The following is a 101,920-nucleotide window of genomic DNA, read 5'->3' as shown; positions in this document are numbered from 1 at the left end:
GGCACATCTAGTTAGAACACCGGTCGCTTATATCAGAAGCGTCCTCCAGCCTTTAAAGTTGCTTATAACAATTCGCTCGTGCGAGTGTTACGTAATTGACGTAAAGAGTCGTGAACGGCGTCCATGTTAGAATCAGGCAAAAGTTTTTTTTTTTTTTTTTTTTAATGCTTTCGCTACAAGAGAAACCACTCCCCTGTTAAGATTTACAGTAGACGTCTTACAGGCAGGTTCTGCACATGCGCGGTCCCCGTGTAGCCTGTTCAGCTGTCTCACTTGGGCGGGTAATGCCCGAGTAGAGCCAAAGAGGAGGGGTGGTGGGAAGGTGACAGGTCACGGAGTCGCGCGCGCTGCAGGCAACATGCAACGCCGGAGACCTGCGCGCGACTAGGCAAATGTACCCGAGCCCCGGCGGTGCACAGCACAAGCTCCTCGGCCGCTACACTTGGGAGGAGGAGCTGCTCTCGTACCCGGAGTGGATCAGCAGGAGTTACGTGGAGCTGATGAGCCTCAACGAGCACTCCCTGCAGGCGCTGTCCTGGCGCAAACTGTACCTCAGCCGCGCCAAGCTCAAGGCGTCTAGCCGCACCTCGGCACTACTCTCCGGCTTCGCCATGGTGAGTGTGAGCGATCATGGGACATACTGAGAGGAGGTCGCTCTTTTCCGTGTTACGGGAGAGCTGTAATATCTTTGTTACAGTGAGTATTCACAGTGGATATTGGGGATCGAAGAATGGTAAAATGCACCAGAATAGTAGCATTTCGGTACCGAGTCTGTATTGAGGCTACGACCTCATCAGGCGAATATGTTCCCCCTAAACAGTCTAGTTAGCGGGATCGGTGCGGGGTCATAACACCTTATTGCGACTTCACTTTCAGACACTGAGTTCTTGCAACATCTAGGGTTCTGAACACCCCACACGTTTTAAGTGCTGAGTTATACACCTGTGACAGAAGCAATTAATGATTTGACTTCGCTTCTTCCCTCCTGGGTCTCCCTCCACATCCTCACTGTAAAACCCTTTGCACTCTTAATGGGCCTAATTCTGCCAAGATGTAGTGATGGTTTTCTGAAATGGAAGTACGGCTGGAGTCTGGTATTTTGTCTCACTAAAGAGTAGGCTATAGTTAAGGTGGCACCATCAAAATATGGCTCGAATGAGATTTACTCCCTTAAATGGGTGTAGAGGTCAGAGAGAAAACAGTTCCCTTTACCCAGCCTTTATCTCTAAAAACTGCAATTGCAGGCATTCTGGAAGGTTGCTTTGATTATTGACTTCAGCTATGGGGTTTTGAAATGTATTGTGACAACGTTCACTGGATAGGTCTTTTAAGCTGCCCCCTTAAACCTCCTCTTTCTTCTGTCTCCTTAAACCTCCTCTTTCTTCTGTCTGTGCCCTTGTTGGAATCTGTAGCCTGCACCCAATTCTAGCGCACTGCTTAAATAATAAACCAGGCAGTGTACTGAGCCTTTCTGCACTGATAAGCTTGCGACAGTTGCTGGTTCTCTGTTGCTACATGAGCATATAGTTTGTGTTTAGGCAATATTCTGTATGCCCTTCAGCGGGTGCCAGAGTAGTGTGCCAAATGGACGGGAAGTGTGTCTTAAGGAATGCATGGGGCATACACTAAAACGATCGATGGTGTTGGCTGGTGACTGGCTGAAAATCTGCTGCGGAGTGTCTGTGCTTGAAATGCTAATGTGCCTGAAGCTACTTGACGCGGGAGCCGCTTGGTGGATATGTCCTCATAGATGCCAATATTTCAGATTGCTTATGTGTGACATTTCAGTGTTAGTATAGCTGGCATTCTGCTGGCAAATGTGTGACACCTTGAATGACACTTTATCACAAGTAAAACCAAGCAGTGAAGTCCATGTAAAGAGATAAATATTGGAAATTATCTCTTTTAGGAGCAATGAAAAGCTCTAGAAAATACAGAAAAACCAGTGCGATGAAGCATCACTGACCTCTTCGCTAATCGTGCTGTAGTGATTTCCAGAAAGAGCATGATCTCCGTGTGACTACTACTATTGAAAAGTGCTTACTACCCCATGCGAGGATTTGAAACGTTTTACGGCAAGTAGCAGGCTACTCCTGATCCCAAAGTTATTGGTTAGTCCAGTGATTAATGGGATTTACCTTAATATTACCTAATTCATTGCTACCCTTTGGAATATAAACCTACAGCAACAAATGCAAGATAGGAAAAACAACCAAGTGTTTTTAAGCTGTCTAAACTTTTCCCTAGTAGTTTTTAAGCAAGCCATCGTGGCAGAAGTGCTGTATTAAAGAATCATTGGTAAAGCGAATAGGTCTCGCCTTTGGGACCTATTGACTTTGAAAGTGTTTTTTGGCTATGTTGTACAGCATTCCCAGTGATATGAAGCATGGCTAAAGAAAACAAACCAAAAAAAGTCTCCCACAAAATAACGCAAGCATTAAAAAAAAAAAAAAACACTGAGTTGGGTCTGTAAATAAAATAAACAGTTGTACAAACCAACACCTTGGTTAATCTGCTTGGGGGAGGTCACTGTAATCAGCACTCTTCTAGTCATGCAACTCTAGGGTTCCTAAATGCCCTATCCAGCTTTGCAGACTATCCGTCTCTCCACCGTGGACCTATGGCAGATAACATCCCCCTTCCCACTAATATTAGCTGCAGAGCCAGTGTGCTTCTCCCGAGATGCTATAATTTGAATAGTCAAAAAATTGAATACTCTACAAAGTTAGTGAACCAACTCCTTCATGTGAGCTTTCCTGGTTTGTAACTCTCATTTTGAAGCTTAGCTTGAGGGTATGCCAGTAATACATATTTTGCCATTTGAGCTACTTGATACAGAGACCAACATACCCTCGATTAACTGAATAGGTACCCCATACAAATTCCCTGTCTTCAAAGGTGTGCACACCATGGTTATTATATTTGTTTATTGAGGATTCATTTGCAGGTTCCCATGCTTCCGCATGCCAGTGACGGTATGCAATCATGGGCGCCTAGTTTGGGATTATGCAATGTAGATATTAATAGATCAGGGTGTTGTTTATTTCTGTGACTTGGAATACCTATTTTGTTGCTTGAGAAACTGGACTGTTACCTAACTGACGCTGAATCAGTCTTCGGGAATGAAGTTTCAGCTCATGTACTGTTGTCTTCTGAGAGCCAGACGAAGCTGAAAGTAAATATTGCAGGGAAAGAGCCCGGTGGAGTGGCTCACTGATACACTGTAACGCATAAATCAGACATATAAAGTATGACGAAAAAAGAAATAAACTGCTGGAGGTTGATTCTGTGTTCGAAGCTGACCAAAGCTAGATTTTGACATGAAGATGTGTTAAGCATTATTAAATGGAGTGTAGAAGTATCCAGATTCCATCATTTCAATTGGTCTGTTCTTCCTTAAAGATTCATTTCTTGTCACTTTTTAAAGTGTTAAATAAGAGCTTAAACATAATAAGAATTGTATGAGGGGAACAAATGGGATATGTTGATGCACACTCTTTCACTTGTCATGCTGAACAAACCAATGTGTTCTTGAATATCTTGAAATATCGAGGTCTTTTAAAACTGTACATTAGTAATAACATATGTGATTGATACATTCTGTAGCTTTTTGCATTAGCTATAAAATAGTGAACTATTTTTTCTGCATGACAGTATGATCTTTCAGCAATATTTTTGAATTTCCCTTGACGGCTACCTGATGCCAGGCAACATACAAAAACATTCCTTAAATTCTTCTTTCTTTTGACATTGTGCTGGGTCTAAGAATACTGAAAATGAGAGATGAATCACGCCATTTGGGGTTTGGGGGAAGTATTTTAACGACCACGGCTGGCCTAGTTTGGATTTGTGCCTTTGCTGCATTTTGCAGCTCAACTCAAGTAGATAACGAGGATGTTCTTGTAAGTGTTGTTACAAAAACTGTGAGTGTTATCTCTAGGTCATGTTGCCTTTCCATGGACAAGTTGTAAGGCAGGATGTTGTAATTAATGTGGAATTAGTTTCAGCTCGCAGTGCATGACATTGCTTTCTGCCAAATAGCGTTCATACGACTCGTTCGTGTATTGATCTCCTTTTAATTAAAAGCAGTTTATATAGTCTGATATACGGGTACTTTTACAGGCTTGCATTCTAAACGACGCAGCGTCACTCTTACTGTTGGACAAAAATACTCTGAATTCATCGCATGTACACGTCAAAATAAACCATGTCAAACCGCCCCAGGCGCCCAGATGCACATCTCAGAGAGAAACATAACACACATCTAGTTCTCAGATCACCACTTCCTCGTATAAACAAATCAGAAGACCGGCAGAGAGGTAGGACATGAAGGAAAAAGTTTAACCAACAGAACTACAGCAAAACCCATGCCAAACCTATGGAAGTCACCACTAAAAATTACTTATGTGAAAGGGTCTACTCCGCTCCTATTAAGCTATAATGTAGTTGCTTAGCTAAAAGCCCCAGAACGGGAAACAGCCTTTACCACGAAGCATTTTCCACGCATTACATTTACGATACACTTACCTCGTAAACGTCTTCACAACGGGTAATGCTTCAACGACCATCTTCACCACGCAAGCAACGTCATCACGGAACAACGTCATCCTAATCTGAAAAAAAGCATCAGTCCGTTTTCAGTGTCGGTGGAGACCTGCAGAAAAAGGAAAAAATAGAAGAAGGGGGGCTTGGGGGGGGGTCTCCCCCCCCCCCCCCCCCCCCAAAGAAAAAGCGGAGTAAAGGTAAAATCGCGGTAACGGCAAAGCGTGGAAAACGCATTCCGTTGTAACGCATGCGTGGTAAAGGCATGCGTTGCAACGGAATGCGTAGTAACGACATATATTCCCCCAGAACACAACCAGATTGTAGTTGAGGTAGCTGAATGGTGCACAAAAAATCTGAAAATTCTTCATTGAAAGTCCGGAACTCATGAGAGAAATAGTAGGTATAACTGCAAACCTACAAGTGTTCTCGAACGCCAAAGCAGTTTTAAATACCGAAGTCTTAAAGGAGGACAGCAGCACTGAAATTTCATCAGCATTCGTGTCTGGATCCTCTGCAAATTGTTTCTCTTAACCAGTCAAAGATAACTCTGAGATTTATAACGAATACTCAAGTGCATCACTGTCGGAGGAAAATGGCAATATTGTAGTTACATTGCAATTATATTGGATGAACCATTGAATTATATTTATCTTATGGGAATGTAGTCCAGTGAATAAAGACTCTACAGCTTAATTTCCAGTGGTCTTACGAGGTCAGTGACCATTCTTACACGACCAAACCTTAGGCAGCAATAGTTATGTCCTAAACAGCTTTATCAGTAGAGATGATATCCCCCCACACAAGGTGCACTTAGTCTCTTCTCCAACAGCTGGTCTGCACCATGCTTCTCTGATGAGTGCCTCACTCCTAGTTCGGCTGCTGCTGTCTCTTGGCAAACTAACAGCGTGATTGGCACTGGCAGGCATTTAATACCACCAAATGCAGTGGAAATTGGCTGTTACAAACCCCTCAGTATCCATCGTAATATGGCAGCACATGGACTGCCTGTGGCTTCGGGTGTGGGCATGCAGTCCACTGTTAGAAATCCGAGGGCTGAAATTTCAGTCGCCATCTTTGATCTAAACTATGGTTATATGATTGGCTGCTGGTTCTTTCACATGTGCAGTTAAACATTTCTTTCCATGTAATTATGAGGGTCGGGAGCTGTACAACACTGCCTCTGAAGGGGGGGGGGGGGGACAGGACAACACAAGGCCCGGCAAAATGTAAGAACTATTTCTGCTCTGGTCCTGCTTCAATGCCCACATTGGAGGTGCACCAATGACCAATCTTGCTAGAACCGAGGAAGAAGCGCTTTTATCAGGAGTTGTTTACCTCCGCCTAGAGGACTTCTGATTAAAAATGCAGCTAACACCAAATTAAAACACATAACTCTATATAACTTCAGACCAGTGGCAAACCTTCATGGATGGAGGAGATACATGAAAGACTTTCCTAGACAAAAAGTTGTAGCAGATGCATATAGTCTGATTTTTACCAAGGTAACAAAACCAAAGTGATGGCAGCATTGGAAGAGTACCCAACTGGTCCCTTTGCATCGGTCATTAGTCTTGCATATCATGAACGTAACACCCTGAGAGATGTTCTTGGCACAGTGGCCAAAGGGTTATCCTCTGCTAAATGGATCAGCTCATTCAAGAAAAGCGTAATTAGCTAGCGGCCAACAAATACTTTACAATCCCTACAGAGGCAAGTTGTGAAGTATAACATGGCTCCCTGCTCTCCCAAAGGCACCTCAGTATATTTGTGATACCAAGGTGTTATCCTCTGTAAATCTCAGGAGTTGGAAGCTCCATAGAAGCAGGCAACACTCCACTCTACTGAGCCCCTTGGAAGGTCACGAAGGGAAAGTCCCAGCACTAAAAATTATCGGACAGAGACTTGAATGTTAATAAAACATTCTTGAACTTCCTAAAAACTGAGGGTCTTGACTATATGCTCAAAGCCACTTGGAGCAAAGTCAATGAAGCCTAAAACAGTCCGACACCCAAATTATATCTATAAACCAATGTGTCTGATCAAACCTGGTATTGTCATTGACCACAAACCTGCACTACAATCACCAGTCCATAACCAGACCTTGGTCAACCACTAACCAACATGATGTATTACTAGACCATACCAAACACAACCTGTATGAAAGTGGATTATTATTTGGGGTGGGAGACCACCCATGTCAAGATATAATAACACTTCTTATCACAGTGAACCCTCACAGCCAGTAAATTAACCACAGCTAAACAGCTTGGTAGATATGGGACAGAGCAGACCGGCTAAACTTAGGGAAATGTGTGAAGTATTTATGTAGTATCAAAACAGCAATACTTTCAAAACAATAACAATTCCCAACCGAATTAAAAAATAGAGTACAATTCAATGAACAAAATGTTACGTCAATTTGGATGACACAACTACTCACCTGTGACGGTTTCCAGGCGTTTGAGCAGGCATGTAGGCATAAGACGAAGGATGCTGGGAGTCAGACCCTGCAGAATTATTCAAAGAGCCAGGTCTTTAGCTTCTTGCAGAATTCAAGAAGTGAGGAGCAGGCCCTAATGTGTTGAGGGGGGTTGTTCTAGGTTGATGGTGTGGTGTAGGAGAATGCTTGGTTTCTGCATTTGTGAGTGCTGCGACTGTGTGCGAGTGAGAGTGTGGCAGAGCATACGTGTCTGGAGGGTTGGTGAAAGTAGGCGGTTGTTCAGGTATGTTGGTCCAGTGTTGCGAAGTGCCTTATTAGGGTGCTCGATGAGTTTGAATTTGCTGTGTTTCGCGATGGGGAGCCAGTGGAGCTCTGTGAGGTGTGGTGAGATGTGGTTACGCCACGGGAAGTTGAGGATTAGTCTTGCTGAAGTGTTCTGTATGGTCTGAAGTCAGTGTTGGAGATGGTTGGTGATCCTGCATAGAGTGTGTTGTGCAGTCTAGTCTGCTTGTCATGAGGGCTTGCGTGTCACTACGTCTGGTGCTCAGGGGTAGCAATTTGAATATCTTGCGGAGAATTTAGAAGCAGGAAGAGCGGAGTGCTTTACAAAAATTCAATAAGGGGAATCGGAGATATGAGTTTTTAAAATCGAAATAGCACCACAGAACACACAGAGCCAATGATAGTCTATGAAAATGGTAGGCCAGAACGTAGGCGCAATTTGAAAGCCAGCTGTGATGTAGTCCTTGTTGGATACAAGTGGATTGGCCCCACTAAAAATGTCTGGAAGTCAAAAAGTTCAAAAAAGTGTCAAAGTCCCAACACGAAAAGGGACTTTGTTACCTTTTTGAAGCGAAAAATTCTACCTGAGCAGGCCACCACCCTGACACTGAAGACTGTATACTTGAAGCAGGTTTGTCCCCCCCGCCCCCCCCTCCCCCGCCCCCCCCCCCTGGAGCTTTAGAGATTTTGCGTTGAAAAGGACCAGCACAGAATTGGACCCTGTTGGTTTTTTGGAGGTGCTTGGAGCCTTGAGCAGGATGAATTGGAAATTCAGTCAGAAGTGGTGGAACTGCCAGTCGGATACATCTTGCAGCAGGCCCCCCTGAATATCGTGAGCAAAAGTAAAAAAAAAAAAAAAGTTTACAAACTTTCTGTTGGTGCCCAAGCAACCACAGAAGTACACTTGTAAAACCCCAGGTCCTCAGGGGAAGCCACATAGAGACTCTCAGGGTATTGGGTAGAGTCCAACAACAAAGTCCAGTCCACATCCAGTTGCCACTGAGCAGCTGGGCACTTTAGAGAAAAGGCCTATTGCAGCTTGTGTCCCTGTGGCCATAGCCACACAGGAAGTCGGGTAACTGACACTCAGTCTGCTTCTATGCCCTGGGTACAGTGGGGAGCAGGTACACTCCTTCTTGGCTCCTTTCAGATCACAGACAGCAGGCACTGTCATCTTCTGCTCCTTTGAAGTAAATTAAGTTCCTGTGCCCACCACAGCTATTCTTCGTGCCAGAGGAAAAATAAAAAAAACCCTCTGCCCCCCTCCCCCCCCCCCCTGCCCCCTACACACACACTTCCAGAGCAGTGACACCTAATATAGGGCAAGTTCAGAGTGAGCAGTTGCAGGAGTGATAATGCAAATTAGCCTACATTTATTAAACTTCTGACTTCACCGCTAGATTTGATTATTTTTTACTTATAAAAATAGGCCTTTGGATGGAGATGTAGCTTGTATGGGTTGAAAGCTGTAGATGAGTGTATAATCTATACCTTGATTTTCCCTATGTGCTATTTACAGCCTGCCCAGTGACAGTGTTGTTTTGGGCCTAGTCCCTTGCGGGTGTATGCCATTTCTAATGTCACACATGTTCAACTCCAATATTATGCATCTTACTTTGTGGGCTGCAAGGTGCGTTTAGGGGTGACTTATTTTATATTTAAAATCAGGTTGCCAAAATAGTGATTTTGGCAGGTCTATGCAGCAAGGTTCAAGCTGCTGCTTTCGTGCTACACATGGTAGACCTGAAGCCATGTTTTCACTGCCACGTATTGGAGGGCACAATAATGTGCTACAGTCAACAGGTGGAATTTACTTTTCCACACCATAGGTATATTTCCACATCATATGCTGTGGACTTTTATGAAAGTTGGTGGCGCAGATCAGATTTCAGCCCATTTCAACTTGGTTGAAGGGGAAGCACACGTACTTTACTCCTGTTAATCGGGGGTAAAAAGCACAGAACTTCAAGTCCGGGGGGGGGGGGGGGCGGGGGCAGTCAAAGGCAAAAAATGTGGGGTGACCATGTAAAAAAGATGAGAATACTAGAGGTGGGCGGAACTTTGTGCTCATTTTTTTGCGTCGGGGGCTTGCTCTGTGCTGTAAAAATCAGCATGTAAGCAGCGCGACAGAGGGCGCTGCTTTTTTCTGCCGCTCCAGTAGATTTTCTACTTAAGCGACAGCTCTCTTTACACGGACAGTCGCAACCTGCTGCAACGGTTCGCATTGAGAAACCCAGCCGGCAAGTGTTCTAGTGCCTGAAAATCGCATTAGGGGACGCAAATTCTAGCTCCCTAGTTTAATGTTGGCGACCAGAAAAAACTCCGCCACACAGTAGTTAGCGGAGATTTGCCGGAACTCCACGTTCCAAGCGAAACTCGGAGTGGACAAAATTCTGTGAACTCCGCTAGAAGAGTAGAGTTTATTGCCCACCCCTAGAAATATACTAAACAATCCAAAACTGTATCCAGAGACTACCTTGACTCGGCTCGTTGAGAATCCTATTACACACACACGATACCTTAATGGGCCCCTAGACTCCGAAAGAGATATGGGTCCATAAAGATGGCTGAAATGGACATTGTAGAAACTCATCACATTGTTAAATGAACATACCTGTATTTATCTTCTTTTTTTTTTTTAATGCACTGTATACCACATAGAGTAGTCTCGGAGTGTATCTTTGAGGTAGGGGAGGGGAGGAGGCTCTGTCTATCTAGAAGCTATCATAGAAATCATCCTATTATGAAGTATCACTAATGTGTGACATTTTACGGCACCATTACTAAAACCCAAAAAAACTCTCTACAAAATGCTGCAGTCTGATATTGGCCCGGCCAACGCTCTGAATCTGATTACCAGTAAAAGACCTTCATTATGAAAATGTATTATTTGTGTTTAATCTTTTTCAGCAGATCCTAAACTTACTTTAAGAGTAGTTCCACTCTACAATGTACATTCAATCATAGGCGGGTGAATGGTTCAAAAGATCTGTTGTGGAAAAGATTTGGGTTGACTGGAGGAAAACAATGATAATGTAATATGTTGAACTTCCACTACATATAGTCAGAATTTGTATTTTACATTACACATATTTGCAATGTAAGGTATGTGGAAATAGAGCAATTTGCTCAGAATCATCTCCATTTCTAAGGGCAACTTAAAACCTAGGTCCCAAGTTTCCAGCACTTTAACCTCTAAGCCACATTTTCCTACATTGACGGCGTGATGTTCTTCCCCCAACAAATTGCTGTCTTTCCAGGTGGACTGAAAGTCCGTTCTGAGCAGCTGGTTTGGGGCATCTGGTTGGCTGGTAAAGAAGCAACCATTTCAGGTAGCCTGAGGTCTGAGCATGTGGAGCTTTGTGAGCAAAGATAATGGATTTACAATCCACTCTGTGCTTGGTTGGGAGCCATTGGAGACACCTTAGTACAGAGGTGATGTGGCATAGGGTGCACAAATGGATACCAAACATCAAGCCCCGGTGCCATTTAACCATTAGCAGTTCTCCAGGCCCCAGAACCATCTCTCCCCCCTGAATCATTTCTGCACCTGGTGAGGAGGCAGGTAAGCCTTTCCTGTGTTTTTAAGAGGGGACAGGCAGTTCATTCTTGCGCTGAGTGAGGGAGACAGCAAGTGAAGTATGGGAGCCATAACCTTTGCCCCACCTTGTCCAAGGGCCTTTTGTATAGGTGAAGAGGAAATGGGGGGGGGGGGGGGTTAAACCTGTTTCTTTGTTATGAGCTTACATGGGAAGGCAATGTGAGGCAGGTTTTGATGGCTAGCCTCACCTAGCCAGGATTGGACAAGGGGCACAAATCTATTTTGATTGAGGCCAGGTTTCCCGATTTGCAATTCTCAAAGGTTTCGGCGGTGATTCTAGACACTGGGACTGATGGTACAAAATCATTTGAGTATGGTAAGTGATACGATCATTAATACTACAGGAGTACTCTTGCATGCCTTTGTAAATCTGCCCCAAAACGCTGCACTCCCTGTTAGTCCAAGTCCAAATAAAGCGCTTTCATTTCTATTTGTACTAATTGTATATGAATATTCTAATTTGAGATAATTTGGGGCTAATTCACAAAGGCATGTAGAAGTATTACGTTGCATGCCGCAAAATGCCTCTGTAAACCGGCCCATCGTGTGCCAGAAAGGCAGAGGGTAGAGTCAGTGGAGTAGTTTGAGCAGCCAAGGCTTATGTAGGATCCGGTAGCATATTTTGAGTTCACATATAGCTCAACAGAGAAATCAAAAGCTATTGTTGGCGGAGGCGTACTTGTAAAAATCAAAGTTATCTATATTTAGGCAGGTAAAATTATGAAATTTTATTTAAAGAAAACAGCAGGCCCTATCTATCTTCTTCTGGGGCTAAGATAAGTGAACTGTGATTCTCAATCCTCTAATAGGGAGAGTTCTGACTGACAGAAAGAGCTGGTCTCCTTTTCAAAATCCAGTGTCTAGTTGATGAAGGCCTCCAGAAAACCATGGTTGGTGAATGTGGAGAGCAGGACATTCGAAAAGTGACAAATTACATCCCCCCCCCCCCCCTACTGATTTCAGAGCCCTGGTTACATCTAGGTTTGCACTACAAGCCTCTCAATGTTGCCATGCATTATGTGCCCACATCTCGGAAAGTGCCTTGCTATGCTCTGAATTTTCTGTTGACGGTAGCCCCCGTGTGACAATCTGCACCTACTGGGTACCACCAGCAACTGTGGCTTTATGGACCCTGTTCTATAGCAGCTTTAAACAGCAGCATTTCTAGATATGCATGTCGGTTTAAACGGGGTTACTAGTTTCAGCCAATGGGACACAGGACATATGGTAAACCAAGAAATCCCTCGTGCCCCCCTCAGGGATACAGGCTGGAGCCTAGACTATAAACAAACCAAAGGCAATGTGGCTCACCACCTCACCTGGTTCATGGATGGTCTAAGTGCTTCCTTCAACTAAAGCAGATGTTTTGACTTTGATCCTGGCAAGCTGGTTGCAAACTCATGTGGCAACAGGGTAGACTCAATTGCTTATTCTCTGCTATCCTGTTGGCACATCTTCTTTGGTGCACTTATTACCTCAGAAGGCAAAAGTCAAATGAAAAGGATATGTATTCAAAACTAAACAAGAACTCGCTTGTAGCCGCACAATTTGCAGAATTTAAAAAAACAAACATGTGAGCCAACTTGGGTTCCAAATACTGGAGCAAGTAAACATGTCAAACCGAGGAGGGATCCGAGAGAAATTACTTAGCACAAAGAGAAATGTATTGGTCGGAAATATTATAATCATTACAACCTTAAGTTATGAGAGAGCAAAACAACATTAAAGGGTTCCTTCAAGTGTATAGCGCAACCCAGCATTACCTGTGGGGAGTATCTCTATTGTGAGCCCTGGGCTGGAGCGCCCCCTGGTGTTATCACCACCCAATGTGACCCTGGTTCATTTCTCTTAATCAAGAGATAAAAAGCTGGGGCGCCATTTAATATTCCGCTCTCTCCTAGATAAACACTTTAAAATAAGTCTTCAAAACTCGCCATATGGCTTCTTGAAGTAACTTTGTATTCCTATTCTAAATTCATTTTCAAATGAGTGCTTTCGCTCCTCAGTAGTCAGTTCCATATAGATCCTTTCATTTCAGTTGCTCTCTTTATTGATTTCCCCCCCCCCCCTTCCAATTACTTCCTACTTAACGAGTAATATTGCACCCAACAAAAATCTTATTTTATTCTTTACGGTGTCTAACATCTGAATCCAGTACTTGACAACGCGTGTTGCTATATCAGTCTTTAACAGGGCTAGAAACAGAAAACCATATAATACATCGACTTGCGTTATATTTTCTATAAAGCGTACTTGACCATATAGGTTTAGATCAAAATATCCGAGTACAGTTCATGACTCCGAGTAACTGTCACACTGGCCCACTGACCTCATGTGCTGCACCTGCTGGGTAACGTACATAAGTCCATTTAATGCACTAAAGATTCACCTGCAGCCAGTTTCCCCACGGGCGGGCGAAGGGGCATGCCGCTTTCGACGTGCCACCTGTCTGCCATCGTTTGTGGTCTGCTGCACCAGCATAACAACTGCGCACCACCCCCTGCAGGAACAGCGTGTCAAAGCACAGACGTGTGAAAGCGTGGAATGGAACTACTGTCTGCACAATGCGAGGAATAAAATAATCTCGTTCATATATTTATATGACAAACGCATCATTTCTGCACCTGGTGAGGAGGCAGGTAAGCCTTCATATATTATATATATATGACAAACGCGTTGAATGCTATTGCATTAAATTACATTTCTAGGCCATTTAGAAATCAACAGCATTAGTGGCTTGAAATTCAACAACTTCCATTTCCTCGTGAGGCATAGCTGACCCAGAGAGTTCTATTGTTTCCTAAAGATTCACTTGCGACAAGGCATTCATAATAAACACTTGCCTTTGGAGATAAGAACGAGTATTTCTTGCCTGAAGGGCGTGTACCATCGGCCACGAGACTCTGAAATTGAGCGCTTTGCGAGAGAGCAGCTGCCCGCCAGGCACTGGATATCTTTCTACGGCCGGCCACGACAGCTTTCTGTTTTTAGCCATTTAATAAACAGCGCTGACATTTACTTGACAGACCGGCGGCTGTTGGGCACTTGTCACTGGCCGCTAAAAAAAAATACAGGCCAATATTCAAATGAGAGTTTCGATTTAGGTCCCAAATCATGCTTCATATTTAAATGTGTAAATGTAATGTTTACTCTTTTGAGAACGACGATTAGGAAAAAAACAGTTGAGCCGAAAAGTCACAGCACTCCTATTACAAACAGCATATTGAAGAAAAAGCAGTAAATAGCTGGAAACAGAATCACATAACAGGCATAAGAAAAGAGAACAGTGAATTATATAAGCAACTATAAGACTATTCTACACAAAGCCTTTGGGCCAACCAGAGGTCCAAGCCACAAGAGACGAGGAGCAAGAAGGGAAGAACTCTTCACCATATGGGATGTTACAACCGCACAGGTAAGTTCGAGACAAGGAGCTGAGTTCTCCCGGCGGAAGAGTTGCACATCCTTCTTGACTTGTGCACATGTTTCTTATACTTTCCTCTATTATGCGATATCCCTAACTTCTCGTCGGGCTATCCGTGCAGTGCTTTGTGTCTAGAGAGGGTCGAGAGGTCAGAGTTGAGAAGCTTCTTGTCTCGGGTAGGGATGTTGTGATATTTGTTTTGTTGTCCAGTCTGCAGTGCCGCACCATGGCAAACACCATGCAGTCTTGACATCTTCGAAGGTGTGCTCTATGCTCTTCACTGTGTCATTCCGCTCTCCCATTGCAGAGTCGAGGGACACATCAAAGAGTGCAATGTGGCAAATTGATTTCCGGCTCACATCTCTGTTGTATTGCAACATTAATATAGCACTTACTGCCCGATGTTGAGGCACTTGCTTACATGGGTTGCGCCTGTGTAGGGTGTGGGCTGGAAGGCGGGTGTTTTTGTTTAGATCCTATGTTGGAAGTGTTTCCATGTCCTGCTCGATGATCACCGATGTGCGGTCATGTTATGGAATGCAGCGCTTAGCAGTGTGGTGGATGAAGTGTGAGAAAGAGGCACGCAGTTTATGGTTTTAAGTAAGCGGATAGTTCAGACGATCTCTCTATGGTACTTCTTATGATCATAGTCCACTCAGCTGGTTACTGCACTGGGTTGTCCATTATGAGATAGTTTGTTTCACATTTATGGTTCTGAGCAGGCCTAGGTTAAAGGCAGACCTAGTGAAGACATCTGTTGCCATGGACTTTGGTAATATCATCCCGTCCTGATTGTTATTGCGAGATGTCAAGTAGAGGTCGGTCACTCAGTAAAAACTTTATTCTGCCAATATGGCCATAAAAGGGTATCGGCAATAAACATACACTTAAAAACATGATAAAATGAAGTCGATATGAAAATGTACAGTAGAGACAATTCTAGACTGACTGTTTACCCGTATCCTGATAACTGTGCTGGTCGGAGAGCAGGGTATCACAAAATAGCAGCAATGGACATAAAATAGATAACAATTTAAAAACCAAAAAAAGGGATAAAAACAGTCCAAGGCTAACAATTTGCCGGTATCTAATGTTTCTTATCCTGAGAGAGTGGCAGATGAAGCTGATGGCAGCATGGCACACAGTTTTCAGCGATCCGGCATTGCAAGCGTTTAAGACTTTGCCTAGCCGATTCACAATTTGTGGAGCGTAAAATGTGACGGAGGAATTGTCTTCTGAAAACAGTATAAAAGCTACAAAAAACAAAGTGCATAGTGAATTGCTGAATAATATTAACAGGATCATATGCTCTTCAGGAAAAGGCTCAATAATTTTCTCTTTATCTAAACCGTTTCCTCCTGCCACCCTTCCACTAGGTTCGTGCCGGGACACACTCATGAGTAGCTGCGCGCTACAAATTCCGTAAACATAACAAACAAACACAACATATTGTCACAGGGGCAGCAGGGCAGGGACGAAAACCAACTGCCCTGCTGAGGAATGAACATTACACAGCCTAAAACATGTTAAATAAAATCTATGCTCCTGATTAGTGATCCAAATTAAATATGGTTCAGGTGAGATGATCTCCACGTGGCAGTGTACAGTAGCAATCATCTGGGATTTGGAGGACCTTTTTAGATTACTATTTGTTTGAAAGAGGGCACGGATCAGGGTCTTTGTATTACTATTAATTTCACTGGGGTAATGAACAAGATGTGTAATACCCAGATCATGGAAAGATTTTCTAATGCACGCTAATCAAGAAAGATTATTTCCATGAACTAAATGAGCAAAGATGAGGCAGGAGAAATTGGTGAATGGGGTACTCCAGATTTTGGTTCATCATAAGGGTGGTGCCAGTTTAATCGCATCTTCAGTATATGGGAGGCCAACCTCAGTGTCAGTGGTAATGTTGACTGTGATTTTACGGACTGCCAGCAATCTGTAGAGGAATTTATTTTCGTCTGCTTGTAAGTGGCAGCTATTCGTATACCCCCAAACTCCTGCCCTGTAAGTACCCAATGAGAGACATTTTGCTTCACAGCTGCACTATCCAATTTAAGCCCTCTCTGTACATCCAGAAGTTTGTCCCATTTAAAATTAACATCCAGCAAGATTAAAATTTGCGACTTTAGTGATGGCAGTGTCGTCCATGGTGAACAGGCGTGCACAGGTATTTCTAGGACCATAGACCACAAATTATTTTTTGTGATTGACCCTTAGCTTAAGGTTCACCATAAAATCATTAAAAGAATCCAGCAGGAGCTATAACCCATTAGCAGTACGCGACAATAGCACAGCACCGTCACTGTAAAGGAGTATCCTATGTTGGGCAAGTACTTTCTCTTGTGCTGTAAGATCAGAGCAAGGGAATTAATGTAAAAAGGAAAAGTAAGGGGGCTAGGATTTACCCCTGCCTGAGCTTGTATACCTTGAAGGTGGACGAACACTCTCCATTACGACCAAATCGCACCTGGGTTAAAGTGTCCCAATGTAAGAGCTTGAGGAGTTTGGTTAGACATGCGTCAACCCCAGCTTCATTCATTCGGTCCCACAACCTGCCGCTGTCTACGAGGTCTAACACACTAGACCGGTTCATGAAGGCAAGATGTATTGAGCCTCCCTTGACCATAATGCACTACCGCGTGATCGGGAGCAGGTTGAGGGACTATTCTACATGAAAATTGCTTAAAGCCCAAGTTTCTTGGCAGCATACCACATCAAATAGTTTCCAGCCAATGCTCATTATCCAGTTTCTTATTAATGCCACCGACATTCCAGGAGAGGAAGTGTATCCCGGCTGTTAGGAGTAGGAGTAATAGTAACAGGTGGAATAGACTCGACTAAAAGAGCTGAATTAGGCATTGATTTGCTATGAGGAGTAGGAATAGTAGTGTCAGATCGAATAGACTCGACTGGAGGAGCTAAATCAGGCATTGGTATGCTGTGAGGTAACAGGGGCATCGAAGAGGCAAGTTCATCATTATTTGAGAGGCTGGGTAGTGGAGCAAACCCATTCTCATGTACAAAAGCAACTATAGGGTTGCTGGGTAGCGCAACCTCCTGCCCGATCGTTCTTCTGGGCCTCCCAAACACTGGAGTTGGGCGGTAGAAGTAGCTAAAGGGTAATGTGCGAAACATGGCATGTCCAATAGTTAAAATGTCCAGGTGCTGCAATAAAGTACCCACCAACCTAGGGCGCCTAAAATTAACAACTAGACAGTCTCTTTGGAATGACTTTGGGGCATAGCCAACCCTACGCACCTCAATGATGTCATCCATCAAATCAGAACCCCAGCCAATGGGCAACTCTTTATTTAAGTGAGTACCAGTCTTCCGAACTGTTCTTACACAAAGGAGTCACACTTGTAAGGATAATGACATACGTGCATTCCGGGGCAGTGGTAAACAATCAATGACTGGGGTTGATGGCTTTGGGACCCCTGGGTTTCGCTTGCAGTTATTTTCTGTTAGAACTAGCGCTCCGCGGATTGTTGGTTTGTTATAAATGGGCCATCGATTGAATTGGATTGGCCAACATAGGGGGTTTGGAATGCTGGCTGGTCCAGGTTTCCGTGAAGAAGGCGACGTCTGGCGAGAGGGTGTCGGGGAGGTCCCAGATCTCTACGGCATGTCTGTGCAGGGAACGTACGTTGAGGAGTATACACTTCAGGGCTTCAGTGTGTTGGTGTCCGGCGTGGGGGTGGCGGCCGTGGTGGCCTGGAGGCTTGTGAAGGTTCAGCGGCAGGAGAACTGGCCATGGGTGGTGTTCGGCATGGATAGCTGGCAGTTGTTGTTCCTTCCGGGGTTGAGTGCGAGGAGGGCAGCTGAGTCATAGCGGTGGGTGGTCGGAGACCACTATATTATTGAAATACATATCGATGTAAGACGGGCGCTGGGGATTGTTGCCCCACGTGGTGTACTAAAGAGTCCCATCTGACTTGAAAGATTACAAGTTTGATGCTCAAAACAATCTTGAATAATTTCCTTGCATCCCCCACATGCCAAAAGTCAAAACGTTCAGAGTCTCTACGATTGAGTGATTCCCTGCATCCTTTGCCAAAGTAGAAGAGATGACCAAAACTCTGTTGTAGTCATGAAACCTGGTTGTGAATTTTCTCCTGTGAAACGTGAGGCTGCTACAACTAAAAATCAAAAAAGAAAGTACACAAACTGAGAATTTCTCAATTTGCCATCACTCTAGACCTGCACTCACCTTCTTATGGAGAGCTGCATTTTGAAATAGTCTTCGCATGAACCCAGTAATCTAGGTCGATCTAGTCAAGTGCTTTATCAGGTTGGGGGTGAAAACTAATTGGGACTACGAGAAGAGACTAAGTGACCAGAGGTAGGATCAGCGAGTTAAAAGGATGTAGAGTACGTTTGGATTGACTGCCAGAGGGCTGGCGGGTAAAGTGCCATTGGGAATGGGAGAGGAGGACTGGAAATAGACATGCAGCTCAGACAACAATTGCAAAGTGGGCCAGGAGTCAAAATCTCAGAATTAAAGACATTGAGGAACACAGTGATTTTTAAATCCTATATAACAGAGCTATGAGTTTAATAATAAATGGTCGGTATCCTACGTAGTGCTCAACAAAGTCCCATTTGCCGAATTCTCTGATTAAAAAACAAAATAATGTATGGCTGCTTCCAGAAGATGCATGGGCTTCTTGTTTTTTCACTTGTCCTTCTGTAGTGTTATGTTAAGCCTTGGATGCCTTTTCTGGAGTTTTGTGTTGTGATCAGTTCTGATGGAGGTAGGAAATGGAATGTTCAGTATCGATTAAGAGTATGGATGCATTGATGGATGAACAAGTCCATTAAATGGGTGTGCACATGAATTGAATATGTGAGTGGGTGCATAAGTGAATAGAAGAGTGACATATTGAACATGGAAGTGTATGGACATGTGGATGGGTGAGTGGGTAAAGTGTTGCGGTTGGCTGAATTGCCTTGTAAAAGTGTTATTGATAGGTGATTGTGTTGCTCTGTACACGAATGAATTGGGCGAGTAAATGGCTTTTCTATGTGTTTGCATACATGAGTAACTGACCAAGTATGTGGCTTGTTGTTTTGGTGAGTTATTAACCCCTTCGCTGCGGCGCAAATTCCGCCGCAGCGCTGGGGGGGTTTGGGGTGAGCGCGGCGCGGCCATGCTCATGACGGAACCACGCCGTCCTGAGTCACGGGCGAGCTGTGCTCATGACGGCGTGGTTCCGTCATGACTCCACCCACTTGCGCTGATCGCCCGCACAGGCGGGGAAACAGCGCCGCGTGGGCGGAGCGGCCGCCAACGGCCGCAGCATGACGGAACCACTCCGTCATGAGCACACGGCGCCCGTGGCTCATGACGGAGTGGTTCCGTCATGAGCATGCAACGGGTTAACTGAACAAATGAGACAGTGGGAGGCTGGGTGGATTTTGCAGGAGTAATTGAATGAATGCAGATTTTGCTGGATAGAAGACGGGGAATGGATAGAGGTTGATGGATTGAGTCAGTTTGATTGGATTAATGGTCTGTTTGAGGGTGCGTGTATATTAGGATGTCTGTATATGGGTGGCTGTGGATGAGTACATTTATTCTTGGATGGAGGCTTGTGTTGTATGTGTGAATGTTGAACAGATGTGATCATTTATGGATGGCTGGAAATGCGATGTGCGGGAGTGTGTGGAGGGCAGTAGCAGCGGGTGGTGTCGAAGAGTGCACTAGCATTAGCACAAGTCATCGGGCTCGCTCATGGATGCTGTAGCATCTGGTGGGAAACCGCTGTGCCACAGCATTTAGAAGCCAGAAGAGCAGACGCGAGTAGAAAATCAACACAATGAAAGCCCTGGACTGTGGGAGGATGTGAATATTATGAGCTACTTGAGGGTTGGAGCACAAAGCAGGGACTTAAATGCCTGGGATTATAGCATAACACAACAGTAGTAATCTTGTATGGTTGCCCGCATTGAAGTGAGGAATCCGGTGCACGGTCAGTGACTGGGACTTCTTTTATACCCAGTTCAATACCTTTGACGCAGTTGCACACCTACGAGATTGGCAGCAGTAGGTGAGTGGGGTACCGGATATAGAATAAGCCTGATAATTCTTGGATGGTGGAGTACAACACAGCAGCTGATACTGGTCTTGCTGGTGAATACATGGAAAAGGGACCGTAATGTATGTTTCCAACATGACTACCACACAACTTCCTGGAAAGAATGCTTTTGGATACAGGATTATTGGTCTGCCTTACCTTCGTCTTTTCGCTTTGCCCTCGGTAATACTGTTGAACTATGCTTTGGTGTAGTGGGACTAAGCAGATGTGAGAGTAGAAGAACTGGTCCTTCATCTAGACATGATGCAAGAAAGACAAGAACAGTATATGCCTTTGGTACAGGAATAATTAAAATAAACTAATTATATTGAAACATGCCTAACATGACGATCTATTCCTGTAGGAACCGCTCTCCAGAATTTCACAGTGTGCGGAGTGTGCTTGGGTGAGCATATTTCGATCTGGTTATGAATAGTGTTGCATATCTCCATTTTGAGATATGACCCTTGCTGCTGGATTGTTCGAAGTTTGTTCTGTTGAAAAAAGACAATACCTTGTCTCACATGTCCATTAGATGTACATCAGATTGAACTACATACTGGAGTGTACCTCTGAAAGAGCAAACCAAGAAGACTACAACTGGAGTAATTGCAATTTCAGGTCATGAGCTAGCCTTGGTTATGAGACTCCCAAACCTATTGTAACCACAGGAGTGGGGATTCTCTACATATCTTCCGCATCACTAAATGGAAAATTGTAAAATTATTTGAAGTAGCTGGGATAGCATACAAATCAGAAAATAGCTGTTGAGATGTAGCCAGTAGGGTTACAAACGACAGGACAGTAGCTTAAACGACCAGTGTCAAAAAGCTTAGATGACTAGAATGTTTTCGAGAAAAAAGCTTTAAAACATTTTTAAAAATGCAAAGCATTTGACAGAAGCTTAAATCTTTTGACTAGCAAGGTTAAAAATACCTTCTGGAAGTTCTAAAGAAAAGTGTTTGAAAAAGCAAACACGATCGATTGATTGTGCGTTACTTGTTAGCCGGGGGCTTTTTATAATGGACAAAGTGCATCTGAATAATACACGTTTTTACTCGTAGGGAGGTTTTGCCAGGAGGAAATGATGAAATACCCCTAAAGGATATCCGAAAAAGACTCCAGACACAAAGGAAGAGTAGATATAAATTACTATGTGGTTCCTTAAGCTAGACAGAGTGCATGGTTGGATAGATGCTCAGTCACATTTTAGTGCATTCACTGCAGCATATTTAATTCTTAAGACCACAGTGGAGGGGATTTCTACCACTATGCCGGACACTAAAAGCTGAATAAACAGAAGTGCACTTCAAAGCGCTGCATTGCCTTGTTGAGGTTGGATTCAGATATTTCCACCAAGGTCCTGTTCATGCTTCTGTGTGGAGTAATCAACTGTGATCACTTGGCCTTTCTTGTTACAAGTAGAACACCTTGTATAAAATCTGTTGTTTAATATGTGTCGGGTGCTGCACCTACTGTAGCTCTTGGTGCTCTAAAGACGGTTGATTGAGCTTTCTGGTTGGGATCTTGAAGTCCAGGGCTTTTTTATCTGGATTTATTAGTTGAATGTTTTTTAGCTAGCAGACCTCCCCAAAAACAGCCATGAAATTCTTGATCCCTGATCCATTTCACTTGCGTAGTGGTACGAAGCAGGAACTGCTCTCTCTCTTCTTTGCTGTTTACTCGCGGAGTTGATGTGGAATCTTTTACATGATGGATTAGGGCATATCAAGGAATATAAGGCATCCCCTTTGCGACTAAAATTTCCAGCAAGTGCTGTATGTAGTTGATATTCTGCCAGATGTGGTCAATCCTGTTTCCTCGCCGCCTCTTATGTGAAAAATTTAAAGATTTAATTTTTCCCAAATAAACTTCATTTATTACATTTGTCTGACATTGCTCTTGATCATATGCAAGAATATATAAGGATTATGCTTCAAGATAATCCGCAAGTAGGACTACAGCTTATTAAAAAAACATTTTTCCCTAAAAAATGAATCAATCCTGAACATTGCTGAGACCCCCCGCAATGGTGTTGCCATTTCGGTCTGTTTTCAGTTTACTTTACTCATTCATATCTATTCCACTCATAAAGTACTTGTAGTTTTCCTACATATCCTTTGGCATCTGAATTGGTTGAGAAGTAGGTCTAAAACATTCTACATATTCATTGCGTAAAACCAAGTCCTTGGTCTTAAAGATGGAAGGGGTAGCCTCATCCGAGCCAAGTGATCCTACATTTAGTCAACATCGGCGAGCCTAAAAACCTGGTGTGAGAATCTAATGGCTTCAGAGGCCCAAAGTGTCAGTCGAGAGTCAAGTGAGAGACTGACACCCATTGCTGTGAGATGTCAACGCCAGCTTATTCCAGAACCCCACTAGCGCTGGAGATTGCCGTATTCGGTATAGCTCTAGGTCATTGTGACCAATCATCGGAGCTGAATGGTGGGTCACTGGGATATACCATTCCTTCACCCATTCATCTAAGTAGGGGCTGGAGTCTCCACTACCAGTGTGACCTGGAGGCCAAAAAGAGCAGAACTGGAAGGAGGGTGGCTGACCCGTTATCATTGCCTCACACGATCATGTAAACATTTCCAATCCCCTCTAAAAAGAAGTATCTCCAGTCAGAAGCCATAATGTGGGGTACTCTATCCCCATCCAAAGCAGCACCTCTCTTTGTACATGGTGGCCTCTCTGACGGCCGTTCTCAGGGAGTATGGTCTCGGTGCCAGGCTGTTTGCTGAAATCGGGTCTGTGCAGCTGTATAAAAAGTCAATTCACATCCTATTTTGCCTCATTGATGTCCTGGACCAATGAGGTTCACACAAAACTGACACTGTAGCGCGCGTCTCCTCCAAGCATTCCAGCCTGCAGTGGGTTGTGCCAGCATCATTTTCCCCAATCTGCAGCTGAGGACATGACTCACCCTGAGGCAGTGTCCCTGGCTGGTCATCTGCAAGCCAGTAGGAATAAAGGGTTTGTAATTGTCTGTTTCTGCAACCAATTTCTCGCTCACATTCTTGCCCCTATCCGCCAAAATAGCCTGCGGTTTGCATGCGACGAAAGAGAAAGATCGCGTAAAGCAGGAGGTCCTGTCCCGGGACCACTCGTATCTGGTCCTCTTGTCATCTCCCTGATACAAAAATGTCTGCATGGCTCACAAAGTAATTAATATACCCAGTCTGTGACCCACCAGCTTCTATGAACAGCACAGAGAGAATATCTTAAGCACGACGACATCCCCTATACTGCAGCTGCAGCGTCGAAGAGAGATGTTAACCTTATCGAAATCACATTACCACAGAGTGCCGTTCCATCTTCCACCAGGGAAAATTCTGCATTGCCAACACATCCTGCCCCTCTTTAAAGTGAACACACCGTGCAGGGAGGCCCTGCTCCGCCTCGCTGCTGCTCTCTCGCTGAGAGGGCTATGATTGTATGTTGCACCAGAGCTCCCAGGTGACTAATATCGGTTGACGTTGAGCTCAGTGGGAATAGCGTTGCATGTTCAACCTTCCTTTTGTACAGTGCTCCGGTATCACATTTTTAAAAAAAAACTCATTTTAGTGTATTTTGCTCCCCCATCAACACCAGACCAGTGTGCTGTGTCCGATCAATAATACAATCTTAATCCAATAAAGACACAGACTTCAGTTTTAATCGCATACATAGCCGTTCCTCACTAACTAGGAGGCTGTGAAATCTTTCGTACCCCTTCTCGCCACAAGGAAGTCGGTCATCTTCACCAGACCTGTAAATCATTCTGCAGTTCTTCATCAGTTCTCACCATCTTCATCCGGACTTTCTCTGCAAGAGCCAAAGAGTGTCCCTGTACCACGTTCGCTGTGAGGGGCCCATCCGTTGTTTCCAGTGAACATCACCCTCCGTTTACGGTAACGGCATCCTGTTGTTTCCTCACCCACAGTACTGCAAGCATGCAGCCAGGACAAAAACTGCTAAAATGGTTGTCCAGCATCATGTTCTTTGCAAACCTGGCATCCCTCAAAACTTCAGCCTCATTCCTGAAACTCACTGTTTGAGCCAAGGTTGGGATGGGGTTCCATCCCAGATCCAATTTCAATCCCTAAGTGTGATGTATGCTCCACAAAGATACTTCATGTGGAATACGTGGTTATTTCCTTGTCAGAAACTGGCTCCGTGGTTCCACTTACGTTTTTTTGGGGTTCATCAAGAATGCAGATGTGATTTCTTTTCATTGTTTCCTCCAAGCCCTCAAATGTGCTTGCATCATTAGTAAACTTAGTTGATAATGTATGAAGCATGTCCTCCAGTGCCCTAATGGAGTCTTCGTTCTCACCGCTGCTTGTTTTTTCAGCTGCTGAGTCCAGGCTTTGGATAAAGTTTAAGCAGCCACCTTATCCACTTTGGATCTAAGCAATTTTCCTGATGGCATTTGTATCTTGATTATCTTGAACACTTACACTTTAGAAGATTGAATGGATGTTTGTGAAAATGTTCAGCTGTGGAAACGTTATTCCATATCTGGTGGAACAGTACACAGATTTACCATTTTTGGAAATTGATCCTATAAGCCATAAAGTCTGTTAATGGAGTGGTGATTACATGAACCAGTGACTTTTGATTTTGTACCTTTCCAGAACATGTCACGTTTTGTTGTGTTTTTGTATTTATAACACTCTCATCTCATCCGTAATGATATCTTTGCGTGGAAAGGGCGCTATTGTTATCGCTGTAAAAATTTGTTGTGTGAGCCAAACTATTGCCTTGCACCCAAATTCTTGATTATCGCCCGGGGCACAAAGAAACTCCAACAATTAGCGAAGATTTAAAGAGCTTCTATCTGCTGTCATCAATGAAGCGGCTACTTGAATTCTCAAGTCCATCCCTGTTGGTCAAACAGAGCAGAGTGTTGTGGAATTAAGTTTTATTCATAAGGTTTAAACTATTGATTGTACATGTGTGTCCAAAACATGTGCGATATCAACAGGGTTTATTGCTGTGTGGTACCCATGTGTAGGGCTTAATAGACCATTTTGTACCTGCACACTGGTCTATGTTGAACGTTCCTCTGCTGTACCTTCTGCATTGCAAGCAGTTGTTGAACTAAAAACCATAATTGAAAATTGAAAGTAGTAATTAAATGAGGCTTATGAGTCCTTATCCTTCCTGTAAATTTGTGCATAATCCACACATTTTGGTGAAGCACTCCTGTAATTTGGAGGGAACAAAAACAACCAAGTAAATTGGAGAGTGGTGTGGTTTTTTTTTGTGTCCTTAATTTTTCAAACAAGGATGCAGGCTTAAGTGGTGGGCAACCAAGATTGTAATGTTGGAGGGAGTCGAAAAGTGAAGTTATTGCATGTGTTGAGCCATAACCAGCTTTCCTAGTGTAGTGAGGAAAAAATGCAAAACTTGCAGAGATTGTAGGTAGGCTTCCCTCCCACGACCATAATATGCATTCAGACAGCTTGTCCTAGAAAAACATGAGAAACTACTTTATAAAATGTTACAAATTTGTTTTTTTTGTTGTATAGTTCTATACTGAGTTTTATTTACCTTCAACAGCTTCCACATACACTAAACTTCATTTACTTATACCATCTTATACATCAAGGTATTTGTGATTAAGCTCTTTGTATTTATCCCAATATGCCAGAAAATAACCATTATTAAGCAATAGTCTCTTTTGGCGTTTTGATTTGATGAGAACTAAAATCTTAAGGTGAAATTCCTGTGGTCAACTTATTTTATTCCTTTCACTTTTTATTTTTACATTTTTCATTTTTTAAAATTTTGTTTTTAACTTTTGCAGTCTGATAGTCGGGTATTTACAACCAATTTCAAATTGGTTATGTGAGCATTGTTATTTATTGGGAAGATCTTGCATGGAGTTTGGTTTCGTTAAGATATGTAATTCTTAACATTTGTTAAGGGAAAATGTTTAAAATTTTAATATTTAAAGTTGTTTTGCAATGTGCTGTGCAGCCTTTTGCCCCGAAGTCAAGTGGTTCTTATTCCCATTGCAACTCTCACAGCTTTAGACACTTAACACTAGAGCACTCTGGCCATGCCACTTTTGACCATTTAGTCGTTTTATTGAGTTTTGATGGAGCCTTGATCATTCTGGCACCGAAAACTTGCATATTCCTCTCACCATTGTATCCTTTTCAGACTCCTCAGAGCTGTAAACTGTTCTGGAGAATCTTCCATACCCATACCTCCAAGCTCTTAAACTATTGTCCTATCTCCAGGAAGGCCTTTTAAGGTTCAACTTAAACTTAAAAACAGCAGCCTGTTCTGAAAGTGTGTGGTTTGGGAAAATGTTCGAACCCATTTCAACGGCATGCATTGGCCTTGCAGTACTTTGTTCACAATTATTGTCTGCAGTTAAGGGAATAGTTGTGTCCATGTGTTAATGATCTTCGAACTTGAACTTTTATTAAAGGTTCACTAATACAAGGCCTTTATTATTAGGGTGAGTGCTCTAAGGAAATGCTGTAAATTCACACTGCACTACTGACAGTGGTTCCAGTATAAATATGTGTACCCACATTTGCTAAGTTTAACAACATAAGGCTATGTATAATGCTTCCAGGATGCTCTCTAATTCGATGCAAATATATGCAAAAGCTTGAAAGCAAGATTGATGATTATTTGCTTTCAAAATAAAATAGTCCTTGAAAAATGCAACTAGGAAGAAAACATTTTGCTAAAGCACTGTGAAATTTTAGGTACCATTTCTTAGAAGCATCGTTTAGCAAAATGTGTTGATGCATGCTAGCATTTCCGAAAATATTCATAATGGAAAATCACTGTAAACAGTTGCAACAAAATTATAGGTAAATTAACATAAACCAGCATTGACAAAGCCAATAGGTATGAGATTGGTGGTCAGCCTTTTGGTTATGTCAATGCGTGCCTTGATTATACTTGGGTTTGGTAAAACTATTATTGTGGGAGCTGCTGGGCCCTCATTATAGAAGACATTTGCAAAAGCAAAAATATGTTTGGTCTCAAAAAACCAAACCTTGCTGCAGTAGTTCCTGTCATTGAACAAAACTACTTTGCGTGCCAATATGCTGCTTGTGAAAGAGCAGAATGCTGTCACTCAGTCAAGCCAGCCGGTAGAGAGAGGGAGAATTTTGATAAAAACAAAACTCCAGACCTAAATGGGGGCCCAATTCTTAAAGAAAGTCACAAAAGTGCACCCATGGTATATGTTTTTGCAGTAGTGCAGATTTACGGCTTTCATTAATTCATAAGAATTTACAGTAGTAGGTCAGGAAATTGTGCTACTAAAAAATTCTTTTGAACTGCATTTTAGCACTGGCAAATAACCATGTGTAGATTCACTTGTGCGAAAATCTTGTGTGCATTAATGACCTCCGCTAAGGTGCTGCCCGGATATTGCCTCTGACTCGATAGCGGAGCCTCCCTAATCTGGCCCGTTGCCGATGTCTGGGTCCGAGCTGGGGTGAATTCTCCGTCCTGCCGTTTGCGGCGTTCCGTTCCCAAGTAAGGATAGTATATTTCCTCATCTACCCCCCCCCCCCTCCATGGCCAAGACCCCTAAAGTGCTAAGGGCTTGAGGGTCCTTTCCGCCTTGCAGCTTTGCTTCACTACCTCCACTCTACGAGAGCTGTGTGAAGATCTGTGGTGGACTGCCGACATCGCTCTACACTAGCGGTGGGTAATTTGAGTGTCCGCGCGCTACTGATAGAGTGCTGCTTGTTTGGATACCGCGGCACTCGAATTATTGTGCAGGAGTCATGGCTGCCTCTCATGGGCCCACCGATCGGATGCCCATGTGGTTGCCTCCTCTCACAAAAAGCATGTTTGCCACCCGTCACTCCCAACCGAGGGAATAAAATTGCGTTCTTCCATAATGGCGGATGAAGAACATTCTGATCACGTCCTCAATGTTGGAAACAGCAATAAATCTGTTGGTCTTTCCGAGTGCCCCACGACATGAGGTGCCACTTGACATCACGCTTCGTCGATAAGATAACTTAATTGAAGCAGCTTAGCTTAAATTTTGAATGAGGGCACCCATTTTGTTTACCTCTAGTGCTGCTCTCTGGCTCCCATTTTATTTTCTGGGCCCGAATCTGAAGCTGGATGCCCCCCTCCCCGGACCCTATGCTTGGCTGGGCATGGAAATAGAAATGGGCTGGCTCCACCCTCACCTTCTTCGTTTGGTTGCTATCTTGGAATGGGCATGTGGACATCATCTCTCACATCTGGGCAGGCATAAAAAGAGAAAAGGACTGGCTACATCCCCTGCTTTTGGGGGCTAGCTTGGAGTGGTCATGTTGTCATTATCTCACACACACTGTTTTTGGAAGGCTTTATCCCACACTCCGGGTCCAGGATTTCTCACTTTAACACCATCCTCCTCCCACTGATAATACATCACCATCGGTCAATAGACACACTTCTCACAATGGATTTAAGTCCCGATCCCTCAGGATCCAATGCTTTCATCATCAACTACCCACCCAACCTATCGAAAAACGCCGTGGGCTAGGCTCCCCTGTTCGATGATATTGTTCCTACTACCATAGTACCATCATTTAATACTACTCTTCTTTACCACATACTGTGCCCCCCTTCGCTGCCGTGTACAACTGTTTATTATAACCCTCCGTGTTGCAATTGTCTTGTAATCTGCGATCATTCCTGTTTTTACTCCTACCTGATGTTGATTTTGCATTAATGTCCTTCCGTCCTTCCTATTGTAAAGCGCTCTGATATCCTTTGGGATCTTGTTCGCGCTAAATAAAACTTTATAAATAAATAAACAAGTTCACTATTGCACCGACCCCTTTTTTTCCCCAACCCTGGAAGACGCTTTACCTCTGCCCTCGTCGGGATTAAATTTCCAACCTTTCTCTGTATGGGAAAAATTTAGAAACCGGCTGATGAAAACGCATAAAACATGCAAGTTAGTAGGTTTGCACAGACTCAAAAGGACTTTCTAACCATGGGGAACTATTTCTTACCTCTACCTCCATCGCTATTTTGTAGAGCTGTGGGAAGGTGGCAAAAGAAGGGAATTGCTAATATTCAAACCCTGCTATGGTATGAGCTCTGGCATAATCAGACTATTATCAAAGCTCTTATATAATGAGATTGCTGCCATAATTTGCCATCACACTTCATGGCATGAAAGGGACAAGTGGATTTTGTAACAGGACAAGTCGTTTTATGAAGCAACATGTCCCATGGACAAGTAGATATTTTATTAAATTCCACACCGCTGGCTCTGATATAAGGCAGATTAACTAGACAATAAAGAACAGGCCAGTTAATAATAAGAATTGTAATAATTGTTTTGACATTACTCTGCAAACAATCATTGGTAAGACAAATACATCTTGCCTCTGCAATGTGAGTGCAAAGCTAATTATGCTTTAGTAACTTTTTTTTTTAAATGAAGTAGAAAACATTTCAAAATGCTAGTGGAAAAGCAAACCAATATCTTAAATTATCTTCAAAATGTCAATTGAATTTAATATTCCCTATCTTTATAAATGTAATTGTTTAGTTTTAAAATACTTTTCACACACAACATTGTGAACAAAATTTAAAAAGAATAATTAATTGTCAACCGAATATAATGGAAAATGCTTGTCAATTTCTTATCATTTAGTGCTTTGCTGCAGTCCAGGAAACAGATGTATGGGCCGCCAGGAGAAGAGGAAAATCGGGAACAAAGAAGCAAGCTATTAAGATTGGCAACAAAGCCAAGGAATGATCATCAAAGCCCATTGCTGATCATATTTCTGCTCCCTTGCCAATCCTGACGGATTGCTTCTTTGCATTGATTTCCCGTCCTTGTCTTGTGTTTGTCCCTTCCCTAGAGCATAGTTTCTTTACCAGCTTGAACATGTTGTTTCATGCTCCAGTTTATCTCCTCCTTTGAACCGCCAATAAAGGTCAGAGGTGGATAGCTCTAGGTTGAGGGGAGTGGATGGGCTACCTAGGCAGGCCAGTGGATGGCACGGGGTGGTCTTTCATTCTCCTCCATTGCTGAAAGAAGGGGTTGGGCAGTTTTCGGGCAGTACTTGTGCCTGCAGCTCCTGCCCGGACCACACTGCATTTCTTCCTAGTAAAATTGGGCCTGGACTTCGCATACTTGGTAATGCCAGGCGTGGAACACTGGAGACCTTGTAATTGGGCAGAATGGTTACCATTATGGAGACTGTTCCTCCACTTGACCTGGAGCCTTGGAAAACCTCGGATTACCGGTGGAGCTCTGATTCACCAGGCCCATAAAAGGTTCTGACACTGTGTACGCTAAGTGTCCTCTGAGCAGTCTGTGAATCAGAATCTGTCATTGTGTCCTTAGCTGGGCTCCATGAGTTGTTTTTGCTGATGGTTCTTGCTGCAAGTTTTAAGTAGTTTTGCGTTTTTGCTTTGCTCATCTCCAACCCACTGTTGGTCAGAGAGGTAGGAAGATCAGAACCAGAAAGTGGGGCTGTAGGAAAGTGCCCCTTTTTTCATGGGTAAGAGAAACCTGATGCCAAAAGACACCCCTGCACCCGATGTCCTACGGCCTTGGGTTTCCCAACAGACGGTGTACTGGCATCCCCAGGCATCCCAACTTACCTCGCCAACCAGTGATCACCTCAAGAAGATCTTCGTCCCCGAGCCTGCAGTGTTTGTTGCAACCGGAGAATCCTCATTGAAATCAACAGAGTACCTGATGCCAAAACAGCACCCCGCACCCTCCCGCCCTTGTGTCGCTGTGGGAGCACATTGTGTGCTAAATCGGAACCCCCTTTGCCCTGAGCCTAACACCAGGAGCTTTGCTCCCACAACCTTGTGGCCTGCTCGTGAGGAGCCACCAACCGGAGACCCCCTATCCCCCATTATATAACTTTGGGCCCCCTCACTCTGCACCTGGCCGCCCTAGTGCCACTGAGGGGGCTTTGAGCGTGCATCCTCGACCCTGGGGGAACCCTGGTTCTAACCCCAGAATACCAACTCCAAAACCTAGGTGCTTACCGTTAAACCGATAACACTGTTTTCTCCCATAGGACTGCATTGACTGCTTTTCTGTGAAAAAGCTTTTAAAGTGTGGAGATGGTTTGTACGAAAATCTAAGAAACAGCAAATGTACAAATGCTGATTTACTGACCTTTTCTCTAGGAAATGTCCCAGTGTGATATCTAGGCATATCCCACGGAGTAGAAAAACTAACTGAAAAATTAATCTGTAAAGTAATTAAACTGTTTTATAAACCAATGACTTGCCTGTAAACCAACCAACCAACTGCATTCCAACTGTATTGCTGCTCGCGCACACTAGCACAAATGGAGAGCAAGGTATTATCTACTTTTACCTCTGCCTACCTTTTGGGGTTCCACTGGACTCTGTGAACACTATACCTTATTTTGGTACAGGAATATACAGAGCCAGCTTTCTACAGGGGCATTTTCGGGTAGCTTTAGGGCAGGTATTGAGTGACAATGTTAATCTTCAGTGAATAAACTTGGAGCAGACATACTTGCTGACCTCTCTAAAGCCTATTTCATAATCTTTTGGGGATAATCGAAAGATCTGCGAACACCGCTCCACAGGACACAGCGTGTCTGCATGTGGATTAAAAGAGAATGGGATAGAGCGAGAGAGAGTAACTTCCTGCAGAGATTTGCAAGTAATATTAACCGAAGGGACGTTGTACATTCACTTGTCAAATATGGCTCTGGTGTTAGGTCAACAGTTCATATGTCCTGGTCTTGGCACATTGACAAAGGCATCACTGAGGAATTGGCCAGTGAGGTAGGACTTTGACTGCGCATATAAGAGGGGAGGGGGGGGGGGACATCACTTGTTCGGACATTCTTAAGGTCATTTATGTAATGTAACTGGTGCGCATGTTTGTGTTTAATAACACTGAAGAACAAGTCATTTTGAAATTGCTTCAAAAGCAGTGATGGCTGCTGCCATTGCAGAGTTGTTGTTCCCCCCCCCCCCCCCCCCCCCCCCCCGGTAAAATTGCTCAGCACCGGCAAGACCCGGCCCACTTAAAGTCCTGCCCTCAACCATTGGGCCTGGTGCCACTGCACCTACTGCATTATTGATAGCTGTGCCCTTGGGAAGAGAAGATGAAAAGGACTGAGGAAAAAAGAAGAGATGAGAGAATGGGAAAGAACAGCGTGGGGTGAAGCAAACAGTAACAAGGAGAGAAGCACAGGTGAAAAGGAAAGTAGAGCGCTAAAGAGAGGAGCGGAACCGAAGGAAAGCAGCGCATAAACAGACGAGACAAGGGGCGAGAAGTGAGAAGGGTGGGGGCCGGTGGAGACACATGGACAGAGGCAGACAAGTCAGAGGAGGATAGGAGGGAAGATGGAGAGAAGAGCAACAACGGACCACAAAGGAAACCATGCAGGAGCGGGGAAGAAAATGGGAAGGGACTGAGGAGGACAACGGGCAGAGCAGAGTGAAGGACGCATTTAAGAGCAGAATCCATGTGTGGGAGTCGATAAGAGTTGTAGCGGAAAGGAAGAGACCTGTGCTCGTCTTTAACTGTTGGGTCACGAGATCCCACACCCTCAGCGTCAGTTCCCAAACGTGGACGGTGCAGTCCAGGGACAGAGGGCAGGGCCTCGCAGTTGGCAGACACCCCCACCCTGCATCGGTGTCCGTGGGTCTGCAGACCGCTGCAGCAGGGCTGATTCCACACGGAGGGCCGCGGAGCCACGTTACGAGCAGAGTCGGCCTTTGCTAGGGGGGCGCCCTAGGCGCATAGACATGTGGCGCCCCCCCTTCTGCTGGTGAATACAACGAGGCGAGGAAGCGAGTCCCTTCCGTGTTCAGTGGGCAGGCAGTGCCCCCTACCTGATTACATCAGAGCCATGCCCGCCCGGCCTCTGAACACTAAACTCTGCTACTCCCCCAACTCACCGGAGTCACTCCGAGTAGCTCTTCACGCGGGTGCCAAATTGCTAGTGTGGAGTGAGAGGAAGTTAAGAGGGCACCGCAGCAGCACTGGGGCTGGGAAGTGGGGTCTCTGCCGTCTGCATGACCGTAATGCAGACCACTCCTTACGCCCCTCTGGAGATTGGCGCCCTGGGCCTTGCTCGCCCAATGCCCATGCCAAAAGCCTGCCCTGGTTACAAGGGACAATGATTGTCGGTCTAAATATCTCCGCGGTGCGCTTCCTGTCCGAGAGCGGCAGGAGTGTCACAGCCGGTCCAAAGGAGCCCTCGGCCCGCGGCTCGTGTTACAGCGCGCCGTGCCTCTGCGTGCCGGGACTGCTTCAGTCCTATTAATAATGCCACCGCGTTCAGTGGGCTGGCAAAGCACGGAGCTGCCCAACCCATAGAGACACGTTTGAAAAGCAGTTTGGATATGTGGCCCTTTGTATTGCTGTGACGCTTCCAGTTGGCAGTGGGGGGTGCACTGCAGGACGACAGAAGCGCTGCATGTTCACCTTTCTTCCCTTACAGTTTGTGATGCCTGCTCGCAGCAGCGCGTGGCTGGTGTGGCAAGGCGGGCTGATCCCTCACGGGGTGACACAGCCCCGGTGTCGCTGCAGATGAGGGGGGTCACACAGCCCCGGTGTCACTGCACATGAGGGGGTCACACAGCCCCGGTGTCACTGCAGATGAGGGGGGTCACACAGCACCGGTGTCACTGCAGAAGAGGGGGTGTCACACAGCATCGGTGCCCCTGCAGATGAGGGGGGCCACACAGCCCCAGCGTCACTGCAGATGAGGGGGGTCACACAGCACCGGTGTCACTGCAGATGAGGGGGAAGGGTCACACAGCCCCGGTGTCACTGCACATGAGGGGGTCACACAGCACCGGTGTCACTGCAGATGAGGGTGGGGGTCACACAGCACCGGTGTCACTGCAGAAGAGGGGGTGTCACACAGCATCGGTGTCACTGCAGATGAGGGGGGCCACACAGCCCCAGCGTCACAGCAGATGAGGGGGGTCACACAGCACCGGTGTCACTGCAGGATGAGGGGGGTCACACAGCACCCATGTCACTGCAGATGAGGGGGAAGGGTCACACAGCACCGATGTCACTGCAGGATGAGGGGGGTCACATCACCCATGTCACTGCAGATGAGGGGGGGTCACAGCACCGGTGTCACTGCAGAAGAGGGGGGGGTCACACAGCACCGGTGTCACTGCAGATGAGGGGGCCACACTGCACCAGCGTCACTGCAGATGAGGGGTGCCACACAGCACCGGTGTCGCTGCAAATAAGGCGTTTCACAGCACCAGCGTCACTGCAGATGAGGGCGTCCCTATAATGAGGGGTGGGGGGTCAAAGCACCGGTGTCACTGCAGATGAGGGGGGGTCACACAGCACCAGTGTCACTGCAGTTGAGGGGTCACACAGCACCGGTGTCACTATAATGAGAGGGGGTCACAGCATCGGTGTCACTGCAGATGAGGGGGGCCACACAGCCCCAGCGTCACAGCAGATGAGGGGGGTCACACAGCACCGGTGTCACTGCAGGATGAGGGGGGTCACACAGCACCCATGTCACTGCAGATGAGGGGGAAGGGTCACACAGCACCGATGTCACTGCAGGATGAGGGGGGTCACATCACCCATGTCACTGCAGATGAGGGGGGGTCACAGCACCGGTGTCACTGCAGAAGAGGGGGGGGTCACACAGCACCGGTGTCACTGCAGATGAGGGGGCCACACTGCACCAGCGTCACTGCAGATGAGGGGTGCCACACAGCACCGGTGTCGCTGCAAATAAGGCGTTTCACAGCACCAGCGTCACTGCAGATGAGGGCGTCCCTATAATGAGGGGTGGGGGGTCAAAGCACCGGTGTCACTGCAGATGAGGGGGGGTCACACAGCACCAGTGTCACTGCAGTTGAGGGGTCACACAGCACCGGTGTCACTATAATGAGAGGGGGTCACAGCATCGGTGTCACTGCAGATGAGGGGGGCCACACAGCCCCAGCGTCACAGCAGATGAGGGGGGTCACACAGCACCGGTGTCACTGCAGGATGAGGGGGGTCACACAGCACCCATGTCACTGCAGATGAGGGGGAAGGGTCACACAGCACCGATGTCACTGCAGGATGAGGGGGGTCACATCACCCATGTCACTGCAGATGAGGGGGGGTCACAGCACCGGTGTCACTGCAGAAGAGGGGGGGGTCACACAGCACCGGTGTCACTGCAGATGAGGGGGCCACACTGCACCAGCGTCACTGCAGATGAGGGGTGCCACACAGCACCGGTGTCGCTGCAAATAAGGCGTTTCACAGCACCAGCGTCACTGCAGATGAGGGCGTCCCTATAATGAGGGGTGGGGGGTCAAAGCACCGGTGTCACTGCAGATGAGGGGGGGTCACACAGCACCAGTGTCACTGCAGTTGAGGGGTCACACAGCACCGGTGTCACTATAATGAGAGGGGGTCACAGCACCTGTGTCGCTGCAGATGAGGGGGGGTCACAGCACCAGTGTCGCTGTAGATGAGGGGGGGTCACAGCACCAGTGTCGCTGCAGATGAGGGGGGGTCACAGCACCAGTGTCGCTGTAGATGAGGGTCACACAGCACCGGTGTCACTATGAGGGGGGGGGGGGGGTCACAGCACCAGTGTCGCTGCAGATGAGGGCCACACAGCACCGGTGTCACTGCAGATGAGGGCGTCACACAGCACCAGTGTCGCTGTAGATGAGGGTCACACAGCACCGGTGTCACTATGAGGGGGGGGGTCACAGCACCAGTGTCGCTGCAGATGAGGGCCACACAGCACCAGTGTCGCTGTAGATGAGGGTCACACAGCACCGGTGTCACTATGAGGGGGGGGGGGGGTCACAGCACCAGTGTCGCTGCAGATGAGGGCCACACAGCACCAGCATCACTGCAGATGTGGGTGTCCACAGCGCCGGTATCACTGTAGATGAGGTCACAGTACCCGGTGTCACTGTGTGACCTATTTTAGCAGCGATTCAACACCTCAGTTGACGCAATAAAATAGTTAACCAATTAAAGGCCTAGCGGTCCCCCCAGAGTTTGCACCTCAGGTTTAGTGGAGGCCTGGCTATGAAGCTGGCCTCGGTGGGTCGGTGGATTAACTCGGCCAACGCCATGGAGGTAGTAAACACCTAGGTTGATAATGGTAGGCAGGGGGCACGCATCCCCTCAACTTCTCCTGCATTCACACCAAAGAGGAGAAATGGAGCCACGCACTTAACAAAAAGTAGTGCAAATTTTGAACTAGGCCCGCAAAGTGCCACCCAATTGGAAACTGTGCCAAACACAATTGGGTTTTGAAGGAAGGTAGATTTAAGGGAGCTTGGGGGCCCCTTATCGGTCATCTGGCAAAGGCGACAAGTTGTTGGCATAATGAGAATGTATTCGAAAACGTCTGCAAAATGATGAGTCAGAGATGAAGGAGCAAAATGGGAACATTCCTTTCCTCAGTCTGGTTAGAAGGCAAGCCACCATTTTACAACAGGGCATGGCCATGCGCTCGGTGATAGAACCAAGTAACAGGAAGGTCACTCCAGCATACGCTGGTGGTTTGGGCAGAGCGATTGCCTCAGGTGGGCCTGCGTGCACAATGCAGACATGTGTCATGTGAAAGAGGCACACGAGAAGAGGATACAGGCTTAGGCCAACATGGAGCAGACCGCAGGGGCGCCCTCATTTCACATGGCGGACACACTGAAAGACCAACCAAGACCACGGGAATTCCTCGACGCTTACCACAACACTGCCGCTGGAGATCAAGGGAAGCTTTAGAATCCCATTTGAGGGAGAGATGCGCCGAATTACTACAAAGATCAGGAGCAGAGCAACCACAAGGTGCGCATCAGACGGTGCAGAGCAACACAAGGATGGTACGGAAGCAGCGCTTGTTGGGAAAACACTGAAGTTCTACTTGAACCCCCACTCCCCAAGGAATCTGGTAATATCTCTTCTTGGGGGTGGTACCCAAGAAAGACACAAGTCACATCCCGCCTGTTTTACCATCTTTTCTGTTCTGAGGGAGAGTCCATAAACTAAGGGACCAGTCAGGAGCTGTGCATGGATTCTTATACATCCATTGGTGATGCCATAGAGTTGGTTGGGTCAAAAGGGAGAGGTGTGCTGATGGCGTACATCAAGTCCGCATTCAGGCTACTGCATGCACACCCCAAATGTTTCCAGTTCAGAGAACAGTGACACTTTGACAAACGCACGACAATAGGCTGTGCCATATCATGTGCATACTTTGAGCACTTTCGCGTATTCTTGGAATAGTCACTGCACAAAAGGCACCCGAAGGGGACAAACTACACTACGTAGACCATTTTCTTCTCATCGGGGACCCTTCATCAGAGCAATGTCCCACCTTGTTCGACACATTCAATGGACTGACCGCGTCCCTGCAGATCCCGTTGGCAAAGGCCAAAACAATGGGTCTCACAACTGGTATTCCTAGGCATGGAGATTCACTGGGTCAGCAACATGTCCAGGATCCCCTGAGAAGAAGGTCGTGGCGCTATGGTCTGACAAAGAAAAGATGTTGGTAGAGAAAGAAGACGATGCTAGGGTAAAGCCATACTTTAATAGGCAAGCTAAACTTTGCCACAAGGGCAACTCCTGCGCGCAAAAGGTATTTGCTAGTAGGTTACCACAGCTCACAAATCGTATGGATAAGAGACTCATTACTTGAAGCTGACAGTATGTATGTATGTATGTCTGTCTTATCTAGCGCTCGACTTACCCTTGGGCATCTCGGCGCTTGCATTGGGAACCCGTCCTGGTTTTTCCCTGTGAGATAACCCGTACAAGGTGAAAGCCAGGCATCCCGCCGCGGGGGGCCGTTGTGGAGATTAAGCAAGCTTGTTCCCAGAGCTGCATAGTGTGAACTCGTGCTTAGAGTGGGCACCGAAGCGAGAATTATCGAGTCCGTGGACAATTGGGCTCCGAACCCTGCCGCGTCGGGAATCGAACCCTGGTCCCGGGTCTGACCTCTGCTTCAGGTGAGGGTGAGGTAAGATCTACCAGGATGGCATCCTTCCTTCCTTACATAGTTTAACTGCATATTGATCTGGCGGGTCACTGGGTCACTTCAAGGCAAATCACGCTGTTCATGGACACAGCAGGCAGCCGGGCTTCAGTGTGGGACTGGGGGATGCCTAGTGCACGAGGAGATGCCAGCACAGTGGTGAATGAAAGGTAAGTACAGGAATGTTATGTTGTTAGAGCTGTTCCCCCGCTGTGGTAGCAGTGAGGTATTGAGCCTTCCCTATAATCGATGTTTTTGTCAAGCCACCTGGGCCAACAGCTATTGACAAACCAGAGCATCTCCTGCCTGCTCTTACTCTGCTGGTTCGCCTGCCTTGACCAACAAACCAATTTTAGCAGTGAATCAACACCTCCGGGATTACAGTTAAATAAATAACAAAACAAAGAGGTCTTTCAGCCCCACACAGAGTTGCGCCTCAGGTTACAGCCGCTCAAAGAGAGAGACGATGTGCAACTTGGGCTCATGGAGACCTGTTCTGTCTGGGAGACCTGTTCAAGTTTGCATTTCAAAATCTGGGAACGATATTGTTCACTATGACACACCCTCCAAAATATAGGGGGTAAATCCACCCTTGGCTTCCACAAGTGCAATGCGCAAAACAACGGTAGTCTCTCGGCATAGTGCTCATGTAGCAGGGCTGTCTCATGCCGCACTCGGCGGAGGCGAGGAATCCCTCAGGACAGGGCTATGGCTGGACAGTCATTTGTCATCGGGTGGAGATGGCCATCCTTCCAACACAAAACTCATGTGGCAGGGAATTCTTCTCATTGTATACAGATTTAAGGCTGTGTAGGAGATTCTCCCAACACAGAGGCTTTTTACTTATTTTAGGGTGTAGCCAAAGGGGTCACCCTGACCAAGACTTTGTCTGTTCTCTCCATGGTAAACTGGCAGAGCCAATAGGTTCTAAGTTTATACCCAGTAGCGTGCCAGTACAAAGCATGAATGAGGTCAAGAATTAAGGGCATGATATATGAAATTCCCACAAGTGATCACAAATTGAGCACTGACTTTGTGAATGGAAAATAATTTTGTGGACAGACCCATGCGCTAATACGTCGGGTCACAAAATTCCAAATGGTTGTAGGTCGCAATCTGATATGCCTCATCAATATTCATTAGGTAGGTCATAAATTGAAATTCAGTACAATTGGATGCATCACAGAGATAGTGGCCTGCTGGGGTCAGCAGACCACCAGGTCTGTTATTGCATTTTAATAAAGTATTATTTTATTTTTTTAAAGCAGCCCCTTTTCCTTAAAGGAAATGGGACTGCATTAAATAAGAAAAGTTTCTGGTTTTTTAAAGTTTGTTTTAGAGATGGAAATGGTTAGACCACTGCCTACTCTCCAACAAACTTTTTTTTATTTTTTTTTATTTATTTTTTTACATTCATAAAAGTGAAGGGTTCCCCCAAGGGGACTCCAGCCCATTTGCAAATGTTTTACCATCCCAACTCGGGAATCAGTAACTTTTCAATGTTTTTCAACCAGATTACTGTTGCAAAACATAGATGCATCTGTTAATGAAACGTTATTTTGAAGAGGACCCATAAACACACCCCTTTCAAAAAGCAATTTGTTGTGGGTTTCGAAATTTATTTTGTAATTTGGCAATCATCTACCGAATTGCAAAATGGGTTTAGCACATACAAAACAGCTATTTTACAGTTGTAAACCCTGTGAATTGTAAATTGCAGGCGTTGCAACCCTAAAATGGCTTTGTACATCAGGACCTAAATGTGCAATGACAGAGTGCTTTTCAGATGCAATAGTCCCTTGTGTGTTTCCTTACCTAAGAGACTGGCCATAGGAAAGTGTGTGGTATGTATGTATGTATGTATGTATGTATGTATGTATATATGTGTATATATATATATCTATATATTATCTACTGGCGGTCGCCAGTAGATAGTTCTAGTTAGGACCGTGTTTCCATAGGAAATCTGCAACATTCTATTTGGAATAACTTTGGCGCCGGTTGACGAATCCTCGCAAAATTTTCAAAATAGGTGGGGCGCTCCGCTCCGCTCCGCTCCTACCCTGAAAGTCTCGGGGTGATTCGTCAAGCGGAGGCCGAGAAAAAAGGGGGGTCCCAAAACACGTTTTCCCCATGCATTTTTCCATAGGGACTTTTAGTCCAAGGTACAGCCCGAACGGCTGAACAGAATTACTTGAAATTTGGAAGAGAGGTAGTCCTCAGGTCAGGGAAGTGCCTTTTGCAGTTCTGGTGTCAATCTGTTCAGTAGTTCCTGAGAAAATCAAAAGTAAAATCATATATATATATGTGGGCGGAGCCTAACCACACATCTCATCCTGAGATCTGATTGGCTGTCAGCACTTCATCCAAGAAGTGTTGGCAGCCATCTTGGGACCAATATACATGATAGCACCTCATTAAAAAGCATTGCAGTTAATAGAAGGTTTTAAGACTTTAGTTACATTATAAATCATTTGTTGATGGTACCATACTCATTTTAGGAATTGTGGTATGTTCTAAGGGGATTTCACCATGTGAAAAAGCCTTCAGCTGGGATATCATGATTGAGAGAAAAATATTTTCTCATGCTTTTCCCACAGAGGTTTGGAAGGTGATCTATAAGCTAAACTGAGAGCATATTTTCTGTAAATTCACATTATCTTTCTCAGTCATGTGAGAATGAAATCTGACATTCTCAGTAAAACATGTACATCCAACAAGGGCAGAGACTGTCAGTTGATTCCTTTGTGTTCTACTGCAGCTTCCCAGAGTGTTCCAAAGAACAACTAGAGCGCTAACAGTCCTACTTATGATAAACGTATGGCACACCTGAAGCCATCTTGCTTGGATTAAAGTGGTAACTCTTAAAACATTTAATTTAAAAAGGAACAAAATGAGGGGGTTCATTTTTCCATAAAAAGTATGATTAGTGCTGCAGAAAGAAAAATTAGGGCACATTTTGAGTGACTTCTCAAATCCTTTTCTATTTCATTAAACAATTCTGACATGCAGACTGAAACATGCACTTTCAATACCAGCAGCAGTTTTCCCTGGTGAGCAGTAGCTTTACTACAGTGATCTAATGAGCAAAAAGAGTGCTAACATTCTGAATTTATGGCAAATATGTGACACATCTGAATGCCTTCTTGATGGAATCAAAGTAAAAAACTGAAAGTATTTCCTACTGAGGAGACTGCAGTAAATGAGGAAATTAGGAAACTTCATAACAAATAAGTCTCCCAAGATGGCCACCAGAGACAAAAGAGCCCAAATGTAGCCCAAATATCACCCAGATGTAGCCCAAATATAGCCCAATGACAGAAGTGTGCAAAACACTTATTATTTTGTGTTTTTGCAGTGTTATATAGTGCAGACTTGTCAGGTATTGGAGTGCTTTACATGAGCATTGGTTACATCACACAAGAACAAATTCATTTTGGTTGTAGACATGGGGAGATGAAGTGATTTGACCAGAATTACAGAATGTCGAGCTGAAGCAGAAACTCCAACCAGGTCCCCAGTTGCAAAGTCTGCAGTTCTGGAAGTAACACCACATCCTCTCCCCTAAGTGCAACATTTAATCAAGTGGTCAACTGGATAAAAAAACATAACGATAACAAATAATTTAAAAGTGCTTCGTCGCTATTTGAAAACTCAGAAAATATGTCCTTATTTTAGTCTTTTAGAGCACTAACTTTTGATGCCAATAAGACCCTCTCATATGTAATTTCTAAAGGAAATGCTCTAGGTATTACAGTTTTGATTACATCAAGATGACGTCAGGCGTTCCACACTTTTGTAATAAATATAGAATGTTAGCAATCTAGTTGTTCATTAGGATACTGTTGAGAGGCAGAGGCCAGGGGCACGGACTCTGAAAATTGAAGGCAGGTAGGAGGGTGCAAAGGCAACAATTTAACCACACTGAGCAGGCAGGAAGGGCCGTGGCAGCACAACAGACTATGGAGGGCAGTGGAAAGGGGGGCAGGGGCAACAAACCAACAATACAGGACTTGCAAGAGAGGCTGTGGCAATGTAATAGACCATCGTGGGCAGAAGGAAGAGGCAATGGTAGTACAACCATACATGCCAACACACCCGATTCAGCCAGGAAACGTCCAATGTTTTTAAGCTCAAATGGGCTTTATTTTATCTGTCTCCTGTCTACAATCTCCTCTTTTTCAATGTAACTCAAAGGGGAAAATCAATACCCCAGTTTTTTTTCAAAATCTCCCTCTTACCAAGTTCAAAATGTTCGCAAGTATGGTACATTGGATCATGGAAGGAAATGGGGTAGGGACATGGACTTGGATAACAGAGGACAGGAGGGACATGGAGAGGTGCACGAAACTGACCCTGCAGGGCAGGCATCAGGGTTTGCAGCAGCACAATACACCACACAGGGCATGCGGGACGGGAGTGCAGCACAACAATCCATAGAAAGCAAGAGGGAGGGGACAGGACCATGCACATGGACAACAGAGAACAGAGGGGCAAGGGGCAAGAGGCAATGGTAGCTAGCTGACCATATTGGACAGACAGGAGAGAAAGCTGCAGCATAACAGACCATAAAGGGCAGGAGGGACGGATCAGGGGCATTACAATGGAACAGACAAGCCAGGAGGGAGGGAGTAGGGGTCTGCACATGTAAACAGAGGGCTGGGGGAAAGGGGGCAGGGCAGGAGCAGCAAGATGGCCATGGAGGCCAGGCAGGATGGGCACTAGAAGCAAGACACACCATGAAGAGCAACAGTGAGACTGTGATGGCATACACACAGACCATGGAGGGAAGGTGGGAGGGGGTCAGGGGCAGCTAACTGACCACACAGGGAAGGTGGGAGGGGCCATGGCAGCACAGAAGACCATGCATGGCAAGTGGGAGGGTTAGTGGCAGCACAATGGCTATGATGGGCAAGAAGGAGGGTGCAGGGGCATGCACAAAAGACGCTGGAGGATAGAAGGGAGGGTCAGGACCTGTGCACAGACAAAGTTCAGGGGAAGGGGCCTCACAACAGACCGCACAGGGCAGGCAGGAGGAGCAGTTGCAGCACAACAGACCAGGGAGGGCAGAAGGGTGTGGCAGTACAATGGACCATGTGGACAGGAGGAAGAGGATAGGGGCATGGCATGTGGACAGGCAGGGTGGAGGTGGCAGGGACAGGTTACAGTGATCTGACAATGCTAGGCAGGTGGGACGGGAGTGGCTGCTCAACAGAACACTCAGAGTAGATAGGAGTGGCAGGTCCATGGAACATGGTGGGCAAAAAGGATGGAGCAGGGGCATGCACAAAGACATCGGAGGGCAGGGGGAAGGAGAATAGGGGCAGCAAGCTAAGCACAGAGTTTAAGCAGGAGGTCAATGATGGGACATAGAATTGGGCAATGGAGGGCAGGAGGAGTGGACTGGTACATCATACTAAATTGAGGGCAGTGGCAGCACATCAGACCATGCATGGCAGGAGGGAGGAGGCTAGTCCATGGATTCACACAACAGAGGATAGGGAGGAGGGGGATGGGGCAGCAAGCTGACTGTTCAGAGAAGGCGGGTATTAGGAACTTTATTGTTTTTAAAACATGTGTCTGTGTGATCTACTTAAAATATGAACAAGTATGCAGCATTATCTCACTTTTATTCAGGAAGAAGAGGACGTTTGTGACTGTGACTCCGGACTCACTTGGCAGAAACACCCCCTGACCCTCCACCCCCTATCGCAAAATGTAGTGCCTGTGAAAAGGGTAGGTGAACACAGTGTTATATAGAACATAGTCCTGAGAGCATGATTGAAAATGAAAACTAGATATAGTGTATGGTATAAACTATTCACCAAAAAGTGTGATTTAAGATGAACCGGGCGTGAAATATAATTAGGGCTCACGGTTTTATGGTATTTATTTTTTTGCCATTTCCGTCTGTATTTATCCATATTTATTTTTTGGGCTTTTTTTCTGTATTTATCCATATTTATTTTTGCCACAAGCAAAAGGCGACGCTACAGCTAGTATTTTTCCACATTTATTTACACCATACTGCCCCACTGAGAGAAACTCGCACTGCCTTCAGCACAACTCAATTGTGCTGCGACTAAATTCAAATTATGCACTAGACAACAGTAAAATGCTGTCTGAAAAAAAATGAATAACACCCTGGAAAAAGCAAACACTCATAGGGAATGCAAGAATAAGCAAAGCATTTGAACTGTAATCAGAAAAAAACATGGTTACCGTAACGGTTTTAAACTCATTATTCAGAAATCAGTAAGTGATTTTGCCTGAAAAGTTCAAGACATGGCTACAGGACCAGGAAGGGACCCCTTTCAATGTCCATTGCTTATATCCTTTCAAAATGTATGCAGTTTGGTTTAAAAAAGACCACATCCCCAAACACAGAGCCGCATTTTATAAGCTAAAATAATTAAAAAGTTGAAAACTATCATATTAAACGTTTCCACTCTACCCATCAACCAGGTATTGCAGTCCCTTTAGGAATGGCGCACTTACCCACCCTGGGAAAACATTGTTGTTCAAAGAAAGAAGATAAAAAGAAAGTAGCGCTTTCACTGGCAAACTCTGTAAAGTGGCGCTAATGTGTGTGGGTGTAAATAACAGTCTGGCCTGTCTGCTGTCCACTCTGTATTGCTTTATTTAGGTATTTAACTATTTTTTTCTCTCCATTCCGAGGTTTTTCTTTTCAATAGAAAACGGTCAGAAAATGAGGACATTTACAGCCAAAGTGTTCAGCCTTTTTTGGATCAATTTCACAGGGGAACAAATAAAGAAAAGGAGAGGCAAGAGAGAGTACCTTAAGAGCTGCCTCTTGAAATCAGCAAGTAAGCAGGAGCGAGACAGAGACAGAAAGAGATGGAGGCATAAAGAGAGGAGGGCAGCCGCCAGAGGCAGATCAGGAGTAGTGGACACGGTCCTTGCCATGAAGGAAAAGAGACAGCGTTTATTTTTTCTCCGTTCTCTGCCCTTCCCAGAACGGCTGAGCCTTCCTGCAGCATAACAAAAGGCAGAGGGCGGGTGGCCTCTGACTCCAGGCAGGTCAAGTGCAGGGCCATTAGGTAGCGCTTTCGCGTGCTAATGGCCCGTGAAACTTCACTACGGTCGGAATAATGGAAATCCGAGCGCTGCGCTACTGGTGAGAAGCTCGAGGCGCTACAAAAAAAATCTGAAACTTCCACCCACCATTGAGCCCGGTTTATAGTGCCAGCAAATAAAACAGAACTGCGAAACGCTCTAGATGACGCTTTCAGACCCCAGGTGATTGCATTTGATTCTTATAAACAGGAAGTTTGAAAAACAATGTTTGTCTTCGCATGCCCCCGCGAGACCCGTGCCCCCCCACCGTAAAACCAGGGGCCTCTGTCAAATCAAAGGGCACACACACAGCCGCCCCCCCCCCCCAGCACTTCACAGGTCTTTAAAAGACCATTCGCTTGTTAATGGGGCTTTGTTGGTTGTTGGTTGTTCACCCCTTCTAGAGCCCCTGCATCGCCACTCCGACTATTGCTGGAAGAATTAGCACTTTACACAATACTGCCCTGTCAGCTGAAACCCAGAGGCATCGGGTTTTTGCTTGCAGGAATCGGGAGGCGGGAGACTAGCACGGCAACATTTACTCGTATTTTACCGTTTATAAATATAAATACAGACAAAGGAAATATCGATTTCCGTCTGTATTTATATGTATAAATCCGTAAATACGGAAAACCGGGAGCCCTAAATATAATATGCAATACATTGTGCGCAGTGACAGATTCATTGGAGAGTGCGAGATAGCACAGGCACTAGCGCGTGCTATGCGATATGCGCCTTGGAGTGTAATATGCACAGGGCAGTGTTGTGTAACCTAACTAGTCTCTAAAGTTGTAATATAAAATATGTGCTGGGGAGTGTAACGTTGCATATGCACTGTAACAAAGATATGGATCCCAGATTGTAATATGTATGGCATAGCACTGTGAGTTATAACATAGGCATCGAGGAAGGCACGTTAGATGGGGCAATATAACCCGTGCGAAGACAAGTGTGGCATGACATATTCACGGGGGTGGTGTTACAGTGCACATGGGCTAGAGAGTGTCATAGCATATGCACTAGCTAGTGGAATACAACACAGAGGTGTGTGGCACTCAGCAGGCAATGGTGGGTGTAACACAGCATTGGGCTCTGCCAGGAGCGCGCTGTGACTCTCAAGTGATGTTCGTCCCCTTTCCAGAGAGTAAAATAAAAAGTATTACACATCCAGCAGTGGATGTGTATTTTATTAATGGTGAGGGGGGATTCTTGCATAGTTTTGGTCGAATTTTTGTCGAATCCCCTTTGAATGGCTTGGTGTGCATGTGTATTAAATGTGCCCGTCAATAGCTACCCATGTTTGTATAAATAAACGACAAGGGTGTCTGCCGGGATTAGGCACGGTAGGGCATCAGACATGTCAGAGCTTCACTAGTGGTGTAAATACATTCCACATGGATTCATTGTATGCATAGTCGCCTTTTAATGAATATCACGCAAATCGTCATGGTGATAGGTACGTACGGTTTGTCCAGCATGTCCTAGGTGTGTCTATAAATATATATTTTTTTTAAATAATAAAAAACAGTGGCCGGCCCTGGGGATTGGGGTCAAAAAAATATAATTAGGAGACAGGCCCTGGGGGATGGGGTCATCAGGGCCAATAAATTAGAAGAAGAAGGGGAACCACACAGCCCCCCTTCTTAAAAAATTAAAATAAATAAGACTGGCATCGTGCCGGAGGCGACGCCCCCTCCTTGCAGCACTCTGCAAACACGCCCCCTGGCGAATTGTAAGTTGGGGAATTAATTCCTCTTCAATACTGAGGGTCAACTAGCCCAACAGGCATCTCCAGTATGCGCCAGGGAGCTGCGCTGCAGACAGGTGTTCTGATGCCAAGCCCCTTTTTACACCTCTCTGCAACGCAGCTCTGTGGTGTTAACATGTGCAAAAGCGCCCTGTGGCCTGTTTTAAGAGGTAGTTTTAATCCCCCTGCCCTATTATATACTAGGGGCTTACAGAGGTGGTCATGCTAATCACAGGGGGACCCCAACGCATAATGTTCCCTAGTGTATGTAGGTGTTTTCACTGTATTCTAAGTGTCTTTTAACATATCCCTGGCTCTAGGACTGGTTAGTCAGACTCAGTTACCACCAGTATCCATCTGAAAAAGTTGAGGGTACAGGATGATTTTGCAACAAGGCTTCTTTCTGCTCTTCTTTTTGTTCTTTCTGCACGTTATCCTTCTTCCTGCACTTTTCTTCGTCTTTGAGGACTTCTGTTGCTTCTTTCTGCACTTCTTTTTTTTCTTTCTGTGCATTTTTTCTTCTCATGTCCTATCTCTGTAGGCATAGTTGGAAATTAGCATTTAAAAAAACCTCAGAAATTCACTGAAAAAAACCATAGGTTTCAGGGGTGTTATAGTAAGCAGGACTTTTCACTTGTACAAAACCATTGAAATTCCCCCGTTATAGTTAGTTCAGTTAACTATAACTCGCGCGCCCGCAATGCACTGCTGATGACGTCACATATTACATCACTGATGACATCACTGATGACATCTCAAATGACATCACTGATGACATCATCCTTGTGATAGAGTGGCAGACCTCCTCTCACCCTTATGTAACCTTTGATACACACATTCAAAAATAGAGACTACAATTTTCTAAACAATGGACATACCAGTTACAACAACCTCTTCAGTAATTCTAAGCTCCACATACACAGCCACTCATTCACCAACAGTCCTATACAGTCACTCATACATGTACTCACTCATCATATGTACTCATGTTACACAATGCCACTCATCCATAGAGTTACTCACACACATAGTCACTCATGCTAATAAAGAATCAAACCTACATTTACTTGCATATACAGTTATACACACACCACCACACTTACTTCTACGGAAATTTACACATACTTAGTCTTTTAAACAATCACTTATAGAAACACATACTTATTCATACAGGAACTCTTTCAATCTCTCACTCTCACATATACTCACTTATATACACCAATAGTCACATATACTAGTTTAAAACATATGTAGTTACTCATAGAGACACTATTGAGACAGTCATTCACTCACTAACACACCCATACACACACTCATCCACCCATACAGTCCTGCACACATGCTGTCTTCAACACATACAAACAGTGAGTCACTCATTCATGCAACTATGCACTACGTAATACCCCCCACCGAATCATGCAGACACTCAGACTGATACTCAAAAAACCAACTAATAACCTATATAGACACCCATGTAGCTACTCCCCAACCCATGCAGCCACTTATACACAAAGTGAGAGACTGATACAGATATTTACATATTTAAACATTACTCACTAAGCCATGTATTCACTATGATACACTTAATCAGTCAGTTACACAATCAATTTTTCAAAAACAAATCATCCATTTAGACACTTGTATACCCATTTATTCTTCCATCGACCTTGAGATATACATATATAAAACATATTTAATTTTCAAAAAAACACACATTCACTGGATGATGTCATCAGTGATGTCATCAGTGATGTCATTTGAGATGTCATCAGTGATGTCATGAGTGATGTCACTGACCATGTCATGAGTGATGTAATATGTGACGTCATCAGCAGTGCATTGCGGGCGCGCGAGTTATAGTTAGCTGAACTAACTATAACGGGGGAATTTCAATGGTTTTGTACAAGTGAAAAGTCCAGCTAACTATAACACCCCTGAAACCTATGGTTTTTTTCAGTGAATTTCTGAGGTTTTTTAAATGCTAATTCCTAACTATAACGTGCCTGAAACGTCATGTGATCAAGGCTCAGGCGAGCCGAAACGCGTAATGGCGACAGAGGAATAAAGGATATTCACTTTTGCACAAAGAACTTGGGTCCGTGTCCATCTCTTCAGGAGAGCCGCGTGTTTGAAGGCAGCGGAGGAATACTCGTGATATATATATATATATCACTTTGTCAGCAGTAATGTGCTGCTGTGTGCACATAACATTGCACAAAGGAGTGACGAATGCTGTGGCCAGAAGACCTTTCTACACTTACTGTAGCGCTTCTCACGTTGCGAGTTACAAACATGCGTTTGGGTCTCAACTACTGGTAGCTTCCAGCTAGTGTCAAAGGCTTGTTATCCAGCCACACATCTGAAGACCAGTTGTTCAGCCCATGTGAAGTTATAGTTCCTCTCCTGTAGAATGGGCAGTACCCAAGAAAAGATCTAACTAAGCAGTGGAAACGGACCTGCGCCATTTCACGCTGCAGGCTCTGCGGATAGAAAGAGGAAACCACTTTGCACAAGTCGTGCGTGTGGACTCTTGCTTCGAAAGCATTTTAACTCTTTACAGTCGGTGACCTGCAGCCATGCATTGATGGAGAGTTTATGGTCCTTACGCGCAATTAAACTGCATTTTTGAGAGAATTGTGGATTGAGCATGCTAGCAGCCCGTGACTGCCGACTTTTCTGCATTTTGTGGTTTTGCACCCATACCAATCCGTATAATCAATTCACCTAGAACGTTTACTTTAAGTAATGTTTTATCTGGTTCTTACTTCACGTCATTGTCTTTGCAGCAGGTGTTACATTAAATGAGTATCGCTTTCAGATTTTACTTGCAGATATTGCATCATGTATGAAATATTTTTATAACGTTTATTATTCACCACGCAAAGCTTACTTATTATGTATGTACAGTAACAGTAGTTGTTTTAGACGCTGGGTCAGTCTATTGCTTACAATTAATGGACATCAATTGCTTCTTGTTAGATGACTTTCCTCTCTTCTGGTGTTGATCCTGCCCATGGGGCATAGATTATTCACCATCCTTTTGATTGGATAATTTATATTATTCCACTGCTTACATACGTATTTTTTCATTGTTTTCAGCACTCGATGGGAGTGCATGTGTTCATGTTCTAGATGTTGTGTACTGCTTTTCCCACTCAGTTTCCAACATGCTTGCTGTTTTTCTTGCTTGTATCTGCTGGTTCCACACCCAGAGCATTTTTTTAACCCCTCCACCTACCTCCTCGTTGCTTCCCCATGCACTCCTCTGTGCTTATTTCACCCGCAATCCCTTCCCACAAAATAACCTCCTCCCATGTACCCCTCCCCCACCCCCATTTTTTTTTTTTTAGGGCCCAGGCCGCTCCTCCTGTATAAAATAAATCATTAAAACAGCACAATGTCACACTTTTTAATTTGCCGCTCCAAGATGGGCATCCCCTATCTTGCAACAGTAAATTAAAATAACCAAAATGCCCATCGCATGATGAGGCATACATTCACGTGTGTTGACTCTAGGGCCGCACTAGTGTAATGGCACATGTATGCATGCATAATGAAGTATGCATCACTCTTTCCTTTACCGATTCTGTTCTGCTAAAGCAGTAACCTTTTCCTTTTGGCTATGTCGAACAATATCTGCAAATTAGCAAAGCTTAGAGGCCGCATTGGCAAAGCCTAAGAGCGAAACCTATTTGCTTTGTGAGTACCTGTTGTTCATATGACTGTGAAATTTCACTGTTTGCCGTTTTTACTTGATTGCACATCATTTGTTTGCTAAAGTTAATGCCATTGTATAGGCCTCACCTTCCTGTTTGCCGCTCCTCCTTAACCGTGAAGATATTTCACGTAAGCAATGGCCCTTTCCCAACTCCCTGAATACATGAACATATATATATACATTATCATTTGTGCTTAAACAACGGAGGATGTGCGCTTTAGTACCTGTATTTATTTAGAATTAGAAACCTGTTTGAACCAATGAAATCTCCCGCAAGTGAACCTAGGACTGTTAATCCTCATAAGTGTCCAATGATACCTAGCTGCAGGCAGTGGTGCGAGTTGCTGAGTCCCTCAGCCTGAAAAGCCTCTCAGAGATAGGAAGTCTTCTTCCTTATTTCGCAGCCCATGGCAATACAATTCTGGTGGCTGCAATGCCTGCCATGAGATCACTCTACTTGGTGCATATCTTGGTGACCCTGTTCCCGGTGAATCATGTCAACTCTTCCCACTTGTACTACAGCTGCTTTCTTTGTTATCCCTGAACTGTTCCTATGAGGTCCGGTCTAGGTGATCTACTTGGCTGCAACTGGAGAGTTGTCTCTAGGTTGGCCAGTATTTGTGGCCAAATGTTCTTCACCCTTGGGCAGTCCCACAGCATACATCTCTACATGCCCTCTATTCTGTCTCTAGCATGGCTGGGTCTGTGAAGCTTTTTGTCTTTTTTGGATGCTGGTGAAGAACCAATATGTAGTGTGCAAATCAGTTCAAGAAATTAGTCTTGTATTGGCATGTCTGGAGGTGTTACGCAATTTCACATTTATGAAAAATGTCTCATTGTATCATTAATCTGTAGCTCGGAGTGTAAATTTAGAAATCCCAATATGTCCTGTTGTCCGCATACGTTGTTCAAGCGCGAACATTGCGTTCTGGGCGCCAGCTGAGGTGCATTAAATCTATGTTGGACACCAATGTGGAAACAGTAACTCCATGATCAAGAGTGTGAAATACTGGACCAAGCAGGAATTTGCACCCACAGACCTCGTATTGCAAAACTGCTTCCCCTTTCTGGCGAAGAGTGTACAGTTTCATCACTCCAACATTGGGTATTGTGTTACCTAAAATTAGCTCTGCATAGTCATGCTTTGAGTTCCTTATAATAATTTGATAAACTAGCGTTTTACTCTTGTTTTCGTTTGAGAGAATAATAGTGTAAAGGGGTATGAAAGCAAGTCTTGTATTCACCTAAAAGTGTGTGTATTTTTGTTTCAGATAGCATGACATGTAAATGTTGAGATGTATTTTGGCTCGAAAGGCCTTCTTCAGGTCACACACACATTAGCAGCTCCAGTTCCCTGGTATTTTGTTTGCTCTGTGCTGCATCTGGCATTCATCTGAACGTTTCCATCTTCATGCAAGGACCGGCTTCTGCAAATCCACTACTCCATCCACATCGTTTGTTGGCGAATCTGCAGTTACTATTTTTTGTTGTAAGAGTCATGCTATGGTGGGGTTGGCAGTTCGCTTTTTTGTTTGTTTTAGGAGGTGGAGAGTTTTTCTACTTGATGCTCAGAAGCTGCCATTAAACACTACACAGAGGACTTGGTGTTGAGTTTATAACTAGAATCAAGCAGAACTTAATGTGGGCTTAGGTTATTGAGCGTATGTAGACTGCTGCATTCTTCTCACTGGATGGACATCCCCTGTAAAACAAACAAGCATTGGCATAGGCAATAGGTCTCGCCTTCGGGAACTTATAAGTGTTTAGCCATGCAACAGTTGCATAACTAAATACTTATAAGGTCCCAAAAGCGAGACCTATTGGCTATGCAATGCGGCCCTGCGGCCGCGAAAGTGAAAAGCAAACGCAATCAGATCAAACATCAAAGCGGCCGCGAAAGTGAAAATTATCGCGATAAAGCGCGGCGCGCGCGCGCACAAGCACTGTAGCTCTAGGCTGACCTGGTAGCACTTTTTGGAGCTCTCTCAATAAGTCTCGCCAGACCAGTGCATGCGCTGGATCAGGCGAGACCTAAAAAGGGGGGGGGGGGGGACAGGTGGGTCGCCCATAAATGAAGGCAAACCATTGCAAAGGGGTGGGGGCACATAGGCCACACACAAAAATCCGGGTCACGATTTGCCCCATTCCCAGGATGCTTTGCCATTCATTGTTCTGTTTTACCCCAAAACAGTGAAGAACACCAGCTCGTTTTTGGGAAGAGGAGTGCTTCAAAAAAAATCTAGCGGAGGATGAGCAGGGGCATGGATGCAGTGCTTAATTTGTAAAAGGATAAGTGCCGGGGCTCTCATTGGGAGGCCACTGCAGCTTGCACCTCACATAACCCATTTCCGTGCTGCCAATGACATTACATACACAGCTACTAACCTTCACCCTCCTACAAGTGTGACAAGTCAGACTATTCCAGCCCCCCAAAGCCAGAAGAATGGCTCGGGAGGCAGGTATTAGTCACTGTTAATGTAAATTGAACGAATAAACCGCTGTTGTTGTGTTAATACCGAAATTAGCAGGACAACGCCACCATGTGGCAGACGATCATAGCCCCGGTGCTGACAACAAGGTGCCCGTGCGGAGCACCGGAAAGTACAGGCTCAAATTAAGCACTGCATGGATGTCATTTGGGCGGCTCTGTGGGCCGCATTTGCACGGCCCTTGCGACCCCTATCCTAAGATATTACAAAGGCACCGCCAGAAGCGTTAAAACAGGGCTGTTATGAGCTTTTTGTAAAATTATTTGTAACCTTCAGCTGACACTAACAAGTGACTGCCAGAAATAAATTCAGCAGTGAAACGGAACTGGACATAAACCAAATGTTACCTTTTGTGACCTGGGTCACGGGCTGAGCTGCTTTTTTGCACGGTGCATCTCCAGTAAGAACCCAGCAGGGTGCCTTTAAAATCAAAAGAACAAACTTGCAACATAATTTTGTTTTTGCTGGTTGTGAGAGCCCGGTAAAAAGGTTTCTGGATGTCTCCGGGCATGTCAGGGAGAGGGGAAGGCAGAGAGGACAGAAAAAAGACAAGTTAACAGAGGACACGGGAGCAGCAGAGAGATCAGAAAAAAGGAAGACACAACAGATGGGTGAGGCACAGAGGAACAGGTTAATGTGTGTGCTTTTGTGTGGGAGTGAGAGCGGGAGAGAGTTATAGAGAGCGAAAGAAAAATAAAGAAACCGCAGAGAGATGGAAAAATGGAGCGATATATGTTGGAGAGAGAGACAAGAGAAAAGTTTAAGACCGGCAAAAAAGAGACGTCTGACAGGCCGATGGAAAGGCAAAGATTTGACAGTCAGAAAAATTCGAAAGGCACAAAAGAGAAATAGAGGGGAGACTGGTGTGAGAATGGGTGAAAAAGGGAGAGCCGAGAAAAGACATAGCAAAGAGGGGCGACAGGTGAAAAAGAGGCATCTAAGAGATAGGTAACCAAGATAGAGTAGGAGACCGGTGTAAGAATGGTGATAACGTATGGTGCGAGAGATCTCAGAGAGAAACCAGGAAAGAGGGCTTAAAAGAGAGGGGGTACTGGAGACAGGGGAGGAAATAACTGAGATGTGAGGGAATGCACAAGTGAGAAATAAGGTATAAAGAGACTGCTGGGAGTGGGGTAAAGGGAGGCGATCTAGAGGGAAGTGAAACCGGTAAGAGGCAGCTAAGAGAAGTGAGTAAAGAGAAAAGGGAAAGGTAGATAATCTAGAGAGAGAGAGAGAGAGGTGAGAAAGAGATAGAGGTCTGAGACGAGAGAAATAATAACGAGTCAGGTGAGAGACGCATTTAAAAAGAGATAGCTGAGAGAGAGGGTGCGAGGGAAGAGACTGGTGGAAAAAACTTCGGTGGAAAAAACTTTGTTCGGAGACAAAGTAATGGATAGTTTAAGGGGAAAAGGAGAAACTGATGCGAGCCCCTAGAGAGGGAAACAGGTGAGAGAGTGAGGGTTGATAAAGAGGCAGCAGTTTAGATAAAAATAGCTTAGAGAGGTTGGGAGAATTGATAGGTGCTATGTAGGTGGCAGACACAGCTGCAAGAGAGGGGAGCCAGGTGAGAGTAGAGACAAAAATGGAGCACATTGAGAGAGAGTTGGGAGGGGAAGACATATGAGTGCATTAATAGAGACGCAGATAGATGAGGAACAAATAGCTGGACTAGAAGCTGAGACCGATGAGAGGAAGATGATAAAGACACAGTAACTGGGAGAAGGAAACAGTAGAGAGAACGTTGAGAAAAAGAAAAGAAGGGGGTGATAAAAAGTTGACAAAGCTGAAGAGAGACAGAGAATGTGAATAACCGGGTTGCTAATGAGAGATGTTAGAAAGAGACAACTAGGATAGATTAGGGCATGTGGGAGATACAGACAGGCAAATGTGCAGCAGACCGGTAAGAAAGAGATGGCTGAGGAAGTGAGACAGGTGGGAGACATGAGAAAGGGATGATAAAGAGATAGAGCAGTAGGAAAAGGGTAACTGAGATGGAGAGGGAGACGGGTGAGATAGAGAGTTGGTAAAGGCACAGCAATAATTAACAAGCATTGGCATAGCCAATAGGTCTCGCTTTTGGGACCTTCTAAGTATTTAGTTATGCAGCACAATATCCTTGGTGCAACAACATTAACTGTTGCATGGTTAAACACTTATAAGGTCCCAAAGGTGAGACCTATTGGCTATGCCAATGCTATTCTTTTTTTTTGTTTGTTTCGAGTAGAGCGGGTTAGCCAGGTCCAAGAATATTTCAAATGAATACTAACGTTAGCCCATCAGTAGTAAGACACTTTCATTTGAAAAGTTATATCTGCACTCCAACCTACTGGGATGTTAAAACCGTGATTACAGACCGGGAGAGAAATAAAAGACAACATTTGGGAGCTAAGTTTTATTTTGCATTTTATGTGTGCCCAGTGAACTTTGGCATTAGCCATTCCAGGCTTTTCAATAGCCTATTGCATTGTGGGGCTCGTAGTTTTCCTTTCAACACTCATTATCGTCTCAAACCCTCAGTGTGCAAAGTTCTGCTAAAGTGCAAGAATTGTCTCAAGGTGTTAAACAGGACAGACTCCTTGTCAACTATGTTTTAACATTTTACAAAGCTGTCTACCTCATGTCAAAAACTGCTCATCGCAAAAAGTAAACTCTGCATAGGTATTTTCTGAGGGCTCATTCTCATTCATATAATGCATTAAAGTAAGCATTGGCAATGAGAAACGTTTTGCCTTGTGTACTGAAGGTTTTACACAGAGCTTCACAACCAAGGTAAAAGGTCGGAGGCGGCCGCAGTGCAACATTCCTCAACACAAGCATTAAAAATGCAATAGGTCTCGCCTTTTATTAAGTTAAAGCCATTTGCTTTGCTATACAATACCATTAGCAAAGCAAATAGCTTTAACTTAATAAAAGGCGAGACCTATTGCATTTTCAATGCTTGTTTTTTATTACTATCGGGATTTCACACTGATGTGTCTCAATCTCTCTTTTCGATGTTTACGATTCTTTTATTAATCTATGCAGGCTGCGCCCTCCAGTTCAGTGTTCGTGGAGTGAATGCACCCCATGATATCAGCATTTCCACTTAAAGCAAGAGGCAATGTTAAGGGATACAGCTTCATAAATGTTTTTTTCTAACATACCAATAAAATGATTATTACAAATATATGTTGATGGACTAATCCGAACGAGAGGGAGCTTGCGATCCAACGGTGGAGACACAGTCAGTAAAATAGGAGCTCAATGTCATAGCAAGAGTCTACGATGGTTTGGGTCAACTTCGTTTTACCCAAAAATATGATTCCAGCGTGCACGATTCCTGTGTGTAAGAATTAACCAACTTAACTTAATCCCATATTTAAGACTCAATTAATTCTTTAAGGTCATTGAAACAAGCCAGAAACGGGACTGCCGCTATGCGAGACTCTTTTTCGTGTTCGCTGAGAATCACTGAATGTGCGAAGCGAAGATAAGCTATGAACTATTAACAGATGCGCAGTACTCCATTGGTGGCTTCAGAGAGCAGAGCGACTAACAAAAACGCCATCTTTAAATTGTGCTTCTCTGCGCCTTTGTAATAGCATTATGTCGAAAATGAACTTTTGAGCCTAGTTGGATAAATATTTTAAGCACTTTTTCAGGGAAGTGGACAAACGCTGCCACTATCACTATTTGCTTAAAATACGCCAAATATTTTAGGTGAAAAGAGTAACTGACAGGTTTTTTTTATTAAAAGGGCACGTGGAGGTTAAAATCGAGAGCGTGTGACACGGTTATGGTTGTTAAAGCACAACAAACTGGAGGACAAATATCAGATGCCTGTCAAAATTAGCCCCCCTGTTTTTGCACGTGGACAACGCTGTTTTAGTTTTTAGGTCTCGCCTGACCCAGCGCATGCGCTGGTCTGGCGAGACTTATTGAGAGGGCTCCAAAAATTGCTACCAGGCCAGCCTAGAGCTACAGTGCGGGTGCGCGCGCCACTTTTACCGCGATTACTTTCACTTTAGCTGCCGCTTTGATGTTTGATCGCTATCGGGATCACTTTCACTTTTGCGGCCGCGTGGCCGCTTGGCATAGCCAATAGGTCTCGCTTTTGGGACCTTATAAGTGATTAGTTATGCAACTGTTGCATGGCTAAACACTTATAATGTCCCAAAGGCGAGACCTATTGGCTATGCCAATGCTTGTTCCCTAGTGTTGGTAGAGCTCAGGGAGAGCAACCGTGTTGTTTCCGTTCTGTGCTGCTTCCCTTCCGGGGCGGATGTTGTGGTCCCGATCCTTCCACGTGTGTGCTGTTATTTGTGGTTCGGGTTACTTGCCGAGATGGGGAAAATCAAACATGTTCGCCAAAAACTGCACACCGCGGCCGTTCGACTAGCAGGGGAGAAACTGGCGGGGGAAGAGCCTCTGGGGAGCCAAGAGGAGCAGGAACTAACAAAGTAAAATGAGTAAAAACTCAAAGGGACAAAAAAACAAGAGTGTATCAGATAGGTTAGGAGAGAGAGAGTGTGAGAGAGAGACAGAGACACACACACAAGATGGTTGACAAAGGAGGACAGAGATGTAGGAAAAGAGTTGAGAGGAACAAACCTAGAACCACAAAACTTTGCCAAAAAAAAGTTTGCTTTTAATCTGAGTCAGTAGCACAGTTGTACCTTCCTCTATTATTTGATGATGGGCATGTATTCTGCACAACTTTTCGAAACCAAAGGCAGGGTCCCAGTCTTTGTCAATGTGCACTTTTTTGGGGGGTGTCTAGTGCCACCATAACAATCAACTAGATTCCTAAAAAAATACTCTATAAACATACATACCAATATTTCCAAACATAAGAGGTAGATGGTGAAAATTATCAGGGGGAATTCATTTTCACAAATGGCTAAGGCAATAGTAGGGAGGAGACAGCTAAAAAAAAAAAAGCCTGTTTGGCTTTAAAAATCATGAGTATTCTGCCTAAATTGCTGACGTGTATGAATCAAGCACTGGTGTGAACTGACAGTCTGTATCCGCACTGGAGAGAGTGCAGCAGTAAAAGACGGAAGAGTTTTTAAACTGCAGCTCCATGTTTCACTGCTTGTGGACTGCCCTGCCTTTGGAGGGTGCATAAGGGACTCCCAGTGACTTTCCTTATCCCCTTGAGAGTGCACCAGGTACATGATACTTCCTACTTGGCGCAATATGGTGCAAGCTAAAGGGCTAAGGTTTTGAATGGGGCACGCCACCAATGAAAGGAGGGATGGCCCCCTTGACATTGGACAAAAGTGGAAGGTGCACCCGAGCTATGGGCCTTAAACAAAGGGCTCTTCATGCATCTGCAGCCCCTTCTATTTAGCATAAGTGTCTGGTTGAACAGAATGTTGTAGGAGATTGATGGGTGCATATGCTGCGATAAAACACAATATCCTTTGACATATGTGGTTTGGGTGCTAATCTTTTCTTAAAGTTAAAAAAAAAAATGCAATATAATAAAACAGTCTAGGTTTGGATGACGCATATGGGGGGTGCAGGCCTTGTTTCTGATTCTCTGTAGGGGATCTGGCCTTGGTTTGAAACTGGACTCTGTTGCTTGCTTGCATTCAGGGATTGGTCGGGCCCCCTGTGAGAGCGTCACTGAAGCCTGTTCACTGATGCATACTCAGTGGGACCCACCGAGTATGCTAACTGCACTCGCTCTTGGGAAGTTATTGAATTCTTTGTGTTTTGTCCCCTGGTGGCCTTCTTACCTGGGGATTTTTCAAGGCTTTAATTGACCATTTACAGCCATGTTTAAACTAACGTAGATTGCAATCACCTCTGATGTAGATCCAATAAGTCCAAGCAAAGTGCTAGTCATGTGGTCTGTTACATGATTTGTTTAACTTTGCATCTGACCACCTGTTGTAGCTGTGGAGGTGATATCTATGCCTCTTGGTAGAATCCTAGTTGAAATACAGATGGCAACTAAAACGGAAATGTGTCTGCCTTTGTAGCTGTTGTTGGTTTTTTTCAGCCTTGCCATTTTTGTTTCGTTTGCAACTGCAGTGAAGTCACTTCTAATTATGTAACCAGAGTAAAATGTCATGTGACATCACTTCCTAGGATGATAGGTAAAAGTTCATATGATGTCACTTCCAGTGATGTAATTGGTGGTCAAAGGTCAAGTGATGTCACTTGCACTACCCCTGGGGTTTTGGTGAATCGACGTCCATGAGCAGGGGACGCCATTAGGCAGGGAATTTACCGCGGGTCAGCCACTAGCATGAAGCGTGTGCCGGTGAAGGGACCGGTTATTGAGTGGTCCCAAACATTTCATCCTTGTTCAGCCGACCGAGCAGAAGGCAACGGATGAAGAGATTAGTCCCAGAATGTCTGCCACGCATAATTAAAATGGTTTGGAGAAAGAACCTTCCTTTCTAAGGTTTCTCCCTGTGGAATTCCTTTCGGCTGCCCCTTCATCTGGGCTCGTGAGCTTTAGGGGAGTTTTGAAGGCTCAATCTATTAAGATGCTTCATGACGTCCACCCCACCTGCTACTTACAGCAAGCACAGAGAGCAAACATAACTAGAACAACTTTACCTTGGCACACAGAGGCATTGCTTTGGTGTCGTTTAATAGGTGTGCGGTATTGTCATGTCATAAGAACAACAAGAACACGTGTTACATAATAATAGGGCAATTTGTATGGTCTGTCTGCGTAATTTGACCGCTCCTTTCTAGTGCCCAGAATAGGCATAAACAGGAGGTGACTACCCTCTCCCGCGCGGGCCGCCTGGTGTCAGAGCAGCCAATGAGCGGGCGGGGTTGTTTTGCTGTCGTCATCAGAGCTATATTTACCGCTGTGAGAGGATCGAGGCCGCAAGGAGGCGGTCTGTTTCGACGCACGTGGCTATTTGCGGATTTAGTGTCGCAGTGTAAATAGTGTCCACAACTCACTGTATTGTGTGACCCACGTAAGCTGAAACTCCAGAAAACCCGGCGACCAACTGTTCAAACCTTCTGTTGGAAAACGGCGAAGATCGGGGTGCAAGTGGGCCGGGTCGCAGCCCCTGCAATAATTAGAAACGGGTAAAACACTCATGAATTTCTGAACAATTCATTTATAAAACGCTGAGGTAATTCATTACTGCGATTTGTTTCCTGTTTATATTTCACATGTTTTACTTCATCTGCATTCCCTAAGAGTGCTGGCCATTTCCCGGATGTTGGATTTTTTTCAATGTCACGAACATATTACTCTACTATTGGGCATTCTTTGAGCGGAGTCGCCTCCGATTGTTTATAACTGGCCACGACTGAGCGCTCTGGATTAGTGGATGAAGCCAGTGTGAGGTTCTCACTGTGCCTGTCAGGGGCAGAAAGGTGTTCAGTAAACATGATCATTCACTCCTTGGCCTCTCTACAGAGAGCACAGAGCGAAGTGCGAACTATGGTCGCGTTATTCTGTGCAAATGTGTGTGTAGGAGGTACGCAGTTGTCAAAATATTGACAGACTGAAAGTAAAAGAAAATGCAGGTGAGTAGGTGTGTTGAGTGTTGAAGTGCTGACCTGAAGCAGATTTGAGGAAGTGCTTTCAGGAGTGAGTAAAAAGAGGATGCTGAGGGGAAAAGAGATGAAGTGTCTGAAATGTAGGTGGAGGAGATGTGGAGGGAAAAAGGCATTCATGTCTAACACAGAGTGAACATAACACGAGTGATTGAGACCCTCTATAGACCACTACCCGTTCCTCAGGCCTCAGTAATGTTTGATTCACAGTCTCATAATTTCAGAATTGAAATGTGTTCTATATTTATTATGTAGAACAAAATCCATGTTACTCATTTATCTTAAAATCTATCAATTCGGATTTTTAAAAGCAAGGCTAATCACCCGTGAGGGTATCCAACGGCCATTGACAGAACCAATAGCCTTTGCTGGTTTTAGATGTACGTCCGCTGTAGTGATATCTATCTGGATGCAATAAGAGAACGTTCAGATAGGAACCAAAATACTGGTCAGATGGCTCACTATGGGAAGCACAGAAATTAATTTTACAAGTTTAAGCTACTTTCTTAATTACACAGGCCACGCCCCCTTTGGCGGGACCCACCCACTTTTTTTTCCTCACTGAAAGCCCTGGACTGGTTACCAGTGCGCTCCAGCATGTAAATCAAGACTGGCCTCTGGTCATGCGCACTTTGCCACCCTGACGAGAGCTACACTGAAAATGTCTGGGGGTTTGCGGGCGGCAAAACTTTACTTGCTCCAGATTTTAACACCAAGTACTAACGAGTGCCACAAGATTCACTAATAATATCCACCCCTGCTTCCTTTCCATGCATCTGGAGTGCGCCCCCTAAAATTAATTTTCACTTTAAGATTGTTTCTCTGTTCACAACACTGAAGCAAGCTTGAATCTCGCAACCATCTGTAGACCTCCAGTGTCTTTATAATGTACATTTTTCCTTTGGGCTTGACCACCTTCCAAATGTTTTTCCCTGAAAGGGGATCAAAACACGAGTTTATGCTTTGTAGCACATGGCATAGACCTTGATAAAGTGAGAGACATACACCTGCCTTCTAGCTTCCTATCATGAACAGGCATCGGTTTCCAAAAGTTCTCCAGACTTAAACTGTGTGTTTCTGTCCTCTGCAGCAATCGCCAAGCCTAAATGTTATTCTTCTGTGCGTTAAATGTTTCCCTTGTTATTGCCCTTAATGTCTGCTTCAAGCTTTTCTGCCTATAGAAGTTTTTAGGTCTCGCCTACGCAGCACGCATGCGTTGCATAGGAGGAGACCTCTTGGAATCTATTCCCTTTTTAGGCCAAAAATGTGCACGCATTGCATTGCTTTCAATGGCAACGCGTGCACGTTTGGCGATTCCCTTGCGGGAGCGAGCTTTAAAACCATCTGTTTGTAATTAACTTTCAAACAGATGGTGCCCTTGCTCGCTCCCGCAAGGGAAACGCTTTGTGGGCTCTCGGCCGCACTCCCCCTCCCCCTCAGCGTCTACAGACCAGCAGGGGCGCAGCTATCAGCCCTGCGGCGGCACCAGGCTTTCAGAGGCCCACAGAAACCCAAAAGCTTTACTCTTAAGCGTTGATACGGTCTCTGTATGAAAAGAGATTTAAAGTGGCCGTCTAGCAGAGCTCTTAGTGCTTATCTCTGATGTCATAGTAAGGCCCCTCTGTGACGTCACGCTCGGAACCTAACAAAGCCGCCTTCAGAGGGTAACAGGCCGGACCCAAAAATGGTGGATTCCTTTGTGACGTGGAAAGAAAGGAGTAAGGAGTAGGTCATAATCCTTTTCTGTGCACGACGACTGTTTGCTTTGAAGTTGGCTGCATTTTTTAAAGTGTACATAAAATCACTTAATCAAAAAAACAACAACTTTTTTTGACTATTTACAGGAAACCAATTCAGCGCTAACTTCCTTGCGTGTGTGCATGTTTATAAGCCATGGCATAAATGTTATGTCTGTGTTTGCCCGTGCTGTTGTACTTCTGTAATGCTTTCTCGATTTTTATTGCTAGATAGGCTTTTTTATTCACTAATGTATGTCTGGGGAATTTACAGAGGCGGAGGCAGCCTGACTAGTGCCCGCCTAAGTGCTGCAGGAATCGTACAACGCTCCCACTGACGACTTCTCTATTTAAACACAGCAGTCACTCTTGGTGCCTTTCCTACCCAGTTCTACATTCCGTAGTGTTGGCCTACAGAAGTGTGTGTCGCTCTTTGATGGACCACTCCATGTATGTATAAACTGTATGGCTAAACACTTACAAGGTCCCAAAAGCGAGACCTATGGGCTATGCCAATGCTTGTTATAATCTTGTTGCAGTATTTTTCTTTGCATTTATATAGTTTATGTATAGCTACATGTCTGCTATTGGCAACATCAGTAACTGGAAATTACACATGGAATACGAAAAGGCAAAGAAAAACACGTAGGGTATTGTTATGGGTGAGAGAAGAAGGCGCTAGCCATTCACTTGCAAGACATCTCCTTTGTCGCTACTTTAAGTAAAATGTGTTGAATGGGTAGGAAGTCTGCTGAGGACATTCATATGCTGGACCTTTTCACATACAGTTTTATTCTCTGAAAATAGAATGGGTTCTGTGGTGTGGACAATACAAGCAAGGTATTCTGTGAATGGAGCAGTTTAGCGGCAAGGAACTTTAGGGATGTGTGCAGAGATTTCAGACCCCATGTCTTGTATGCACCGTGCATGATATACAACTCTGTTCCGTGTTCTACTGGACCAAAGGGAGGGCTTTGACAGCTCCTTTCATAACGTTACGTAAGGTGAAGACCACGGTTAATCAAGCAGCATCATTTCTAACCCATTTCCATGGCCGACAGATGTTCTAGTGGTAATGCCTCATCCAATGTACTCTGTCCTACCTTTCTAACTACATTTGTAAAGTGTGCAACATATTGGGTTTTAAAACAAGTGACACAAAGCTCATCGTAATGTCCTCCGCGTATCTGTTGTGAGCGAACCAACAAGTGACCTGCTGCCAGGCCCTGTGCACGACCGATGGCCCTGTGCAGTGTGGCGTTGGCCTCGCCATGCACTGCTAATTACCTCACATAATCCATCCCTCATGACATCATTAAAATCACTGTAGCATATGCAGTGAAAGTATTGATGAGAAAACTATGGCGGGGGCACGAGCTAAAGTTACTTGCAGCGGCGGCCAGCACAGACCAGGGTTGTGGGGCGTGGTGTGGCGGGGGGAGGGGGATCCGACAGCCGAGGAAATAGGAATAATTTATTTAATTATACCTATTCTGTCGTAAGTCGACTCCCCCGCCCTGCCTCACCCCCACCGTGTTTACCTGTGGTGGCTGCCGCTGATTACTTGAGATAACTATAACTAGTGAATTTCAGTGGTGTTTAGAGTTTAAAATGTTACATTGTTTTCACTTATCTAAAATGTTACTGTAACCGTTGTTTTTTTACTGGGAGGAAAAAAAAAATATATATATATATATAATCTACTGGCGGTCGCCAGTAGATAGTTATAGTTAGGACCGTGTTTTCATAGGAAATCTGAAAATTCTATTTTGAATAACTTTGGCGCCGGTTGACGAATCCTCGCAAATTTTTCAAAATAGGTGGGGCGCTCCGCTCCTACCCTGAAAGTCTTGGAGTGATTAGTCAAGCGGGGGCCGAGAAAAAAGGGGGGTCCCAAAACGCGTTTTCCCCATGCATTTTTCCATAGAGACCTTTAGTCCAAGGTACAGCCCGAACGGCTGAACAGAATTATTTGAAATTTGGCAAAGAGAAAGTCCTCAGGTCAGGGATGTGCCTTTTGTATATCTGGAGTCAATCTGTTCAGTAGTTCCTGAGAAAATTTCAGTTAAAAGTACATATATATCTATAGGCGCGCACCGTGTGTGTACGGTAAGCATACCGTACGCGCACGGTGACGTGCGCGAGCGTAATTCTGATTGGTGGTTACATGACAGTAAACATTCCAGTCGGTCGAAATCAGGAAGTGTCGGCCACCATTTTGTCTCTCGCAGTCTGAGGCAGTGAAAAACAAAGGTGGAGAATGTGAAAAGGGGGCAGGGTGGACAGTTCCTAACCCCCTAGCCTTTGTCAGGGGGTCACTGAAGGACCCCCAAGGATGAAAAAAAACATTTTTTTTTTCTTTCGAAAAAGCGCGGGGTGCGCGCACGGCACGGACAACGCATCGTGGGTGCTTGGTGCGCGAAGCGCACCGAGCGCCCACAGCGCGCGCATGGTGCGCGCATGGTGCGCGCACGGTGAAGAACCTGAAAAAAAAAATATTAATAAATACATAACTTAGCATTTAAAAAACCGTACAAATTCACTTAAAAAACCATAGGTTTCACACACGTTATAGTTAGGAATTAGCATTTAAAAAACCTTGCAAATTCACTTAAAAAACCATAGGTTTCACACATGTTATAGTTAGCTGGACATTTCCCTCGTAAAAAACCAATGAAATTCCCCCATTATAGTTAGTGCAGGCAACTATAACTCACGCGACCGCAATCCTCTGCTGATGACGTCAGATATTACATCACTGATTAAATATGTGTCTTTCTGAAAAATAAATATTTGTAATATATGTATAGCTAAAGATTAATGGAAGAAGACATATGTAAATAGGTGTCTAAATACAGTGATGTAATATCTGACGTCATCAGCAGAGGATTGCGGTCGCGTGAGTTATAGTTGCCTGCACTAACTATAACTGGGGAATTTCATTGTTTTTTTACGAGGGAAATGTCCAGCTAACTATAACATGTGTGAAACCTATGGTTTTTAAGTGAATATATATATATATATATATATATATATATACACGTTTTTGAATGGCATGGTATCTGCCATTTGTCTCTGGCTGTATTTTATTTCCCAAAAGTGCTTTGGTGCATCTTTAATTTTGTTTTTCTATATTTTTTTTTTTTTATTTACCACTCCAAATTCAAATGTTGTTTGCAATATAACTGAACTTGAATATGAATATATGCATTGTCATGCCATTTGTGCATGCATGTATGTTGATGCATGTATATCTTCAAACTAGTCCACTATAACGGAATGATGCATGCATACTTGGCAGTTCGGGCTGGACTGTTCCTATTGGGCGCAGAGTCAAGACTGATTTGCATATGGCTGGGTCCAAACTGGAATGGCATGGTGAGCAAAAAAGCGATGGATTTAGGCCCAGATCTCTGTACTGGGGTGAATGTATGACATTGTTCTGTATTCTGTCCATCAATTGTTCTTTTTGCATTTGTTACCCCGAGTGGGACGGGTATGACCAGACCTGGGTCCCGTGCTCTTTATGCCACTGGAGTCAAGCTGTCCTGGCTGATGAGGGCTGAAAGCCCGAAACCAGTCCCGAGATGCTTCTTTTCAGTCGAGGGAGGACCTGGCCTGGCAGTTCGGGCTGGACTGTTCTCATTGGGGCACAGGGTCAAGACTGATTTACATATGGCTGGGTCCAAACTGGAATGGCATGGTGAGAAAAAAAACGATGGATTTATGCCAGATCTCTGTACTGGGGTGAATTTATTACATTGTTCTGCATTCTGTCCATCAATTGTTCTTTTTGTACTTGCGCACGTCAGTGTGCTTTTTTAAGAAAAAGAATCCTTTTTTATATATTTTTGCTGATGCTGCCTAGCAGTGGCGTGTAAAACATTACCAAAGGCAGTAGGTCAAAAAGACTGGGTGTATTTGTTTAGCCACTGATTGTTCGAATACTCTGTTACTCCTCACAGTAGTATCTGCACTGACTCAGACATGAAGTCTAGCACTTGTGCTGTGAATCAGTACTTCTATAAGCTGATAAATATCAAATTGCATTTTTTCCGGAGTGTCCAGTTGAAGACACGGGCGGACGATTATCAGTCCAGGTCGCACATGAGGTGGAAGTCCAAGACACCATCCACTGAACATACATGGTATGGAGAATTACTACGCTGGGGTGGTGCAGAGAGTGCAGCCATACGGAGGGAAGAAGCAAGGGGGTTGCGGAAAATTCCTATAGCACTAGAATGGGTTGCCATGCTGGAAACCTGTAAAGCACGAATGTACGACGTTATTCCGCCGCCTTTTTCCCCGCTTGGAATCACAACGCGGTCGTTACAACGACCGCGTTGTGATTCCGCATACCATTACTCCGCAAGTCGGAACAACGACTTGCTGAGGGGGGGCGCTGGATGTTGGAATAGTATAATTTACTATTCCAACTCCAGTGTGTGCGGACACTAGGGAAGGTGTTGGACTTTAAATCCAACACCCCTCCCCAAGTCGTTCCTCCGACTTGCGGAGTAACGGTATGCGGAATCACAACGCGGTCGTTGTAACAACCACGTTGTGATTCCAAGCGGGGAAAATGTTTCAGGGTAAACGTTGTTTACCGTAAAGCACTGGACATAGCCATCCATAATGCAACAAGTAGTACGCAATAAGACCTACAGAGCTGCGGACATAACCCGAACAACCTAGACTTGGACATAACCTTATTCCACGAGGTATGGCTTGGGAAGCAGCCGAGCCCGCATGTTTCAGACGTCATCACATGCGGTTATAGGACTAGTGGGTGGGGGGAGGGAGCGATTAGATAAGGGGTTGGTTAGTTAATGGGTACTAAGAAGTAAAGATATGATTTACGTACAGATACTGAGCAGTGATATAAGGTACGGCAAAGGAATAGAATGCAGCCTGGAATGATGCGAAGCAGGCACGAGATGACGGGACTATGATATGGATTGTAGTATAATGTGGCCTATGCGCAGAAGGTTAATAATGCCAGACATGGCACGAAGCTGCATAAATATATTATGTTAAAGTGTATTAACAATGCAATGTGTACAATCGTATGAAAGGTATAGAAAAACTTAATAAAATCTGTTTAAAAAAAAAATAAAAAATCAGTCCAGGTCGCACTTTTCTTATTGAGTGTCTTGGGGCTAGTGGCTAACGAGAGTCCACGTGGACTATTTTTTGATGCAATTATTGTCTTTTATGCGTGGAAGGGCGATTACGTTTGCAGTGTGCCTTGAATAAAGTACCCATGCTGACTTGCATATCTTTATATGCGTGGGCAAAAAAACTGTGTTTTAGGGGTGGGCTACAGTGCACGCCGGATCTAACTCTCGTAGCCAGAAGAGAGGGAGATAAGTGGCTCGTTGGACAGGAAGGTTAAATGCACGCGACGCTTCCCACTTCCTGTTTATTGCTCCATGCACACTGGCACCGCAAACCAAGTGTTTACAGTGCCCGTTGCTGTGTGCCGCTCTGTTTATCTGTCGCCAACATATAAAGCTTGGATGGCACGGAGACAGTCGTGTGCCGTCAGGTCGCAGTAAAAACAGACAAACGAGAAACACCCCAGGCTGAGGGGAATAGAGGCTCTCGGCGCTCGTGGTATGTCCTGCTGCAGGCAGCGAGGGAGGAGGAACTGTGCAGGGGCAGGGATTGGGGCCAGAAAGAGGAACCCGAACCCGGGGCAGTAAATGACCCCCTTGGCAGCAGGGACTCGTTTCTGCTGCTCCTGCTGAGCCCAGCCGGGCGCGCGCCTCTCGTGTCACGGGTGCCCTCGGACAGAGCAGGGGATCCATTTCAGAATGAACGCATCACTCTTTCTCAGCGCCTCCCCTTACCATCTACTTCTGCCTCGACATTGCTCTGCCCAACTCCCATGTTGGTGCCCTTCTCACCCCCCTTCCCCCCCCCCCCCCCCCCACTCTCTTCCCTCAAAGGTCCCCCTGTGTCCAACTCTTACCACATGCAGCGTCGGTTCTAGGATTTTGAGGGACTTGGGCAGAAAAGGAATGTGCGACGCCCCTCTAATTTGCATACGATATGACTCAGGGCTGTTATATCGCAATAGATGACCCCATCTACCCCTCTGCACCTCTTTTACAGCTCATATAGGGCTGAAGGTGTGATGGTTGCTTATCTTCTGAGAGGGTAAACTGCTGGGGCACTAAACTATGGGACAATGGGTTTCCCATCCTGTGGCGACTCTTTAGGGGCAGCAGGGCAAATCTGCAGAATGTGTCTCCTTAAATTGGGCCCATAGGAGGGGCCCCTCTCTAGATCTTGCCGTACTACTCCATGTCTGCAAGGCCTGCTCAGCAACTGAGTACCATCTCTCCGCTTTGCGGCAGTAAATGCAAGCCTGTCTGCCAAAAGGGCTTTCAAAAGGGGGCCGGTGCTAGAAGTAGGACATGGTTGTTATTCCAGCTACTTTCGAGTGCCCAAGAAGGACTGACGTTATCGGCCTATTCTAGATCTGTGCTCGACCAATGACTTCTTCCGGAAGGAGAAGTTCAAAATCCTCCCACTGATGCAGGTCTTGCCTGCTTTGGAGACTCAGTGGTGGCGCTGGACCTGCAGTAAGCCTCTTTCCATATTCCCGTCCTGCCGGCCCATCAGCGCTTCCTGCAGTTTATGCTGAGATAGGAGCATTTTCAGTTCACTCTGCTCCCCTTTGGTCTCACCAGTGCCTCTCGGGTGTTCACAAAAGTGGTGGTGGTGGTGGCAGTACACTTAAGAAGGTGTGAGGTGTGCTAATCTTTACCATCCTTGACAAAAGGCTGTTGAGGGCATGCTGGCCCCAACAGTCATCAGTCATCTTTGTATAGTGAACCAGGGCTCACTATCAGTGCGTTGAAGTCTCACTTGACTCACTCGGAACTCCTGGGCTTGAGCATATGTCCTCCAGTCAGGCTGCCCCTCCTGGAGGACCTGCTGTCGCAACAACAGGGCAGGGTTCTGCACCCGAGCCTTCGCGATCTCCACCTTCATGCATGGAAGTTGAGCGGTGACAGCTGAACACCTTCCGCCGAAGGTGGTTCATGTCATCTTGGCAGTCAGGCGTACCTCACCAAAAACTGTATACGCCTGTCATTGGGAAAGATTTGTAGTGTGGTGCGGTGCGCAACAGAGGGACCTCCTCCAGGCCAAGCTATCTGACTGTTATTTTTTTCTGTCTCTTACCTGGCAAGGCTTGCCTTGGGCACAGTTAAGGGTTATCTTTCGGCCTCCTTAAGGTTACCTAATCAGTCCTCCTTGTTTGAGTCACTTGTTTTGATGTGATTTGTGAAAGGGCTGCAAATGTTTTCCTTTTTTTCTTAATGCCCCAGTGGGATCTTAATCTGTTCCTGACTTATCTCATGTGCACTTCGCAGCTGTCCTTTACGACTCCTTACTAGCAAGATTGTGTTGCTCATTGACTTCACCTTCAGGCTCTTTGTGTCAATTCGCCATACTCTTCCTTCTTCCCAGACAAACTGGTTCTGTGGACACTGACATTTTGCCCACCCGGCTGGCCCTGCAGGACTTTCTAGTTTGAGTCCATCCACAGACCCACCTCTGATTAGGTATTGCTTTGGTATCTATTCCAAGGATGACGAATCTGTGGCTAGAAGTCTCTATTAGAAGAACAAGTTACTTACCTTCGGTTACACTCTTTCTGGTGGAACTCTGTCTAGCCTTAGAATTACTCACTAATCCTCCCATCTTCCCCTTTCTGTGGTTGGACTTTATTCAGTAGTAGGAATCTAAGTCTAGGAATCTGCACACTGTCTACCAGTTTGCTTTTGGGGCTCTGCATCCGGGGGTGCGTACAGTCTTAATCGCAACTGACAGTGTGCTGGAGTAGCACCCATATTTCCACAGTGGAACTCTAAACGTTTCTGGATCCAGTGTCACACCTGGGGAATATTCCAAAAATGAGGCATCTTCGAAAACGTAATCTCTACCAGAAAGAGCATTACCGAAGGTAAGTAACTTGGTCTTTAAATTCAGACAGGGTCCTGGAATCCTTAGATTTTGAATCTAGCGTGCATTACAATGTGCTATTCAAAACACTCTTGCTTTTGTGACTAAGGTAGCACTATCTTACATTTTGACATAGTGGCACCCTTTGAGAAACACTATCGCAGTGCTATTACAAGAAATGGTCTATAAAACGGGAGGACGCTGGTGCATTACATAAATACTTACTTTACTAACCATCGCTGTGCATGTACCCTTAAGAGTCCATCAGGTGTTATAGGTGTCTGTGTTGGGGGTTGGTGCAATGATTTTATTTATGCAAATGGGTTCTTCCCCATTTTAGAACCACTATGGCTTCCATTCTAGAACCCCAAACTTCGAAACTTTGGTAACACTGCAGACCTTCCATGTTGAGGACTTCGTTGTGTGTTCAGCAGTGATGTTCAACACATGATCGACTGTAGTGAGAGGAGGGCTTCCAACGAAAGACTAATAAGATAACTTATTTGTTGTGCAGACCATGATGTGTCAGCTTTTGCTGCACATAGAGGGTGAGCGGACCACTGCAAGCTCGAGCCAGGCTCCAGCCTCCTAGCAGTCCCTGGCTCACCTCGAAGTTCTCTTGGACACTCAAGCCCAAAGTGAGCTGAGCTTTCATGTGGCTTCTGGCTGCATCTAAACTCTACCTTAGTGCGCCAAGAACTATAGGCAAAGCAGTAACTTTTGATGTGAAACCTACAAGAGAAACATGTACTCTTTCAGTGGCTGACATGTACAAAGTAGAACTAGAAACCCTGAGATCAATCACGGGTTCCCTGCTTCATAACAGCGTGTGATCCTTGACAAGTAATGTATTTTTTATTTAAATGATCATTTATGGGAATATCTTCAATATGTTAACCAATCGGATGTACTGAGGCGAAATGCTTCCACATGTAAACAAAATATACATTTTTATTAATTTTGAAGAAACATTGTCATATTTTTACAAGATGTTGGTTATCTGCACCGGGGGGGGGTCTCCAACACCCAACTAAGTAGGGCGCCAACAAGGCCTCCCCTCCACCAGGGCAGCGAGCGCGGCCACTTACCTTGTCTTATCGGCGTATTCCGGAGCACCTCTGCGTCGCTGTAGGGCAATGGCAGGCCCGCACCAAGACCAGCAGCAGTCCCAGTCGCCGTTCCAACGCTCCTCCTCCGTTACACACAAGGTCACCTCAGCAGCCCCCACAGTGTCTCTCCCGCACCGCAGTCGGTAGGGTACCGTCCGCAAAGCCTGTTGAGTTAGTACGATGCGGGGGGCCGGGACTCCAATCACAGCTCTGCCGCACGCACGGCTACGTCGACCAGCAGCGTCCGCTACCAGAGCGCGGGGTGCAGCAGCCTGCCTCCGTTCTCCGCTCCGGGAGCCGGCAAACAGCGGACACAGCTTCTCACGGAGTCTCGCGTTTCAGCCTCTGCACCAACCGGCATTCGCTCTCGGGCCACAGCATCCACGACAGGTTCCCAGTGGTAGAGGGGATAATTACCGGATCGTCACGCTGCGCAGCGGAGCTCAAGGCTCAGGCAGCCATTCACGTTGCGAGCCAAGCTCCGCCCTGTGTGATTTACATGATAAAAACTTTCAAGGCTCACCTCGTAGAGCCCAGCCAGACCCTTGGCCCGGCTCTCCCTGCTGCTAATTTGCTGGCTCGCCCAACGCTGGTGGCACAAGCAGGGCTCGAGTCGGGGTACCACGCGGGTGGACGGCGTCCCCCCACTTATTTTACTGGGTTGTTACCGGGTGGACGCCGTCCCCCCTGCCCAAAAGATGTAGCCGGTATCCGAGTCTGCACCTACGTGCGAATGAATGCCTTTCAAATGCACCCGAGGCTCAGAATAATCTCCCCTTCCACCTCGCGCCCTCCCCTTGCCAGCCTTTCTCAGAGCCAAGCCAAGGCTTCAAGGAGCTGCGCTATCAACACGCCGAGCATGTCACTTCTAGGGATCCCGACAGATGCCCGTACTGCCTACGGCCCGAGTCTGTAATAACCGTGTAGTCCGAGGAATGGGTTCTGTGTATAGTGTGTTCTTGTGTTTTGAGTGACTGCCACTTATTGAAGTATTATACCTCTACTTGTATCTTGTATGTATTCACGCATTTCAGACGGAGACCAGCAAATTTCGTGACAATTCCTGTTGTGACGTCACTTCCGTTGACACAACCTAACTCGAGCGTCCCCCCACTTCTTTTTTAGGACTTGTGCCCTGGGCACAAGGTACCTCCATTAAAAGTCTGTGGACATGAGTAGTTCCCACTGCCCTCTGGGGCTGCCTGGAGTCCGATTCCCGTTGCCTTTACCAAAGAAAGAAGGTAGTAAAGCCTTCGATCACGCTCAGCTCGGGCCCAGTGCCATCGACCCAGTCACACAAATCCCGCCCCCTCCTCCACCATCTTCCGTCTGCCTGGATACGAGCTCAAAGCAGAACATGCTCCGCCCCCACCGCCAATAAGTGGAGCTCCTTTTAGTGAAATGCGCAACTGTTCCTTTAAGACTTTTAGTGCCCCATTTCTTTATATTCTGTCTGCCCTCAACTCTTGTGCTCCAGAAAATTGAATTTATGGCAGCTTTTTTAAAATCAGAGGAATTAGGTCAGACAGTCATTTCAATAGCTTTATGGAAGGGATACACCTGCTTCTGCATAATGCAATTTTTTTGAGTTATTTCACATTTCTCTGTCTGCATCAAATATAGAACTGTAATTGTATTTAATTTTGTTACGTTTAAAATTTAAAATTTCTAGTTTTTATGTGAGCATTTTGATTTTCTGATAAATTCAATTTTGATTCATATTGTCCCTGTCTGGCCTTCTGTGGGTCGGTGTGCCTCTAAGGTGAACTACATACATGCCTTTACTTAACCTCTTTACTCATTAGTACAACCTCAGATGGTCATGGTGCACCACTGTCAGGCACTGCTACAGCAATTGGCACAGTATCTTTAGCAGTCGTTCGCCCGGCTGCCTCTTTATCTGCTTCTGCACCACACTCCTCAGATGTAGAATGTGAGACTGGCAGAAGCGAAATGACCCTTCCTAGATTTTTTTTTTGTAATGTGAAACATGTAAAACGTGCAGAAATATTTTCTGCTGATTAACACTGCTTTTAAAGTTGATTATTGACAAAGATGGATGACCCTTGTCATGGTGCGTTTGTTCTTTGGTGGATTTTTGAAGCCGGGCCACTGCAACGTGGAGCATCATGCAAGAAAGTCACATGTGTGTTCCTTAGGTGCTTTGCATGCTGCTTTCCAAGTGTGTTTCTTGTATGATTGTGCTGGTATGTGAGTGCGGTGGGGTGGGATGGTTGAAACGTCTTGAACATGACCACAATTTGAACTCTTCGTATCCTTCCGTAGAGGCATTGTTATGCAGTTTCCTTTATCCACCCTCCTGTTTTCATAGTGTTTCCTCTACTTCTGGTTTAAATAGACCCAATCCTATGAAACAGTGTTTTGATAATCAAGACTCAGAGACTGGGTTAACAAGGAGCTAGAGCTCTTTATCTTCAGGTTATTAAGCCTCCTGTAAAACAAATGTTTGCACAAACTAAGACCCTGTGAAGGAGCTTTAGTTATTTTAAAGCGGAGAAAGCACCATCATGATGTCCCCGTGATCCTATGAAGTAAATTAACACAAATTTGAATAGATTGAAGGAAGGGACGACCAGAGTGGTAACATGTGAAACTAGGTGGAGGCAATTTGTTGGGGGAGGTAAGAGGATGTACACTTCATGATACCGTAAGGCAGAATATGGTACAGCAAAGTGTCATCTGTTGCAACTTCCACATCAAGTAGGTTTGCCTTAATGGATAGGAAGGCAATCTGTTTGACAAGGTGCAGAGTCTTAGCATGTTAAAGCTGAAATCGACAGTTTTTGTATTCATGTTGATAGGGGAATTGTTTCTGTGTTGCTTTTATTTTAATCAGGCATAGTAAGATGTTACATATGTTTGTTGAGTTGTTTAATGTATGTGTTTTAAATGAAGTTGGCGTTCACGTTTGCTGGGACCTGAGCACATACAGTAACCAAAACCATGTACTTGAGTGCTTATGTGACGGGTAAAGGGACAGCCCCTCAAAGTCTGACCGATGTTAAGACAGCCAGTGCCTGCTGCAAGTTCAGCAATTCATGCTTGCACTAAATGAAAGCTTCTTTGTGTAACATACACACTTCACTCTCCACCCTGTCTGCCTCAATGGAAGATGGTCTCCCACTAACCTGGAATATTGTAGACAACCTAGCAGCTTTGACAGACCTGTTAAGGCATCTCCTCAGGTGGGGCTCACAGGACCTCACTCTTTTTGAGTTTACGGCTGTGTTTGGAAGGCTTCTGTTGCCCTGCTGAATGATTGGTCTCACTCTGGCACATATTAGAAGAGCAAATTCTATCCCAGGTGTTAAGTGCTGAAGGGCTGCACAGCCAGGACATGGAGTGGGCAGATTAGATTGATTTAGTGGTTTCTTCTTCTAGAATATGTACTTCTGAATTTGAAAAATCACAAGCGCATCCGTGCAGTGGTACAGGTGCTGCTTTCACACACACTGCCTGGTGCTTGCGATTTGATAGTTTATATTCGAAGTACATTATTTTTCCAGTTCTCTGTATTTCTCAGGAGCAGCCACAATGTAGCTTAATCCTGCTATATTAACCACCAAAATTCTAAAAAATGATGGTTGTTATCGATCATGTTCTTAAAGTAAAAACCTATTTTGTGGTACATTTTATCTGAGTAACTCGCATGCATTCTTCGTTATAAACCGTGCCTAAATTAGATATTTCAGAGCATGCTGTCAAGTGTAAAAAGGCAGAATGCAGGTGTTTGCCTACATACTGCATGGGTGTCTAGAGCAGAACTTGCATAACCCCTCGCTAAATAAATGAATGTATGTAATATAGGAATCGAGTATTCTCTGTTTGTGCTCCGTGCAAGGATCTGTGAATTCTGATTGGGTTCAATTTGGGATGTCGCTTCTTAGAGATTTAAGACACTGACTGGACATGTATGTGTGAGCAGATCTACTCGGAGGAAACCTGGTCCTGGTATTAGAGACCTGTGGTTTCCTGTTCTCTTCTTTCACACTTTCTTTTCCCTGTGTACACCTGATTTTGCAGAATGATTTGCTTGGAGTGTACAGGTCTGCTACTGGTCTCTTACTTCAATGTGGCAGTCCTGGTTGGACGTCCCTGGTGGAGCCCTATATACTTCGGTGGAAAGAAGCTGCTGCTGATGACCCTTTTGGTTTGTTATGAGCATCTTTTTCCTCCACGTCACACTGGCGACGATTGTGCAAGGCAGGAACATCCAGTTTCTTTTTTTTTTATTTAAGGATTTCATTTTTTCTCTTACCTGGCGGTACTCTGCACTTTCTTTTCATTGGAACAATCAAACACCGGCAGTCTTCTCCGTGTCGTGTGCCGGATGCTGGATGCTTGATGAAAACCATTGACAACAAGGTACAAGAAAGGTTATGATTAACCGCTGACGTGACACTTAACATTGCTACAGAAATAGCTACAAGGACTGAACATTTAGAATGTTTTGTTCAGGAAACGCGAGGTGAGCCCAAAGTCCAAGTTAATATTATTTTTAAAAAATGTGGAAGAAACAAAAAAAAAAAAAAAAAGCTTATCGGAGGGAAAGAAAAAATAGACTCCATTTTGAATAGATGTGGTAGCCGAACACACTTAGGAAATTAAAAACAATGTCCAGCTTTAAAGACAATTTGTTCTAAATGTGGAAAAAAGCTACATTTCAGTAGAATGTGTAAGAGTGCAGACAGCAAGAAAGAACATTTTTTAACAAAAGAAGATGCAAATGCTACATCTGGATGCTATTATGATCCCAGTTTGGTTCTCATTATTGATGACAAATTATTCAAACCGCAGAAGAGCAAGAGTTTCCCTCGTGCATTGTTAACATTGATTAAAAACAGCTTATTTGTTGGTTCTTGTGCGTGGTTTACTATTTTAAGTAATGTGTTTTTTTTTTCTTCAATAACATTTTATTAATGAAACATTTGTCATGTACATATATCGTGATATACGGTTCGTCATATAAAGGAAAATATCTCTGAAGATACAACAATACAACCGGGTATCACAATTACAGGAATCTGTCGTGTCATTTCGAGTTCAACCAGTAATGATGTGTTTGATGACCGCTTGCCCAATAAGAAGTTGTCTGCACTCCATTTCTCCCTAGGCGGGTATACTGAGCATAAGATCAATTTGCTTATTTTGGTCTGATTTGGAATTTTCTGGGAGGCGCACTAGAGGAAAAATAGATCTTTCATAGAAAGGATAGTCATTGTTAGGATGACCCCATCAGGAAGAGATGGGTATTAAACTTGACCCTAGATCTGATACTCCAGTATACATTAGCACTTCAGTTGAAACCAACAGTAGTAAGTGTACCACTTTAGATTTTGATGGACTTTTGGCATATTTAAAGGGAAAAGTTAGTTCTGTCTTTGTTGATAAATTGGGCTAATTTAAAGGTTTTGAAAATAAAATAAATTTAAAGGAGAATGCTATTACAATTAAACATAAAGTAAGAAATGCTCCTTTATCCTATAGAAGTAAACTCAAGGAAATATCGGCCAATTTGGTAAGGAAATAAATTATTGAACCTGTATCATCATCTCCATGGGTTTCTCAAGTGGGAAATCTGTCAAAAGGTTTGGGGAACTTAGGTTATGCATTAATCTTCGCAGTATTAATGATGAAATATGGGGGAGGAGGAGCCTAGCGCGTATCCAAGATGGTCGCGTGAGCACAGGGCTCCCCGGACCCTCGCTGCTCGTCGGAATTTATCCTGACTATCCTGACTTGGTTGATGGAATCTGGGAGACGAATGCTGGCTGAACACTAAACTCCTTTCGGAAATCAAATCGGACCTGGCAATCCGGAGTTATGGTGGTTTGAACTTTTGAGGCCCACCCGACGGCTGTGCCCGATGCGAGGGTGATCTGTGGAGCCGGGGCGTAGTTGAACAACAACGGCAGCGGGGCTGTGCCAGTGGCCGTCACATCACTTTCGGTTTCACTTTTGGTCTTTGAGGGGCTGGACTGTGGACTTGCTTGGTGCGACTGGGCTTTCATTGTGCCTTCGCTTGATGCCGGTGGCTTCGTCTGCTGCCAGTGTGCTCATTGACGGTGGTCCCTTCGCTCCGCCATATTGCGGCCTGTGGTGCGACACGCGTCTGCCTGGCCTGTGCCACCTCGACGCTTCCTCGGTAGTCCCCTTCGGCGATCGAGGTTCTCATGGGAGGCAAGGGAGACCCCGAGAGGCGTAAGACCAAAGCATCCCTACGTGGGGGACCGGTCCAGACGAACAACATGGACCGCTACACTCAGGGTAAGGGATCCCCCGGGACGGCCAATGTCCCCCCGGAGGACACCAGTGGTGGCCCGTCCGTTTCTCCGGATCTGTCCCTGCAGGACATCATGGGCGCCATTAAGGGCATCAGAGAGACCATCGCTACGCAGTACGAGGCCTTGGCCCGTAAAATCGACACGGTGGCCATTGACATTACGCTAATCCGGGCGGATCTCTCTAAGACCAACGAGAGGGTTCAATCGCTGGATGTGCGGACGTCCTCCCTTGGTACGGACGTGTCGGACCTGCAGGCCACTCTCGGCGATCTCAAGTCGGCCAATGATCTGATGGCCCGGCGGCTGGAAGACTTCGAGGGACGGGCCCGCCGCAATAACATCCGCGTCATAGGCGTTCCGGAGACCTCCGATAACCGCCCGGTTGATCTCCTGGTCGAGGAGCTCATCCTCGAACATCTTGCTCCCGCTGGCCTGAGTAAGTTTTTCGCTGTGGAGCGGGCCCATCGAGTCCCAGGTGGCCGGCCGCGACCGGGTGCCCCCCCGAGGCCTATCGTTGCGAGACTTTTCCATTACAGAGACCGAGACGCGATTCTGCAGGCCTCACGGGTCCATGGCCCGGTCCGACATGAGAACTCGTCCATTAACTTTTTCCCGGACTTCACCCAACTTGTCCAGAGACAGCGGATGGGCTTCCAGGGGGTGAAGCGGCGTCTCCGGGACCTCGGTCTCAAGTACTCTATGCTTTATCCTGCAAGGCTCCGAGTGGAACATGAAGATCGGACTACCTTTTTTGACTCTCCTGCGACTGTGAGTGACTGGCTGGATTCGCTGCCGGACCGGGGTGACCGGACTGAGCCCTCTGCCGGTACCGAGGGTGGCGGGTCTCCTTTGGAGTGACTTATGGTCCCGGACTCTGCCATGTTGTACTGTTCGGCTGGGTTCTACTTCTTTTGTGCATTTTGTTTCACTATGTTGTGTGTGGGGAGCGGGCGGGGACGGGTCCCTTCCCTCCTCCGGGGTCTTTTCGTAGAATGGGGTTTGTAGGGCGACAGGCACACTGCAAGTTGGGGTGGTTTTTTGGACCGCAGGGGTGCAGGGTGGGGGGTGTTGGAGTTGGGGGGGGGGGATTGGTGGGTGGGTGGGGTTGTTTGGATTTGTGTTTTTTGTTTTCAAGGCGAAGTATTGGCTATGGTTCATCCTTGGGTGTTGAGCTCTTTGCTAGGGGGCCCTTGATCTACTGGAGGGGATGGGGGGGGACGGGTTGAGATTGATGTCTTGGAACGTCAATGGATTGGGGGACCGTATCAAACGGGGTGTTGTGCTGCAATATCTGCGTCGTCTGACTCCTGATGTGGTGTTCTTACAGGAGACGCATCTGGTTGGCAATGTTTGTCGGGCTATGAACAGGGGGGGAATATCGACTTGTGGCCCACTCTGGTTTCACCACTGGTTCGAGAGGGGTGGGCATTCTCTTGCGAGCTTCACTTCCGTTGGAGATCACCAGGGTGGTCCCAGACGATAGAGGGCGCTATGTGGCTCTGACTGGGAGGTGGGAGGGGCAGTCCCTTTCCTTGATCTCAGTCTATGTTCCCCCGGGCCTCCAGAACTCCACCTTCTCAGACTTGGGTCGTATGTTGCTTGGGCTTCCTGACAGTCTTTTGCTTATGGGTGGGGACTTTAATTCGGTTGTCTCGGGTGACCTGGACCGTCATCCGCCCAGGGCCCTCCCTGCTGCCCAGGCGTGGCTGGGCGGGCTCCTGGAGACCTTCGGTCTGGTGGACTGTTGGAGGTTAATGCATCCGACACAGTGTCAGTACACCTTTCACTCTGCGGCCCACGGGAGTCTCTCCAGACTGGATTATTTCCTTATGCCCGCGGCCCAGGCTACTCGGATTCGAGAGGTCAAACACCTGGCCAGGGGTATTTCTGATCATTCCCCACTGTGGTTGCTTTTTGACACCGGGTCGCGATCCGCTGGGCGGATCGCTCCTATTAACCCTTGGTACCTGCGAGACCCCAAGATCCGTGATAGCCTGATTAAGTCGATTGATCAATATTTTTCTGAGAATGAGGGGTCGGTGTTGTCCTCGGTGTCCCTGTGGGAAGCGTTCAAAGCAGTGCTCCGCGGGCATGCCCTGTCCCAGATAGTGGAGGCCAAGAGGGTTAAGAGAGAGGCGGTTGTGACGCTGGAGACTGAAATATCGGGGCTGGAGGCAGCCTTGGAGGCGGGTGTCACCCCGGAGGGGCTGCATGCCCTCAGCCTGAAGCAGTTTGAATATAAGTCTCTCGTCACTGATGCTGCCAAGACTATGTATAGGGAGCAGCAGGGTAGGTTGTATGACGCCGGAGACAAGGCGGGTAAGCTGAATACCTGGTTGGACAAGAAGGAGAGAGTGAATCGTGTGGTCCCGGAGCTTCGGGTGTCGGATGGAGTGTGTGTGACTGAGCCTGGTGAGATTGTTGAGTGTTTTGCTGACCACCTCCGTGCAGTGTACTCCCCGGTGTCTGATAGAGATGAGGACGACTCTCGTCTTCTGCTTCGGGATATTGCCCTGCCCGGCTTATCCGTTGAGGACCGCGAGCTGATGGATGCCCCTTTGTCTGTCGAAGAGATAGCTACTGCGATTCGCTCCCTCCGCTCGGGCAAGGCTATGGGCCCCAACGGTCTGCCGATTGAACTATATAAGTTGCGCCCGGATAAAATCGCGCCTTTCCTCCGTCACATGTTTCAGGAATCGCTCGAGAGGGGTTCCCTTCCTGACGACCAGCGTCTGGCTACTATAGTGGTGATTCCCAAGGAGGGTAAGCCACGTGACCGCTGTGCCTCCTACAGGCCTATTTCCCTGCTAAATGCCGAACCCAAAATCCTTGCTAAGGTCCTCGCCAATCGCTTGCTGAGCGTTATATGTGACTTGATACATCCGGATCAATGTGGCTTCATCCCTCATCGTAATACCGCTCTCAACTTACGGCGTCTGCACGGCGTCCTCGCTAGGGCTGAGTACTTCGCTGACCCGGCCATATTGGTTTCCCTAGACGCCACGATGGCCTTTGATACCATTGAATGGCCATTTCTTTGGGCCGTCTTGGCGAAGTTTGGTTTTGGGGAGGGGTTCCTTAGCTGGGTGAAGCTCCTTTATGCTGGACCAATGGCTCAGGTGGTTGTCAATGGGCGGGTTTCTCGGCCTTTCGCTCTCGGGAGGGGAACTAGGCAGGGGTGCCAGTTGTCCCCGCTGCTCTTTGCTCTCGCCCTGGAACCGCTCGCTGCCTGGCTCCGTTGGGAGCCCTCGATTAGAGGGCTCCGGTGGGCCCCGGGCTTCGAGGATCGGGTTTCATTGTACGCGGATGATATTCTCTTGTATCTCACCTCACCGCGGAAGTCGCTCAATGTTCTCTTTGATGTCCTTACTTCCTTCGGGAAAAACTCGGGTCTGACAATCAACTGGTCCAAATCTTGTGTGTATCCTATCTCTGGTGGTCTTCCTCTCTTGCCGCCTCGGCTTCCGCTCCAAATATCTCAGTCCGGCTTTAAATACCTGGGGGTGTAAGTTTCGTTGGATCCGGCGGTCCGCTATGAGCAGAATCTCCTGTCTCCACTCCGGCGTTTGAGGGCAGATACGGCTCGGTGGTGTAAGCTGCCCTTGTCTCCGCTTGGTCGCGCGGCGCTGTTTAAAATGATGTCCCTTCCCAGATTCCTTTATGCACTCCAGAACTCCTTCGATGTAATTCCTGCGGCCTACTTTAGGGAGGTGGAGAGTTTGCAGAGGAGACTGGTTTGGGACGGGCGATCGCGTATCGCTTTGGCCAAGCTGACTCTTTCCTGGTATGACGGGGGCATCGCGCTTCCTGATATTAGACGGTACTATTGGGCCTCCCAGCTGTCTGCCATTAATCATGCTACGTACGCTCCTGGTTCGAACCCGGCATATGAGATGGATAAATTCCTGCTCCCCGGCGGTAACTATAACAGAGCGCTTTACTCGCGGTCTGCTGGTAGGGCCCTTACGGGCGTGGCTGCGGGTTCAGTGCTACCTTTCTCCATATCCTATGGGAATGCCGCGAGGTGGCGGAATACTGGCTCCGGGTGCATGATATTATGAGACGAGTCACCGGGGTCGCTCTGCTGCCGGAGGTGCGTCGTTGTGTGCTGAATGTATGGGAGCCCAATGACTGCAATGCGGCTCAGGCTCGGTGGGCGGCCTTGGGGAACATGATTGCAAAGAGAGATATTGCACAGCTTTGGGGTTCCCAGCGGCCTCCCACCGTGTCCGTCTGGAAGGAGAACATGGACTGGTGCATGTTCAGGGAGAAAACGGTGTATGTGGCTCGTGGTAAACCGGGGGCTTGGGGTAGAATTTGGGGGCAGTGGAACGCGTATCGTGGGTCTATCTGTGCTCCCCCTTTGGTGGATACGTCCGGGGTTGCCTCGTCCCCCTGATCCTTGAGGGTTCCTTGTGTATCTCGTACTTTGGAGTACAGATTTGGTTCTCTTGTGGCCCCCCCTCCCTCTCAGGTCTTCTTTTTTTGACCTCCCTCGGGTGGTTGGGTGTTGACTCCCCCGGCTGGTGTTCGCCGCCCTCCATAAGTCGTTTCGCCTTGTTTGTTGTATTTTTCTTTTTTGGTTGTTATTTACACTAAAAGTGTGTATTCTGATTTCCCTTATGTGCAGTCTGATCTACTGTGATAGTGCGGAGCCCCTGTGGGCCAGTCATTGTTTTCTGATATGCTGGAACATTTCGACTACTAGCGGCCGGCCCTGGTGGTTGTAGGCCCGTGTTTGTAACCCTTTTTATGCACAATAAAAAAATTTAAAAAAAAATGATGAAATATGGGTAGACTCACACCCCTTGCCAAATTTACATGAAATGGTATTTACCTTAGGAGGAGCATCCATCTTTTCCACAGTAGATAAAGCAAGTGAGTATCATCAGGTTGTTCCTGGGGATGAATTGAAATATAGGACAATGTTTGTCACTCCTGAAGGCATGTTCCGCTATCGTAGAATGCCTTTTGGCTTAGCCAGTGCAGTATCTGTTTTTCAAAGGTTGATGAAGGAAACATTAGAGGGGATTCCAGGAGCAGTTGCATTCCAGGACGATATTTTATTTTTTTGTAATGACCTCACCAAACATGATAAAAATGTGCTTGATGTATTATTTGCCCTACAGACGAAAGGTTTGACTCTAAAACTTTCAAAATGCAAATTTCGTTAATGTGAAGTGGAATACATAGGCCTTACCATATCAAGTGATGAAATGAAACAGAAAATGTGCCACATAGAAACCACAGTGAAAGCTCTTTCTCCTACCACCAAAGAACAGCTGGTAACATTTCTGGGTTTGGCTGAGTTTTATGCCAAATTTATATAAGATTATGCCACCAAAATGGAGCCTCTAAGAAAAGTTATTTCCTTTGGGAACAGAAACAACTGAAAGCCTTTAATTTATTTAAACAAAAAATTGTCAGTGCACCATGTCTAGAGCCATTTATTGAAGGGAAGAAATCTATTATTGCAGTGGACACACCCGATTGTAGCCTAGGTGCAGTTTTGCTACAAAATGAAGGAAGGAATGGATTGTATCCTATGGCTCGAGAGCTTCGTGATTCTGAAAAATATGATTCAGTCATTGAGAAGGAACTTTTAGCTTGAGTGCGGGGAGCAGAACTCGTTAGGATGTTCTTACGGGGGACTAAATTTGACATAAGAATGGATCACAAAACTTTGGTTAATATGTTTTCTCCGGAGATCGGGGAGCGGCAAGATATTGGCTGCAAGATTATCTGGCTTAGCTTCCAAATTACAAGCATTCCAATACAGGATTGAACGTGTACCAGGAAAAAATAATGTGCACGCAGATTGCCTTTCAAGACTGCCGATGGAAGTAGACAGTCCGTGCGTGAATGAGGAACCATAGTGTGAGGTAGCTTTGAATTTTTCTGATGTTTCTAATATGTAAGTTGGTTATGGAAAGTCAGAATATATAACGGAGGAGAGGAAAAATGGTTTGAAGAAGTTAAAAAAAGATACAACTCTGAAGAAGGTGAAAGAATGCACAACCAAAGGATGGCCAGGTGTGTCTCTGGTGAATTTGAGTTTTTATAAGATTCGTGATGAAATAGGTGTTTAAGCAATTACTCCTTTATATTCAAGGGGGAAGATCATTGACTGTGTACATGAGGGCCACATATGTATTTCAGGCACAAGAATACTGGAACAATGCTGGTGTCCTGGGTTGGATGCTGAGGTGGAAGACTGGGTGAAGTCATTCAAGTTGTGTGGTTCGAGTGACAAGTCAGCTAAGGCATTAGTAGCTGAATCCATCGCTTTTGAATTACCTGAGGGACCTTGGAAGAAACTAGGTATTGATGTTTTGGCTCCCTTTTCTGTACTTACTAGGGAAGGCATTTTAGCCATAGTTGCAGTGGATTGTTAATCTGAGTGGCCTGAGGTGAGGATGATGGGGAAATCACTTGAGAATCTGTTGCTGAGTTTTTTGGATGAGTTGTCCTGTGGCCAAGGATTACCTGAAGTCATTGTCTCAGATAATGGTCCCCAATTTGTCAGTAATTGCGGAAGTTTTTGTCAAAATGGGGTATTGTACACAAGAGAATGTCATTGTTCTATCCCCAGGCTAATGATCAAGTGGAGAGGTTACTCAGTTGGCAGTTAAAGGAGGTGTAGATTGGAGGAAAGCCACACTTCTCACATACAGGATCACTCCCAATCAAGTCACCAAACTATCTCCATTTGAACTGTTCAGAGAACATAAAGCGGGATCAAAGCTTGTTCCTGAGTGGCTGAAAAATAAATGTGCTAAGAGTTTTGAGAGAGATTATCATGAGATCAAGTGTGCTGTTAATATGTGCAATAAAGGATGAAGATGTTTATGGATCTTAAGAGGGAGAAAAAGTAGTAGGGGTTGTGTGAAATTGGGTGAGACTGAAATCGGCTTCTGACTGTCCAAATAATAAGGTCCTCAGTATCGCTGTCCGATTTAAAGGTGGTGCGGTATGGAATTTTAATAGGGTGTCTTTGTGATGAGAGAGTTTGAGAGCAGGGTGAGTTAAATGTTTCTAATCCTGCAAATGATTCTGTATTTTTGTATGTTCTAGGGGTAGGAGATGTGAGCAGAGCAGCAACATTGGGATGGTTTTCAGGGTAATCCAGTGATAGGAGTGTTGACTCAGGAACAATTAGTGTGATTTCACATTTAGACAGGAAAGAAGGCCCTGTTTCAAGTATGAGGAGGAGTGTACGATGCCACGAGTTCCCTGCTAAAATGAAGGACTACCTTATAGAATACTTATAGAATACTGAATACTTGAATACTAATTCTTGTATGGCTATTTTATTACTTAATGTAATCTTAGGTTCATGTCTGACGCATGTATGTATAATCTAGTTACTAAGACTGATAAGCATGTAATATTTGTTTTAATGCGTTCTTAGTATTCAAATTTTCTACTTCTGCTTGTAACTGCTAAGCAGGAGCAGAAGAATAAAGGGGAACCAAACATAAATGTCCTCTCCTCCCTGCACCAAATGTGAAAAATACCGCATCTAGCATCCTTATTTGAATCCCTCCACCTTCCATGTCTTCCTTTTCCCTTTCTTGTAGCTTTGCTTTCTGCTTTCAGTCAATGTGGGCTAGCAGGGCGGCACTGACAGGCTCTCAAAGAGCCTGGCAAGCCGGACCTGGAATGCCTTTATAACTTAGCAACTGTATGTGGCCTTTGTAACGTAGTAACAGTGGGTGGCGACTTTTGTTATCAACTATTGCTACAACATAGCAGTGAATTACAAGATTTAGAATGTTGTGTAAACGATCCAGCCCTCATATGAATGACAGAAATACATAGAAACAGAGGGGGAGGGGGTGGTAAATCTGCAGTTTGGCGAATGCAAGACCCCCACCAAAAATTAGTGGATATTCCGTACTCTATTTATGTCAAGTTTAGTCTAACCAGGTTAGTTAAGCATGTTTACGTGACCCAAAGTCATTGTATGTATGGCCAAGGCTTTGCTGCCTGATATGTGTTATATATGTATATGTATATGTATATATATATATATATATATATATATATATATATATATATATATATATATATATATATATATATATATATATATATATATATATATATAGTGAGAGAGAACACACGAACCTTGTAAAATGTTGCAAACTCTTCCACATGGTTAGATGCATATACGTTAAAGGACGCATCTCTGATAAACAACGTATTGTCACAGTTAAGTAATAAATACAATTAGCACACCATTATTTGAAGTATAGGGATCAGAAGATGTGATAAACTTTCAGGGAATTGAAACTTAGGCCCCCGGGTAGGAGGCCAGATGATGGACAGCTACTCAGACCCCTAGGAGCAGGCTCTGCACCTACAGGGATAGGGTCTCCATGCAAATGAATGTGTACTCAGGATAACAGTGCTCCACTTTGAGGTCAAACGTATTTTCTCCCTAGCTACACTGATGCTATGTAGTTTTGGTCGTGGTGTTCTTCACACAGCTTTGTCCCATTGCCCTCCCGTCACAGTGGTGCCCCCCCACCTTCCACCTTATCCAACTAAATTGCGGGTCGCCCTCATCAAGGCAGACTCCGAGCCTGATTTAGAGTGTGATGGATGTGAGCCATCCACCAGGAAAAAGATGTCTTGTTTGACCTAATTACAATCAATCAGGGAAATTGTAAGCATACAACTCACCTGTGAGGGTCTCAAGGTGTTGGGAGGGAGAAGGGGGGGGGCTAAGTAGCTCTGTTCAGTCAAAGATCCAGGTCATGAGTTTCTTCCAGAAGGCGTTCAGGGAGGGGGCGCGTCTGATATCCCTCGGGAGCTCGTTCCAGGTCTTGGCCGCGATGTAGGAGAAGGCTCTTCCTCCTGTTCTGCGGAATGCGCCGGATTTTGGCGAGGGTGAGGTTGGTGGATCGGAGGTTTCTCTTGGGTACGTGATAGGAGATGCTCTCATTGAGGTATTGGGGTCTGGTGTTGTGGAGGCATTTGTAGGCGTGGGTGAGGATCCTGAGGGACTCACTTCTCAACGGGCAGCCAGTGGAGGTTCCGTAGGTGTTGGGTGATGTGTTCGTGTCGAGGGATGCCGAGGACGAGTCTGGCTGCGGTGTTCTGTATGTTTTGGAGCTTGCGGAGTAGAGACTTGTTGATCCCGGCGTAGAGGGCGTTTCCGTAGCAGTCTGCTGGTTATGAGTGCGTGGGTGATGGTCTTCCTTGACTCTGGGGGGGGGATTCATTTGAAGGTCTTTCAGAGGATGCAGAGGGTGTTGAAGCAGCTGTATACGATGGCGTTGACCTGTCGGTTCATGGAGACAGAGGAGTCGAGTACAATGCCAAGGTTTCGGGCGTGGTCCGTGGAGGTAGGGGAGTCGCCGACGGCGGTGAGCCACCACGTGTTGTCCCATACAGAGGGGTTACGTTCGAGGACAAGGACTTCTGTCTTCTCAGAGTTGAGGTTCAGGCAGCTGTTGCTCATACAGGAAGCGATGTCCTGCATTCATTCCTGGAAGTTGAGTCTGCTGGTGGTGGGGTCATTGGTGAAGGGGAGGATGAGCTGTGTGTCATCGGCGTAGAATACTATGCTGAGACCGTGCTGTCTGACGATGGCAACGCGGGGGGGGCCATTGAGATGTTGAAGAGTGGGACTGAGCGATGATCCCTCGGGTCCTCCGCAGTTGATTTCCGTGGGGTCGTATAGGACGGGTGGCAGTTTGATTCTTTGGTTTCTGCCGGTGAGGTACGAGCGGATCCAGTCGAGGGTGGGTCCTTGTATGCCGGCGTCTTGGAGTCAGACGGCGAGTGCGCGGTGGGAGATGGTGTTGAACGCTACTGAGAGGTCGAGTAGGATCAGGGCTGCGGTGTGTCCTTGGTCGAGAATGTCGGATGTCTGTGGCGGCAAGTAGGGCGGTCTCGGTGCTGTGGTTGCTGCGGGATCCAGATTGGGAGGGGTCAAGGATGGAGTTTACTTCGATGAACCTTGTTAGTTGTGCGTTGACGGTCTTCTCAGTGACTTGCTGTGAAGGGGAGAGGGAAGATGGGCAGGTAGTTCTTGAGGTCCGTGGGATCAGCAGGGGTCTGACTTATTCTTGTTTCCCAGTCGTCTGGAAAGGTGCCGGTCATGGAGGTGGCGTTGATGGTGCATCGTAGTTCTGGAGCGATGGCGGCTCTGTGGTAGATGTGCAGCGGTCAGGGGTCTGTGGGGGCCCCCGAGTGGATGCCTTTTATGGTCGAAGTGGTCTCTTCAGTCGTGACCAGTGTCCAGGAGGAGATGGTGGGCTGGCTGGCGTTGCTGGAGAAGGGAGTGGTTGTGGAGTCAGGTGTCTGGTCGCTGAAATTGTCCTAGAGGCTCGTGGTTTTTAGATGGAAGTAGCTTCCAAGCTTGTTGCAGAGGTCCTGGGAAGGGGTGATGACCGTGGTTTGCTGAGGCGCTTGGTGAATTCCTGGATGGCGCTGAAGAGTTCATTGGAGTTGCTGGAATCTTAGAATCTATCGGTGGTTATACACTAGTCTAGGGTGAAGAAGACATCTGCTGCTTTTTGGCCGAAGTCTTGCATCCGCCGAGTTCTAAATTGGGCACATACACTCTGTCTTTTGTCATTTACATTAGTGGAAGCTCAAATGTCTGTAAAATGTAATCCATCTGTTTGCTTCGAGCTAGAACTCTGCTTTCCATAGCCCTGTCTTTTGACCCAAGACTTTGTTGACCGGAAGCCTTTCAACTTTCATGGTAATTAGAATGCTTGCACTTACAATACTTGTTTCATTATTAATTTAGCATTAGAATGTTTTACTGGTTGTTTGAAGGCTCCAGTGTGGTGTTTAACACCATACATCAGAAATGTTTGCATGTTTAAAGTATCAGTGTGTTGCTGGGTGCACTGCTGAGTAGCATGGACAAGAAGCATTGCTAATGAATGTGTGCTGCCAACATTCCCAAACGTTTGAAACTTTAAAGTTTTTTATAACAGCAGTATTTGACTTGAGTAACGTTCTGTTCGCTGTTTCCACAATGTACTGTGTAGGTCTGCCAACAATTGCTTTAATTGCAGCTCTCACGTTCAACTTTAAGAGAAATGCCGAAAAAAAAGTAAATGAACCAAACTAACCCTGCCTGAACACTCTGCCTTGGGGCTTGCTATCTGATGTGGCTACACATGGGATAAACTCCATTGTTAAAGCATAACACAAACTTGATCGAAAAATGAGTTTTGGCAAACATCCGGAGCACCACTATGGGTAGGCATGAGGCTAAAAGATGTGACCAGACTGAAAGGCATCGGAGATTGGGACACCCTATGGATATCAAAAGTGGTGGATTTCTGGGTCACCAGTAGTATGGCCTCATTCATGCACCTTAAAATTGAATACAACATGCATGACTCCCGGACCTCTAGGTACTTACAATTTAGACCGGTGTTGACAGCTTCCATGGGGGATGGCGGAGATGTGGTGGTTCCCTTTAGAAAACAGGGGACTGGTCACAGCTATGCATTGAACGGCTATATATATAACATACACCACTCTAATGAATAGCACATGCAAGGATCTGACAAAACTGAGAATCAGATAGGATTCGGATGTGGTAACACTAAAAGATGACATTTGGTGGGTGTCCCTAAGCATCCCCCAAGAAATGTCAATCAAGGCGAGTTTCAGGCTAATTCAGCTGAAGAATCTACAAGTGGTTTACAGGTCTAGTGAACAAATGTAGACGTTTGGGGACAGACAAAGCTGATAGCAGTATAAAAGGGGAAGTGGGCACATTTTTCCACAATTTATGGTAGCATACCCTAATAGAAAGCTACTGGAGAATGGTATGTGGCAAACTGAAATCACAGAAAATATGGGCTTTGTCCAAGGTCCTTGGAACATTTGAGACCACAGATCTAATCTGATAACAAAAAAACCCTATTAATTCAAGTTCTTATTGTAGCAAAAATTGATATCACCAGAAAGGAGGCTAGCCCTACCATTCCAGTGATCGAAGAAAAAATCAGGGATGTGGATTAGTGAATGGCTGCTAAACGGGTGGTGTCAGAGCCATGGATGAATTGGCAAGTTTGAGAAATTGTGGGGGAGCTGGACCGCATAGTTGGGGCTTGGGTAGTAGTATAAATGTTCGAAAGTGGGAACCAGCCTGTTTGCTCCCCAAGGGATGTACGATGGGGATATACAGTGTGTGAGGCATGCTATTGAGGCTGCTGTCCACTAACGACAAGGCGATCTGCGGAACTTATTATGTACCATATCTATAAACAATTGCATTGTTTAATTCGCCGACTATTGGTTTGTAACTTTTTAAAATTAAATACATTTTAAATTTAAAAAAAATATGAATGAAATGCTGCATCCATCATTAGTAAAGGTTAAAGGTCTATATACCGACAGACACAGATTTCTTAAGCTATTATTTGGGTTGCGATATTATAGAAGTAAAATGATGACAGAGAAGCATCCACGTGACATAGAAGTGAATTTATTCATAGCTTGTGTTTTGCAGAGAAAGGTGTTTTATCCTGCTTTTTATCCATCATGGGCATGCAAGTGCCTAAAGGATATATGGTTAAAATAATTATGGGTAGTGCGTGAGAAAGTAAAATAGAGAAAACTATTAAACCTGCAAAGCCCAAGCAGAAATAAAACATGTTACAAAAATAAACAAAATTTACAAAAAAAATATTGTGAATGAAAAATGTGAGACCATGGTGTTGAAAATCCGATCACAATATTAGAAGCATAGCATCTGAGTCCAATTGAGTATCTTATCCCTGCTTATCCTCCACGAATCATGCTGGCCATCCTGTAGACCAAATGGGGTGTACCAATACTTGTTCAGGAATTGTTTCCAAAAACCTACTCTAATTTATCTTTTTTTGTTTTGTTTTTTTGTTGCCAGAGCAGTACGTTTGATATTATTTTGTTTAAAATAAAACGAACAAAGTAGGATGCTGAGTACTAATGTAACTGTTGTAAACTGATAGTTGCAGAAAAATTGTAATTTTTTTTTTTTTTACATTTAATTTTTAGGTGGCAATGGTGGAAGTTCAGCTCGAGGCAGACCATGTTTATCCTCCTGGTCTTCTGATCGCTTTCAGCGCCTGTACCACTGTGTTGGTTGCAGTCCACCTTTTTGCTCTGATGATAAGCACTTGCATTCTTCCAAATATCGAAGCAGTTAGCAACGTGCACAATCTAAATTCAGTAAAGGAATCTCCCCACGAACGGATGCATTTGCACATTGAGTTGGCATGGGCATTCTCCACGGTCATCGGGACGTTGCTCTTCCTTGCAGAAGTTGTCTTGCTATGTTGGGTCAAGTTTCTTCCATTGAAAAAGAGTCCCAAGGATATGGTCAATAACAGCTCGATAACGCCTGGACAGGCAGCGGCCATTGCATCCACAACTATCATGGTTCCTTTCGGACTGGTATTTATTGTCTTTGCAGTCCATTTCTACAGATCACTGGTCAGCCACAAAACGGACAGACAGTTCCAGGAGTTGAATGAACTTTCTGAATTTGCGCGTCTCCAAGACCAGCTAGATCACAGAGGGGATTCCCTGCAACACCCTGGGTCACATTATGCATAAATAATGTTTTTTAAAATATAAATATGTATTGCTTTTGCCTTACGTTGTGTTGACTACCTTATGCATGGACTTCCTGAACTGAACCTTTTGAAATGATTTCAAATACTGTAATTCGTTGTTTAAGAAAGAAATGCACTTTTTTCGGTGTTGCAATGATTTCTTCCGACCTGCAGAGAATCAAAATGTGTGACTCCACTGCATGCAAACGTTACTCTGTTGGTTGGTTGTTTCCACTGGATCTTTTTATTTTTATTATTTGACGGTTATGTACATATAGGGAATACAATTCCTAAAAGGCAATTGATGTAAAGGACAAAAAAAGAAAACTTTTTTTTGTTTTTTTGTTTGGCAACATTTATTCCCAAGTATTACCATCCATTACATGTTGCATGATTCAGCCAAAATTGTTTGCGTGATCTTGGGACCTGATCGTTAGATCAGTACTCTGGTTGGATACAATACACAATTTAATGGGGGCTTCTCCCAGATATGTGATGTGATGGATTTCATCAAAACTGCAATATAAGTTATATCCCGGGTTTGTTTCTTTTGCTATTTTATGTGATCCCCATGTGTGGGATTGAGGCATATATGTACTCTTCCTTGAGAAGAATGTAGGGAATGTCTTGCCAACTTTGTCTACACCTTGGCACCTATTCTGAAAAGAATACAATTGTCTGTATTGATCTAACAAAGTTGTGTTGAATTGGTGAGTGGATTGCCACTTCTCGTTAAATCTTAGCTCTTCAAGTTGGCTCCTGCTTTCTATCCATGAACGCAGGAGTTTACCTCTATCCGCATTGTAGTTCTTCCAACCAAAGTGCCAATCTATTTTATACTTTTTTAGAGAATTGTTTGAAAAAATCCTTTAAAGTAAACCTGTAAGGTGCTTCTAGTCAGTGATCTTTTGGGCTTGCTTTGTGTTAGTGAATGCTTATGTCGAGTTGCGTACCAATAATGGTTTATAAATGTAATTTTACATTTCACTCTGTCCAAGGACATAGTTCAGTTTTAGCAACACGTGCCATCACTGTAGAGGATCAATACCTTACTTTGGAGGGTACCCATCACAGTCTTAAAAAAAAAAAGACTGATTTGTACTTGTTGAGCAGGATCCAATTATTTTAGTCATTCAGCAGAGTTGATGGGACATGAATCACGTTTAGATGAGTTTATGCACTGTACAACGAATGAAATGTGAAACACGAGCTATGTTACTGTACTTCAAGAAATTTTTCATGTGTGCAAAAAAGACATTTATAAAAATACTAACAAATTAATAACGGCTATGCATTTAGGTGATTTCTTTCCAATTTGTTTTGTATTTTCGTAGAAAGCATTGGCTTTCTTAAGGAGCTTTATTGGATTTTTATGAATGGTCCTGAAAACCGGCTGAGCTCAAATTGTGGTCAAATGTATATATTATATTTGTGGATTTTGTAAAGCATTCACACAAAGATGCGGTCTAAGTGATATGGAGGTAGGTGGTTGAAATTAAGACAAGATGACCATTGCTGCAAAAGATGTGACTTAGATGGGAGCTTGGGTCAGAATATTCAAAGAAAGTCCATAAATTGAGTCTTATATGATGGTAAAGCCTTTAAGAAAAAGGTCTACAAAATAAATAGTCTCAGTAATTGCTCATGAGGAAAACCAAGTGTTATTTTTGACTGAGCCTTTTGGATTCCAGCTCGTAAGTCTTTATGGCCGTAGGTCTCATGACCTAGCCTGAATGTTACTGAAGTTTACGAAGACTTTTTCCAATCTAAATCGTGGTAAAGAGGGCTGCACTTGGTGATCTGCCATGAAATCTTGTAAGCTTCGGAGAGGCTGAATGGCCAGGAGGTTAGCAAAATATCTAAAGATGAAATGGGACAGAAAGAATCTGGTCAGATAACCTGTGCATGGTCTTGGACCAATCAGTGTGTAACACACACCATTTTAAAGTAATCTTTCTTTGAATAAGAGCCAATGTAGTAATTTGGGTTGAGAGTCATGTGGTCTTTACCTCTCAGGACACCAATGAGGCTTACTGCTCAGTTATGAGCTCTTTGCAGTTTGTCAAGGGATTTCTTGCACAGCATAACTTTATTTTGCAAAACTGAAATAAAGGGAGTATGTTTTTTCTTTGTCTCTCCCTCTCCCTCTCTCTTCCCCCCCCTTCCCCTCCAACACACACTAATGTCAACATAAATAACAGATATCAACAATTCTTGTCTTTCTTTGTATTTGTTAGGTTTATCCTCATATTCTTGTTCGGTTCTTTTTTTTTTTTTTTCAATTTTTGAATTTTTTTTTTTTTATAGCTTCTTTATAGCCAACACATGTTTCATCGCCCATAGCAGAGCGTCAAAGCGTACTCGCTGGGACGACGGAAGGCTGCACGAGCAAAGGCTGTAAAACGGATGACAACAAATAATAAGGGATAGTACCGATACGGTTGGGAGAGAAAAAAAGAACGAAGACAAGGAACTATTTGGGGAAACCGACACGGAATTGCAACTGGTTAATAGATAACACTAACATGCAGACGAAACAGCCCTGAGGAAGTCGCGGCCATCTGCCATGGGCGACGAAACATGTGTTGGCTAATAAGAGGCAAAAAAAAAGAACCAAACGAGAACAAATGAGAATAAACCTAACCAATAGAAAGAAAGACAAGAATTGTTGATATTTGTTATTTATGTAATACAAGTTGACATTAGCATTGGCTGGGGAAACCAATTTTTTGTATGAACTGGGTAATTTTGGTCGTCCAACTGGGGAGTGGGTAATCTCTCCACCTCAAAGCACCGCTCATAATTGAGTTCATGACAACTTTCAAGTGTACTTCTGTAGAGCGCCATAGAACCTTCTGCAAACCTCACCCATGCTAGCGTAAAAGTGTGTAAACGTTTCAGAAAGCTCTCCAATTGTATTCAAGCAAGATTGGTGATCGTTTGCTTTTAAAGAAAAAGCACAACAAATGTGGAACTTGATAACAAAGTGTTGTTAAACTGTTGTGCAACTTTTAAGTAATATTTCTAGGGCATCATTTAGTAAAAAGTGTTTGTTGCAGGCTGTTTTTAAAAAAATATTACTAATGGAGATTTAGTGTACAATGGGAAATAGTAAGTGTAACATGAAAATAAATTCTGAGCCCTATTCTTAGAGAAAGTGTATATTCCCAGCAAACTTTAGTGAGTTCCATTTTCGCATGAGAAAATACACACCTATATGTTCTCATCAGAAAAATGCTGATCAGTTGCATAATATATATTAATTGCAATTCGGGTGCAACTTTTATACATATTTTTGTATCGTGAAAAATTGTGATTGTGCATTGTGAATTTTAAATGAGGAAGATGATTGTATTTTATGGTTTTATGATGATGGGAAAAATAATTTCCTAGAAGCGATATTTCAGGTGCCCTTTGTATTGCATAGTGTGTATTGAAAGATTAGACTAATCAGAGAGTAAGTATTGGGTGTGTTAGTGTCTTTATTAGACAAATGGAAGTATCATTTTGTTTGTTAACATTAGGCTAGATGAAATTAAGAAGTGAAAGTTCAGCGGCAATATTTCGGACTGTTTAAGAAAGGCCTATTCCGGTGTGTGAGAAGTTGGCCTGGTATATGATGTCCACTAGTTAAAGTGACCACCTTGTACCATGCCAAGCAACCCTTATGGTGTGGTTGTAAGTCAACCTTTTCGGACTAGCTGCTCTAGTGGTAGCGTAGGCTAAGCAGTCTTTGAGGCTAAACTCGTTAAAGCGTGTTAAGCAGGCTGTTTTACCAAATGTTACCCCCCTTTATACCAATGAAAGGACACCACACAGATATATATTGAAAATATATATGTATTTATTTCTCAAAGTATCCCCTAGACTCTTTATGAGCACAGGAGCACAAATCGTTAAACAAGACAATGTTATAATACACAGAAGTTGCACTTTATATGGATGGGCCCTGGTGGCCACTCAAACCATATACTAAAATAGTGGTATAAGTACCACGAACAGGAAAGGGAAAGGGCCTAGGGCCTCTAGAATCGCTGGGCCTGCAAGGAGCTAACGTTAGTTAGTGACCAGGAGGTCCACGGGTCGCGTGTGCAGTGAGTAAAGTCACACGCGGGCTCCAATAGGTTTTCAATGGGTGCGTAAAAGTTAAAAAGTTACTGCAGAAAGGATCTTCTGGTTGGACTACGATCTCAAGATTCAAAACACAGACACTAGAGATGTTTCTCTACACTTGGGCACCGGAGTGCCAGCGTTACCTCACCCACAGGAAGCGGGTGCATAGGTCTCGAAGTGCGTCGGGTTTCTTCTATCGATTCAATGGGGCCTGATGACAAAGATGCTGCATGCGGTCGGTCCAGAAGAGATGCGTTGGATCCAAGGGTGGATCGGAGTTGTAGAAGACCTGAAAGCAGAGGGGACAGTGTTCACAGTCACTAGCCAGTGACCGGCGTGGCACCAGGTAGGTACCAGGCGATGTCGGGTGCAAACAGGTGATGAGGGGTAGCTTGTCTCCGAGCCACGTGGTCCCTGAAGGTCGACGACGTCCAGGAGTCGATTCACGAGCTGTCCCACGCAAGCTCTCGCTGTCGGCGGTGTTGGCGACTCGAAAGAAGCAAACAAGCCTTGGCAAAGGCAGGAGTCTTGGAAAAGAGATGTAAGCTGATTGTTCTGACCAGCAAGGTCAGAGGGGCTGCTCTTTTGGAGAGCAGCTAGGGCCAGTCTGGAGCAACCAGACCAGCATCGTTGATTTTCAAATAGGTCGCCAAAATGGCCACTAGCCAACGGGCCAGGGACCGGGCAAGCGCGTCGAGATGCAAAGTGCAGAGGGGCCCCACGCAGATCGTGGAGATGCTGGAGGGCTCACCTTTGGTGCAGATGCTGCTCGGGTGTTGGGCTTCTCAGGACCCAAAGCACAACTTGGAGGGAGCCTCTGTCATTGCGCTTGCAGCTTGTCGTCGGTCTTCCAAGATGGCTGGCTCCACGTGTCTCGGTGCCTCCACGGGTTCCTTCTTTGCAGGGACTGTGGATCAGGCGGTGAGAGGTCTGGAGGTCCAGGTCTTGTCGGGCTCTGGGCTCGGGCTCCGGCTGGAGGCGGCGGCAAAGCAGACGTTCAATAGCTGGTTGGTGCTTGCGTTAGCAAGATGGTCACTCCCTGACCATAGGGGAGATTTCCTTCAGTCCTCTGTGCAGCAGAGCGTCGAAGTTCCTGTCTTCTTCTTGTGGTTAAGTTGATTCCAGAATGTCTGAAGTCTTAGGACACAGCTCCTACCTTTAAGCGGATTCTAGGGGCCGGACTACCTGCTAGGTCCCTCCCTATGGGTGGGACCAGGAAGGGGGGTGGTTACACCCCCAATCCTTTGTCCAGCTTGCCCCAGGTCCGGGGCTGGTGTGCCCCAGGACCGGTTTGAACTGGCATATGCACCGAGGCTCCTTGTGAGCCCCAGGCATGTCTGATTCTATTGAAGCCCTGCCTGACCAATACACAAAATCCTGTTTGGGGTGGTGCATGCACCTCCCCTGACAGGAAACCCTTTGTCCACGTCTCCCAAGCTGGAAGGACTCCCAGCAGCAGGAGGGCAGACTTGTGTCTGTGGTGGCAGCATCCATTTTGTGGAGCTGAGGCTATGTCTGATTTTACCCGGGTTTCAGGTACTGTACATGTCGTGTCCCTCTAGAAGGGTGGAATGCTAACCCCGTCGCCAGAATTGGCGAGGGGTTAGTATTCCAAATCGTATGACACCTTACTCGACATGTTTTGATAAAGCCAAACCAAAGATAGCATTTAACCGTGAGGTTCATAATGCACTTAAGAGTATATGGTATGGCGATATCTGGAAACAGCAAAAGGAAGTGGTTCCGATCACTGCAGACAGGCTCAGCTCATGCCAGAGCACCATCTCACATGAAACCAAGCACTCTGCCTTCAGGATTGTCAAGGCCTGCCATAGGAGTGACTTATAGGTTACATGTGTCCCATTTAAGGTTAGGTATAGGTATACTACACCTAAGTAAGAGGTGGTTACACCAACTTACCCCAGCTGAGAGATCAGCCAGTTGTGTCAAATTTGTTAGGCCAAGCCTGGGGTGGCATAATACATGCTTCAGCCCTTGGCAGGCCTTAGATACAGCAATGCCCTGGGTACCTAGTGTACACTGGTACAGGGGCTCACAGGGTGATCCAACCAATTGGGTATGTACCTAGGGTACATGGAGACCATTTTAAAGAGAGAACAGATGGGCTGAGATCCTGAATGGCAGGATCTCAGGCCAACTAAGTCGAAAAACCAGCTAGACACTAGGCAAAAAATTGGGGGTAACCATAGTCAGATATCCACCTTCCTACACAACCCCCCCCCCCCCCCAACGAAGGGAGATAAGGCTGTCCTTGACCAGGTAAGCCTATATTGCCCAAGTGGCCATATAAGGAGGAACCAGCACTGGCATGGTTACCCCCTGTCTCATGGTCCACTAAGCAATCCCTCACCCTAAGGGTATCAGAGGGTCTCCACCATAGGGAATCTCTACGTTTGGTGTGTCTTGGCAAAGTAAAAGGCTGGTGTTGAGATGGAGTACTGAAGTGAGTGTCCTCAAAGTGAGGCCTCAGCTTCCTCCAATCATCCTCCACCATGGATGCCTTTCTTTCCTTAACTGAGTTGCACTGTGCTCTCAGGGTCCGCCTCTGGCTACCTAACGCTGGAGGCTGGGTCCCTTTTGTGGGCTTACTGGAGGGACAGGTCAGGTTTGGGGCCCTAAGGTCCCATGTTTGCCTGTGCCCAACAGAATCCCTCTGGGGGAGGTCCCTAACTACCTGTAAAGGAGATCCCTCAGGAATGTTTTTACCCATCACCTGACTAGGGCTACTAGCCAGGCAATCCTCATTCTTTTGATGGGGGGTTCTTGTGGACAGGGGCCCTCTTGGGGTCCACTGGCCTCCCTGACCTCTGCAGCCCTGGGCTGACTGAGGCAGGGTAGAGAGAGGCAGGCTACCTGCACCAGACTGGGTCCCACCTTGAAAGGGGCCACTGACATCAGAGGCTCTGCCAGGCCAGGCCTGGCTACCTCTGGGGCAGTTCCTTCACAAGGGGTGAGGTCAGATCCCTGAGGAGGCTGACCTTTTCCTAATGTCTGGGGAGAGGGAGACTTTTCTTCCTCCCCACTACTCTCTGTTTGTGTGGAGTGATCCATAGTTTCAGGCTTCACTACACCTATGTCAGTCTGAGTATAGGCTGAGACCATTACAGCCTTGCCAACCTTTTCAGGGGGGCACTCTGTTTGTGTTTGAGCTGTGACTGTCACAGCTTTGCCAGTCTCACCAGGGAAGTCTGTCTGTGCCTGGGCTGTGGCTACCACTGCCCTTCCAACCTTTCCAGGCAGGAAATCTATTTGGACAGGGGTTGTGAATGGCACAACCCCACTACCCTTTTTTGAAAGGCCTACCATTTTAGAATGGGTGTCTTGTTCAACTCCAGCCCAAGCTGAGAGTTCTAAGTCATTCCCCAGTAAGCAATCTACAGGCAAGGTTGGGGACACGGCCACCCTTTTAGGGCCAGTGACACCTCCCCAGCTGAGACATACTTCTGCCATGGGATGACTGTTCTGTTTGCCATCAATGTTTGTTACCTGGTAGGAGAAACCAGGCAAAAGCTGCTCAGAGGAAACTAGCCAATGGGCCACCATAGTGATGCTAGCTCCAGTGTCTCTGTAGGCCTCAGCTTTTGTACCATTGATGTAGGGCTCCTGTCTGTACCTACCCAAAGTGTTGGGACAGGCAGTGAAGTTGGCAAACCCCATGCCACCATCACAGACAAGAGTAGTTGCTGTAGGGGAATTGGCTAAGCCATGGTCCCCCTGTGTTCCCCAAGTAAATCCACCCAGATTTCTGGGGGCACTCCCACCACCTGGGGGATTACTGCTGACAGTAATAGGTGGTGTGACTGGAGTAATTGGAGGAACAGTTTTGTTTTTAGCCTTTGGGCAACTGCTGTCAGTTTTCCAATGCCCAGGAATTTTACATTCATGGCAGTAAGGCTTTTTAGCTGTGGTAGAGGAGGGAGCTGGGGACCCACTACCCTGTGTGGAGTTTTGGGGCCCTGAGGAAGATTTCTCTTTTGCTTTATCCCCACCCTTCTCTTGAGGCTTGGTGGTATCTTACTTTTGGTCACCACCCTGGTTTTTAGGCCTGATCCTGGTCCTGACCCATTTATCTGCCCTCTTTCCCAATTCTTGGGGAGAGGTCAAATCTGAGTCTACCAGGTGTTGATGGAGAAGCTGGTTTTGACAATTACTTAAAATCTGCTCTCTCATCATCAAATTGTACAATCCTGTATAATCAGACACCTTACTTCCCAGCAACCAACCCTCCAAAGCCTTAGTGGCACATTCCACATATTCAGACCAGTCCTGAGTCTGTGTCTTCTGGGTGTCTCTGAACATTAACCTGTACTGTTCAGTGGTTAAGCCTAACCCATCAACTAGGACACTCTTCAGGGCTCTGTAATTTCTGACATCCTCCTCCCTAACAGTGAGGAGTCTATCTCTGCCTCTTCCTTCAAAGGAGAGCCATAAGATTGCTGCCCACTGGTCTTCAGGAACCTGCTGCACTTTGCAGGCTCTCTCAAGAGCAGTCATCCACTTGTGGATATCATCCCCACTTTTGTAGGTGGGCACAACCTTGGACAGGTTCCTATTGTCAAAGACCCTATCTTTGTCCCTAGGGACATTGCTGCCACTAGTGGGTATAGACCCACTCTCTTTAGGTTGCCTAGCCTTACTCAGTTTCTCCTCCATGAGAGCTACTTCTAGCTCCTGTTTCCTGATTCTCAGCTGAGCTTCCTGCATTCTGGCCTCATGCTCCCTCCTCTGAGGGGTGGTCATCCTTCTCCTGGAGTGACCGTGAGAGCCTCTAGAGGTATGAGAAGCATTAGATTCACCTGAGTGATTCCTTTGCCTCCCAAGCCCCTGGTTAAGTCCACTGGGGAGATCCAATGGGGTGATCCCATTGTCAGTCCCCAATAGCCTTAGTTTAGCTGGTCCAAGTATAACACTTGGCACTGGGCTATTTCTCCCTTCATCCTCACTACCATCTGTATCCCTATCACTTTCATCCTCTGTAGTATGAATCTCATCTAAGGGGTGATTATTGGAAAGGGGTACCTCAGTGGCATCTTCAGAAGGGGGGCCTCCTGTTCCAGTCTCTAAGGGGCCTAACTGGGAGGCTTTCTTGAGAGCTTTCTGATCTTCATCAGCTTGCAAAAGCTCTCTGAGTAGAGCAGAAGTAGGGTTCTTGGGCTGTTTAAGGCCCCTGATATTTGCCAACTGTCTGAGCTCATTTTGATTTAGGGTAGCAAAGAGAGTTGGTGCCCTCTGGGGGTCACTCTCGACAGAGATGGGTACCTTGGACCCCTCTGCCCCCTCCATTGCTCTTAAGTGTGGGTGGATGTGTTGCAATCTACCTACACTTGGGTTTACCTACTAAACTTATCTAGTAGTTGTAGTCAGGGTGTGCTACTCCCTTTGCTCTACAACAACTAAGTTCAGTAGAACTTAAGTATATCTATCTTGTTTTATATGTACCTACAGGTACCTATGTGATCTTTCAATTGGTAACCAAGAGATTACAATGGTAAAACACAGCAAGCTCAAATCCAACCGCTGCTCACCAATGTGAGAAGTTGGCCTGGTATATGATGTCCACTAGTTAAAGTGACCACCTTGTACCATGCCAAGCAACCCTTATGGTGTGGTTGTAAGTCAACCTTTTCGGACTAGCTGCCCTAGTGGTAGCGTAGGCTAAGCAGTCTTTGAGGCTAAACTCGTTAAAGCGTGTTAAGCAGGCTGTTTTACCAAATGTAACCCCCCTTTATACCAATGAAAGGACACCACACAGATATATATTGAAAATATATATGTATTTATTTCTCAAAGTATCCCCTAGACTCTTTATGAGCACAGGAGCACAAATCGTTAAACAAGACAATGTTGTAATACACACAAGTTGCACTTTATATGGATGGGCCCTGGTGGCCACTCAAACCATATACTAAAATAGTGGTATAAGTACCACGAACAGGAAAGGGAAAGGGCCTAGGGCCTCTAGAATCGCTGGGCCTACAAGGAGCTAACGTTAGTTAGTGACCAGGAGCTCCACGGGTCGCGTGTGCAGTGAGTAAAGTCACACGCGGGCTCCCATAGGTTTTCAATGGGTGCGTAAAAGTTAAAAAGTTACTGCAGAAAGGATCTTCTGGTTGGACTACGATCTCAAGATTCAAAACACAGACACTAGAGATGTTTCTCTACACTTGGGCA

General features: G+C 45.5%; 1 protein-coding gene across 2 annotated transcripts; it reads left to right on the top strand.

Annotated features, from left to right (window-relative positions):
- Nucleotides 1-219: 219 nt before the first annotated feature.
- LOC146783831 (calcium release-activated calcium channel protein 1) lies at nucleotides 220-92,907 on the top strand. Of its 2 annotated transcripts, none has more exons than XM_085633303.1 (2): nucleotides 220-614; nucleotides 91,056-92,907. In XM_085633303.1, exons 1-2 carry the CDS (start codon nucleotides 393-395, stop codon nucleotides 91,614-91,616), a joined length of 783 nt encoding a protein of 260 aa, XP_085489429.1. In that variant the 5' UTR covers nucleotides 220-392; the 3' UTR covers nucleotides 91,617-92,907. The 2 variants fall into 2 exon arrangements, with proteins under 2 accessions (XP_085489429.1, XP_085489430.1); XM_085633304.1 differs by having other exon boundaries at nucleotides 335-696.
- The last annotated feature ends 9,013 nt before the right edge of the window (nucleotides 92,908-101,920 follow it).

Source organism: Triturus cristatus, chromosome 11 (genome assembly GCF_964204655.1).
Source record: "Triturus cristatus chromosome 11, aTriCri1.1, whole genome shotgun sequence".
Classification (NCBI taxonomy): Eukaryota; Metazoa; Chordata; class Amphibia; order Caudata; family Salamandridae; genus Triturus; species Triturus cristatus.
This window is presented reverse-complemented; position numbering and strand designations above follow the sequence as displayed.

What these genes read in the sequence shown, in the direction of transcription:
- LOC146783831 (XM_085633303.1), top strand. Translation starts at nt 393, where the DNA reads ATGTACCCGAGCCCCGGCGGTGCACAGCACAAGCTCCTCGGCCGCTAC. An exon ending in TACTCTCCGGCTTCGCCATG is followed by an intron (nt 615 to 91,055) that starts GTGAGTGTGAGC and finishes TTTAATTTTTAG; the next exon opens with GTGGCAATGGTGGAAGTTCA.